Source organism: Polypterus senegalus, chromosome 4 (genome assembly GCF_016835505.1).
Source record: "Polypterus senegalus isolate Bchr_013 chromosome 4, ASM1683550v1, whole genome shotgun sequence".
In the NCBI taxonomy this organism is placed as follows: domain Eukaryota; kingdom Metazoa; phylum Chordata; class Cladistia; order Polypteriformes; family Polypteridae; genus Polypterus; species Polypterus senegalus.
The window spans coordinates 82119129-82263307 of NC_053157.1; positions in this window are offsets into that span (position 1 = coordinate 82119129).

The following is a 144179-nucleotide window of genomic DNA, read 5'->3' on the forward strand; positions in this document are numbered from 1 at the left end:
ATTTTATTTTTGTGGAGTGCAGATATTCTTCCTGTTCCTGTTGCAAATGGTATCTCACTCTCTCTGTCCCTCTGTCTCTGTTATTCTTTTGACAGAAAAAGGATCATGGACAAAGGTAGACAATTAAATATAAAATACAGGTCTGACCCCATCTTTATTTTGTTTAAGAATCATGGTTTCTCTAGTCACTCACCTTGTAAAGCAATATATTGAAATTTCTGACTCCCACTTCTGTAATTATTTCTGCTTTTCTGGGTCAGGCCAGACTACAGTTCGCATACCAGGAAAAGGTGGGAGCGGAGGATGCCATCATCTACTGTATATGCTACATCAATCCCTCTCCCACTTGGACAGAGGCAGTGGTGCTGTAAGAATTATGTTTCTGGACTTCTCTAGCGCCTTCAACACCATCCAACCTCTGCTCCTTAGCGACATGCTGACAGAGATTAACATTATACAAAGTTATTGTCTGTTTTACCTGCATTTTTATCACTCTTCAATTTAATATTGTTTTTTATCAGTATGCTGCGGCTGGAGTATGTGAATTTACCCTTGGGATTCATAAAGTATCTATCTATCTATCTATCTATCTTCATACCTGGTGGCATGGATCGTGGACTATCTTACAGACAGATCTCGGGAACAGCAGGTTTGATATTGTGGTCAGCAACACAGGAGCGCCGCAGGGGACTGTACTTCCTCCGGTCCTGTTCAGCCTATATACATCGGACTTCCAATTCAACTCGGAGTCCTGCCACGTGCAAAATTTCACTGACGACACTGCTATCGTGGGCTGCATCAGGAGTGGGCAGGAGGAGAAGTATAGGAACCTAATCGAGGACTTTGTTAAATGGTAAGCTGCTGGTGGATTTTAGGAAGACCAGGCCCCTCATGGACCCCGTGATCATCAGAGGTGACTGTGTGCAGAGGGTGCAAACCTATAAATACCTGGGAGTGCAGCTGGATGCTAAATTGGACTTGACTGCCAATACTGATGCTCTGTGCAAGAGAGGACAGAGCCGACTATACTTCCTTAGAAGGCTGGCGTCTTTCAACATCTGCAATAAAATGCTGCAGGTGTTCTATCAGACGGTTATGGCGAACGCCCTCTTCTACGCGGTGGTGTGCTGGGAAGGCAGCATAAAGAAGAGGGACGCCTCACGTCTGGACAAATTGGTGAGGAAGGCAGGCTCTATTGTAGGCACGGAGATGGACAGTTTGACATCCGTGGCATAACGACGGGTGCTGAGCAGGCTCCTGTCAATCATGGAGAATCCAATGCATCCATCATCTCCAGACAGAGGAGCAGCTTCAGCGACAGACTGCTGTCACTGTCCTGCTCCACTGACAGACTGAGGAGATCATTCCTCCCCCACACTATGCGACTCTTCACTTCCACCCACGGGGGTAAACGTTAACATTATACAAAGTTATTGTTTGTTATACCTGTATTTTTATCACTCTTTAATATTGTTTTTTATCAGTATGCTGCCATGTTTGTTTTCAGTGATACCTTTTGCTTATTGCTCGTCAACATTTGAAAAACATCCATTGGAATTTAAGTCATTGTCACCCTCCTATAGAAATGGCAGACACGAAAAAACGATAATAGTTCATATTAGAAAAAAAAACTTTACATTTTGCAGCTCTCGATTGCGGCAAAAAGAAAAAAGATGTCAGTGAATTTGGAATTTTGCCATCAATGCTGTTAACTCTCTTGAAAGACTGAGCAAAACAAAAAGAAAAATCTCGGGTTGCAAACGTATGTGAACTGCTGCATTTGAAGACTTTGAAAAAGCAGTTTTTATGTGGTTCAGTGATGCTCATTCAAGAAACATTCCAATGAATGCAGCACTCATTCAAGAAAATGTAAGGTGTAAACTCTCTTGGGACCTCCTACAACTGGACAACATGCCGAAGATCGTCTCGAAGTCCGATCTCCACGTTTATGTGTTGCCGGGGCAACAGCAGGCTCAAAGCTATGCTGCATCTCTCAACCATGGTGCGTCTCTACGCCAAAGCAAACAGAAAAAATATCGGTGGGTAATGCAAGGTACATTGTAAATGCAGATAACAGGTTTACTTGGTAACTGATCTGGCCACAACCTGACTACTGTGTCTGTGTATAGCAGAGTGGCTGATCACGCTACAATAAATAAGTGTGCCATTCCTGTTTCAAGCTGAATAAACCTGGTTTTGCTAAAGTACTTAGGCTAAGCCTCGTGTTTTGGGGTGCAAGACAGGGACTTATAGCACGACCCTGATCTTTTATGATTTGCTTCTGTGTCACTTCACCGCAGCGCTATAAGCCTGATGTTGCCCTGCCCCGGCAACAGACAAACAATCTTCCACAGACGCTGCAATTGCTCTTCGGGACGCACTTCAACCGTTCCCGTTGGGTAGGGAGAGGGTGGTCTCAAAAGAGTTCAGAAACCTCACAATATGAAGAAGAAAAGGATGATTCAGCTCCTGATTGATAATTGTGCTGCCCACAAAATGCTTCTACGTTTAGATAATGTTTGCGTTGAATTCCTCCTATCCAACTGCACAGCAGTGCTTCAGCCAATAGATTTGGGTATCATTTGCACCCTGAAAGTGTATTATTGAAAGGAAATGCTGAGAAAAATTCTCGTCAGCATAACTTGTAGGCAGGAGGAGATTAAAATTAACTCAAAAGAAGCTATTGAAATGATTGCAAACAACTGGACGCAAGTTAAAGAAAGCACTATAGTAACAAATACAAAATCTCATAACAACGAAATTTTCGTTACAACAAAATACTTTTTAGGTCCCTAGGAATTCATTGTAACAGAATTTAACCTGTATATATCCAGTGTTTCAGCTATACATTTCCAAGCATTTTGGTTTAAATTGTAGCATTATTATTACAGTGGAACCTCGGTTCACGACCATAATTTATTCCAAAACTCTGGTCGTAAACCGAGTTGGTCGTGAACCGAAGCAATTTCCCCCATAGGATTGTATGTAAATACAATTAATCCGTTCCAGACCGTACGAACTGTATGTAAATATGTAAATATATGTAAAGATTAAGCACAAATACTGTATAGTTAATTACACCATAGAATGCACAGTGTAATAGTAAACTAATGTAAAAACATTGAATAACACTGACACAAAACACCCAGGCTCCCTGCTCAGCTACACGAGCTGGCTCGCTCGCGCTCTCTCTCTCTCTGTAGCACCCCCCCCACTGTCAGCCCCCCCCCTTGTCAGCGGCACGCGCTCGCTCACGCTCTCTCATTCTCTGTAGCACACCCCCTTCCCCCCTCTGTCAGCAGCACACCCACACTCTCTCTCTGAGCTCGCTCGCTTGCGCGCTCTCTCTCTCTCTGAACAGAGTGGAACATTTGAACAAATCTGAACTTTAATATAAAAACCAACCACAGGCTACCAAAAACATTGCAGGAGTTCATGCTAATAGCCTTACAGCCCGATCGCTGTGAACACTTTTTTTAAAATGAGTTTTAAGCACAGCGGAAAAAAAGGAACATTTGAAAAAAGAGAAAAGTAACATTGCAACAAATCGCATTATGAACTAAAAAAATTACTTTTGAAAAATCCGTAATACAAAAACCAACAAAAAAAACTAACCTTGCATGAGTCGAGTTCTGGCATGAAGTGTTTTCCTTCAGGTGTTTTCTCTCTTGTGATTTCTTGGGTTTCTGGTGTTTTTAGCTGTTTAGCTGGTGAGAGCGAAAGCCTCATGCAGCCATTCCAAAAAGAAAGTCCTTGTGACCCAACCCTTTGTGTTTGCCTTCCACATTACTGGCAGTCTGGCTTTGTTTACATTATGCTGCTTGAAAGAACGAGGGTTTTCAGATTGGTAAATCAGTAAACTGGTAAACAGTTTTTCCACCTCTTGTAATTTCTTTCTTTACTTCGATTTCAATTTTCTTCAAAACTTTCTTCTCACCACTCTTCACTTGCTTAGAAGCCATAGTTAACTGCAAAAGCACACGAAATACTGTAGAGCACAAAGACAGTGCACGTCTGACTCAATGAACAGGGAGCGGCTCTGCTTAAATGAAAAAGCCAGGCAGGCACACAGCTTGCTCAGTTTCTCTCTCTCTCTTTCTCTCTCAGCCTGCCTGTGCCGGGGGGTGGAGTTGGGGGATGGTTCACGTGCGCATGCTGCGCACGGCGAACCATCCCCCCAACTCCACCCCCCGGCAAAGGCAGGCAGGCAGAGATAGGCAGCCAAACACGTGCAGCAATCTCCCAGCCCCAGCAGGCACTGGACTAGCTCTATGTCTCTCTCTCTCTCTCTCTCTCTCTCTCTCTGTCAGCTGCAGGCAGGCAGTCTGACCGAGAACAATGCAATACATGCGGAAATCATTGGCGCGCACAAACCGAAAGGGAAACTGGCTTGTTCGTATACCGAGTGTGTGGTTGTGAACCGAGGCAAAAGTTTGGCAAACTTTTTGGTCGTGAACCGAGTTGTACGTGAACCGAGACGTTCATGAACCGAGGTTCCACTGCAATATGATTTTTATGTTATCTTAACATTTTAATTACATTTGATTGCATTAGACCCATAGCTATAGGATACCATTTATAGCAATCTTAAACCATACTCATGTAGTTCTCCATATCATTGTAAATACAAAGGCTTTTATTAATGCAAAACTTTTTTTTTTTTTTTTGCAGAATTAAAAGGATAATTTTACTAAGCTTTGTAACTGAAACAGCAGTTGTTCTGTACAATTTATTTAAAGCATTCCCCATCTTACACCATGCTTCAATAACTGAAATATCAGCTAATTTTACATCCACAAATGTCAGTTATTTTTACATGCCCGTGTCTATAAGTAGTGATAGCAAAGTAGGAAATATTGAAATCTTATTTTGCACCATGATAATTTAAACAAGAAAATGTTTTGTTATGTATCTAACACTATCTACATTACAGAGCAACTGCCAGGCACATAGATAGAGTATTCTAAATTTCTAGCACGTAGCATACTTTTTCAGACTCACACATACCTTGCTACCCTATAAATTGTAAATACCCAAGTAACTTCACAATGGCAAATGAAATAGTTGGGGAACCAGCCAGGAAACCCCATTTAATTTGTCAGCTCAAATTAATACCGAATAAACGTGATAAACAAAAAATGCCATCCCTGGCTTATAGTTAATGCCTTTTAAGGCAATCCCTTTTAATGCGGTTTGTCTAAGAGCAGGTCAGTAAATGGAAATTCCATCCTCATAGGCTCCGGCGCCTCTTTCAAAGCTCGATCGACTTTTATAACACTAGGATCAAAAAGGGGTAGAGTTTCTATTGCATACGTCATGTGCCCTCACCTGGCGTCTTCTTGGAAGTGTAGTAGGAAGAGACAAAAGAGTTAGTGGTAGTGCCCCCTCATGTTTCAAAGTGGTATTACCTGCTTGATCTGAGCCATGAAGATGATCCTCAAGCACCCATTCATGACAAAGTAAAAACTGCATAAGTTGGGGCCTCATGTATAACGCCGTGCGTAGAACTCGCACTATAACATGGCGTAAGCACAAAAGCCGAAATGTGCTTACGCACAGAAAAATCCAGATGCAGGAACCTGTGCGTACTCCAACTTCCACGTTCTTCTGCTACATAAATCCCGATCAGTAAAACTAGTGAAAACTAACGCTCGTGCACGTGCATTATGTAACGCCCCTACTCCTCCCAGAATTACGCCTCTTTGAATATGCAAATCAATATAAATCGCCCTTAAGCGCAGCCTTCTGTGAAAAGACAATAGGAAAAGCACGGGGGAAAATATAAGAATTTCAGCGAATACCAAGTGGAGGCAAAGGAAAAGCATACTATTTGTTCAAATAAACCGTAGTATAATCAACAAAAGGAAGTTGATCGAGTGACTTAGCGTGTTGGAGAAAGTTGAGAGCTCACATTCACAAAATCGCACAGTGCCGGAAATAAAAAAGAAGTTACATCTCAAAGTCGCCGTGAAAAGCCGAGTTGTAGCCCACTGTCTGAGTGTCATATGAAAGTTTATTAGGGTACAGAGAAAAAAGGCACACAGTGGGGAAAAAGCACGAAATGTCAACTTCAATCTCGACATTTCCACTTTAATCACGTAGTTTATTTTGTCATTAAAGTAGAACATCATAAACTTCATCTTAAAATCGTTTAATTAACCAGTTTCTCAAATCACATCGTAATTAAAGTAGCACGTTAAATGCTTTGTTTTGTATTTGATCTTCTATGTGCCTATTTGTGTGAATCACTACTTGCTTCTTAAACCGGCTCTCTTCCTCCAACTGGACACAGAATCCATGACATTCGTGATATTACAGCTCTCTGAATAACTCAAACACTGAGATGTATACGTGATATCATTTTCATGATGATAGGAGTTAAAGCACGTTATTAAACATGTGTTTAACTTCGATGAAATAATTTATTGCAGCAGTACTCAGGGGCTCTAAGCTTGTGGTGGCACTGGGCAGAGGAAGAATCGTTGGCTCCTTCACCCGCCCGTCAGTAAGGTAGCTTATGCACGGTGGATGGCCATGTCCGTTGCAGACACTGGTTAGCCGCCTCGTGCTCATGACACAAGCATTTAAGTTTTTCCGAAATTTGTTGCTGCGTTTTTAGCTGTGTTGTTATTTTCTCTTTTTGATTTATATTCAATATATATTGGCGTAGCCGTCACTGCAGTCAGTGCTTTTCTTTCCAAAAGTGACCGATCGCCACACAATCAGCTCTGTAATAGACGTTAAGCCATCTGTAAGCTTAGCGCCGATTCTTCAAAACGTGTGAAGAACATTGAAATATCTTTGTAGTACATGTTTAATTATTCTATCCTTAACGACACTCCCAGTGAAGAATATAGATTATTTAAATGAAGTTAAAGTTTTATCTGTATAATTTAATAAACATATTTTGCTGCATTTCATCTTAAAAATGATATCGTCATCATATGTAAATACGCGCTTTATAAAGTGGCTCAGGTTGTGCGATATTATAATTAGTGCAAGTTAACAGTGGGGTGATTGTATTTATAAGTACAAACAGTTCTACAAGGATCACTTGATTGAGTGCATTTAAAGTTCTTGGGATGAAACTGTTTCTGAACCGCGAGGTCCGTACAGGAATTGCTTTAAAACGTTCTGCAGTGGCTGAGACAGCGTGTCCATGAAGCTGTATATAATTCTCTTTCCGATCAGCTGCTGCTGTGATTCACACTCAGATACAGTGATATAAATACTCCGAGTCGTGCAGTGAGAGTAATATGGAAAAAGATGATCAGCTGTGGCAACTCCTAACGGGAGGAGCTGAAAGAAGAAGAAGAAAACTAAGAAGAGGAAGGTGCAGTGAGAGTAACAACGCTAAATCAGTTATGGTATTTGGAATACTATGGCTGTTCCCTGGACCATTATATTGTTACAAGTTAATTACAATCAGATGCATTACACTAATAAACAATATGCGGTTAGTTTCGATGTATTTATAAAGCCGCGTCATGAAAATAAGGAGTAATCACACAGGAACAGTAGCACTGCTTTGATGCTGGGTGCCGCCAGTCTGAAAAACCGAGCGGAGAACTTGCGTACGACAAGGCATGAGGTACCGTGGAAAAGTGCGTGGCTTTACGCCAAGTTTAGGTTTTATACATCGCGATTTGAACGTGGAAAAGTTCTTACGCAACATTTCTGTGCGTACGCACCGTTTATACATGAGGCCCCTGATGTTTTGGGTAAAATAAGTAGCATTTCCTGCTCCATTACGTAAATTAATATTCTTTACTGACTCTTTGCTTTACATAAAATAGAGGTTCCACAATTCTTGTCAATTTCTAACTCATTTTAAAATCATGCCATATATTTTTTAAAATGGCAGTCATTTTAAAGTATCAAGACGGTAAACAACAATATTCAGTATAATGTGCAACTGATTTATGTGGATTCTGTAAGCCTTTTGTTAAATTTCTTCTCCTTTGAACTCAACAAATAATGACTTTGGGAGCGTGAAAATATTTTTTAATACCAACACATAATGATGTTATGAGAGTGAATTTTGTTTCATTTCATACTAATCTGACTTAAGAGTTGGGCCTTTCATAGCAAATGACTTGGGCAGAGACATGAATCAGTCTATCACGTTATAAGTTGCATTTGCAGCTTCCGGACACCTTTTTCCACCCAATAACTGCTAATTGCCTCCATATTAATCTTTTGTTTTTTTCAAACGGCTAATAGAGCAGATATCAAATAAAACTAAAGCTAACTATCTGCTCTCTCTTTTTTCTTTGAGTTGAACTTGGTGGCATGCATATATTTATCAATTATTCTTCTTCTTCATTTGGCCAATGCCCTTAAACAAGGTGACTATAAAAGCAAACTATAATGTATACAATGTGATTGATTACAAACAAAGTTTGTAATGTAAAAAAGGTTAACAAATGACAGAAATAATATTTAAAGGTAAGAATTGAGAATACCACAAGTAGTCCTTATGACATGTAAAACTAGAGTTAAAAAACAAGTCATTAATAATTATTAGAGTTGATGTAAACAGTGGCTCCTTTTTTGCCACATTAAAGTATTCTTGGAAAATGCTCTTCAAACCTTCTTATGTTTAGCTTGGAATAACTACTATATTTACACATAAATTAAAACTGTTGAGTACTCAACCTTTTGGGTTTGTGGAGCTTGGGAAGAAAATCTCTTTGTAATTGTGCAAGTGAATTAAAGTAGGCAAAGCTCTTTTGGCGATTGGGTTTTAAAAGCCCACGTGTCTGTATATGTATAGAAAAGACACCAACACAAGGCTTTAAACAGCAGTCACGTTCAGAAACCAAAAACGTGAGTTAACAGCAAATATCGCGATTTCACAGAGAACTTCCTGGTCAAAGGTAAGTATTGTGTTGCATACTTAATTTTAATACCATCGTACCATAAGTGTAACCTCTGAAACATCTCCCCTTTTTTTAACAAACATACATTTGAATAGGTTGTTACAGACACTTCAACTCAATTCTTAAACTCTATTTACTTATGGTAAATTATCTTTAATGTAAACTATATATAATAAACAACCCTGCTACCCCTCTCATAATAAATTGATTTTGGCTTTATGGACTCTTCCCAGATTCCCTACAAGTTCAGCCAAACAGGGGTTCGTACAAGCCTCCTAGAATGAGAATATCTTTGAGATGGACTTGTTTTCTGATTGCTGATAGCAGAGAGTGTGAAATGAAGGGGTTTTCTGCATGCAACCTTCTTTACTAAAGTATTGCTCAGCTCCTTTAGTTCCATGTTCTGGTGTTCACAGTCTGGTTGAGGATTATCTGCTGACTCTGCAAGGCTCTCAGTCAGTTTAGATATTGACTCCCTATTCATCTGCGTTGACCGCTCAGCTCTATGCAGACCTACGTGGTTGAGATGGTGCAGGGCTCTATTAATGTTTAGCATCTATGAACATGGGGCAACCTTTTGCCAGCAAGTTTCTATCCTCCAACACTTTATGCGATTACCTGGCAGTGGCTTCATATGAACTGAATCCTGGGAACCTTCGCATCAAGGGTAAGTACAATGTTGTAGACTTAATTTTAGTACCATATCTTTAACTTCTGAAACAGCCCACTGAATAACCAACCACTTAGGTCATAGCTGGTTGTCCGGGATGTACATCTTATATTGTAGTGATCAAGACACAGGCTTTTTTTTAAATGTAGCTAGATCTATAATTTGTCTTTAGGTTTAAATGGGGTCTTAGAATCTTAATTGATATGCTCTTTATTAAGTGTATGTTCTGGATACATTGTAGTGTGTTGCTTTGTTTTAAGAAATGTGGTGTGCAAACATAGGTTTAAAAATTTAAAGAATGTGTAGAGAAATGAGAAAATGTCTGAAGGTGAATTACATATCTCATTTTAGTTTGACTTGGGGATAACAGAAAGGGCAAGCAAGCCATTCTCAGAAAAGAGGAAATTCCAGTTTGATCTTTTAGAGAGCAGAGTATCAAAATACCCATCTAATGTGCCCATATTCTCTCTTCAGTGAAAGAGAAGACAGAGAAGAGGCTCCATTAGACATGTAAGATGGGTAAGACAAACAAATATCAATCCTGAACTAGAATAACATAATCTTTTGGAAATATTTAATGGCCTGTTTAAAATGTCCCATACTTTTATTTTTTTTTTCCATCACTCACAGTACTTTTCCATTAAGCCTATAATAAAGAAGAAAATGTTTGGCTTTCCAGCCCTTCTTTATTGTTCTCCTGCAGATTTCTTTAAAAATTTATAACCGCTGATAGCAAGCAACAAACGCTGGATAAAAACAGTGCCTGAAGAAATCAATAGGCCAACAAAAACCCAAAGTGAATGTGTAGATTGTTCAAGAAGAGGGTTAAATAAAATGCAGTCAAGTTTAATTCTTTGAAATACACCAGGGGAAACATTTGTGCAGTTTGTTTAGTTTTCAAGGACTAGACCAGTGTTGTTTGCCTTAGTTTATTCTGTGTTCTTTATTACTTTACATTTGCTTGCATTTTGTTTGAATGAAGTGAATGAAGCGAGTGTAAGTATGCATGATGAACCAAAGCAAAACTCAGTTTGTCTCAATTCCTGTTTTATAACAGGACAATTACTCTGGCTATAACAAACCTATACACTCAAAGTGCATTCTATAATATAATTCATTTTTACTCATAATTCTCTTACTCCATAGTAGAGCAACAACTGTCTACGAGAATGAGGATATGTGGCTTCAATAAAATGTTGATAAAATGTTACTTTTGAACAAGCCTCTCTTGAGATCTTTAATTTCTGAGATTTAAAGTCATAGAATCAAAGAATCATTTCCAAAGATCTGGATTATACAGTCAGATATTTAACTTTCAGGTACTGCTACTCTTTGAAAAAGAAGGAAAACTTTGAACAAGCACATGACAATGGCCTGCTTTTGTTTCACTTTTTAAACAGATTTATATAATTTATATTTTTCTTCTTTTTTATGAATTTATATTTTTTACAACAATGTTTCATTATTCCTACTTTATTCCCATCAGACAGACAGAAAAGCAAGGGCCTATTCGAGCAAAAAATATCACATCTGGTTTCTTTAGCATTTGTCAGCTATTTGATTTTTGCATGTTTGATCCCAACTTCATCACATTCTGTCATATATTTTTACCTTACACCACCTCATCTTCACTTCCCATATTTTATCAGTGTCTCCCTTTATGTTTCTTAATGATATATATTTGTAAAATCCATGTTTTGCCAATTGCTTAATTACCAAAACATACTCTAACAAGGCCATTTAGAACATATATAACTCAACCTAAGAACTGTGGTTTTGTTTTTAGACAAAAGCAAACTTAATGTTGACCTCAAATACTGAAAAAAAATTCTCATGTAGGCTAGAAACAGTTTTCCAGGACTAAAATTACTGTGTATAAAATCTGTGGCCTATTTGTATATACAGTATGAAGTCATTCTTCAATAACATAACATTCTCAAACCTGCTAAATTCATGCCAGAGCTGAGGAATACTACAAATAACAATAAAGAATATGATTTAATCCTGATACTCTGTATGCTCAATTCCTCATAATAACTATTCATGGTGGATCTAAAATCCGTACTAACCCCCTACTCTCTCTTTTGTTTCTTTTTCCGGTTACTTTATGGTGGTGGCCTGCACCACCACCACCTACTCAAAGCATCATGATGCTCCAACAATGATGGATGGATTAAAAGCCAGAAGTCTACGTGACCATCATCATCAAGTCCTTCTGTGAGAACCATAAATACAAAGAGGACTGTTTAATTTATGTTAGGTAGAATGCCCAGAGGGGACTGGGCAGTCTAATGGTTTGGAATCCCTACAGATTTTATTTTTTTCTCCAGCCGTCTGGAGTTTTTTTTTGTTTTTTCTGTCCACCCTGGCCATCGGACCTTACTCTTATTCTATGTTAATTAATGTTGACTTATTTTATTTTCTTACTGTGTCTTTTATTTTTCTATTCTTCATTATGTAAAGCACTTTGAGCTACTTTTTGTATGAAAATGTGCTATATAAATAAATGTTGTTGCTATTTAGTATTAGACAATTCTGTTATTTCTGTTCAGTTGGTTTATACTACTACATTTTCAGATGATAATGTTTCTATATTGTTAGTAACATGACATTTGGATAGCAACTAAATGTCAAATTAGACCCTGTAAGGCTAGTAAAAATTAGTTTTAACTACATTAAATTAAATTCTTCCAAAATATCTTTTCTTTTTTGTTGGGTTTATTAAGAGTTCTGGTCTAACCAACAGAAACAGTATGCACATTTCTCATTTTTTTATCATTCTCATTTTTGTTCTTTGGTGGGATGGCGCCCTGCCCGGGGTTTGTTTCCTGCTTTGCGCCCTATGTTGGCTGGGATTGGCTCATGGCAGACACCGTGACCCTGTAGTTAGGATATAGCGGGTTGGATAATGAATGGATCCTATTTTTTGTTACAAGCCAATTTTGGATTAGCATGTTATATAATTAAGTTAACTAGTTTTTTCTCTAATCAGTCCTGGTTTCCACCTCAAGAATATATTTTAAATTTGGAAAGGAAAAATTCTTATGCTTTCAGATGGATTCTGCATTCTGTCAATTAAACCTATTTCCCCTTTGGTGTTAAAATCATCTGAATTAAAGGATATTAAAAAAAAAATCACAAATTCAGTCCAATTAGTTATGGTGTTATATTTGGATTTCTATCAGTACTTTGCAGTCCCTTTAAGCAATATAGTTGCTGAAACTTCATCTTCTATCAAAGAGTTCAGAGCTAGTAAATCTTCACTTGCTCATGGTCTCACAGTGTCAGTACCAGAATTTGGAACCACAACCTCAGGGTTGGAATCCCTAGTTCCAAAACATTAACCACTACACCACACTGCATGTTAATGTTTGCCTTTGTAACAAACCCACAAATATTGCATACAGAAAAGTACATAGTTACATTGTAGTTCTGATACTTCCGATTAGCTGATGTCATTAAAACTGAGGTCCATTGTCTTATGAAATGTACCTGGCAAAGCACACCTAGCCTGTCTATAAAGGGTTCATCAGTTCACCACCACCATCACTTGATCAAAGTTCTGTGCAGTTCTGTGATGTCTGAATGAAAGTGGATACTTCAATTTGTCACAAAACCCACTGTGTTGGATCATCTAAGATGAAGTCTAAAAAGAACCAATAAAGAACTATTTATGACCATTTATGTTACCCATAATGCCCAGTGGGGGCTGAGTGGTCTTTAGGCCTATAAACCAAGCAGATTACTTTTTCTGTCCACCCTGGCCATCTGACCTTATCATCAAACTTTTATTTAAAAACATTTTTAAAAATTCCTTATTTTAAGGAGTCTTTTTTTCTTATCTATATATATATATCTCTCTTATGCATGTGTACATTATTTATTTAGCTTTTGTATACTATTTATTCATTGTTATTCTTACCTAAATTTAATTTATTTTTCTTTGCATGTAACTACATCTTTGACATGTTGTATAGCACATAATTTATATGAAAATGTGCTATAGAAAAAAAAATATTGTTGTTCTTCAGTTATGCTCCCAGTTCCATAACCCTTGTGGAAAAAACCCTGAGAAATACTCCAGAATGGTTAGCTAGATTGTCTTGTCTAATACAGTATTCTAACTGTCCAGGTGACAGAAAAGGGTCTTTTGTGTACATGGTTCTCTTGTTTGTTTGTTTCATAACTAAGCAGTAAGCATATGGATTAGGATCTAATCAGCCTCATTGGGCACTAAGAAGAATTCCAATCTTGTTGACAATTTAGGAAAGAATCTTCTACTTATTTAAAATGAATCATTGATTTTTACTGTAGATTTCCAATATAGTACTATAATAAGGATGTCCAGTATGCTTCTGAGGCCAAAGAACAGCTTATGCCAAAACCAAAGCCATGCCAAAGATGCATTCATTAAAAAAAACACAAACAAAACAAAATAAATGCACAAACAATGGCTGTAAAAACCCAGATGCGTTCGGTTAACACAATTGACCAAAGTAATGGTAAACTACACATGTTGAAAGTGTAAGCAAGGTAGGTACAATAATATAATAATAATAAGAAAAAGAAAAGTAAAAAAGGGGCTTTGAGGCAAGTTCAAGATTTAAAATATTTGAATATAAAAATAGAGAACACAATTATCTCTACAATTATACGCATTACACATGATATCATTTAAACATAACACAATAATGATAAATAATAAATTTAAGGACTGACGTTGTAACGGCCGACCCCTTATTCCCAGCCGGCAGCTACACCTCCAAGACCTGTGGCCTGGATAATTGACTGAGAAACCTTTTCCTGTCAAGCCGTACTCCTACACAGATAAACTTTCCCCCACAATCGACGGTTTGAAATGTAAAGACAATAAGCAGAATGTAAAATTAAACAAGAATAAATGTATTAAATGGGACAAGACACGCCACAAGACAAATGTACATTCAAATATTCCTCCACCCCAACAATCCCACAGCAAAACCGACAATATATATATATACACAAATCCCCTCCCTTGTCCACGTTACATATAACACACACCACACAAACGACAAATGGCTGGCAAACGGAATGATCATGAACTTGAGTCCGGTACGTGAAATAAATGTCCTGAATACGGGTACTGATTAATGGCAATAGTAATGTTCGTATTTCCCGGCGTTTGGAATAACCTCACCGTGTTTCCTCGGCGTGCGGCGAATGATGATTCGACCCCGGGGTCTTCAGCGGTAAGCAGGTTGAAAGGCAGTCCGGATGAATGAAATACAAACTGGATGATAGCGCAATGGAATGAAACGGCAGGCAGGTTGTAATCGTATATGCGTTGTTGGTTGTTCTCCTTCTCTCTCCTCGTGCTGGTCTTTTTCTTCGTCTCCTCCTCTTCTCCTTAAATAATCCGTGACGGCAGTAATTGATTAATTGAACTACAGGTGTATTCCAGGTAAGTGATTGTGAACTCCTCCCATCATCCGTCCTCCTTTACGGGGACAACATTAACTGATACACACAACGCAGTCAATGGGACAATGAAAACGAGACACACACAGCACTGACATTTAAACACTATGTGGCACCGCTACATTCCCCCAACCTTGGACAAGGGAGGGCCGAAGTACGGCTTGAGGTTGGCCACATGGATGGTGTCTAACTTGGAGGCAGCCCGATACCCCTTTGGATCTGGAAATTGACTGGACCTGTTTGTTGAATGATTTTAGCTGGACCTAACCATTTAGGCGCTAGCTTGGCGGAGAATTTTCTGCTGGCATCTGAGAGATGGTGAGCTCTAATCCAGACCAAATCACCCGGCTGGAAGTGCGCTTCCCTCCGCCGGGCATTATACAGTTTGGCGTGTCTGGATGTCGAACTCACCAACCTCCCTTGGATTCTCCGCCGTAAACCCTCTACCTTAACCAAATTATTGTAACTGGTGGATTCTGGACTAGGGGTGCTGGGAAGGAGTCGGTCGAGTGGGCCCTTAAGCTGTCTGCCCAGCGCAACCAAAGCAGGCGTCTCACCTGTGGCTTCATGCACCGCGGTGTTCAGGGCAAACCGGAGCTCGGGAGCCATTTATCCCAGTCCTGATGGCGTTCACCCACATAGGAGGCGATCATGTTCTTCAGGGTCCGTTCACTCGCTCCGTCATGTTGGCCTGGGGATGGTAAGCGGTGGTGAGGTTTTTCTTCACTCCCCAGGCTGCATAAAGTTCATCCAATATGGAGCTTGTGAACTGCGGACCCGATCCGAGATGATGTTTCTTGGCACCCCCCAGCGGGTGAAGATTTCGTTCTTCAGGATGGAGCATATTTTGTTAGCCCTTGCATCGGCTAACGCAAACAGCTCCACCCACTTCGAAAAATAGTCTACTACTACCATCAGGACGGTCTTCCTCGAGCTGGTGATAGGAAATGGCCCCATTAGGTCGACTCCCAAAGTCTCTCCTGGTCCATCTGCGATCGCCGATTGAAGTAATCCCGCCGGTTTACCAGGTGGGTTTTTTAGTTGTTGGCAGGTGGCACACGTCTTCACGCGTGGTGGCACACGCCTTTCCGGACAGACGGCCACCACGCAACCCCAGAATCTTTAATAAAGTTTTTGTCCTTCCAAGGTGACCACCTAAAGGACTGTCATGGTAGTGCTTCAGAAAGTCGGGACGAGCTCTTCCGGGACCACCAGTTGATGTTGCAGACCCCAAGGGTGGATGGAATAGTCCTGTACAAGACCCCTTGGAGGTCCACAAAGTGTACCCGGTCAGTTCGCTGTTGCTCCAGCCCTTCCCTGATGTTCTGGCAGAATGGACTGGTAGCTTGTGCTTGGGCTAGGTCTTCAAGGCTCCTTGGCAGAGGGAGGATCATCTTTTCGCCTCTGCCAAACACACCATCCCCGACGGCTCCGATACCCTAGATAGTGCATCCGGCACGATGTTACCACAGCCCTTCCGTAAGTCACCCTGAACGTAAAATTCTGGAGGCGGAGGACCCACCTGGTCAGACGGGAGGAGGTCTTCGGGTGATTGAACACCCAGGTCAGAGCGTGATGGTCGGTGTACACTTCAATTCAACCCTCCAAATAATGTCTCCATTTCTCCACAGCCCACACGACAGCCAAGCACTCCTTCTCAGCTGTCGAGTAGTTCAGCTCAGCGCCGCAAAACTCGTGAGGCGACGCGCGATGACATGTTCAGCCTGGTTAATTCTTTGAGTGAGCACGGCGCCGAGCCCCAGGTTGCTGGCATCTGTCTGTACCTGGAAGGTGAGCTGTGGATCTGGTTGGGCCAGAACGGGTGGCTCTTGTAGGTGGCTCTTTAGTCGCCGACCGCGTCCTGGCATTCTGTGGTCCACTCCCACGGGACATCTTTTTTCTAAGCTGGTTCAAGGGAGCCGCTATATCTGCCATCCGGGAATAAACTTATGGTACCACCCCACTAACCCAAGAAAACGCTGCAACGACTTCAAATCTGTGGGCGGGGTACTCCCGGATGGCCAAGGTCTTCTCGGGTCTACAGCGACCCCCTCCGATGAAAGAATGTGCCCGAGGAAGCGTATGTGGGGTTGAATGAAGGTACACTTCTTCGTGTTCAGCGTAAGGTGCGCTTGATGTAATCGCTGGAAGATGGTGTCTAAATCCCGGAGATGTTGATTTATAGAAGGGGAGTAAACAATGACGTCGTCTATGTACACGAAGCAGATCTTGCCTATCAACCCCCTCAGAACCTGCTCCATGAGCCGCTGGAAAGTGGCCCCAGCATTTTTAAGCCCAAAAGGCATGACATTGAACTGGAACAGGCCTTCAGGGGTGATGACTGCCGTCTTCTTCTTACTCCCCTCGTCCATCGGCACCTGCCAATAGCCACTGCGGAGATCTAATGTACTAAATACTGCAGCTCCATGCAGTGACTCCAGGATTTCATGAACCAGGGGCATGAGATATGCATCCAGGCTCGTCTTCTGGTTAACCCCTGTAGTCCACACAGAAACGATAGGAATTATCCGCTTCTTCACGAGGACCACAGGGGACGCAGGAGGAGGAAGATGGTTCTATTATTCCCTCGGCGAGCATCCGATCGAGGTGTTCTTTAATGACGCCTCTTCAGTGGAGAAACCCGGTAAGCTCGGTGCCTTATAGGGACTTCGTCCAAGGTGTGGACCATGTGGGTCACCCCACGGGCAACTCCTAACTTCTCCGCCCACACCTCGCCCACTTCTTCAGCACCGGCCTCACCTCTTCAGGTTGTCCCTCCACTGGGGCTGCCGCCGAGGTGCTTGCGCCGCTCCTCTCTGCTGCGTAAAACCCGATAAATTCCGAGCCCAGATCTTCTTTGGATTTGTAAATGAATTGCATATCCCTTCCCCGTACCGTATACCCCTGGGACTGAGATGGATGGTCATCCTCATGGTGGCTAGAGAATCCAGCCCAAGGAGTAACGGAACTGACAGGTGCTGGTCCTCCAGGACATACGTATCCATATCCCAGGTGGTGGCGAGTACACTGTACCTCAAGGGGACTCTGCCCAGGGCCTTGTGTTCACTCCCATCCGCCAATACAAATCGGACGGACGGGGCAGATGTTAATTTGTCTGTCGGTCGGCTAATCTTCTCCCACTGGCTTGAGCGGATTAAAGTATGGTGGCTCCCGGTATCCACCACCGCATCCATCTGCCACCCCCGCAGCATCACTGGGACGATCAGAAGGGACGTGCTCGCTTGCATAATGGCGAGATCGGCTTCCGACCGCAAGGTTTGGCTCGTTGTGGTTTTAGGGGCTGGGTTTCTCGTGTACTGGCCTGAACTTTGTGCCAGTACGTCTTGAGTTTCCCCAGTCCCGCTCCACTTGGGAGCCTACCCTCACCAAGTCCTCCACCGATCCCACCACCCCTGAGACTCCCAGCTAACCGCTGGTTACAGGCATTAAGGACGCCGCGGACCACCTCTTCTTCAGCCATAGCCAGCCGCCACTTCAAACACAAAGCCCGGTATTCATAGGCGAAGTCCCGGATGGTTTGTGAAGGTAGTTGCACCATGGACCGCAGCTTGTCCTCCAGTTCGGTCTCGTAGTCTTCCGGAAGAAAAGCCGCGAGGAAAGATCGACGAAAGGATCCCCAGTCGAAAATGGTCTTCTTGGCCGCCAGCCACCAGCTCCGCACCGTCCCGAGAGGGATGTCCCTATCACCCCAATTAGCTCTTCCGGGTTAGAGGGTTAACGGCCAGGTACGCCTCCCGCCCTCCACAAAGTTCAGGACATCATCGACATTATAGGAGCCCCTAACTTGGGAAAAGACAGGCGCACCCCAGGAACAAATGGCCGATTGAGGCATGCGCCCCCTCCCGAGATACGTACGGCGTTGAATGACGGGGCGACGGTCTTATCTTCTGGAGACACCTTTGGACTTCCCCCTGAAGAGAATCTTGCCAGCGTCGATCCCGCCTCTGGAGGCACAACACGATTTCCCGCCCCAGGAGTTGAACTTGCTCGTTGATGTATTCTTTCATTTCCTCCTGGGAGCTGCTGATGCGAGCCCGCAAGGCTGCTTCGCTCCAGCGCACTTTCGCAACCTCGCGGATCTTCTCCTCCAGCCGGGTTATTTGTTGCGCCAGATCCTCCCACAGAGGCGAGACGTCCTCCAGGCCTTCCTCTTCAGGTCCACGGTGATCTTCGAGGTACAGCGACTGCAAAGAATCCACCACCTCTCGCACCGCTGAACACGCCTGACCGTGACGTGCGTGCCCGCTACTCCATCATCACACCGAGGCGAAGCAATGGTGTCGCCCTGCTCGGCACGCCCTAAAGACATGATATTTTGGGGAAAATTTAAAGGCAGACAGTGATCGAATTAAATAAAGATTCCTCAGAGAGGGCACCACTTATGTAACGGCCGACCCCTTATTCCCAGCCGGCAGCTACACCTCCAAGACCTGTGGCCTGGATAATTGACTGAGAAACCTTTTCCTGTCAAGCCGTACTCCTACACAGATAAACTTTCCCCCACAATCGACGGTTTGAAATGTAAAGACAATAAGCAGAATGTAAAATTAAACAAGAATAAATGTATTAAATGGGACAAGACACGCCACAAGACAAATGTACATTCAAATATTCCTCCACCCCAACAATCCCACAGCAAAACCGACAATATATATATATACAAATCCCCTCCCTTGTCCACGTTACATATAACACACACCACACAAACGACAAATGGCTGGCAAACGGAATGATCATGAACTTGAGTCCGGTACGTGAAATAAATGTCCTGAATACGGGTACTGATTAATGGCGATAGTAATGTTCGTATTTCCCGGCGTTTGGAATAACCTCACCGTGTTTCCTCTGCGTGTGGCGAATGATGATTCGACCCCGGGGTCTTCAGCGGTAAGCAGGTTGAAAGGCAGTCCGGATGAATGAAATACAAACTGGATGATAGCGCAATGGAATGAAACGGCAGGCAGGTTGTAATCGTGAATGCGTTGTTGGTTGTTCTCCTTCTCTCTCCTCGTGCTGGTCTTTTTCTTCGTCTCCTCCTCTTCTCCTTAAATAATCCGTGACGGCAGTAATTGATTAATTGAACTACAGGTGTATTCCAGGTAAGTGATTGTGAACTCCTCCCATCATCCGTCCTCCTTTACGGGGACAACATTAACTGATACACACAACGCAGTCAATGGGACAATGAAAACGAGACACACACAGCACTGACATTTAAACACTATGTGGCACCGCTACATTGTGACATTGAGAACTTTTCTATTTACAATTTTACCTTCCTAGACTTTCTTGCTCTAGATATTGTAAAAGTGCACCTGTCACCTTTTATTATAATAATACTGACCCAAGTCACTGATTACAGCTATTAAATGATCAGGGATATAAACACAATCAAACTCTGAGGCATATCCCCTGTTGACTTAATGTGGCCATAAATGCATGCTTAGATAGTGGGATTACTTAGATAAGTATTATGACATAACAGTAGCTTCAGGCTGAATGTGCAATCTTTTCCTTAAACCCTTTCTGAGAACTACATACCTTGGTGATGTCTATAATGTCTAGATAGACCCGTTATGCATATGAAGAAAGCAATATAAACGTAGCTAAGTACAAGCAGTTAGTTAACAGCCTGCAGGCTAACTTGGCACATCCATTATCAAGAATAGCAAGTGGGTTACATTTGTGCAGTAATAGTGATAGTGACAACATTATACTTTGGTGATAAAAGAAACACAACTTACACAATGACAATGTTTGTACCTTTGTGTTTAATCCGCTTCTTCTTTTCTCACTTTTACCTTTTGTAGTATTGAGCACCTGATGGCTTTTGCCTTTTTATTTTGAAACAATCCTTTATGAATCTTCATCCACTTTACTTCCAATATATTTTTGGGTGGGTGGAGTGAAACATGCCAACCTAGCCCAACGGTGGTCTTAACACCTTTCCCATCCCATCATGTGGCTATTCTGTGTCAGTAGAGTATAAGGTGTGTGTTCTTAATGGCACAAGGGGCATATAGATTGTGATGCTCACTCTACAAGGTAAAGCAAAATTGGCTTGCTAAATTGGTGCCCCACCATCACCAGAAAATTAAATTCTAAGCAGCTGCCTACATCTCCTAATAGTTTGAGCAGCACTGCTGCAATTGCAATGTTTGCAAACTTGGATGCCTAATGTGTGTTTGAATCATAACAATAGAATGTGTATATGTATACTGTGTGTTGCATTCAATCTATGTTACTGTATTTATTTCCTTCTGTTTGTTTGTGCTCAGTATTATACAACTGTCACTAGTTTATGATTGATATGGAAGTAAAAAAAATTCATTGTAACATGCATACCTGAATTTAAACTTAAATCATTTTTATCTATTATTTTAAAAGATTCTTCTTCAGAAAATGTAAATCTTAGACTATGAAAGGAATATACATTTTTAATTGGTATGCATATATGTAAAGATGGCTTTCCTAATACATCTTCAGCTTGTGCAAGTTTCTTTGTACACACAGATGTATAAAAAAAACCTTCCTCTATTATTAATGCAATATTCTAGCCATCTATTGTTACATGGTGTTTATATAGAATAAGAACAAGAACAAGAATAACAAAGTTTGAACACATAAAAATACTGAGAATGTACTGTATATTATACTGTATATAGATTATTTCTATGTCACTTATTTAAAACACTGAAAATGATATACCCAGTTTCACCTAAAAATTCAGCACTGTTCAATAAATAACTCCTTGTCTTAAGAGATAATTCCTATCTTAAGGGATAATCAAACTGAAACATTTAATTAATAGAGGGTTGTAAGCTGGTGAAGGCACTTTGTATGTCTTATCTCCCAAGTGTGAAAGTCCCATAATTCACAAGCTTAGAATTGTATCCTAAGGTTTTATTTACTAGACAATGCATTTAGATGTTATTCGATAATTTAAAAGTTTTATATTTTTACAGGCTTTCATACTTAATACAATATATTCATAATGTTACTTACTTATGACACTGAATTCAAGTTTGCCTTCCAGAATTTTATTAATTCCAGAAAATGACTGTTAATTTTTCTCTGTTTCATGTCGAATAGCATACATATTGCATTTCCTAAGCTTTAGGGCAATATTAGTATACATTACATAAAAATGTATCATCTTTAAAAAAAATAAATATTGATGGGGAGCATTGAAATGACATTGTATATTCATGTGTATGAAAATGGAGATTTACTGCCTTATGTAATGAAAAAATGAAGGTTTATGCATGTGTCAAAATATATTATAAAAATGTATACAACTGCCATACTAAATTTTGTAAGAAGAAAAATATAAAAGTACAATATGGAGTTATAGAATTTTTAGGGTTTGCTATGAAAATGAGACAATTGGTTGCTATTGATCAGTTAAGGTCAGTGGGTATAGAAGAGTTTATAGTAGCATAACATTTGGCTGTTTATACCATTTTAACAGTATGCATTTTTTTGTTCTTTATTTCACCTTATTTAATTTCTTGTATTAGGAATTTGTTAGTTTTCACATATCCCTTGAGGTCATGATTATACAGCTCCCTTGGAGCAATTGCATGTTAAGGGTCTTCCTCAAGGGCCCAGCGGAATAGGATCCCTTTTACCAATAGCTGGGATTTGAACTGGCAACCTTCTGGACACCAGCACAGATCCTTAGCCTCAGAGCCACCACTCCATCCTGTAGACTGTTAAATTCATTCTAGAAATGGTAATAATTACAATAAAAACCCATGAAGCATGTCAATTACTTTTAAATTTTTTGACAATAATAATAATAATAATAATAATAATAATTTATATAGCACTTTTTCCACTTCTGAAAGCACTTAGACTTCAGGGAACCACAGAAATGTAGCACCCAACTGCATGATGCAATGGCAACCATTATTGCACAAGTATGGTCACCACACATTAACTATTAGGTGGTGAAGGGGTGAGAGAGAAAGTCAATTAGAGACAGTGGGTGATTAGGGGCCACAATGGGCAATTTAGCCAGGGCATAGGGATAAATCCTACTCTGCCCAGGGATCTTAAATGGCCACAGAGAGTCAGGATCTCGGTTTTGTGTCTCATTCGAAAGAAGTTTCCATATTTACAGCACAGTGTCCCTGTCACGGCACTGGAATCCATACACAGACCACAGGGTAAGTGTTCCCTGATGGTCTCCCCAACAACTCTTCCATCAGCAACCCAAGCTTTTCCTAGATGGTCTCCCACCCAAGTACTGGCTGGGCCCAAACATGCTTAGCTTTAGGTGAATGACCTTCTCTGAAGTGCATGTAGTATGGCTGCTGGCTTTATACCAAACACACATATGCTGAAAAGCAGAAATGATTACTATCAACAGCAGACAGGTTTCAGTTTCTTTTAAATTATTTATAGTAGATTTTTTTGTAACACAAAAACAAAAACAATTATGGACTGAGAGCTGACATAAAGCATTGGAAATGCTGAAAGAAGTTATACCATCATTACCCTGTATTCAAATTTAAAATGCTCATGAATTAACTAATACACAAAAGCAGTTACTGTATTTACTAAGTAAAACTAACATAGCATGACATGACTGGAATACGTTACTTTTTGCTCTGGTTTAATCTGCCTGACCACATTTAGTCTCTCATATATGGTTGAGAATAAAGATATGATGTTGACTCTCACATATACGTTATGTTCCTATAGCTAGTGCTATTCATCTTCTTCATGATATCTCCTGGCACATCTTAAGCCGCTGGCACATTCCTTAATGCTGTGCTAAGCTATGCTACTGGGCTCTTTTTTGCAAATAGCCATCAAACTGTATAAATCTCACAACTGTACCCATCACTGTCCTATCCAGTTATAACAGACACGTTGACATAGGGATATTTCTATTAAAATGTAAATGCAGTGCTAGATCTTACATTTATGTAAATGCATATTATTTCTACTGTTTTGCACGTTGTTGTAAGTTGTTTGTGGAGCAAATGAATTTCTCTTTGGGAATTAATTAAGTACTATATATTTACAAGTCCATCTATCTATAAACACTAATAAAAAACAACTAAGATCAACATTGCATCTCCAAAAGCTTGTCTTTTATGTAAGTGAATTGTGTTCTATTAACATACCCTTGTGTCATCAACATTAACATAACAAACTAACATACCCTAAACTGTGGATCTCACATTTTACTTCAAACAAAATTTTATTTTATTGCACATTAAACAATGACAGATTGTGTGGACTATACCTCATCATCTGTCATGCATACACATTAAAAATGTCAATGTTAAAATCATAGTGTTAACTTTTTTAATATTGACTGTACAATATTAACACTTGAAAGGGTAAAATACCTCTCAGTGCTGATGTTAAAAGCTGTAATTAAATTGTGGGGTCAAGTTCAATGTTAAACCCCGCCCGCTGCAATGTTAAACTCCGCCCACTTAGATATGACACCTTTGAGCAGGCAACCATTATGTCTTTCACATCGTATGCATGATTTACGAGACATTAAATATTGTTGAAAATATAAAAGTCAGTAATCTGTGCTTGTCTTGATTGATTGTTTAGGTTGCAAGTAACAACTTTAACAAAAGAGATTCCTTTCTTTTTATGTCATGGAATGTTTAACACTACAAAGAGTACATTTAACACTCTGTAGGGCAAGACCAAATGTTATCTGAAACAGTGTTAAATATAACACTCCTGAAGAAGGGGCCTGAGTTGCCTCGAAAGCTTGCATATTGTGATCTTTTTAGTTAGCCAATAAAAGGTGTCATTTTGCTTGGCTTTTCTCAACACTTAAAGAGTTAACACTGACAAATCTATGAATGTAATATGATCTATATTGCACTAACCTTCGTGAGTTTTCATTAGAACTACACTTAAATATACCCTCACCTTTTAAGTTAGCTAAAATTAAAATTTGCTTCCTATTGCATACTGACACAGAACAATTGTAATGACTTACTAATTGGAAATTTGCAAAGGATTTTGAACACCAGTCTTCTTGTACACCTGATTTTATGCCCTTTTCCACATTTCTCATTTGTCTTTGTGGTTCTTGTGAGGCTTTATCATTTACAATGCTGAAATTCCATCAAAAAGCACTGTTCTACATGAAAGACATGATATCTTGAAATCAGTGTGAGGTCTGCTTCAGCTTTGTGTGCATTCACTCTGTCTTTGAAATAAGCTAAACATTAGAAACGTCTCTTCTATATGTGATTGCACGCCACTGCGTTCAGTACATTGTATCTTTCTTTTCTGTATTCAGTACATTGGTGTGAGTGTTAGTAACAGAAATATGTTAGCTGTCAAGTTAAGATCCAACACTTGCATGCCTGTGGCTTATACAACCCAAGGGAGAAGCTTAACATCTACATCAGAGGACATAATTTATGGTCAGTTGATGGAGATATTTTGACAGTGACAGATTTTGTTATTTTTTCAAAACAGGTAATAGGCTTTCCTGTGCATGATGGAAGCATTGGTGCCAGATATTTACAGATGCTCCTTATGGAAATCTGCCATTGCCTCACTGTTTGTTGGTTTCAGTAATGGATTATAATGCTTCTCTTGAGAATTAACTCACCAGAGGCATACCACATCCTATGTCCTTACCGGCATATACACAAATACACATTAATCTTGAACATCAAAACAACATACAGAATTACAGAAGAAGTTGCTCCAGTACTGTAATCCCAAGAAAAAAATCTATATGCCCAAAATATCAATATTAGAATCAGTTTTATAAAACAGTAATTGAGTATATACAGTATATTAGAGTATATGATATATGGCACAAAATATACATTCTTAATAGGTACTGAGCTAAGTTAATTTACAACTTACTTTGTTTTCTGAAACATGGAATTGCTTAAATACAAATTTTACACAAGAAAGAAAGGTGATACATAATATATAATGAAAAAAAAAATTTTTTGTTTGTATTAAATAATTGTATGTAAGTAAAGTTAAAATTAAATCTAATTTATTTTCATTGTAAAGCCCACAAACATCTCCATTGTTATGCTTTATGATAATTTAAATACATATAAGCAAATAACATGATCAAAATAATTACAATTTTACATAATCAGCTTCTTTCAGAAAACTAATGTGTTGGTTTTATTTGTAGTATGAACAAATAATTGTTTAACATAATAAATTTTAAAAAACATAGATATCAAGACTTTGGTAAATTTAACTTGGTATTGAAGTGTTTTTCTGTGCTTGCTACATGTGAGGTATGAAATAAAGTCTGGCAATTAATTTAAAATAACAGGTAAATTGAGGTCAATCATGACAAGAGCACGTGCCACTGCCTGCAAAGGTAACTGCAGAAAAAAATGGAGAAACACTGCCTATGTAATTAACTAATGACTAAAATTCATTATTCAGTGATTGTAGAAAATTGTTTAGTATATAGCCAGCCTCTTAAAACAGCAAAATATACAGTGTAACAATAACAGAAGTAGGCTTTATTAGGAAGGAAAATAATACTTAGCCTTATGAAATGCATTTTTTAGTTTGACAGTTCTACCACCCTAAGATGAAAAGCAATCTTGCCTCAAATCTCACATCTTGGATTGCTGCTGTCATAATCGGTTTGAGTTTCATGGTTTGTTTCAATTACGTTAGTATTTGCAGGACTTGTTGTGTTGAAGTGACATTTGGCATCTGTCAAGCGTTGTAAGCATACAACCGGTTTCATCGATAACTTTGCATTCAGCTTTTGAGAGTTTAAACATTCATAAACATCTAAGTGTCCAGTACTCAAATCGTCACCTGTGAATCTAAGATGTTTAAGAGGCATTGATGGTTGTCCAAAGGTGTAAAATATTTGGCCATAAAGCGACAACTGAACAATTCAGCGACAGCCATCAGCTCACATGCAGAACCATAGGTGAAAGGCTTAAGCATTTCACTCTTATAGTGATCCTGTGTAGTATAATTATCTCCTGTTCCGTCATCAGTCCACACCTTGAACCTGTCCCAGTCATTCAATACATAAGACACAATGTTCCTCCGGATATCAAGAGTGAGCCTGATATGGCCGTGCAATATGTAACAAAGAGAATGGAAAAGGTAGGTGCCATCTCCGGGCATGGAAACCACTCGGTAAGTGACAGTTCTTTGATCGATGGTGATCACCTCAATAGACATGTTAATGGGGGTACGGTTGGAACGATAAAGGAAATGGGTACCTGAACAATGTAAAGTAAGTCTAAAATACCCATACAATAACTATAATCTTTTTTTTTTTTTTTTAACCCAGCCTGTCAGTAACACAAATGACACATGCATATGTAATGTATGTGTAGCTGTGCTGTCATCATTCATGGTTTTTTTTTTTAAATATATATATATTTATTTTTCTTTTAAATAGGTTTGTTATAGTCACAGACAGGACCGGGGGAAAACAAAAACAAAAGAAAATGGAAGAAAGTGTGGAAAGAGTCAGATGGTGGACAATGGAAGAAAAGATAAAAAGGAGGATAGAGAGAGAGAGAGGGGGGAGACGAAACAAAACACCGACAATCTGCTTCAATACCTGTTGAGAGGAGAAAAAAGAAAAAAAAACAGCAGGCAAAAACACAGCAACCAACATCTGTATCAATCACAGTGATTAATAAATATTAAATGCTATTGAACAGCACAGTACTAATACAGTACTAATATTACAAGATAGGATTAGAGGGAGCCACTAGGCAAGACAGTGTGTGTCTGTGATTACCTGATTATACACACGTGTTCACCTGTGTGCACACCCGTATATGTGAGCGCACTTGTATTCATAAGGTTCTTCCATGTAAATGTCTAATAGTGTGTGTGGGGAACAGCAGCCCCGCTCCCCAGGACCCGAAGCAGATATGTAGGAGACCCGTGCCCCAGACATCCAGAGAAACCCCCGGACACAGGAGTCGTAGGTGGATCCACGCAGGGATGACTGCAGCCCCCACTCAGAAAAGAGCAGAGGAGAGCCCCAGAGGAAGGTCATCCAGCAGCCACTGTGCCAAAGCCCTGGGGGCCATGGTGGCGAGCCCGGGCCCGCCGGCAGTCGGCCGCACCAGGAGGACCGGGCCACGTGCCCCGGGATCCAAGAGCCCCCCGCCCACCAGCAGGGGCCTGACACAGCTGTGAGATCCAGGTCCCGCCAAGCAATCGCCGGGAGTGAGCCAGCACCCACCCGAGTATCCAGCCCAGGACATCGAGAACCGCCAACACTACAGCGGTTGGGGGGATCATCCACCGGCAGGGAGTGGGGGAGAGTAAGGCCCCCTCCCCTGAGGGAGCTTGCGATGTTTTGAGTGAGGTGGAGTCTAAGATCTGACCTGACACAAAGACATAGACATACAGGCACACGTATACACAAGCATACGTTCCCACCTTCATGTGCACGTATACAATCGCTCACACACTCATCCAACATGGAGACATACAAAAATGAACACTGTACACACACTCCCACTCCCCATGTATACTTTACCTCTGGGGTGTAGACCAGGAGGACCGCCCCAGCTCCCGCAGTAGTCTTAATAAATGAACAATAAAACAGCGGAGAAGCCGTGGATTAAGTAAAAAGGCTGCAGTTATCAGCAGGGAGACATGAATACTGTGGCAAAGCAAGGAAGGGAATGAAGAGACCGGAGCGACAGACGGCCTTATATAGGCAGGCAGCCAACAATGTGGGAGGCGTGGGGATGTGGGACCCAATGCCGCCTCACACGGCGACCAAGCTGCAGGATATGGATGTATATATGTACGTAAGTAGGATTCAGTTAGCGTTGGGAACCCATGTACCAAATTTCTTGAAAATGGGCCCATAGGTAACAAAGACCGCTGGAAAGTTCAAAAACGTACATCGGTTTCATTAAGCGCAGGGAAGCCGCCTACCAAATTTCGTGAAGATGGGCCCATAAATAAGAAAGTTTAACATGGCAGACGTTGTCGACCGTTATGACCGTTACACATAGAACTTCTAAATGAAACCTGCTTAACTTTTGTAAGTAAGCTGTAAGGAATGAGCCTGCCAAATTTCAGCCTTCTACCTATAGGGGAAGTTGGAGAATTAGTGACGTGGGAAATTTCAATATGACGGCTGACATTGGCGTCATACCACCAAAATAAGTACGTACATCGGTTTCGGTTAGTGCAGGGAAGCTGCCTACCAAATTTCATGAAGATGGGGCCATAAATAAGAAAGTTTAGCATGGCGGACGTTGTCGACTGTTATGACTGTTACGCGTAGAATTTCGAAATGAAACCTGCTTAACTTTTGTAAGTAACGTGTAAGGAATGAGCCTGCCAAATTTCAGCCTTCTACCTACACAGGAAGTTGGAGAATTAGTGATGAGTGAGACAATGAGGGCAACAAAGACCGTTGGAAAGTTCAATATGGCGGCCGACAGTGGCGTCATACCACCAAAATAAGTACTTACATTGGTTTTGGTTAGCGCAGGGAAGCCGCCTACCAAATTTCGTGAAGATGGGGCCATAAATAAGAAAGTTTAACATGGCGGACGTTGTCGACCGTTACGTGTAGAATTTCAAAATGAAACCTACTTAACTTTTGTAGGTAACCTGTAAGGAATGAGCCTGGCAAATTTCAGCCTTCTACCTACACAAGAAGTTGGAGAATTAGTGATGAGTGAGTGAGTGAGTCAGTCAGTGAGGGCTTTGCCTTTTATTAGTATAGATTCTTCAATCTTTGCTTCTCATCCTTGTACCAGCTGATCTTTTGCCATATACTTCTTTCTTGATTCACTCTGTATGCAGTTGTGTGGTGGATTTAAATACTACCTTGGCATTCCTTCATTTCCAGGGAAAGCAATGCATGCCTTCTACCCAGGTCATTGTGTTCATTTTATTGTCCTTGCCTTTCACTGTTAAAGGCCACATATCACAGGTTTATAGATCCCTACATTAGCATGTGCTCTCTTCCTATTAGTATGGCATCTTCTCTTCTCTGGAGGGTTTTCTGTGAGCCCTAATCTTGCTCTGTGATGTCCTGGTAAATGTACTGTTTCTGACAACAGATTATCAACTAGATATCCCTTTAATATTTACAAAAATAGTTCAAATAAAGGACCAAAAATGTGCACAAAAGCATGGTACTGAGCACAGGAATAGCATGCAGCATGTACATAGAAACATACATGTACATTTGGTTTATTGAACTATAGGCTTTTTCCGATTAGATTCCTAAAGTGCCTAAATATAAAAAATAATGGAGAAGTTAGACTACATTAAAATGAATATAATTCACAGGAAAGAAGACAAAAGCAACATTTTTGTCAATAGAGTATACAGTATCTTCCCTGTGCCAGCATAACCAGTCTACAGAAAAAATGACAGATAATATGGACCGGTTGCAATCTAACATGAAGACTATAGGCTTTCAACTCATGATGTGGGTACATTCACCATAATACTATCCTTTGAAGCATAGTAAATCTGTGCACTGCAGTTGGTGTTATCAATAGTACATATGAGTAACTTCAGCAATAGAGATGCTGGCACAGGTGAAGTGCCTGACATAATTTCTGGACACATCTGCAAAAAAATTAAAACCTTTTTTATGGGCTCTCACTGCTCCAGTAGGTGTGAAAGGTGAAGGTGCAGAATTCCAGAAGTAGGTGCAAATACCAGAAAACTGAAAAAAAAAACACACAGATTTAAATAGCAAATAGATTTAAGACCTAAATAAAGGTCATGAATGAATTTAATGAAATGTAGTAAACATACTGTAGTTTAGGGCTATGTTTTTATTTAATTAACATTGAAAATCCAAGGTCCTTTCAGGATTTTATTTTTGAATTGTGGCTAATTTTTTGTGCTGTTGAGCTATCTCCAAACTCAGTATGATTGCAGTAGAAGGAAACATGCAAATAAAATAGGCTTATCGCAAGAAATAAAGAACACAAGTACAAAAGAAATACAAACCAAGACAACTCAATGTCTCTCTGAGCCTTCCAACACAAATACATTTCCCTGTCTAATACTTTGGTGTCTCTCCCACTTCAAACTAAATATCCATAGACAAGTACGTCTTTGTCATCTTCCTTACATTACTTTCTCAACGTCCTAGTCTATGGTTCTACTGTTAGATGAACCCTGGCTGCTGATTCTAGTCAGCTCTCCAAGGTGAATACCACAGTGATCAATAACATTCCAGCTATGAATTAAATTTGAACATATTGAGGAATAACTTCATGGGTCAGGCTCTTGGAATTATTCTCTTGATCCTGCTTCTAGTTGGCCCCAGATGTCTGTACAATCCTGGATCCAATCTCAACCCTTTAAAGGGCCGAGTAACTCTCAACTTCCCTGTCCACCATAATAGAAAGCAGGTAGAAACTCACAGCATACAAAAACTCCCTGCTGCCACCAATATACAAGGGGAACTTCTATTGTATTTTCCTTAGTCCCCAGTTTCCTTAAATATTCTTAATACCTCTTCCTGCTGGTGACAGTATGTATGTTGAGCTGGGCATTATTTTTTTCTAGCAGACTATCTATTTAGGCATTTTATCACCCTTTTTCCAGCCTTTCCTGTCTTGCAATACTTGAATTAATAGTAATGACCAGATTCTCTTCCACACAGTCTAAAGACCCAACAATCTAGCTACCTGTAGCTAATCCTTGAGAAATCTTCAGTTTTCAAAGCCATCCCTCATCTAAGAGTATCTGGGCAGGTGTTTTATTTGCCAGTGGATTTTATATTGAAATTTGTATATTGTTGTGTTTTGCTATGATTTAGGTGTGCCAGCTCATTGAATGCTAGCATATACATATTTTGCCCAAAGTGCAAGAATGGCAAAATCAAATCATTATAAATGGTGACCTTGTCATTCTGCTGTAGTAAACCTTTTGGCAAGATTGAATGAAATTCAAATAGTAATATACGTATACTGTACATGCATATCTGTTTTCTACAATGCCTTATGTTTGCTGACTGCACTATAGCTTGTTTTGCATGATGGGTAGTCATGTTTTCTTTAAGGATCGAGGAGACAAAAGAATGGTGTATTTTTCCCATCAATCACGTTTAAGATTATTAATTCTCTGGGCTATATGAAAAATGACTGTGTGTTTATGCAGTCATGAAAGTATGTCATTTCAATAGTGATAATTAGTATGGGATGTCAGGGATGGTCATTATTTTAAAATGCTTGATACTGTTTGTCACAAATGCCTCACTATGTCTTATTTGTGTGTGTGACAAAATGCATTCACACAGTTATTCAAGTCACAGTCTTTTTAGTACTACAAGCCTGCCACAGCCTTTGACACATCACTGATATCTGCACTAGATGCAATGTGATTGTGTTAAGTTATAACTTTTTTTTGTTTATTACTAATATTACAGTGTTTAATTTCTGGGTGCATTATTTAGGCTGGGTTGTGTCAATACTGGTGTTTATATCATAGCCCAGGTAACGTTTAAAAAGATTTATGAAATTTCTCTTTACATTTGTGGTATGCTTCCATTTGGTCTACACCCTTGTCTTCCTAAGTGATGTTTTATTTATACATTTTGTAAGAAATAAGTCACCTTCTGTGGCTTACAATACAGTGTCACAAACTTGAACAAGAGCCATAGCAAAGTTTGGGGCAGCCACCCATATATTATGTATCCTGGCTGCAAAATTGAAAAAACAAATGATAGCACTGGTGTGCACAGATCAGAGTCCAAAACAGTACAGAGGGAATAGGGAAAAGGTGGAGGTTTTTAAAGGTCAGTTTAGGAAGTGATGTCAAAGGCGCAGGGACCAGAACGTTCTTCAACCATAGGCTTGAGCCCGGACATTACATCAAAGGGGCCGGAAACCGGAAAGGTGTTCATCCATTGGTTCTGTCCCGAAAGTGGCATCAATAGGGCCAGTGTGACAGGTGTCTGGTCGCACTTACAGGTATTCTAACTTAGACACCATTTAAATATCCGACTACGCCACCCAGTTTTATTAAGAGACTATGAACTCCTGAAATTTACCAATAATAGCACACAGGTTTCTTTAAATTGGGTGGTGAGTAAACACACAATGAAAGACACAACAGTAATTTTAGGAAAAGCAACAGTAACTTCTATTACACTAGACAATAATAAGTACATGAAAAAGATAAATGAACATAAACAAAATCTAACAATATCAAGAACGAATTTCCTTTTTTTAAAAGGAAAACACACAGTCCACACTCTAAAAGTCTGTCAAAAACAGAACTGGAGGATACAACCTTTAGTGGTGCAGAGTCCAGTTTTCGCACTGTGTTACCCCAACACTTAATCATTCAACTGTCCATGAATGCACTCAGTTCACCAGACACTCGTTTCACAACAAAAGTTTTGTCAAATCGTTGAATGCCTGTCAGCGTCTCTTCGTCATTCCTTTTTTTCCACTCTGGGCTCCTTGTGTTGCTGTGATCTAGGCTGCCAGCTTTGTTCGGTCCTTTCATGTGGCTTCCCTCTCTCGCTGGACCCACAACTGGCCTCTCCTTGTGGAGCTGTCTCTTCCTCCCTGGAAGTAAGTGTTGCCGTCCTTGTGCCTCACGTCGTGCCAGCCATGTACCTTTGTCAGCTTGCGAGCCCCTGTGCTCTGTCCATGTGGACATTTTGGGCATATAGTCTCAGTGGACTGTACCTCTCTTGCCTTCTCCTGCCCAGAAGCTTAAATCTCCTTCAGTCCCTGCAATTATCAGTTCTGGACAATCAGATTAAACAATGGCACATCTAAATTTCCTGGGTTTAACAAATAATGAAAACACAAGTTAACAAAATGTATTGTTACCAACCATTAATGAGTACAGATCTGCTGATTAGCAACCAATATTGTCAAACATATCAATTTCCAAGTCAGGTAAATACAGACATCCTCCAAGGAAGGAGCAGTTCTGTAATCACAACTTGGTATTATTTGTAATCTCAACCAGCCAAAAACGTCAAAGTGGTGACTCCTTTGCAATACAGCAAATACCTACACTCTGCAGACAGTCTTTTAACTTCTCACCCCCAGTGCCAACAATGGGTGCCTATTGCCTGTTCATCTGCTGGGTTTTAAATGTAATATTGACATGTTTCTTTTCCTAAGAGAGAAATGGAATGACCCAGTGTACTTTGTACAATAAATGTCCCCCTCTGACACCAGGCAGAATTTCCCGTGAATGGTCTGCAGGAAAGCGAGAAAGAGAATCAGTGAACTCTGCTATATCCCGGTCTGATTCAGAGTTTCCCTCATTCCAGCCCTTTAGCTGCCTCTCATGTGCACATGTGTGACAACGGCCAGTAATACACTAGTTGTTAAACAAATTCCCTAAATCCTATGAAATATGTCCACTTCAAAACTCCCAGTTTTACACAACATTTCTTATACATTTGTGATGGAAAATACTTAATACATTTTTCCTAGACAGGGATATGGCTTTTATACTTTGCACCCCCTGTGCATCACCTTCTTAAAAAGAATAATAAAGTTACATCGCGTATGAATGTGTGTGTGAATGGGTGAATGACTGTTGTGTTGTAAAGCGCTAGGGGTTCTTGAACTCTAGTTAGGCTATATCAAATACAGGCCATTTACATCGATTAAGAGGCTACAGAAAACTTCCATTTAAGTTTGATGCATTATTGAGAATTTTGTGCATGAAAGTGAGTCATTCTTAACATTTTAAGATGGCAATTGACAACATATTTTTATCCCTAGCAAGTTAGGATATGGTATTATTTGTGTTAATAAAAATAAAATAAACTTACAATTAGTGTAGCCATTTAAACTTCACAGAGACATTTTCCCAATGCATTTACTACTTAACAGTGAGCTGTTAATGACAAAATCAGAAGCAAAACAGAAATTCAGTATGTATAGAGTGCCATTTTCTTACAGGGAAAAACATACATAGACCCTCCAAAACTAATTTGGAGTCAGCAACTAGCCTAGTTTTAAGAAATCAGCACTTATCTATGTGCTACCATGCTATCCTATAAACTAAGACAGAAATAAAATAATATTTCCAGCGAGCTACAATATACAAATAATTATGATTTTAATTCTTATTACTCTTTATTTTCTGAAACCAATCCAAAAATATGTTACTTTTTTTACTCATCAAAGGATTAATTTACCCAATTCAATAATTTACTTTTGAGGGATCTACAAGGATCTAAATAATACAAAGGGTGGCCAGTGTCTGTCTTGGGGTTAGTGGCTTGTGTACACTGTAAAACTAAGAAGGCTCTAGCTGTATATCCCATGTTGAAATAAAAGTTTGGTTATGAGAGGGGAGCTCATGGATGATGATTGTTATCTTTGAACATCTTCTTGCAAACCTTGTAACAATACTCAGAGGTTTTGTGACATATCACCCAATCTGTCTTAGTAATGCTCTTTGTCCATTAAATTTGGTTCAAAGCTGGAAAAAGCACCTGAAAAAATATCTGATTCTGTTTGGCACTTTCAGGACAAAATACTAGAAGCCTTAGAATGGAATTACATCAATTTTCTTTGAAGAAAGCTACAACAGAAAAGGTACAAGAGAGTCTGGCAGTGTTAAGGTTAACACATCTATTTAGTTCTCCATAAATTCCTTTATAACAGCAGACTGGGGTAGTACTTACCATTTTTTAGAGAAACCACATATGCTTAGTTTAAGCACTATACAGATTAAAGTTTTTAGTCATTCCTGGGCAGTTTTAGACAGAGTGATATCCATTTTTTAAAGAAAACTGCATATGCTGAATTTAAATCATATACAGATAAAAAAAATTTTGTCATTTCTGGAAAGTTTTAGACATAGTGCTGTATAGAAGACATAAGGTAAAAGTTAAATATTAAATTCAAGACCAATATGGGAACAGTCCTGGTCATATTTAAGAACATATGAAATTTGACAAACGAGAGGAGACCATTCAGTCCATCAAGCCTGTTTGTTTAGCTAATTGCTAAGCTGTCCCAATATCTCATCCAGATTTTCCTAAAAGTTGTCAAGGTTTCTATCTCAACTACATGTCTCTGTAGTTTGTTCCAGAGTCCCACAACTTTTTATGTAACCCTTAAGTCAAAAGAATATTGCTGGATCTGCTTTATCAATGCCTTTAAGGATTTTAAATACCTGGATTAGGTTCCCACGCAATTTCCTCTGCTTGAGACTGAGCAGGTTTAGTTCTCTGAGTCTGTCAGAATAGGACATGTCCTTGAGTCCTGGGATGCACTTGGTTGCTCTTCTCTGCACAGCTTCAAAATGTTGCTTTGTCTCTCTTGTATCAAGGTGAATAGAATTGCACACAATACTCCAGATGTGGTCTTACTAGTGCATTATATAGATTGAGTACAACATCCCTTGACTTAAATTCAACAGTTTTTATGATATAACCTAATATTTTATTTACCTTTTTAATTGCTTCTGTGCATTACTTAGTTGATGAAAATGTACCTCTAAATTCTTTTCAGAGGTTAAATTCTGTTTGACAGTGTCTCCCATCTTGTATTTATAATTGCCTTTCCTTTTGCCCACATATAGCACTTTGCACTTTTCTACATGAAACTGCATTTTCCATGTGATCGCCCAGTTGTCCAGGTCTTTTTGAACACCTTTTGCTGACTCCTCAGTGTCTGCCATCCCTTCAATTTTGTTGTCATCTGCAAATTTGACCATGGAAAATTTGATCATGGTCTTCCATACCATGAAAGAAAAAACTCTTGTTTTATTATATTCATATTGTAATGAAATTTGGCCTAATCTCATCTACAGATGTTTAGTAAAGATATATGAGATAAGATATATATGTATACGATATATGTGTCTGCGGTGGGCTGGCACCCTGCCCAGGGTTTGTTTCCTGACATGCACCTTGTGTTGGCTGGGATTGGCTCCAGCAGACCCCTGTGATCCTGTAGTTAGGATATAGTGAGTTGGATAATGGATGGATGGATGGATATGAATGTGTTTTTTCTATTATTTGTTATAAGGAGCGCCATTATGCAAATTGACTTCACTTACGCTCTGTTTTTGGATTTTTGTTGGACTTAATATTTTTGGCATTGACATGCTTCATACAGTTTCCAGTTTAGGGACCTGAGGATAGCATCTGCCATGGACTGATGATGTTGACTCTTTGGCCTACTTTTACTGTGGGCTTCAGCACTCCTAAAAGTTTGTGATTACCGAAAGTAGTCTGTAATTATTTGAGTCAGCAAATTCACATTATTGATGGTTATTTTGCCTCTTTTCTGAAAACATTGGAAGATTGTTTTTCTCCCTTTCACCAAAGTGGGGGGCTTATCTTATTAAAAAATTAGTGATTGCAGACCTGAGTAGTGGTCGCAGTATTATAGACAATAAATGATGAGCAGACAAGAGATGAACCTTCAATTGAAGGCTTCAATTTATTATTCAGTTTATGTACTTTTCTTACTTTGGTCAAGAGATGATGGAAATGAGCATTCAGTATAATATAATGGTTGGTAAAATAAGGTTTCCCTAAATGATAGCTGCCTTTAATTTTCAGAAGCACAGAAAGGGTTTTTCTAAAATGTACATAATTTCAGATTCTTAGGCAAATTGTATGAAATATAACAATATGACAACATGTAACAATAATGTAACTCGTTATAATGTTTCCTTCCTTCTGATTACAGACTGCAGGCTTCTAATCATCCTCAGAAATCAAATCAGTAGTGACAGAGCCTGGCTACTGCATTATATGCTCTTTAGAAATTAATGTAAACTTGAGGGACTTTCATCTACATGCAGCTGTTTTTCAAAGTGTTGACAGATTGTGAATGCTTTTAACCAGCCAAGAAAAAAGCTGGAATGCTGGTAAATACTGCATGCTTCTGACAATATATTGTTTAGCCCTTTCAATAAGAGTCCACAACAGACTAATAAATATATTTTTGAACCTAATCTATAAAAAAACATTAAGCAAAGAAAAATAGGACACACTGGACTTCAATCAGACTATAGAACTAAAGTGATCTCCAGGAAGATTCCAAAAACAAAGAGATTAAATAATTTATGTTTAAATGTCTTCAGTTTAAATTCAAGGAAAGTCAATCCCTGTCTATTTATCAATAACAAAAGAGTCAAAGTCAACACACTGTAGATCACCAAGTTCTATTCAAATGTTGTTCAATATTGAGTTGAGACCTATTTTAATACACTGCTTTGCACCTGGTTTATGACATAGTCAAGCCGTTCTGTTAAAACATATTTTAAAACTGTTGCATTTAATCTTTTTTTTTTTTACCAATGCACAGTTAGTATAGTCCTTTCTGCCTAGGGGTACCCTATTTCTGGAGCAAAAAAAAAAAGACAATGACTATAAAAAAATACCCTTATAAGTTGGGAGGATTGGAGTTTTTCTCCATTATGGGTGGATGCACACTTAACAAGCAAGCCTCAACTATATAGACAAACCAGGTTTATTTCAGCTTGTTTTCGTTACACCATAAAGGATTAGGGCAAGTTGTGTTTGGTAACTAAGGCAACTAAGTGTCATCTCATAGCCTGCTCCTTACCAGGCTAAAGATAAAGCTTAGAGTAGAGAGTACAGTTTTTGATTGAGAGTTTATACGAAATTCATGATCAATGAGAAACAAAATCTCGGAGAAAGGGTCAGAGGGTGCTATTTTTTTTGCATATTGAATGTCGATGCATTAGGTTTACAGTTGCTTAAATTAATCTGATATGTTTTATCACAAAATAGTAAGATAGTAAAAGCTAAACTATTGTTACAGAAAATACTTAGCAAACAAAGGAGAGTCTTAAGTCATTGTTATATATAAACTACAAACATGGACACTCTTTATTTATCCTACAAGTGGATTCCCCATAAACACCTGTTAAATCTAGCATAAAACGTCCTTCAATCGCATTTTATACAAATCAGTGTACAGGTAAATGACACAGTCCAGGAACCCACCTCTGCTATTAAGTATTATGCAAAGTCCCAAAATAGTCAATCATTAAGAGTCACGGCTGATACCTGGTTAAAAAGAAATATGACTTCTTATATGTAAACTCTTATCAGTGTAAAAGTAATATAAAGTTAAATGTTATATATGATCTCATTTTGTAATTTGAATGCTTGTACAAATGTCTAAGTATAATAGACAGACAGTTTCAAATACATGTTTCCCTTACACTACACAGTACATTGAAAATGCCAAAAAATCCTAACACATTTAAATCATGTCACTCATCTCTGTATTTTTTGTTAACAGAAATATTTTATACTATATCTAATGCTGCCACAATCTTATTTACACTATTATTTAAATGAATCTTTTATATTTGTTACAAAATGGTAAAACTATGAAGGGCCATTCAGGAAAAATAGATACTTTGCTCCTCGCCCCGCTCCATCCCTCCCCAGCTCATTGCACCCACCTCACTTGCTCCCTCTTGTCCCTCATATGACAGAGTCTTCTCAAAAGCTGTTATCAAAAAAGCAGTGCATCCAATTTTATCACCTCATGAAATGCTTTTTTATCATTGACCAAAAGCCGCATGGTGATTACTGGTAATCCATATTGGCAGCTTTTCATTGAGGGGCGATCCTCGTCAGGAAGGATAAGAGTCCTGTTTGCCAAAAGGACGATCCTCTTTATGTAGGCAAACATTGGAGTTGTCAATCAGTGATCAGAATGTTCAGAATATCCATGCTTCACAAATAACTGTTTTTATAGCAAAACTGACAAAACCATGTGCACATACATACATTTCAACATCTATCTAGTATTTAGTGCCTTTTGAATGTCAACATAAAAACCAGGCCTGTACTATTTTTGTGAAATAATATCAGAAGTTTATAAGTTTCAGAATCCTTATACGTATCCTTTGTCTTCTAAACTGAACAAGCAACTTTTACATTACTCCTGTTACCCTCCTTGTTCAAGTTGATCTAGTAAATGTCATCTCATTGAAAAATTATATTCATACAGCAGTTAATAAAATGGTGCAATGTGAAACACTTCAAACAAACCTCCAAAATGTACATTTTCTTTATTTAAGTTGACTTCCTCAATGGATCCAACACTTACAACATGAAATACTACAAAACACATACAAAAATATCTTTTAGTAGCTTTTTTAAAAATTGCCTTGAAAATTGGTAGTATCCATGTGCAACTTGATATCAAGTCTTTCTGATGGGTAGTGAAACCCAGAAAATATCTTAATGGACACAGGAAAAAGTAAAAGGACTTACTCTGATAGTCAACAAGTTGGGAACCGATGTCAGGTGAAGTGGCAGTAAAAAAATCAAAAAATATTTTAAAATTCTGATTATAAAAGATATCAAAAAACCTCAAAAGATATAATGATTCATTTATGAAAACTCCATAGATTAGATTGTAACACACATTTTACCTTCATTTGTGTTTTATTTCCTGCTTTATGCACACATGAGAGCAGTTTGATGGAAAATGCAAGCACCTGGGCAAATAATTGTCAGTGGTTATAATTTAAATGTAAATTTGCAATATATATACGGTATCCTGCAATGCCAAATTAGAAATGAAAGGATGAAGAAAAAGTATATTTTGCTCAATATACTTTAAACAAACTGATCACAAAACTACCTAATCAGATTGACTACTTTGGTACCCTACAGCAGCACATATCTTGAAAGAAGTCTTCGCTTTATTTTAATATAAGAAAATCTGACAACATAATAACAATAGATAGATAGATAGATAGATAGATAGATAGATAGATAGATAGATAGATAGATAGATAGATAGATACTTTATTAATCCCAAGGGGAAATTCACATAATCCAGCAACAGTATACTGATACAAAAAAAAAAAAATTAAATTAAATAGTAATAAAAATGAAAAATGAAAAAAATAAATAAATAAATAAAAAAGCAGACAATAACTGAGTAATGTTAGCATTTACTCCCCCAGGCGGAATTGAAGAGTCGCATAGTGTGGGGGAGGAACGATCTCTTCAGTCAGTCAGTGGAGCAGGATAGTGACAAAAGTCTGTCACTGAAGCTACTCCTCTGCCTGGAAATGACACTGTTCAGTACAATGCAATACAATAATACAATAGTATAGCGCTTTTCTCACTACTCAAAGCACTTGTCATAGACATAGTTAAAAAAGACTGTGGAAGTGCTTGATTTAATTAGAAATGTTAAATATTGTAGTTTAATTTTTCAGAACAGAAAGAATTCTAAAGGTTAGCTTGGAAATAAGTTAGTTTTACTATAAAAATAGCTAAGCATCAGTTATTTATGAAGGAAGAATACTCTGATCATTCTGAATCCGGATCACTGATCAACATTCAGAAGAAACAACACAACTCCAGTGTTTTCCTTCATAACGTCCTTTCAGTAAATGGGACTCTTATCCTTCCTGTCGTAGATTGCCCTATAATGAAATGCTGCCAATACGGAATACCAGAAATCACCATTTGGCTTAAAGGCAATGATAAACAAACATTTCATGGCATGAAAAAATGGGACGTGCTGTGGTCGAGATCAATGCTTTCTGATAATTCGGCTTTTGAGAAAAATCTGTCATGGGAGGAACAAGGAAGAGCGAGTGAGGTGGGTGCAACAAGCCAGGGCAGACTGGAGAGTCTTAAATAAAGAAAAATAAGAAAGGTGCTTTGGAGTTGAGGACCCCCAACCAAGACAGCTTATGAAATAAAGCACAATGGACAGGCATATGTTACATGTATAAAATATGTACAATAATGACAATAATATTGAAGAAAAACAGAGATGCTAAACTTAGGTGGCCGCTCCATGCGTGTCTGTAATTCCCAACTATTCTATTCAAACCGATATATATACCTGAACCAATCTGTACCGACCTATATATCCAAATGTCAACCAATTTATATATATCTGAATGGATGTATCTGAACCAATATATATATATCTAACCAATGTGTCTCAACCAATGTATGTATCTAAACCAGTGGTTCTTAACCTTGTTGGAGGTACTGAACCCTACCAGTTTCATATGCATATTCACCGAACCCTTCTTTATTGAAAAATAAAATATGATTTTTTTCAAATTCAAGACATAGATATATGTTTTACTGGTGTACAAAATGAATCGTGTATTAACATCACTGAGTTCAAAGAACAAAACCAATATAATGCATGAATTCACAACAAATGACATACCTTTTCACAAGGACATAACCTTTTTTAATACTACCACACTGAAATGATTTTAATTTTTAAACTTATGTATTCCAATAATAAACTTATTGTATTATGCTATTGTTATCATTTTAACACACACCCATCACCTAATTTTCACCAGGCTACAATAATAATGAATATTTACTGAAAATCAGTGTGACTTCTGCTGTTGCCTTTGAGAGACCAGTTCAGAAATGCGTGGCTTCATCTTGGCAATTGCCACTCTCATGTCATTTTCACAACAAAGTCTGTTCCTTTTCTTCGTTTTTATGTCTAGCATCCTCGAAAAAGATTGCTTGCAAAGATATGTTGTAACAAACGGTTTAAAAATTTCCAGGGCTTTCCTAGCAATAGTAGGATAACTTACCATTTGTCAACACCAAAACGATGAGAGCATTGTTGTTCTGAAGAGTTGCTGTTGAATCTGGCTCTGTTGAATTTCAAAGATTTCGTCGAGGTATTCATCATTGACATCTGCTGGCTCAATGTCAAACGTAAATGGCTGTCTCACCCATGCTGGATATGACTCTCTTGTAGGAAAGTATCCGTCGAGAGACTTTGCAAGCTCATCTAAGTGTGTGACAATTGCTTGCTTCAGTTCCATAGGTACAGAAATATCTCCGATTCCAGACACATCTTCGATCTTACTTACACAGTCGTCCAGCAGGGGAAAGTTTGCGAAGTTATCATTCTTCGTTCGTCGTTTCCATAGCGGCAGCTTTTTTTGAAAAGCCTTCAGGTTTTCTTCTGCTTCGATGATGTTGATTTCCCCACCCTGCATCTGCTGATTGAGATGATTAAGAGCTGCGAATATATCGGCCATGTATGCTAAAATTAGAATGAACCTTGAATTTTTAAAACAATCTGCATGATGATGTTGGTGCTCTTATAAAAACTGAGTTAATTCCACACACATAGCAAAAATTTGTGAATTTCCACTTGGGATTAATAAAATATCTATCTAAAACACGATTCAACACCAGTCCCCTGGATAACCACCAAATGTTAGAATGGTACAGAAGTACCTCGAATTCAGAACCCATTTCTTTACACAGCTCACTGAAAATGCGGTGCCTTGTCGCACAATTTCGCACATAGTTCACACATTCAACTACAATTTTTAATACTTCCGTCATTTCTGGATGCTAGGTTTTTGTTGCCAGCGCATACCTGTGCAGAATACAATGCGTAACAATGATGTGTGGTGTGTCAGCTTTCACAAGCACACCAAAAACAGACTTTCTTCCCAACATGACTGGAGCTCCATCCGTACAAACTGCAGAAACCATATCCCACGAAAGATTGTTGCCTCTGAAGAAGTCATCCACAAGTTTCTTCACATCGGCTGCCTTAGTTGTTGTTGTAAGAGGCTTACAAAGTAAAAAATCTTCCTTTATCATGTCATCTTTCACATAGTGCACAAATACAGCAAGTTGACTTAGATTAGAAACGTCTGTGGTCTCGTCGAGTTGGAGGCTGAATTTTGTCGGGCTTGAAATTAGATCTGCAACTACTTGAGCTAAGATGTCTTTACTCATATCCTCTATTCTGTCGTTGATGATGTGATTTGAAAGCGGAATTTGTGATAATTTAACTTCAGCTGCTTTTCCCAGCATCAGATTCGCCATCTTCAACCCAGCTGGTTTTATGAGTGTTTCACCAATGGTGTGTGGTTTGCCCTGCTTTACGATCAGGTAAGCAACTTCATACGATGCTATTAGGATCGGTTTGTTGATGGGTACAAAACCGAGAGCAGGCAGAGTGGCCTTTTCATCAAATCTGGCTCTCTTTCTCTTGAATTCAGCAAGCGTTGTGTTCTTGTATTCCCCATCTCCATGTAGGTTAAGGTAGTGTTCTTTTAGTTTTGCCGGTACTAGACTAGCATTACAAATCATGCAGATAGGATGCTGACTCCCATCACGTTCTCTTATATATGTGAATCCATGTTGCACATATTCGTCCAACCACTTTCTTTTTTTGTTCGACATAGTATGGATTAAAAGATTAAGAAAGAAATCTCACAACAGTCACAAGTTGACTACTGAGTGCACCAAATTCCCTGCATCACCGATTGGCTGAGCAATGTAGCGTAATTACCTACAGCTAATGATGACCAAGCGGGGCGTGTCATATGAATCATATGAGTCAGGTGCATGTCTTGACCTCCCGGCGCCGAACCCCTGAGACTGACTCACCAAACCCCTAAGGTTCAATCAAACCCAGGTTAAGTACCACTGATCTAAACGGATGTATTCAAACCAATGTATATATCCAAACCAATGTATCTCAACCAATGTATATATATATATATATATATATATATATATATATATATATATATATATATATATATATATATCAGAATGCACCTATAGAAACCAATGCATATATATCTCAATTAATTTATATATCTGAATGGATGTTTCGAAACCAATGTATATATCTGAATCGATGCATATACTGAACGGATATATCCAAAACAACGTATATATATATTCAACCAATGTATCTGAAGCAAAATATACAGTACGTCTAAACCAATTTATGGATTTACAAATCAATCTTTTGTTCTTGAATGGTCCCTTATATAAAATATTAAAATAATCAATGTTATATAACATTTAAATTATTACACCATACATTTACATTACTTATTCTTGTCAAAGATTGGCAAATGAAAAATATGTTGTAATAAAATGGGTATAAAGGTGTGTTCCAAAAATCTAAAATCATTAATTACAGAAGAAAGTTAATTAGGTTCTATATCAGTAAGTCTCTAACACTAAGTAGCACCAAGACATTGACAGTAATGTAATATACATGACAAAAAAAATTCAAAATATTTTAGGATTAAACAATGGTGTGCTTCTTTTCTGGACAAATGAAGCAAGAGTTCATATACTACATGGAGTTTTTAAAACAACAGCACAAAAACATTAAACAACTGGCTGATGGGAATTGTAGTCCCCACTTTGGCATTTTCCTCAAGGTTTCAAGATAAGATGAAGGAGGGGTAATGGATATGAAATGGCTTTTTTACTAGATTAGTTGCACAAAATTGACTACACTCACAGCAATGGGACCCGGCAAGCACTTGAGCAAAGTGCTAAACGTGTTTTCTTCAAGCTTTGCTGGAATTTGTTCCTTTCACTTTGCTTCTATAGATGGCTTTCATTTACACAAAATGTCATGCCCTTTTTTCCTGTTCGATCGCTGTTAACACATGTAGTGAAAAGGGGACGCGGTACGTTAGAAAGTTCCACTTGCTAGAACATTATTATTTAAAAATATCAACAAATAAAAAACACATATTACCATATTTTATTTTTTCTACAACATCACCCAATTTTACTCAAATCCATCAAGGCCTTTTTCAGATTTTAGGAAATTTAGTTTCCCTATTGTGGTGTGGTTTTAGACCTAAATATTGATATACAGAAAATATAATTTCTCAGAGGATACTTACTGCCTTGGATGTACAATCCTAACAAATTTCAGCTTTTTAGTTAAACATGTATTTTTTTGATAAGTGAGTCAGTCAGTCAACTTTGCATTATATATATGTAGAGGCTATTATGATAAAGAGTAACATGTATTAAGTAGATTCAATTGTACACCTCAACATTTATTAAAATAAATCTTACGAGCTGGGTCACCCTCGGGGAAACGCGTCACATGGCTCCCTCACAATGTAGGTAATGTGCCTCATTTGGGACTCCATGAGCAAACACTCATTTGACACCAAAGAATAGTACCCATGTCTCGCAACTATATAGCAAGATAGGAAGCACCAGGACTTTAAAGACTTGGACCTTCGTCCTTTTGCATAGATATCGGGAACAACACACACCCCTTTCCAGCGACCTCTTGATCCCCCATGCTCTCACACTCCGTCTACTGACTTCATAGGAAAAGTCACCAGAGCCATGAATGTCACTGCCAAGGTAAGTAAACCTCTCAACAAGGTCGACACTCTCTTCGCAAACAGACACGCTGCTGATGGCTATGCCCTAGAGGTCATTAATGGCCTGCAAATGCACACATTGCATGAAAACATTCAGACTTCTCTCTGTCTGCAAGGCATGTTGTATACTGTAATGGAATGAATGTTTAGGTATGGGACGAGCTTGCTGAGAAAGTATTCATTCAAAGTGCATCTCCCATAAAACTCTGAAAAGAACCTCTGTCAAGGTGTCTTTTTAAATTTGTAATGGTCAGAGGAACTGAACGATATTTTTTAAAATTTCCTCCTCGCTTCCTCAGCCAATATATATTTTCAGCCTTTTTATCTTTAATTTGCTTCTGTGCTTTTTATCTCGGTTGAAGAATGTTTCAATGTCTTAATAAGATTTTGTGTAGTAAAGCAGCAATTTCCTATCTGCCAACAGTATGAGAAATGTATAGATTTAACCATTCAAAGTCTTCAAAGTTTTACACAAAATCATGTGCATTACTCTTTTTTAACACTAGAATTACCAGAGCATACGAAAAAGCTCGTAGATCCAGCCCACCTTAAATTCCATCACACCTCTTCGCCAGTGTCCTTTGTCCTGTAAATGTGCCGATAAAGACAAGCTGCAAGAAGCCGGCTATTCCATCCCCCCACTGACTTAGAACGTACACGAACTTCTCCCAGCTCATGCCTTGATTGATTATCTGGGAGTGAAGTGCAGTTTTAGAGTTGAAATAATAGATCATTATTTGGAACACACGCATTTCATGTGTGTTCCATTTCTACAGTAATCTGTGTAAACACAATGTTAAAACAGAAACATTTTCATGTTTTAGTAATAAATGTTACAAAATGTGGGCATAAACTATAGAATGTGTAAAGCATGAAGTCCAAACATCAAATAAATACTCTCACAAAAGACTCAAGCATTCTATAACAGCTTCCGTGGCTTAGCGGCAAGATTTGCTGACTCAGACTTGCTGTTCCTCCAAGTTCGATTCCTTGTTGGGGAGCAATTATTATTTTTTTCTTTTTAACCTCAAACGGACATAAAATGTATAAATTGGTATGTACTGTCAGTTAATGAGATTGTTATATTTTCATGCGGGATGCTCCTTTTAAAATATTTTTTAACAATTGAGACTGCAATTAACATGAACAAGTATCCTTATAACTGTTATTTTTAAAATCCATAACACACAGAGTACTGCGTAATCGAGAGATAGGCAGAGAAGTCACTAGATATATAAATAAACAGGGAAGATACGTGTACTGAAAGAAAAAAAAGATCAACATTTGTGTTGATCTTGCTGCACAATGCACATGTCCCCGATCTGACTCTAAGTAACAGCGTAAGTACAGACGCAAACCAAGTGTATGTGTATACTGTATAATATTAACAAAAAGAGCAGCTTACTACTGTAAACAGCGAATATAGGAGTGTGTGGGGATCGAACCAGGGACTTTTGATTACACTTGGTTTACGTCTGTACTTGCGCTGTTACTTAGAGTCTGATCGGGGGTTGGGGGTGTCGTGAGCTTATTCAGTGCAGCAAGATCAATGCACATGTTGATCTTTTTTTTCTTTCAGTACATGTACCTTCCCTGTTTATTTATATAATGTCTCTCTATATAAAATCATTCCCGATTATATGTAACGTCAAAGCCTGATTATATAAAGTCAGCGTCGGAATATATGAACTAATTTTTGAATATATAAAGTCAGCATTGGAATATATAAAAACATTCCCGAATATATAAAATTTCCATGCTTGTCATTTCACTCGTACTAGTGAAAGCTAAACTTTGACAGAAGCCACTCAGAGTTGATCGGGCTTGTGAAGTTCGTCCAAAAATACGCCCATACAAAAAGAATAACTAAATATAGTGTTCAAAATGCCGGGCACATACATCATTTTGAATGAATTAACTGAACAGTGGGGGTTTTTTTAATGTTTTTCTGAAGATGTTTTTGTTAATTTAGTTTATTACGTTGTATTAGGAACTCATTGAGTTTACTAAAAATGTGCCTGAGTCATTTCAATCAATATCAATATAATCTGACTATATTCTGATGCTGACTTTATATATTCGGTAATAACTTTATACAATATATTCTAAATCTGACTTTATATATTCAGGAATGACTTTATATATTCCAACGTTGACTTTATATATTCGGTAATCTATACTAATAAAAGGCAAAGCCCTCACTGACTGACTGACTGACTGACTGACTGACTGACTGACTCACTCACTCACTCACTCACTCACTCACTTAATGACTCATCACTGATTCTCCAACTTCACATGTAGGTAGAAGGCTGAAATTTGGCAGGCTCATTCCTAACAGCTTACTTACAAATGTTGGGCAGGTTTCATTTCGAAATTCTACGCGTAATGGTCATAACTGGAAGCTATTTTTCTACATATACTGTAATGGAGTTGAGCTCGAAAGCCGTGGGGGGCGGAGTTTCATGTGACATCATCACGCCTCCCACGTAATCACGTGAACTGACTGTCAACGCAGTACGTAGAAAACCAGGAAGAGCTCCAAAAAGCGCTGAAGAAAACATGCATTATATAATTCAGAAGGCAGCGAAACAATAAGAAGCGAGCGAGTGACATATACAACCATATTCATGAGTGCTGCTACTTTGGAAACAAAGCACGGTGTAAACCTAAACTTTAAATTAAGTTCATAGACAGGCTGTAGCTGGCGTTTGTCATACCCACGGGTAATGCGGGATACAAGTTTAATGAGAGGACGCAGGATAGAAACGAGAGTTTTGATCACTTTGTAACTAAGTTAAAATTGCAGGTGAGGGGCTGTGCTTATGCAAATTCCGAGAGACTGTGTTTGTGGGGGATTGACAGTTAAGGCGGGTGGGGGAGTCACGTCATCATCTCCCCTCCCATTCACCTCATTTCACTCTGAGCTGCGCTCCGCAGCTAACGCAGTGTTACGACTTTGTGACGCTGCCACCAAATACTCACAGAAAAATCCACAAGTTAATACACAGGCTGTGTCTAGAGTTTCTCCACACTGAATCCTACAGGCACTACTTACAAAAGGTTACATTGACAATCGTGTTATTTTTAAAATGTTTCCTTGTCTTAGCACAAGCACAGCTGAGAAGCTTCGATGCATGTGCTCCATAACGCGTTAAAAATCACGCATTTAATCACAAGCAAAGGGGAACTTCTATTCTCCGATTACATTGATCAGCGCTTCCCGATTCATTTTACCCTCGCACCCCCTTGGTTTGAGAAGAAATATGAAAAAATATGAGGTTAACACAGAAAAACAGATCATCAATTGAAGCTTTATGAATAATCGATTCGCCATCAATAATTGTTTTGGTAAAGCCATACTCAGTGCAATCAAGCCACTAGCCATGATTAAATGAACTGTAAAAAAGTAAGAGCGAAGCGAGGGTGATTTATTCAGGCAGGCAGGCGACAGCTCAATAGCTCGAATTTGGATATAAGTAGCTTCTATTTAGTCGCCAGAAATATCATTGTTAGGAATGGAAGTTGAATTTAGTCTTTAAATTTCTACGGTAAAGAAAAAGCTATGCAATGATGACTACATTTAACTATAAAGTCAAAACTTGTATATATAAAGTCATTTGTGAATATATAAAGTCAAAACTTGATTATATAAAGTCACTGCCGGAATAAACAAAGTCAAAACTTTAATATGTAAAGTCAGTGTCGGTATATATAAAGTCAATACTTGTTTCTGAATATATAAAGGATGCTTACTTTATATATTCAGGAATTACTTTATATATTCAAGTTTTGACTTTATATATTCAGGAATGACTTAATATATTCCTATAATCATTGTAATTGCCTTGTTGGCACCCCATAGGCACTGTATAATAGCTATATAAAAAACTGCTAAGGGGATAGATATATAGATAGGAAGGAAAGGCACTATATGATAGGCAGACTGGGGAAGCTGCTATATAATAATAAAATTACTGTTCTGACTATATAGATAGACAGGGAGTTCAGGCAGAGGGGCGAAGGTTGAAAATAAAAAAAAAAAAACATTTGCTCCCAAGTAGGGAATCAAACTTGGGTCTCTGAGGAACACTAAGTCTGTAGCACTCTGAGACAGCAAATCTTAACAGTATACCACAGAAGCTGTTGTATTGCTCTAGAAAGTTTTGTGAAAGTGTTTATTTGATGTTTGGACTTTAGGCTTCACACATTTTTTAGTTTATGCCTACATTTTGTAACATTTATTACTAAAATATGAAAACGTTTCTGTTTTAACAATGTGTTTAACGTGTTCTACAGATTACTGTAGAAACGGAACAGACATGAAATGCGTGTGTTCCAAATAACGATCTGTTATTTCCACTCTAAAATTCCACTTCACTCCCAGATAATCAATCAAGGCATGAGCTGAGAGAAGTTCGTGCACGTTCTAAGTCGGTGGGGGGATGGAATAGCTGGCTGTTTGGAGCTTGTCTTTATCGGCACATTTAGATGACGAAAGACACTGGCGGAGAGGTGTGATGGGATTTAAGAAGCGATTTAAGGGCTCTGGTTATTCAAGTGTTAAAAACTTAGTGAGAATCTCAGAAGCTTTTCTCACCGATGAAAGGTGTTCAAGAAACCGACCTAGAATATTTCTGATTGTTTGGTTTTTACACCATCCGGAGAAAAAATGTTAAATGATAGCATAGACCCCATTGGCATTTCCTGATGATGAAAAACAACTTTATATGGAATTAGTTGAACTTATGTGTTGCCAAGACAAATTGACCCAATAAAGGTTTTATTATTTGGCATCTGTCACGTTTATGTTGAGAGAATGTTGGAAAAGCATTGGTGTGTTGGGTGTTGTATATACTGAATTTCTTGACACTAAAGCAGTGTTCTGTCCATTATACAGTACAATCAAGAAGACGTTTTTTGTCTTTTTTTTGCTAAGTGAAACTAGGTAAACTTATCAGTAGTATGACACTAGATAATGTTCTTTAGGTTTCCTAAATGTAGTGGGTGTTATAAACTGTACTCATGTATTAATAACAGCACCATCAAGCTCATTAGAGACTAACTAATAAAATAAAAATCATTCCATAGCATTAATGCATTTACAGTAAGTACTTTAAAATGACGTGTGCAGCCAATTGTACTGTGCAGTCAGTCACTGTGATCGTGGTAAACCCTCAGCAGGAATGACATTCAAAGCTGGGCTCCCCAGCCTATCAGAGAGAGAGACTGCAGGTTTTTTGACTGGTAAATGTGCAATATATGTTTGCATAAATGTATATTCTAGTAAATGTGAAGTATGTCATCATATATAATTTTCCCTTGTTGCCAAGTGAGCTTTACATAACTCACATTGCTATTGAATATATAATTGTTTGAAGTGCCTGAAATCTGACATTTACAAACTAGTGCATTTTACAATCCAACTGGGCAATTCAAAGGAAACTTTTTATTTTAATCATGCCATTAACATTTAATTTTACATTACACAACTTCACAACCATAATGCACTTAGGCATCAATTGCTCTTGTAAAGATACCATGTAGCCTCTCCCTCTTTCTTAATAGCAGGCACATTTTGGTTTTTTTCTGTTGTTATATATCTAGTATTACTTTTGTTCAGCTGCTGAAAGACTGTAACTGTCTTCCAGATATACAACTCTTCTATTTGGTGGTGGTAGGAGGAGCTATGGCCAATCAAAACCCATAACTAATTGAAGATGTGCTCCATTGTCTCTAACAATTGCTTCTCTTACATTTGAGCACATTCTTTTGTCAACAGTGAGTGTTTCATTGTTCAGTACAATATTCTGAGAAGCTTAGCACTTCTCCAAGAGGAAAGTCATAAAATCAACAGATAATTAATCACAAAGCTGAGAATACAATAATCAAATGTACTCATTAAATAATATAGAATTTACTTTATACAAACAATGATGAAGTTTGGCAGTTACCCAGCAAATGTAAGTAAATTAACACAGAAAATGTATTTTATTTCTTTGTTAATTGTTTTTATTTTTAACAACATAAGAAGACACCTTATGTCCAGATTGACTTTGTCACAGCCAGCAGAATGTAAATGTTGATTGAAATTTGTTGTTTCAGGTGTTGTACGGATGTTCTTGGGAATTTAATTAAATTATTGTCCTTTTTATCTTAGATGAATACTCAATATTTCTGAATTGGTTAAATGAGAGGTCAAGATCTTGGAACTCTACAGGGCTAGCATGCAGGACAAAAGCAGCACTGCGCAGTATGTTGAAACAATAGCTTTTTGTATGTACTGTATGTAAACCTCCAACTAAAATACACGTTTGCCTTTCTTTATGGCACATCTTCAGGTAGACATAAAACAAATGATCATAACATCAATTTGATACTAATATTGTTTCTTCATTTCATCAGTGAAAAGTGCCTTTTCCTGCTAAAAAATATTGGTGGAAAGTATTAGGTTTTTCCAAACATAATTGTGAGCGAAGATCTTTTAGGTGGAATCAGAATTTCAAATTCCATAAAATAGATTATTGTATTAGCACCAACATGGAGAAGGATGTATCCAAAGTTCTTACAATGTCCTTGAAAACCAAATCAGAACAAAACAAACTCTCCCTATCTTTAGGAAATCACCAAGCTTAGGAAAACCATGCTACATTTTGTTCATTGTTACTTTATGCACACAATAGATCATCAGGAAAAAAAATCCATGTAACTTGCTGGTTTCAGGCTAATCACACTCTGGTCTTCAGCATTGACACTGGCCACCAAATACTCTTGAAGTATTGTAACAACCCAAAGGAAGGACTGGAAAGATACAAAGGCTGTTTAATGGTCTGTGAAAGGGCAGTTTATTGTCTCTTTAAGAAAAGACCCTAATCAACTGCCACTGCCAGCCCCAGTAGTTACCACTCTTCCTTTTCAAGAGGCATTGTTGTCCATACCGACCATTAACTTTCCTTTCCAGGTCCAACTTGCTGCACTGTTTGTTGCGCATCCTTTTAACCTCCTTCAGAGTATGCAGGTAGACCATTCTTTGCCCTGCATGCTTTACTTTTTTAAGTTCCAGCACCTTGAGTCAATGGGTATGGTGCTGCAGTGGTAGCACTGCTGCCTATCAGTAAGAAGACAAGGTTTTACATCCTGTGTTCTCCCCGCGTGGAGTTTGCATGTTCTCTGCATGTCTGCGTGGGTTACTTCTCACACTCCAAAGACATACTGGTTAGTTGAATTGGCCTTAGTATGTGTTTGGTGTGTGTGTGTTCACCCTGCGATGAACAGACTTACTGTGCAGGGTGTGTTCCTGCCTCATGTGCTAGGCTTCCTGGGACCCCCCATGACCCTGGTCTGGATTAAATGTACTAGAAAATGACATGACCTTGACTCAGTTGGTGGCACAGAGCTAGAAGACACAATAAAAAAATATACAGAATCTTGTTACAAAGCAACAGAAGTTATTGTACACATTGGAGGGAAAAATGGAAAACTGAAATTTTAGGAGCTTTTTTATCAATTAAGTCATATTAAGTAAGATTTGTGGAGATATACACTGTAAATCTAAAAAAAAAGTGAAGTACTTTTGGTTATATTGTGGAAAGTATGCCACAGTATATACTGTATTTATGGCTAGAGGAAATATCACAAACAATAGGCAGAACCTGTTTTTTTAACTATTGTATATTTATTCTGGCAGTGAGCTTTTCCACTCTAACCTATATAGTTATTGTAAATTACGTAAAATAGGAGCTGTGATAAACAACGACACAATAACGGTAACAAAAATGTAGAACAAAATAGGTTAAATCCTAAAATACAGAAACACAAAATATTTTAAAATATACATCTATACTTTTCTGAAAGTTGTAAATAGTTTCAGTATAATTAAAATGTCACCGTATTGCATTAAGCTTGTTGCTGCTTTTAATTTAGGCAAGATGGGAGATTGAATTGTTGATTGAAGAGAAAGAGGAAGATGAAAAAAATGGAAATTGCATTTTAAAAAATAAAGCATTTTATGTTATTTTATTTTAAAAAAAATGTATTCTCCAACCATGCCCTGGACTAATGGGGTTGCAGAGCTCATCCCTACAGCACTGGGTGCAACGCACAAACTACTATATAACACCAGAAAACTGGCAGCTATTAGTCCGTAAAACCACATAATGTATGTTTTTAATGGTTTTCAAATGGTTATTTGCAAATATTCCTAGATAATGCTCCGGGAACAGATAAAGAATTTTTTCTTTTTATTGAATAATGTTCTGGGAATCAATATGTAGCCTTTTGATAACACTGCAGTAATGTTAAACAGTTTGTTTATCAGTCAGGTCAGGTCAGGTTGAGGAGCATACAGTGGTACAGCACATTGGTGCATCCACCACATGAAAAAACAAGCTTGAGATCCCGGTTGGCATCCCCCCAGACAGACACATGGTCCAGTCCCACTACCCGAAAATGACCATTTATCTGCCACAGCCAGGTATTATGTGGGTGTCCCCTTGTTCTGGTCCATACATTTGCTTATTATTTACTGTTTGCTTATCAATGCCTTGAAACCAATCTGAAACAGCAAGTTTAACATGAAAGATTAACATTCTGATATTGTAGTAATCAATGAGCAGTTAATTTAATTATAATGTTGAAAATGCCCAGAGAAAGGGGAGAAAAATATTAGACCCCAATTAATAATAATGCTAATAATACATTTTATTTATATAATACCTTTCCTATATGTCCCAAACAGACAATCTAGCATGACCAGAGAAAGCAACTGAATGAGCATTACTGTGCTACATAGGAAACCGTAATACAGTATATCTGACAATATTCAAAAATATGAAATCTCCACTGAGGTGGGCTGGCGCCCTGCCTTGCGCCCTGCGTTGGCTGGGATTGGCTCCAGCAGACCACCGTGATCCTGTGTTAGGATATGGCAGGTTGTAAAATGATTGACTGACTGAAATCTCGAATATAAAACTTTTTTATCAATTTTATCTGAAGAAAATAACATTCCATTTGATCAAGTCTAACTTATGCAACAAAGAAGATAACATTAAAAACAATCAAGTCAAACTTAACAAACTGTAATTCACCCCCCAAGACAAAGTGAAGAGAGCCAACAGCAGAGCAAATCTTTAAAAAGACCAAAGGGAGAATGTCCTTTTCCCCATTATAAATGCTTATTCTAAAATTGTATTAATTAAATCTTGCAACATTTTTAAAAAGTTTTGAACAGATCCTCGAAGCGAGAATTTGTTTTTTTCTAATTTCAAATAATATAAATCATCAGTTACTAGCTGATTTATAACAGGTGGGCTGGGATTCTTCCAGTTGAGCAAGATAAAGTGTACATACTAGTAGTGTGGTATACAGGTATGTGTAATTATAATCAGTTTGTCCTCCACTTTTAGCCCATCTGGGAGTATACCAAATATAGATGTTAGATTAGCAGTGACTGCGGCACCAAGGCTATCTGAAAGGTGTCATGATACATTGATACAAGTCAGTGCCCACTAGTAGCTCATAGCCCGATGGCGCTCAAGATGCCTCAAAACACAAATAAAGCACAAAGTATTTTGAAATAAAGTCACCAATTTTTATTACAAGAAGAATCATAATCCAGTATTTCTTGGAGATGAAGAACAAAAGTTCACAAAAAAAAGTGTCATGAAGAGGTAAACAAGCTGTAAAAATAATTTACAATGATCAAGCAAAACATTACTGAAAATATTCATGCACAGTAGTTACAAGCAAGGGCTCTGAAAATGTATAGTCCAAAGCTGCCAAAAAAAAGAAAGATAAAAAGAAAAAGGTTGAATAAGGTCCTATGGTTCTGTAGCAACCAATACATATCTATGCTAAAGTTCTCCCAAAATCTCGAAGATACCCTGGCTTAAAAAGGTTGAAAATTACCTTTAAGACAGCCAACAGCATGGCAAAAAAAAGACTTTGCAATACGCATTGTAGCAACACCTAACCTCACCACTGACTTGCCAAACTAATGGCTTGGAGGTATTTTAAGCATTTACTACCCACTCACCTAAAAGCAATGGGCCCATACCATTTTGATAGAAGGGGGGATCCATCCCCTTATTCTCACTTTATTCCTACACATAAACTAACTTTCCTGCATTCCACACATCTCTGGGAGATTATTTCTAAACTCTTAAAGAACAACAAAACATAAAATCTGCAAACAAGTAAAGTAAAACTACTACCATCCCTGCACTGTGACTGCTTTTCCCTATTCCCATTTCGCTACTCTCAAATTTGCGAAATTAGCTGCTTGCTGGCTTTTAGCAGCATAAAGGATGTACGCTGCTATGCATGCACAGAATGAAAACTGCCCATTAACTGACCTCTAAAGAGGCTAGTCTACTAAAAGATGAGGACTCCGCTAAAGATGAGGCATTCTCTAAAATCTAAAAATCTGATTGTTACTGGAATGATGCCCTAACATTAAGCAACTTGTGGGGATTCATTTAATGTTCAGCACTGCACTCTTTACTGAGTTATATTTGGTTAAATACTGACTGCTACCGGTTCTCTCTGGCTGGCAAAGGACATTTTGACAGTTCTATTGACCGTAACAAAAGGCATTCAAAGGTATTTGTCCAGAATTATGTTAATTTGGTGCACATCCAAAACATATGGTCCAGTGTGGCCGGAGCCAGTTTGCAAAATTCACAGGTTGTATCTTGGCCTGGATACATTTTGGATAACTTTAAGTTAAATAAATGTGATTGATGAAAGATTTCAAGTTAAGTGATTGAATGCTTTGCGCATCTGGAGCTGGAGTGTATTCAATGCATGGCTGCCTTCCACTCCTTTTCTGAGATATTAAGTGAATGATCCTTCTTCCACTGTATCATAGGATCTTTGAAAGGATTAGAGTTTAAAATGTTTTTATATATTACTGAGATGCTGTTATGTGTCTTCAAGACTGACCAGTTATTCTTCTGGAATAGAAATGGGTGAGAGGTGTGGAAAAATAGGCAGATTCCTTTTATCAAAGTTTAGAATTTGAAAGTAGTGGAAATATTGTGTTGCTGGGAAGTTAAATATGAAGCCTAATTGTTCATAAGATGCAAAGACATTATCTGTATACAAATCTCTTAAGTGTTTTAATCACAGACATTTTCCAAACATTAGTTAATGTGTAGGTTTGAGAGGGTAGAAAAAGGTAATTATCATGTTGAGGTGCAACAGATAAAAGAACTCTTCCTTGAAGATGCTTCCTGCATTGGTTCCAAAACATTGTGCCTTTGAGCTGACATCAATGCAAACCTCATTGAGTTTTTGCTAATGGCAACTTTCTTTTACATTTGAGATGCCACACATGTTGGCAAACTGACGGTTTGCAGGGTTATCTGAAAATTTAGCCTAACATTGAAGTAGGGCCTAAACACATAGGTTGTCTTCCTGGGGCAGAAAAAAGTTCCCAGGAAGACAACTTCCATTAAAGAGGAATTCCACAGGATCGCAGGTAGTATAACATAATTTAAACACACGTCTTTTCTAAGGAAAAAGTACTGATAGTAGATTCACTGGTAGAATGAGCTGCCTAACTTCACCCCTTCTGTAGAGTCACTCACCATTTAAAGAAATGCCCCAGAAGACTCCCAACTTCCATGAATACCTATACCTAATATGCTATTAGTGCAGTTTCATTTTGGGGTTGTTTAATGAGGTAAAGTGCGATATTCAAATAACTAAACTGAAGATGCAATGATGCTACCAACCTTGAGCAGCAGCAAAAATATCCGTACAAATGGGTTAACCAACACTACATCACTATTGATCTCACATCAGAATACAGCAAAAATTTCAAATGACAATAAATTAAAAATGTAAATTTAAATTAGAAAGTCCACATGGGGCCTTCCCCAAATACTTTGTAGAGCTATGAATATTGCCCCTGACATATAACAGAAACAGACAAAGATGATAATAACAGCAAATAACTGAAAGTCCGGCAACAACAAACTGTTTTAAAAGGATATTGTCCTGATAGGTGTCACCACAGAAAACCAGTCTGATTTATGAAGAATTAGTGATAAAATGGATGGTAAAGTGCTTTCCAAGCAGTCAAATGTAGCATGGAATGCTAATCAGTAGACATCTTCAGGCACCATCCTAGTCCATGTTGTGGAAAAAACTTTCATCTGTTTTCAAAAAAGTCATTCACAGAGACCAGATGAAAATGCAGAACGACTCTTTATTTGCACATAAATATGCACAAATGTCCCAGTCCATAAAGTTTGCATTTATTAATACAATTCACTCCCTTTATACTTTTCTACTACCATTACCTTATCTAATACATAACACCATCTGACTCTTAATATGCAGAATTTATCCAATCAATTACAGCCACCAGTAACTTTGTTTACACGTTGATTCTTCCATTATTCCAAACACTGCTTCGTTTATAGGGGTGATCTTACCGCTACTTCAAAATAGGGATGCGCTTTCTCAATAGTTTGCCTCCATTTTTAAGGGAGGTGTTCATTACACATGTACTTCATTTTTCACCTTAGCAACTATCTTGGTGGCTCCGCTAAATGAAGCAAAAGCCTTACGTGCCTAGGCTTCCAACATTTAGTTAACCCTTTAGTTACTTTCTATTCTTATTCTTATATTTAATAATTCATTGTTATAACTTCATATAAGTATATACTTGTGTTAAATGGTAAAATTATATAATGTATTGATTAAAAAATATTGATTAAAATTCTATATCCAGTGCCAGAACTGTTTTCTTCCACATACTTAATAGAATTGGGTTCACCAGGATGTTCTGGGTAAGGAAAAGGTTATCAAGGCTACATCCCTTGTTTCCTGCTCTTCTTCCTTTAAATTAATGCGCTCATTTTCATCATCCTACTCATTCTTTTACAAGACAAGCTCCACTCCTTTCTATTCTTGAACGTTTCCATTGAGCAAATCCCTTGCAGACTCTATAACCTGAAGCACCACTTTTGCATCGCCAGCAGGACCAATAAGATAGTGTTGACGAACAAAAAGGATGCAGACACTTCTGACTCTTTACAGACATTACTATTTCTGTATTTTATTGTAGTTAATTTTGTTGATTGCTTACAGTCACTTCCGTGCCAGGCGCTCATGAAGACATCACTTAAGGTCACAATGACGTAATTTCCGGTACCAGCCTTTAAAGCCGCCATCTTTATGCACTCAAATCAGTTCTGTTTAGGACTTGAACCTGAACACTACTCATCTAAACAAACCTATATTTCAGCCAGGGCATAATATATGGGTGGCTGCCCCAAACTTTTTTGATGTCTCCTGTCTATTCTTATGACATCTATCTATACTATACTATACTATACTATACTATACTATACTATACTATACTATACTATACTATACTATACTATACTATGAGACTTTTAATTCACTTTAGATAAATGTGATTGACTGTGTTGATGGAACACGTATCTGTATCAAAGCATCAAGCGTGAATGAAGACTATTGCATCATTCTTCTCTTTCATAAAACACAAAGAATAGAATCATGATGAGACTGTCCTTGTGTGTCTTTATTTAGAACATGTTTCATTTATTGTGAACAGGTTATAATTATTAATCTACAAACTCTTTATAATAATTGTTACTGCAGTGTATATTAAACAAGCATTAACTAGCTTGAATACTCATATAGTACTATTTATACTTTGCTGTTTAGCCCATCACAGCAGTTAGTATGAGTGTTCAAATATCACAATTATCTGAACAGGAACATCTTTTCACAGCATCAATGTGCAGGTACAGACAGAAGCCAAAGTATCTATGTCAAATACACTGTACAAATATCAATGTATACTCTTCTCTGTTGTTAAAGTAAAATGTGATGCCTAGCACAAAATTACAAACATCCATCCATCTATATCCTAACTACATGGTCACGGGGGTCTGCTGGAGCCAATCCCAGGGCACAAGGCAGGAAACAAACCCTGGGCAGGGCGCCAGCCCACCTCAGGGTGCATACACTAGGGACAATTTAGAATCACCAACGCACCTAACCCACATGTCTTTGGACTGTGGAAGGAAACCAGAGTACCCAGAGGAAAGCCAAACAGACACGGGAAGAACATGCAAACTCCATGCAGGGAGGACCCGTGAAGCAAACCGTGAGGCAGCAACGCCATCATGCAGCCATCGTGATGCTCAAATTACAAACATTGAGGCCATATTCCCCAGGTCTGCATATCTCTCATGAGTTTGTACACAGTACGTTGCCATGCAAAGTGCTGCACTAAGTCTTATGTTGCAAATTTGTATGTGGTAGTAATTAACCTCTGGTCTCTTTTGCCGTACAAATACAAGACAGTACACCTTTCAAGATCTCTCATTTTAATTACTAGAAAAACTCAATTAATGATAAGCACTTAACGTCATAGGTCTCAGTTTTTTTTTATTTCATTTATATTGCAAACGTGCAATGCAGTGCTTGCTTGAGTACATATAATATAACTGAGGCAACATCACAAGAGGTACATTTCACACAATGTAATAATTGACCACACAAAGTTTACATGGAATTCATTGAGAAGCTATTTATAAGGCATTTAAATTCTCATATCAGTAAATATCACCTGGAAAATATTGAATCAGGAATTTAATACCAGTTCATTCATCCTTTATGTTAAGTAGCATTAATCAGTAGATCCAGAATCAAAATTTTTTATTGTGCTTCATTGAACAAGGAACCATTATCAGGAAATACTGTCTTCAATAAGTGCAGACTGAATAGAAACAAAAAGTGATATTTGGAGCATATTTGAATAGTTAGATACACATTTCTAAAATTGAATCTTTGGCATCATTGCTCTTTTTTGTTTCATTTTTTTCAGTTTCTTTAGTCTTATGGGGACATTCATGATTTTCAAACGAAAATACATGTCCTGGGACAACTCATTAAAAGTGAAAGGCTACAATGAAATGGCTTCTTCTTAAATCAGCCAGCCCATATTCCTTCAGCCCATGCACTTAAAACCACTGGGGTTTCATGGACAGAGCAGAAGAAAGTGAAACAAAAGACTTGACAATGAGAAAAAATAAATTAAAATTCCTGTTATAAATTCAGGATTTCAGTAGAACAAGGCTACTGAAGCTTAATGATACAATTTGTAAATTCAAGTGAGTGCAGAGAGAACAGAGAGACACAGTAGACAGACAGACACACGCACACAAACACATGTATACACAAGTAGACCACTGTAGCTACTTGGCTCCACACATTTGTAAAGCTGTCTTTATATAATTTAGACAATTGTACCACTAGATGGCCTATGCATATACTACATGTTAAAATGCTGTGACTATATATTGGCATGGCATGTTTGCATTTTCAACTACATGTGCAGTCAGAAGTTAGATGTTGTGCAGCCTTGTGATTCTTCTGGTGTTGTTGGGTAGATTTGTTGATTAGGGTGTTCTGAGTGCTGTTATTTACATCTCCTGTGGATACAATAAATCTGGTGAAATAACCAAGTACCAGATGTTGCCCGGCTGGGACGCCTTTACGCTGGAAGGTCGGGGGGAGAAAGCATGGCCAGAGCGTTACCTCCCCTGGGATGCAAGATGGCAACCCCCCTGGATTACAGAGGTGCCTCGGACTCCCGCAGAGCTTCATGGGAGTTAGAGTTTGGTGCAGCCGTCTTGGGATCCGCAGGCATCGCCAGGGGGTGCTGCTGCAGGAGCTGCTGAGCCCTTATGGGCAGTTCATCCGCCATACGCAGAGGTGCTGCCGGAAATGAGTCCTCAAGCACCTGGAGCACTTCCAGGTGCCTTATAAAACAAGCCAGCAGCCACTACTCGAGAGAGCCAGAGTCGGGAGGAGGAAGACGAAGCTTGACATGAGGAGTAAAGGAGAGATAGAAGAGGAAGAGAAAGAAAAGAGGACATATTGTGTTTGTGCTGTGCTTTGGACTGTGTTGTTCTTCTAGAAAATGGGGAAGGCGTTTCCCATAAGGAAAAGGAAAGATAAAACATGTCTGCCTTGAACTTGTGTCCCACACTTGTCTGTGTTGGGTACAGGTGGCAGTGCCAGCCTGGGTGGTCCACACTGATAACTTAGATTCTCCTCAGCTATTACGCACACATCTTATTCTAACAATGTTAATAATCCCCACTTTGTTAAAAGGTACAGTATATAAGATTTAATTACGTGCTGGACAGTATTTCTAAGGAATCCACAATCACAGCACGAACCACATACTAATGCACAAGCTCTGTATAACCCATATTGTGGACAATTTAATATCAGACTTGAAGGACAACTGCAAACACTTCAAATAACATAGAAGTATACAGCATATATGAAAATTGCATCATTTTCCATTGGACTTATAACAGCAATGTCAATATTAAAGGATAAAAGCTAAATGTATATGGCAGTCCTTTTTTACATGAAGGTGGTGAGGTTGAATTGATCAATATTAAATGACTAAATCATTACAGTGCTGTCCTTCAGTACAAATCAAAACAGAACCAATATATTATGATTATACCATCTTGGATTCTCAATAATCTCCATCTCCAACCAAGGGAACAGGCTTGGCAGAATCATTGGGAAAATAAGGGCCATGTTGAGCTTGATTCTAGTCTGGCACTGTGAAGAGACATGAGAGGTGTAGCATAAGTGGGATGCCTCCACTTTGCCAGGGACCATAGGATGCCACCGGTGAAATATCACTATTCTTATCATCTTCTCACTCACCTGGGGCCTCATGTATAACGCCGTGCGTAGAACTCGCACTATAACATGGCGTAAGCACAAAAGTCGAAATGTGCTTACGCACAGAAAAATCCAGATGCAGGAATCTGTGCGTACTCCAACTTCCACGTTCTTCCATTACATAAATCCCGATCAGTGTGAAAACTAACGCTCGTGCACGCGTATTATGTAACGCCCCAAATCCTCCCAGAATTACGCCTATTTGAATATGCAAATCAATATAAATCGCCCTTAAGCGCAGCCTTCTGTGAAAAGACAATGGGAAAAGCACAGGGAAAATATAAGAATTTCAGCGAATACCAAGTGGAGGCAAAGGAAAAACATACTATTTGTTCAAATAAACCGTGGTATAATCAACAAAATGAAGTTGATCGAGTGACATAGCGTGTTGGAGAAACTTGAAAGCTCACATTCACAAAATCGCACAGTGCCAGAAATAAAAAAGAAGTCACATATCAAAGTTGCCATGAAAAGAAGAGTTGTAAGCCCACTGTCTGAGTGTCATATGAAAGTTTATTAGGGTACAGAGAAAAAAGGCACACGGTGGGGAAAAAGCACGAAATGTCAACTTCAATCTCGACATTTCCACTTTAATCACGTAGTTTATTTTGTCATTTAGTAGAACATTATAAACTTCATCTTAAAATCGTTTAATTAACCAGTTTCTCAAATCACATCGTAATTAAAGTAGTACGTTAAATGCTTTGTTTTGTATTTGATCTTCTACTCGTATATGCTCTATGTGTGTGAATCACTACTTGCTTCTTAAACTGGCTCTCTTCCTCCAACTGGACACAGAATCCATTACATTCGTGATATTACAGCTCTCTGAATAACTAAAATACTGAGATGTATACGTGATGTCATTTTCATGATGATAGGAGTTAAAGCACGTTATTAAAACATGTGTTTCACTTCGATTAAATAATTTATTGTCGAAATTTGTCGCTGCGTTTTTAGCTGTGTTGTTATTTTCTCTTTCTGTTTTATATTCAATATATATTGGCGTAGCCGTCACTGCAGTCAGTGCTTTTCTTTCCCCAAGTAACCGATTGCCACACAATCAGCTCTGTAATAGACGTTAAGCCATCTGTAAGCTTAGCGCCGATTCTTCAAAACGTTTAAAGAACATTGAAATATCTTCGTAGTACATGTTTAATTATTCTATCCTTCACGACACTCCCAGTGAAGAATATAGATTATTTAAATGAAGTTAAAGTTTTATGTGTATAATTTAACAAACATATTTTGCTGCATTTCACCTTAAAAATGATATCGTCATCATATGTAAATACGCGCTTTATAAAGTGGTCCAGGTTGTGAGATATTATAACTGTAGTGCAAGTTTACAGTGGGGTGATTGTACTTATAAGTACAAACCGTTCTACAAGGAGCAATTGATTGAGTGCATTTAAAGTTCTTGTGATGAAACTGTTTTTGAACCGCGAGGTCCGTACAGGAAAGGCTTTAAAAGATTTTGCAGTGGCTGAGACAGCGTGTCCTTAAAGCTGTATACCGATAATTCTCTTTCCGATCAGCTGCTGCTGTGATTCACACTCAGATACAGTGATATAAATACTCCGAGTCGTGCAGTGAGAGTAATATGGAAAAAGATGATCCGCTGTGGCAACTCCTAACGGGAGGAGCTGAAAGAAGAAGAAGAAGAAGAAGAAGAAGTGAGAGTAACAACGCTAAAGCAGTTATGGTATTTGGAATACTATGGTTGTTCCCTGAACCATTATATTGTTACGAGTTAATTACAATCAGATGCATTACAATAATAAACAATATGCGGTTGGTTTCTGTGTATTTATAAAGCCGCGTCATGAAAATAATGAGTAATCACACAAGAACAGTACCATTGCTTTGACGCTGGGTGCCGCCAGTTTGCAAAACCGAGAGGAGAACTTGCGTACGACAAGGTATGAGGTACCGTGGAAAAGTGCGTGGCTTTACGCCAATTGTAGGTTTTATACATCGCGATTTGAACGTGGAAAAGTTCTTACACAACATTTCTGTGCGTACGCACTGTTTATACATGAGGCCCCTGGTGAGGTATATATATAGTAAGTTTTCTAAACTTTTTTGGGGATCCCCACAATGGGACAACACACTGAAGAGTGTTCCAAAGTGCGATCGTTGCATCTATGGAAGACAACCTATTGGTTTCCAGGGCAACTGTGGGCTCCCGGTGCTGCAGCAGCTCACTGCAAAAAACAAATACGAAAAGATTGTGGTCACGCTATGAGCACCTGCCATCAATGGGTGATGCAAGGAACATTGTAAATACAGGGAACAGTATTACCCTGCCTGATTGCTGTGTCTGTGTATAGGAGAGTGGTATATCCCATTACAATAAATAACCATGCGGTTCCTGTTTCAAAAGGAATAATGTTGGTTTTGCTAAAGTACTAAGACTTAGCCTTGTGTTTTGGGGTGCAAGACAGGGACTCATACATCACAATATATGATACACCATCTGCCAAATAATGCAAAGAGTACATGACGTGTTTCGCCTTTATTGAGGCTCATCAGGTATATACACTTGCATCCCATTATGGGGATTGAATCTTAGATATCACCACTGGAGGCAAAGACTCTGATGCTGCATCATGGTTCTTTTATTTGACAGGGTGAAGATCGGAGTATTACATTCATTTTAAGTCTTTATCACAATATGATTATTAGGTGGTTACCTACCAGGTAACACTTGTAGTTGGTTGGCCAGGTGGCAAACCTGTATTATTGTATTATTTGACAGATATTGTATCACATACTGTATCTATGATCTGCTTCTCGTAACTGAGAGGATGTGGCAGATGTTTGCCGAGGTTTAATCCCCATAAGGGTATTCAAAAGTGCATACACCTGACGAGCCTTAATACATGTTATGTACTCTTTATATTATTTTGCAGATACTGTATCACATATCTGTGATGTGATTCTTGCAACTGAAGGGACGTGGTGGATATTTGCCGACAAACCGTAAGTGTTAACTGGTAGGTAACCACCTAATAATCAGATTGCGATTCAGACTTAAAAAGAAAATATAACTCAGCACCCAATTATAAATCAGAAGAAAAAAACACAGGAATTCTTGTCCTATTGTGTGTCTTACTGAAGTAATCTTCTATTAACCCTGATGCTATTTCTCTCACTCAGGAACTATGCCAAATTTATCTTATTCTCAGTTTTAAAATTTCTAGTAGACAATGGTAAATTTATACACTTTCTAGAATTTATATCCAATAATCCTAACACTGCTTCGATCATAAGGTAACATTGCATACCTTATCCTCTAATACAGTGCTTCCTGTTGAGAAAAGATTCAAATAAATATTGATACAGTGCTACTTCCTCCATAATATCGGCTGCTTTTAAACTTAGAACACAAAGTGTAGTTGAGTGCAAGTGGTGTAAATCCTACCGTGTGATGGTGAAAAGATTCAAGCTTACACAAAAATTGTTTATTTGTGCATGTCATAATTATTGTACATTGTTAATTGTGATGTATTTAACAACTGTCTGCATTTTGTTGTTGCACCTGAATTTTTCAAGTTATTCAGGTACTTTCCCCTTGAGTTTTCTGCTTTTGGTTATGACTTTCTCCAAGTTAGAACACACGCAGAATAAGTGAAATGCTTAGGATCAGAAAGTGAGGTAGAAGTGGGAATTGGACTGTTAATCAGAGAAGCAATCATCCATCCATTCATTATCCAACTTGCTATATCCTAACAACAGGGTCACGGGGGTCTGTTGGAGCCAATCCTAGCCAACATTCAACCAAAAAACATTTTTCTTGTTTTTCTGGTGAGCCTTGAAATTTTACAGCAGGTTCATCTCAGTAAAAGCTTCCTTTTCCTTTCATGTTGAATGTCTAGTGTAATGTTCTCCCTTGCAATAGTCATAGATGTGTACATTGAAATAAAACTACTGTGCTTAGCAGTTTACACCGTTAAATCTGTATTTTGTTTTGTAAATTCCCAATAATATTAAAGGTATTCAACAGACTCTATTACTGTTTAAGGGTTTCTGGCTTATTTGGTAACAACAGTTTAGGTCACAATCAACAACAGCGACAACAATTTTATGCATAGCTCAAAAATTATATAAGGAACTAGGCTGACCTGCCTTTTAAGGCAACCGACTTTTAAGTTGACCACTTCTTAAGGCAATTCAATATGTAGATCAATTTGATATTTTATACAAACTCATTAATTTGGTTATATTGCATTTGAGCGGTATTACTTTAATACTCATAGTTTGTTATTTTTGTGATGAAATTTAAACTTTTTTCTATATTGAGGTTGCCCTTTTGAACCCCCCTGATATTTACTAAGCGGTGAGGCATTTGTACTCCATCAACATTAATTATTTCCAGAGACATAATTTTGTCTATTTTTCCAGCGCATCGCGCACAAAAGCAAGGGAACGATGGGAGCACCAGAACCGGGGCCAGCTCCACGCTAGGGCAAGGGGGGGCAATGCCCCCTTAAACAAACGTCCTGCCCCCTTAATTCAAACTTTTAGAAGCTGAGAGAGAAAATATTAGATTACCCACAAACTGAATATGGACAAGATGTACTACAATGGCTGAAAAATCCACTGGAAAATGCACAAATGAGATGATAGGCTTCACCTCTTGTTCGCTCTTTCCCTCCGTGCTCTGTTTGTCTGCAGCTCACACAGCACTCCGCCGAGATCTACCACTCACCCTCCCCCACAGCTAAACATCCAATCACTGTTAGTATGCAAATGACCCGGTGTCAGGTTTCTCAGTAGGCAGGGCTGCGCAACAGCGGCAGGCTTTGAGGAAGCAGCAATCTCTGTTGTCAAAATCATAGCGACTCGTGAAATAATTAACAACTAAAAAATACATTTGTATTTGTGCAGTCAATGGGGGACTAGTTTATTGTTCTTCTCACAGTTTCAGTCTGGTAGAGAAGTGTTTCTTTCTCGATCCCACAAGCACCACCGTGAGTCTGTCTGCTGCATAGTGCCGACTGGAGGACCAGTGTCTGTCTGTCAGACCCCGACACAAAGCCCCGCCCCAGCTTTCAACTCTGCACTCAAGTTTTCTTGTTTCATATACTGATGAAATCACAGTGATTTTAGTAAAGCTTAATTACTTTCCTCCCCAGCTTCCAGCAGTTCACAAAGGAAAAGTTAATGCTGTGAGATGCATCCTTTTCCCCAAACTTTTAAAAAGTGTGACGCTGATCCTGGCTGTACCAATAGCAGTAGCAATGATCAGGGACAGCAACTAGCATGTCTACTCCTGTGGCATCAACAGGCACTGCTTTTCCTGTACCTCTGCCAACAATTGCTGCCCCAAAGCAACCTGCTCAGCTACCCAGTGACTTAAATGGCGATACACCATCCCAGCCAATACTGGGTATTTACCCCAAACGTGTATTTAGTGGTACAACATTAAGATAATTCAATCCTGTCTGGTACCGCACACAACCATGGCTGGAGTACTCTGTTGTGCGGGACGCATGCTTCTGTTTCCCATGTCAGAAATATGGCAGCACTGTTAATGATAGGGATGTAGTTTTTATCTTAACTGGTTTTAACAACTGGAAAGCAGCACTTGATCGAGACAAGGGGCTACAGAGGCATGTGTCCAGCCACAACCATGTACATGCTTCAACCATCTGGACTGAGCATAAAAGCAGAGAGGCTACAGGGGGGACTGTGGATTCAATGTTGGTTGGTAAAACACAACCTGAAAAAAAACATTATTATGTCAAGAGTATCGGTAGTGCTATAAGGCTTCTCTGTGTAAATGAGTTGGGGCTCCGTGGGACTGCAGAAACCTTGAGACATGATGCAGCGAGTAATGATGATGACATTGCTTCAGGTATTTTTTCTAAAACTGATGGAATATACCTTAGAGAAGGATGAGAAGTTAGCAAGCATTGCTAAGGGTGTCCCAAAAAATGCAAAATACACATCTAAGGATATCCAAAATGAAATTATCCAAACACTGGCTGATATGGTGCTTGGAGAGGTCAGGAAAAAATATGAAAGTGCTGATTCTGCAGGGTTTTGCCTCAAAAATGATGGGACCAGGGATAGGTGCAGTGTGGAAAATGTGTCTGTGATAATACGGTTTGTCAGAAATTCTATGCCAGAGGAGTATCTTGTTGGGTTGCTCAACTTGCAACAACTTGACGCAGAGTACATCACCTCTGAGATGCTGTTACACCTTTCTGTTGCTGGCTACAGTGCTGACAGTATACTGAGCCAGTGTTATGATGGGGTTAGAGGTGGGGTACAAGCTCTGCTCCAAAAGAGGCTTGACAGATATGTTCCATATATCCACTGCTACAACCACCAACTGCACCTAGTGGTTGTGCATGCCATGCAGAGTGAGCCGTGTGCAAAAAGATTTTTTAGCCTATTTAGTTCACTGTACAACTTTTTTATTTGTTGTTTTAATTACTATGCCAACCCTTTTTAGTTTTGTAAATATTGGCTATATTGAGAGGTCTTATTTTATTCTTACTTTATTTTGCACATTTATTTGAGAATTAGGCCATCCAATTAAGATAATTTTTATGTTGTTGGTTGTAAAGATCTGGATGGATATTTTATTTTATTCTTTATTTTATTTTTTATTTTTCAAGACTTGGTGAATTGATTTTTTTTATAACTTGGCCTACCCTTTTTAGTTTTGTTAGTACTGGCAATAGTGAGAAGTGTTATTGTTGGGTTCGAATATATTTGATATAGGCCATCCAATTAAGGTAAATGTCATGTTTTTAGTTGTTATAATTTGAGGAATATTTTATTTTACTTTTTGTTGTTTTATTTTTCAGTTTTCCTCCTGAGGGATTGCCACCTTATTGTGGTCAGGGGGGTTGCGTGCCTCAGTGACCCTAAGAGCTACACCAGCAGAAGCTTAGCCTTCAGGAGGGACACCCAAGTTGGACAGGTCTTAGGGTAGAGGCCTGACAAAGTGCAATCCAATTACATGACAAAAACAGTTATCCAGAGCACCCCCACCCCTTTCCCGCCTCCGTCGTCACCATGTGCCCCCTTCACATTTCTGTCTGCCCCCTCATATATGCCTGTCTAGAACCGGCCCAGACCAGAACTCTGCTCACATCATGTCGCTTCGTACCGCAAGCTGCAAGTAGTAAGTCTGTGATAAGCGGAATACCGCTACGCTTTCCACTCACGGGACGGAAGGACAATCCGGACCGCTTTTATATAGTAAGAAAGAAGAAGAAGATATCGCACAGTCTGGAGTAGAAAATCATCTTTTACCTGGAAAAACGAAACTACAAATCCAATCGTGCATTGCAAAATGGACGGGGCGTGTGTGAAACTCCGCGTCTGCATAGCACTCACGGGACGGAAGGACAATCCCGACGGCTTTTATATAGAAGGATGTTTCAATGGTTTTTAACAGGCTCTATTTTTGCCAGCCGCTCAGCCTTGACTCTGTAAGAAGAGAAGAAAAATCTCCCAAAAAAATCCTGTAAGAAGTAAAAGGAAAACATTTTTTGTAAGGTTAATTCAGAGAAAGACCCCCCTTCCTGGCAGGTTGAGCATGCAATGGGTGTCAAAAAATGGGCTAAATACAACACACAAAAAAGAACACAAGTATTTCTCTCCACAATCCGCCAATCTATCATTGCCCCCTCCGAAATACAATAATACAGAATACTTTGTTTGTGCACAGCGCTCCTCACTAAGTGCAACTCTCCAGGCAAAAAGTAGATTAAACCACTCACTAAATACAGGATTATGGCATATAAGGATAAAGAATCAACTGACAATATTGCAGCTTCCCCCCATTTACTTCTTTCCCAGGGCAATTTTTTTTTTCTTTCAATGGCTACACACCTTTCATTGTGTTGGCATTTTCTTCCACTTTCTTCCCATCTCATGAGTGACTATGTATTGCATGGAATGTATTACTTCAATAGGTTTCTTCTCTCCTTTCAGTGTCTTTGCACTGATACAAAGACTTTATTTTCTCAGATCCTGAAACAACTATCATACACTTAACATTTTATTGCAGATTAAACAAGGCACATTACTTCTCCCCTTCAAAGTCATTCAATACATATAATTTGTTTTCATCTGCTTAGCATTCAAAGGTAATAAATCATTATTGATCTTTACTGATGCAGTGTTTCTGCTGTTTATCTTGTAAAGTACTGAGAAGTAACTGTTTGTTAATCATATTACGGGTTTCACATTGAACACTATTTGCAAACAATTCTAATGAAGATTGAGATATAAAGTGGCTATTGTGAAACCACCAAATATCAATTTTCCCATTTTTTACTACTTTATTTCAGAAGAGGGCAATCAAGATGCTTAGTGAGTACTATGGTGTTAGCAAATCCAAATAATCTTCCAGGCCTTGGATGGGTGTCACTTTTTCCTAGGGCATATACAGACAAAAACTACATAAACACACATAACCCTAAGCCAAATTACAGATGATAGATGACTTGTAGCATGATTATGAACTCTATCAGAAAACTGTTGTGGTGGTCACAGAGATGCTATGATTCACACTGTCAAGGGGACGGTGATTTATTTATTTTTTAAGTGGGAATTCCTAGAACGCAGTCGGCCTTGGCCTGACCTGCACCACTCACACAGAGTCAAGGAAACAAAAATAAAAGATGAAATAAACAATAAACAAAAACAATCCCTCCCAGCTCCCTGACTGCAATCACAAATATAAAAAACCAAACAAAACAACAAGCACAATAAACACAAAGTCCAACACACTGTCCCAATGAAGTGGCAACTGATAATTTTGAATGAAGAATAAATGAAAATCCAAGAAACAGCTCGCTGTAAGTAATGTAAAAACAGTCCTACCAAAATTCCTGATGCCTTGAGGGGTGATGAGATTGGGAGCACTTGCTTCACAAAAGTACGATAAGCAATCCAACTCAGTACTCACACAACTTGAAGGCAAAAGACAGTCCATACATCCATGCAGATGTAGTAATTCCAGGATAAAAGAAACAATATAAATAAAAGTAATCTGTTCCAAAATAAAAACACAACACTAGCAGTCTCAATCAGTAGCCTAAAGTATATCATCCAATGGTTTAAACAACTTAAAAACGAAACTTGAGAGAGTTTTAGAGGGTTGAGATCCCATGTGAAAAACCCTCACTTAATGGTTGGATCAGATAGGGAGTGGGTTAGAACAGGATTAGGTCAACAGTGTGGTAGTTTTCACATCTTCCTACTAGGTCATAAACCAATGGATCAGTGCCTGGTGTTGTTTTATATTCCTGAGGGAGGAAGAGGCTCTACAGTAAAGAGGGAGAAACAGGGAATTGGTACTTGTTCTGCATTTTGCAGGTAAAGTTAAAATTTATTTTCTGTCAGCTCAACAAAAGCCTCCACCTGTGGTCCTGACAATTTAGTCACACGCAGTCACGCTTGTATTCATAAAGGACATTTAGAATTAACCTAACAAGCATGTTTTTGTGAAAACCACAAAAGAACAAATCAACGCTGGATTCGAAGCAATAAGAGTATATCTATCAGGAAGCACTAAATAATGTGTCACCATACATCCCAAATTAAAACAAAATAAATTAATAAATTATTTGGTTTATAAAGTGAGACCTGGCAAAGAGACATTGTTGAGAAACTGGCATAGTTAAATCTGACAGATCAAAACCAAGGCAAATAACAAAAATTAAAGTCAAAAACCATAGCATAAATTCAAAATCTAATAAAGATTTTTGAAAAAAGTTTTCCAAACACAAGTAAGAAGAACACTAAAAGTGTCATTTATCCTCAAACTCATATAGGGAAATATGGCAAATGCATACCTTTTATTCCATCACAATGCAACATTCAGGGTCACAACTGCAACTGATTCTTTACAATCACAGTAAGCATCCTAATGATGGTCACTTAAAAAAAAACATGGTAGCAAAAATGGTGCAAATACATTTTTAATTATTTGACTACATACTGTAGCAAAAATGTAATTAAATAATTGAATTTTTGAACCTTAAAAACCCTAACAACGTAGTCTACTAGTAAAAGTGTATAAAAGTAAATACAAAAAATTTAAATGATGAAGACATCATAATAGGTAGGTGACAAATTAATAATTAATAGAGTGTGACAGTATTACTATATACTGATGGAGAGCAGGTACTGTTAAAATGAAGGGGAAGAAATTGAAAATATACATAGAGATAGTCTTCGGCCTGAATCTGAAGGTAGAGAAGAAGCAAGCTGACTACTGCAGAATACTAAAAGAGAAATCCATAGAGTAGAAACTACAATTTTGACACCTACATTATGCCCAGTAAACGTACCAAGGAACTTAGGAATACCTCCTTCCTGCCAACAATTTGTTAAAATGGCATTGAGTGATTCACAGACAAAATTAAAAGAAAATCGTTCTAGTGGATACTGATACTGTCTTATTATAGCATTTGAATTACACAGAGTTACACAGGTTTCACTGCCTCTTTCATCACCCAGCAAACAGATTAGTAAAATCACACAGCAACAGTCAATTGTAGCTAGATGCATTAGCTAGTAGCATTATCACTTGCAGTACATGTGCACTTAACACTAGAATCCCTGAAGCCTATGAAAAAATGTGTAATCTTGGGCCACCCTAAATTCTTTCACACCTCTCCATTAGCGTCTTTTGTGTTGCAAATGTGTCAATCAGCACAAGCAGCAAGCAGCCTGCTATCTCATCCCCCCCACTGACACAGCTCAAGTTGCAAAGAAGATTCTCAGAGCTCAAGTGCGTTTATGTGCGTGTGAAATGCCTGCAGTTGTATAGGGTAAATAATATATCGTCATTTGGAATACATATATTTCTTGTATGTTTCGTGTCTACAACGATCTGTGTAAATGTAGGATGACAGAAGCGTGGCCCGACATTGTCAGGCATGCATACAAGCACGTGGGGGCCATACAAACTACTGAGTACGATTTTGAGTTGCTGCAATGAAATATCGGCCAAATGGATTAGCCTGCTGCATTATTTTTTTACTTTGATTTTCGAGGTGTCTTTGAATTCAGCCCTCTGTAGGTTGATGTTCCTAACACATTATCCAGTCCATATCAGTATAGATATGTTGCATTTTTTTCCTATTGATCTGTTTTCAAAGTGTTCCTTTAATTTTTTGAGCAGTTTATATATATACATATAGTATATCTATATATATCTTGTCACACACGTGCGCATGGGAGGTAGCTAAAGGGCTTGAGTGAAGGCAGTTCTGAGGCATGCCGGGATGTGGCAGAGTGCACTGACTCTTTTTCTCCCTTTCCTGTAGACCATTACCGGGAGACTCCACCTGGCTCTCTTGACGTCACTTCCGGGACCGAGCCAATGGAAGTAGACCTTACCAGCTCCGGCCCCTGTGATGTCACGTCCGGGCTCGATCTAATGATTGAAGAACACGTGCCCGATCCTTATGACCTCACTTCCGGTCTTCCCCTTTAAAAGCCTGCCTTTTTTCCCTCAGTCTCGTTTTGGACTCATTTGTATGCACATCAGTACTGCGTATTGTGATAAAAAATGACTTTGCAGCCAGGATACCAGAATATACAGGTGGCTGTACCTTTATCAGAGTATGTCTTATTATTGTGACAATATATATATATATATATAGCAAATTCACCCATTCATCCACCTAACCTGTTAAAAATGGGAGCAGCTGGAGGCAGGAACAATATCTGGACAGGACCCAGTCCATTGCAAGGTGAAGACACACATACAGTACATTATTACTGCTTAATAAGAGATTGGCACATTTATTAATTCAGACTCTATTTCCTTCTGTACAGAACAATAGAAGAACAGTGGATTGAAGATGAGTAATGTAATTTACCTCTCAAGCCCCACCTCTTCTGCCCAACTAGCATAAAACCAACGTAGAGACAAGAAATTTCTCCTTTAGCCCAAAAGAGGGCACTAAAACCTCACCACATTTACTTTTGTTTTTTTTTTCCCTTATGCAAAGCATAACATTAAACTAGAATCTCCATCTTTGAGCCCGATCCTTTTACCTGACTCACTTGTTTATATTCACATATATTATATATAAATATATTGTATAGAATATGCTGCTTGTAACATATATTACTAAAATTGCTCTTTACATTGCTAGTGTAATTCTGAGATATGCATTTAAGCATTTAAGCCAGTTGCTCAATATGTGAGGTACTCATAAATGTATTTTTCAGTGATTGCTGGTATAATGTAGCTCCCCTGAGCCTTTTAAATGTCTAATCACCTACACTGTCGTTCTTACTGATGCTACTGACTCTCCAAAATAGCTACAGTAAATTGTTTAAATAAATCAAGAACATTCATGCAAAGAACATTAATTTCAAAGGATGTTATATGACAAGTTTTGAAATTAATTACATAATTTTATCACATAATTTTGCAGTCTTAATAAATATATTGGAACACAATATGAACTTGACATATGGGTTGCATATCTTATTATTCAATCCAAATTTATGTCTATTCCACTGTGTTATCTGATGTATTAATTATCAGGCATATGAATTATTCAAAACCACAATGACAATCCTTTATTTGTTATTAGGCTTCTTTAACTAGCATTACCAATGCAAATATTCCTATAAAAAAACACTTCAGTAACTCAGTTCTTTACTTTTCTGGGTTAACTTTAATGTATCCGTGATATGTGCCTTGTGTATTAGATCTTTAGAAGTGCTCACGTTCTTAAAACCTTTTCTTTCCCTCAGGCAAAGAATATATAGATTTTACGTTAACTCTCCAAGAAAAGGTTGTATTCCCCTATTCATCATTTCCTAGTTTGCTCTCTTCACTCTGACTTAGTATGCTCCATACAGTATGCCTTTCATTGATAGCTGGTTCTGTATACCTGACTCCAGTAATCCTTCAAACTCTCTTCAGCAGTAAAGATCAGACAGATAGCACCATTAATTCTCAGTCAAGGACGTTATTTTGCTCATTAGATATTTTTATCAGGGCTCTTTGATCCAAAGCAATACTTCTCAACTGACAGCACATTACAGCTTAACAGTTCAAAAGGTATTAAATAAATATATTTAATAGAAGTCTAAACCTAATGACATTATCTTTACACATTTTCAAAAGAAACTGAGTATGTCCTTAAATATATATGGAATGAGAGAGAAAGAAAGGGGGTGAGATGTGTGTGTGTATATGTGTTTGATTTTATCAGGCATCAGCATAAATTCTCCTAAGAACTAAGAAAAACATCATGACTTTGCTTGATAATGCAACATCAGGCTATAACCTCAAAGAGTACTTCAGAAACCTTAATTCCCCAGAGCTGAAAAAAGGAACAGTTTCATTTACTAATCTCTGACTTTAAAGCTCATAGCTAAGGATCAGTGAAATATAGATAGTTTGAGCTGCTGAACACTACTTCATTCACAATATGAGTAGCTCATTTCAAACTAAATCAGTTATGAGAACATCTGTTTAAAAATATAGCGAACATGTTGTGATGATCAGATTTGTCCCACGAAAATAAAATGAAATTCCTCTGAAAGGTGGGAAGCACAGTAGAGTTGTGACCAGTATTGTAAATTTATTGCTCCAGATTTTTTGGGTAAATGCCATGATCTAGTCCCTGTTTGTGTGGATTTAATACATTTTCTCCAGGTACTATGGCTCTCCTCTGCACTTTTCAAAGACACATGTGTTAGATTCAGTACTGGCTCTGTGTAAGTGAATGTGCAATGAGATGGTTTTGTTCCTGCTTTGCATTCATAATTCAAGATATGTTCAAAATGGAGGAAATATGTGCTATGGCATTTTTTCCTAGTACAGTTGGTATAAGATGGCATAATTGTTAGCGTTGCTGGGACTGAAACCCATACCCAGTCACTGTCTATACTGGAGTTTACACATTCTCCTTGTACCTATTTGGATTGTTCTCTAGATACTTTGATTTCTTCCTACATTCCCAAAATATGTGTGTTTGATTAGCTGGTGATTATAACCTGGTAATGTGTGAGTGATAAATGCTGCCGGGGAATGCTCAGGATCTCCACAGCTATGAACAGGATTAAGTTGATGTCAGAACAATATATAATGTTATAATAAAATTACAATGTCTCATGGCCAGGCAATTTAATTTGTGAAATACATGAGGTCTACATGCTGAATGCAGGGTGAGTGCAGTGCTGTGGAGTATATCCTTTTCTTGACTGCTCAAATTCCCCCTCCCTTATCTTATTTGATTGAATCCAACAAGACACAACACTTATTCTGAATGTTTACGGAGGGCTGGGAGAAGAAAGTCAGAGTGACTGTTTCACTCATATTTGTATGACAGTGCATATCCGATTCAAAGCAGTTGAATGTGAGATGGGTTGAACTTTACAAGCTAGTATATGCTAGACATCAATATCAACAGACAAATCTCTCTATTTTAAAAAGAAATCTTGGGAAGAGAGACGAGAAGTGATATTCTCGGAGAGACACTTTAAAGTCTCGCGAGATGAGAGATCATATTAGTGCAAACAAATGGAAATTATTACATCGTGAAATAATGGAACAGCGAAAAAAGGTCGAATATATTGTTCGGATTGAAACTTTAAGCTGGAGACGTGTAGACCGTCTAATTCATGTTGCAGTCAGGGAAAAGTAGGGTTTCTTCCCAATGAAGAGGCGTATCCGCGAGAATTAAAAGATGAGATTGTTGTTGTCCCCGGACCTTCTCACAGGGACGTTTAACATGAGATTCTTTCAAGTCACACCATTCTTTCAACCATTTTCAAATAAGATCACTGACATTTAACTTCTCAGTCGTGTAAAGGCTTTTATCAGACATATGTCCTGTGCATTCAGCTCTTATAAATACTTTCTAGATGACACGTCAACGGCCATGATATCCAGTAACCTCAAGGGGATCCCGCAAATCCTCAGGATGTCCCACATGGCAGCTCGATCAACTGATTCGAACGCTTTGCAAAAATCGACAAAGGTTGCAAGGAAACTCTGCCAATATTTGCATTTGCGCTCTATGAGAACCCTCAGTGCCAGGATGCGGTTGATGGTAGACCTCTTAGGCGCAAAACCAGACTGCTCCAGTCGCTGTTAGGTGAGCAAGTGATCACGGATTCTATTGAGGATGAACCTAGCAAGGACCTTACAGGCACCGTGAGCAGTGTTATCTTCCTGTAGCTGCTGCAATCCAGACGATCACCCTTCCCTTTCCAGATAGGGAGGATGTCCCATTTTTCATTCAGTTGGGATGATGCCAGTCTCCCAAATGGAAGCAAAGATTGCTTGCAATGCCTTACCACCAGCCTGGAGAAGTTCACCCCGGATACCACAGATCCCTGCAGCCTTTCCCCCCCTCAACTGGTTCACAAGTGAGATTGAGTGGTTCAGAGCTAATTGGAGGATCAGTCTCAAGAACTGTGGACCCAGAAATATCCAACATCCAAGCCGCAGGGTCAGCTTTGAACAACTGCTCAAAGTAGCCAGCCCAGCGGGTCACAACTACAGTGTCATCCATAAGGACCGTTCCATCAGCTGCCCTGACTGCGACTCTCCGAGGAACAGATTCAGATGTGCATAATGCTTTGATTCCTCTGTAAGCAGGATGTGGGTCACTAGACCACAGATGGTTTGTCACTTGCTCACAGATTCCTCTAACAAACTTCTCTTTATCTGCCCTCAGAAACCTTGTAACTGTCCTTCTCAGTTCCCGGTACAGACCAGAATTGCCATTGAGCCGTGCGCTGCGACTCCTCTCAATGATATCCAGGGTGCCCTGCGAGATGAAACACCTCCTTCTGGGAACACCGGTAAAACCAACAAAACCCTCAGCAACCTTCAGGGTCTTGTCATGGAAGGTCTTCAACTTCACATTAGGTTAGGCAGTCATACCCAAATCTGAAAGTTCCTCACACAAACTGCATGCAAACACATTAGAAACAGCCTGGTCTTGGAGTCTGGCCAAGTTCAGTCTCATTTTCCTAGTAGGTGGTAACCTACTGGACCTAAGCTGGATCCTAAGAGTAGCAACAACAAGTCTGTGGTCAGAATTCACAAACTGGGTACTTCTGTAGACCTTGCAGTTTTGCAAGAGCCTCCAGCATCTGCCTACGAGGATGTGATCGATCTCCTTCACCGCACCACCAGTATTGGAGTATCAAGTCCAACGATGTGATTCAGGGTGCTGGAACCAGGATCCAGCGATTCGCAGCACCTGACCTTTTGCAAAGTCAAGGAACATGGAGCCACTTTCACCACGGTCACCAGACCCATGGGAACTGAGACAATTCTCATACCCAGCCCTGTCAGTGCCAGTGGCTGCATTGAAGTCACCCATGACCAGAGGAGTGTCACCTCGTGGGCACCCATCAACCACCGAGCGAAACTGTGAATAAAATGTCTCCCTTTCCAAGACATCACTCACCATGAGCAGAGCATACACTGAGACAACAGACAAGGCACCCAGAGAGTGCAGTAATCTGAGTCTCATAATACGCTCGTTGAAAGGAGTGACATCGGACACCATTGGAAGAAGCCAATCTGCTACTGCAACACCTACTCCCTGAGTATGACAGCCATCAGACTGATCTGACCAATAAAAGGTGTATCCACCTACGGAGATCTGGCTAGTCCCTGGTCTGCGCACTTTAGAGAATGCCACCACTGAAATACGGAATTTATGCAGCTCCTCCGACAGCAGAGAAAGATTATCATCTTGCCGGAGAGACAAGACGTTCCATGCACCATCTGTATGGGCCACCTCAAATTGGGACCCAAGTGCGACACCTCAGCACCACACCATTTCCGATCCCCAACAGACCTGACCCTATTGGCCCTCAAACAGTTTCATCTCTTCCGGGGATGGTGCTCCCGAGGGCATTCCCCCATCCCCTTCATGATGCGAGCAGCCTTCCTATGGGCGGCTGCAGCAGAGCTACTCTCGTAGAGAGCAAAAAGGAGTCCTTTCTGTAGTCTCGGAGCTTTGTGAAGTTTTTTTTACGGTGGCTGCAGTGCCAATCCTGCCACCAACCCCCATGATTTCCCTGCAAGTTGGAGGACCGCTTTCAGGGCCCATGTGCATGAAAAAATTTATTTCACAAAAAGGAAAAAAATTGTCATTTATTTTTTGCTATAAATGGTATATCACTCTCCCACATTCTTCCTGTGCACAGTTAAAATGGTCCCTGTAAAGTTGCTTGAGATGCTCACATGCTTGAAAATATGTATGAAACTGAAGAATGCATATATGGAAGTGCCACACATGCTACAAAAAACTGAGTGGCAAAGAATTTAATTTCATCGTCAGCTCATCAGTCATCCTTCTTGTTAGTAGATGCATCAGGCTTCGATCCATCTGCCTCAGTTTGTCAGTGCAGACAATTCAGTACTGGGATGAATTAGAAATTGTTGGAAATTTTATAGCAACATCTAGTTGTATATAGCAAAAAACCTGCAACAGGTTAAATTGTGGAAGTAAATGAGAGGAAATAAATATCATATTATGCCTGTATCTTAGTTCCTTAAATCAATCAACACATTTAATGACAAATCATGCTGTTTTTGTACAATACTATGTAAAGTAATAAATAACTCAAATGGTTTTGGTGACTTCTGAAAGATGATCTACATGCTTTGTTACTATGAGGCATACATTATCAAGAATAAGATAACAAACAATTTCAATAACCTCAACAGCTATTAATGAATTTGGGTAGTGCATATCCTATTAGCTGCGGTGGGCTGGCACCCTGCCCGGGGTTTGTTTCCTGCCTTATGCAATGTGTTGGCTGGGATTGGCTCCAGCAGACCTCCGTGACCCTGTAGTTAGGATATAGTGGTTTCGATAATGGATGGATGGATGGATATCCTATTAGCAGGTTAACTGAACCTATCTTAGCTTACTCATTTAATAATCTATACATTTCCAGAATTTCTTAACCCAAGTTCAGGATTGTGGGGTGGTGGAGCGTAACAAGAAGCAACCCATACAGGGTGAAATGTTAGCAGAGTGGAATTTAATACTTCATTTTATTTAGTTTTTAGACTATTCATACAATAATTCAAAGGTATCAAGTAAAATCTAATTAAGTATATCAAACATTCTAGAAGAACTATTAGGCAATCTTCTCCTAACTCATGTTTCAACAGAGAAGTAAGGACTCTTATCAAGCTTTTGAAAACAGTATTTGATAAGGAATTATGCTTATAAAATGGAATTGAGTTATTTCTCAATACAAACTTCAGCCAAATCTGTCATGAAAGAAAGATCTTTTTATTAACACAGACACTTCATAATATATTTTTAACATTACTATTTACTTAAGTCTTCTATGAGTCATTTTCTTTTATTTCAGCAAATCCCTTTTATTATTACTATATCAAATGTCTTTTAACTGATTCTTGATGTTTACACTTACTTTATACAATGATTCAGCATACTACTAGTAGACAAAGACTAGCAGAAATGTAAAAACTTGCAGCCATGTTTGAAAAAGAGTAGTGTAGTTTAAAACGGGAAAGTGGCATAAACCATTGCAGTATTTTCATAAATAAAATATTGAAAATGACTTAATTTTAAAAAGATAAGGCACTAAAAATCAGTATTTGGCTAATATATTTCTACTATAATATTTAGAAAATAGAACACACACTACATGTAAATATATTATAATTTTACACAAACACGAATGCACATGCACACATTTTATATATAAACGTGGAAGTGTGTGTGTCTGTCTGTCCGGCCTGGAAGTGTGAGGTGGCCCAGAAGTGTGAGGCTACAGCATGAAGCTCAAAGAGCCGGCAAGGCAGCCCCAAGTAAATGAGTAGGAAGAAGCAAGAAGTGTGAGGCTACATCATGAAGCTGAAAGAAAGCGGCTCCATCGCCAAAGTGAAACTGCCGCTGAAAGACAAACTCGCTTAGCCGCTAATACACAAATGAGGCAAACACATCCGCACAACAAAACCTTTCAGGAGAGAGAAACTCGCTTAGCCACTGATAGACAACCCCCTAGTGTGCATGTCCACATAAGAAAACCGCTGATTCTGCATTTCAATTTTTTTTCTGATGATTTCAATAGTTTCTAGAAGCTTTTTACAGCATGGTCTTACACAACTAGTATATATATAAAGTAGGATGGGTGTTATGTGCTCACTTGTGCTGGTTCATGTAAGGACTCTTGGGATTAGAAGGGGCACCTGCTAGTAGGGAGTTACAATAATCCAAGCAGGATCTGATAAAAACAATGGACAAGTTTCTCAGCAATAGAAAAGGAAAGGAATGAGTGAACACGGAGTATGTTACGTAGGTCAAAATAAGAAAGTTTCTTAATGTGGTAGTGTAAGAAAGGGAAGAATAAAAAATAACAGCAAGATTCATTGTATTAGAAGAAGGTCTAATGAGATCACTGTCAAGAGTGACTGAAAAGGAGCCCATTTCCTTAAGTTGTGCTTTAGTGCCAATTTGCAGGAATTCAGTTTTGTTGTAATTTCAATTTTAAAGAGTTATGCTCCATTCAGGTTTTAATTTAATTGAGGCAAGTTGTGAGCTGAGAAAGCACTGATGAAGTTCTGCTTTTAGCATTGAAATAGAGTTGACTATCATCTGCATAAAAATGATAACCCAGTTCATAGCTGCAAATAATATGACCACGGGGAAGCATATAGATATAGAAAAGGAGAGGGCCATGGTGAGAGCCCTGAGGAACTTCTTATGTGACTGGCATTGAACTGGACCTGCTGCTGCCAAGACAAACAAACTCTTGCCTATCAGTCATATAGGACTTAAACCAATGCAGGGCTGTGCCAAATGTACCCAGAATGTTGTCCATTCTGGACAGTAGAATGCTGTCTGACAGTGTCAAAAGCTGCACTAAGATTTAACAGAATTAATATGCTGGCTTGTCCAGAGTCTGCTGCCATAAGAAAATCATTGGTTACCTGAAGCTGTGCTGTACTCTGAAACCAGACTGAAAGGAAAGGGTTCCATCAAATAATTAAAAGTTAAGTAATTAGTGAGTTGGGAGGCTTCAACACACTTAAAAATTTTCGACAGAAAAACTAAGTGAGAAATAGGCTGAAAATTCAAGACCAGACTATTTTAAAATTGGGATTACAGAAGTGATTTTAAAAGTAGCTGGCACAAAGTTGGCATCAAAGGATGTATTTATTATTGTAGCGATATTCAGGATTATGGCATGAAGGCAGGATTTAAGAAGTTTGGTGGGGATGTCCAGTACGCAAGTAGTTGGACTCATCTTAGAAAGCAGGTCATTAACAAATGCAGATGTGACTGGTGAAAATTTAGAGTTGGATGTAGTGGGAAGACAGGGAAAGATATAAATGGATGGTGGATTTATGTTAGTTGAATTATTTAGTGGAAGAATTTTTCACAGACTACAGTAGAGGTGGTAATTGGGCTGGATGCAAGTTGAAGCAGTTTATTAACTACAGAGAACAAAATCCTTGGATTTTATATTATTCTTTATATTACACTTTATATTATTCTGCCATAATGCATGATCTTGGCTGTAGTTAGTGTATCCGTGTAAGCCCTTTGCTGGTCAGAGAAAGCCTGAATATGCACAGTGAGGCCAGTCTTATGTGACATACTCTCAAGGCGTTGGACAGCTGCTTTCATAGGTCATAATTCTGAAATATACTATGGAGCTGAAAGCTTAAATAAAACCTCCTTATGTTTTAAAGCAGGTGTTTTATATACTACTGAATGAAGGTCTGAGTTATAGTAGTCAACAAGACTATTTAGCATTGATAGAATATGGGAAGACAGAAAAAGATCAGAAATGGATCTGGCATGGATACTGGGACAGATATTTTTAAGGTTTCTTTAAGAAATTTGATTTTACAGGTAAGAGGAGGGAGAGATAATGAGACAGTGAAGAGTACTGCTTTATGGTCAGAGAGGCCCAAACCAGATGTGCAGATCAGGTCCAATACATGACCACCAGAGTGGGTAGGAAAATCAACATGTTGCATCAACTCAAAAACAGTCCAGTAAGGACAGGAATTCATTCTTCATTTTACATGTAGGAATGTCAATATGGATATTCAAATCGCTAAGAAGAATGACTCTCTGGGAAAGGGAACTTAAGTTGGTTAAAAGTTCAGTCAGATCAGGTAAGAGATGGCCATTGTATATTGGGACCAATAGACAACAATAAGTAAGACAACCAAATTTCATTATTAGTTTAAGAGCCAGACACTTGAAAGGCAATGGACAGTTAATTGGGATTCTTTTGATGTTTAACTCCAATCCAGAAATTACTGATTTCTCTTGAGCTACAAGCCTCTGAGAAGTAAACATATCCAGATAGTGTCACCTTTGTGCGTGGTGTGAAGTTGATCGTTTTTTGCCAAGTTTCTGTTAAGCATATCACATCAAGGTTGGAATCTATAATGAATTCTGGTAGCAGTGATGTTTTGGCATTAAAATATCTTGAGTTAAACAATGCAACATTACCTGATGATTCCCTTGTTCTCTGATGGATAGTCCATTTCCTTTTGTCTCAACAGGGGAACCTCTATATTTTAATCGCAATGCATTATTTCTGAATTTTGAATCCCACCACTGACACTGTGTGGCTCTCAGCAAGTCACTTCACCCGCCTGTGCACCAATTAGAAAAAAATAACAAAAAGAAATGTAACCAAATGTATCTCAAATGTTGTAAGTCATTTTGGATAAAAGTGTCAGATAAATAAATATAATATTTGAGTATTATTGTCCATTTTCCCAATAAAGGGCCACATTATTAAATCAGTGAATCTTTCTTCACCAATGGCTATGCCAACATCTCTTCTGTGATCATTGCAGAGTCAATGGAGACTCTGATTGGGTCTCTTGAGAAACTAAGTGAAAAGTCTGAGTGTCTGGCCTTGCGAGTGTCCTGAATAAAAACCAAGGTCCAGGCCTTTAATGACTTCTTGGGCACAGCCATCAGTAATGTGTCTGTTTACAGAGAGAATGTCCTCACAGGTGGCACAGTGGTAGTGCTGCTGCTTTGCAGTAAGGAGACTGTGAAAGATTGTTTGGTTCGGTTCCTCCCTGTGTGGATAGCGCTTTAAGTGCTATATAAATGTAATGAATTATTAATGTCAACCTGGATGAGAGGTTTACTTACCTTGGCAGTGTCATTCACGTCTCTGGTGACTCTTCCTATGAAGTCAATAGACGGATTCGGGAAGCATGGGGGGTGGGTGTCATGAGGTTGTTGGAAAGGGATGTGCGGCTCTCCTGATATCTCTGCAAAAGAATGAAGATATTGGTGCTTCCTGTTTTGCAATATAGTTGAGAGACATGGACACTATCAGGTGTCCTGAGACGTAGACTGGACTCCTGCGGTATTGTGTCTCTTTTAAGAATCCTTGAGTACCATTGCTCATGGAGTCCCAAATGAGGCACATTACCTGCATTGTGAGGGAGCGTCATTTACTGCACTACAGCCATGTGACACGATTCCCACCGGGTGATCCGGCTCGCAGGATCCTTATTGCTGAGGATCCGAGCAGCTGGACCAGTCCAAAGGGGATGCCCATGTAACACCTGGCTGCGACAAATACAGTAGATGGTCATTTCCGGAGGGTGGGACTGGACCATGTGTCTGCCTGGGGGGTTTGCCAACTGGGATCCTGAGCTGTTTCGTCATGTGGTGGGTGCAGCAACAAGCTCTACCACTGCATACTCCCCAACCTGGCCTGACCTGATTATTAAATAATAAGGAAATTAGTGGGTATTCTAATTGTACTAATATTACTCTTATTATGAATAATAATAACATATAGGTGGATGGAAATGCAGAAGGTAGTTCTGCTGCTTTTGGTTTTTTGACACCCAAGGAATTTGTACAAGGACATTTAAAGACAAAAAGGTAAACAATTAAAATGAATGCTCTTCTCCACTTTAACTCTGTACATAGTACCTTGCTCCTAAACATTTGCTAATGTGATATCAGAACTGATATATAATTTTACTGTGACTATGTCACACAATAAATACATATATAATAGGGCTGGGAGGACAAGTAAATTATCCAATAAACATAAGCTGTGTGGCCTGAAGGGGGCACACCAGCTCCCCAATCCCAACACAGACAGACACAAGGACAAGTTCAGCAAAATACACAGGCTTTTATTTTTCTGTGGGGAAACTCTTCCCTAAGTGTTTCCCACCACGAAAGCACAGAACAGCAAATAGCACAATGATAAGCTTTTTTTTTTCCTTCTTTTTCTCTTTCTAAATCTCTGCTTCCACTCCCCCTGCAGGCTTTGTCTCCTACCTCCCGACTCTGGCTCTTGGAATGAAGGCAGTGGGTTTCTTTTATGCTGCACCCAGAAGTACCTCCAGTATCCCTTAACTATGTGCTGATTTGGGAACCTGACCAAGATGAAGTCCCCAGTCCCTGCAGCACCCCCTGGCGGCACCCCAGAACTGAACAGGACTGAGTCCACAAGCTCCAAGTCTCAGCTGCCAGGGTGCTGTAGCAACTCAGGGGGGCTGCCATCTAGCGATCTGGGGAAGATAATGCTCTGTGCACACTCTCTCCCCCAGTCTTTCCATCACCAAGACATCACGGCCAGGTAAAGGCACTGGACCACAACTGATATTATAATTTCAAAATAATAAAAAAATAAATATTATGTGCATCAAAGTTAAAGTGCCAAAACTTAAAAAGCCAATAATTATAACTCAATATAAACATAACATTCGCAGATCTCCTTTGTACTGTGAAATGCAAACAGAAATAAATAGCCCATTGAAACTCTTTTAAGGCATCTGCTGAAACCTCTTTCAAACATCAAGGAAAAGAAGACCAATGATGGCAACAGTATTTCAATGAGGCTAAAAGCCTATGCCCATAGAATGAAGCCTTCAAACAAGCTCCATTCTATTGCCAGGCACATTTATCCCTGCATGATATCACCTTTATTCACTGCATTCACCTTATTCACCCACACAGTGCTACTATTACTGAAACCAAAATAAAGGACACAAAGGGAATTTTTTTTTAAAGCTAGTGTTCACAATAACACTGTGAGTAAGGTGGGACGAAATACCCCTTTAATACATATATATGTCTTTGTACTAACATGAAGAAAATCCAGTTGGTCATGTGAAGAACGTTCAGAGTCCACAAAGATAAAGACTGTGCTCAGGATTTGAATGCAGCAGTTCTAACCAATGTGTTTTACTATTTCCTTAATTGTTGTGTAATTAAATTGCAACTTTTTAAGTAAAACACAGAAAGTAATGCTTTCTTTGGGCTTTAAACAGCTAATTGCACCACACTATGTTAATATATCATTGCCATAAGGACAATAAGTTCTTAACTAGAAAAAAGCTGGTTAGTTACATGATTCCTTATTAATATTGGGAAAAAGTGTTATTAAATTAGCACATTATTTAAAGTAATAGTCACAATTAAATAACATTATTGCTGTTGTTATTTTGTTCTGCCAAATGTACATTTCTTTGGAATAAATTGTAAATAATGCACATCACATTCATAAGCTATGCTAGAAGAAGTGTTGGTGAGGCCAGCAAGGGGTGCTTACCTGCAGTCTGAATGTGGATCCCAATGCCCCAGCGCAGTTAAGGGGACACTGTGCTGTAGAAATGGTGCTGTCCCTTGGATGAGATGTAAAATCAAGATAAAAGATCCCTGGGTATCCTTCGTAAAGAGTAGGGTGTATCCTGATGTCCAGGCTAAATTGCCCACCACAGACTAATCATTCTGGCCCACTAACCATACCGCCTCTAACTGGCTATCTCTCCCACCGCTTCACCACCTTAAAGCTAATGTGTGGTGAGTGTACTGGTACAAAAATGGCTGCCATGGCATCATCCAGGTGATCCACACTCTCTGAAGCACTTAGAAGTTAAGAAAGAGCAATATAAATGTAAAGAATTATTATTATTATTATTATTATTATTATTATTATTATTAAAAGAAAAATGATTGTTACAGAGTATGTGATTTGAAAGCAGGTGTTTTCTGGTTACAGTTCATATGCTCTGCACGCAAATTCAAGTTTCCATTGCTACATCTGACTGAATTAAAAGCAAGTATGGTCAGTCATTTTCTAACCCACTTATTCCTGATTGGGGCCATAGGAGGTGCTGAAGCCTCTCCCATCATAGGGTACAAGGCAGGAACACTGCACTAAACAGGGCACGAGTCTATAGCAGGGCAAACACACACACCCTAACCACACCCTGGAGACAATTTAGTATTACCAACGCACCTAAGCTACATATCTTTGGACCATGAAAGGAAACCAGAGCACCAGGGGGAATCCCATGCAGACACTGGGAGAACATACAGACTTCTCACAGAGAGGACCCAAGACGTGAACACAGGTCTCCTTATTGTGAGGAAGCAGTGCTACCACTGCAGCACCCATGTGCACTCACATTACTACAAATGTAGGAACCAGTGTTTTCTTGGGCAGCATAAAGTGAAGCTCAACATAACACAGTGTGCCTCACACATTTTGAATATTTGCATTTGTTTCTGAATTATAAATAATGTCAAACACAAACATTTTAATACAATAAAGGTGAACCATGGATAAGAAAGTGGATCAACAACATGAAAAAGTAAAATGAATTGTCTCTAGAATGGAAAGTTCACTTTTATTATATGGTATATAAAGCTCTCTCTAAGGAGGTAGATTCAACAAGCAACAACAATACTATTCCTATCAAGTACCAACCTCCTGGTTCTATACAGGACGTTTATATGTGCAAGACCTATGTAAGAGAAAATGACTACCATCGACAATCCCAAATGCTTTTTATTTATTTTGAGTGATCTGCCCAGATGTTATTTTTAGATTGAGGCGTATATGTTGCTATCTTCGCCATCCTGCTTTCTGGTATAGCACACCAGGCTATACTATATCCAGTATTTCCTATGACCAGATTGATGATTATGATTTCTTGAAGGAGAAACGGTTCACTCAGATTTCTTTGAGTTTTATCCCTTAAAGAAGCATGCTTTGAAGCTGACAGACTGATCCTCAGCATCCTGTCAAAGCTAAGGCTCAAGATCTTCTGAATTTTAGATCTGGGGGGTTTAACCCTATTGAACCAAATTTGCAGAAATTTACCAGAGATATAATACTGCGATGAGTGATGAACTTCACAAAGAAATGCTCAGAGATAATGTTCACTCTGTTATTGACGTAGTATGAATGTTGAAGGGAGCACAGGTCATTTAGAAGGAGAAGAATTATTCTGGGGTGGAGCCGAGTGCTGAACTTCCTCATTGAGCTTGTTCAGTTTGGCATGATGGAACTTATATTCATCAAGAACTGAAAGAAGAAGCTCGTGGAAAGAGTTCTGTGAAGGGTCACAGAGTTCTTTTGTAAGGATACTGCGAGAACAGATACATTGGTACTAAGTCTAAAAATATAATGGTACCAGTTTTTCTTTTTTCTTACTAAAAATTAACAGAATAGGTAATACTAAGTGAGTGTCACTTCTGAACTCATGCATGACAACAAGTTGACAGATTAGTTCAAACGACACAATCACAAGTGAGAAAAATATGAGTAAAAACCACATATGAAAATAGAGTGTTGATGATATAGATAGCACTGTATTAACACATGTCGAAAAGAAAAACAGTAGGTACATCTGGAAATGCTTTGAGTCTGAGGCAGGGAAATTTCAGCACATGAATGCAGTAATTCTTTTATTAAAAAAAATAAAAAATTGATCATTAAAAAGGCAAAACACACACACACAGAGGCTTTCATTATTGTTACTTTTATCTCTTTTTGAATTGTGACCGCAGGGCGGCACCAGAAAGTCCCAAACAACAGATCTGGTAATACAGCACATGTTGATGTGGTTAAGTAAAGAATATTTATCCTCACAAAGCACCTTTAAACAATCCTCTCTCCAAAAAAATCAGCTACAATAACAGATAAACCAACACAAATCACACAATTCTTCCTCCTTGTTACCTCCTCTGAGTGATATATCCCAACTCTGAGTAAGTTCCTTTTTAAGCCGGACTATAGAATTCCTAGGAGCACTTCCTGGCCATGAAGAAAGTAGGCAGGTCCTCCCCTGACAGCACCCTCTATTGGCATGTAGGGAGCCCCACATGGCTGCATTTTCAAACTCATCTCCCAAGCACCCCTGTGGTTGTCCTGACTGGGTTGCTGCATGAGGACAACTGCCACCTGGCGTATACTCTTGGCTTCCACTGATCCATTTATTAAATCATACCAACTGGGTACAAAAGTATTATCTTTTCCTGCCTTCCATTTTGTCTGCGTCATTGCACTGGCATCCCAACTGGGTAATAGAACATCTTGCAATCCGGCCAGGATGAATATTCTCCTATTACAGAAGTTAGTTGGAAATAGATTTGTGCCTGCTTTAAGAGTATAGTGATGAGACTGATCAGTTGTGAGTTGTAATCATTTAATTTGTTTAGTAAAAAATTTCTAACAGTAGATGAAATGATGGCATGATGAATCACTTTTTAATACAATGTCATTCACTGTGTGTAAAAGAGGTGTGTCAGGGACCTCTGGAAATGCGCTAATCCGCAGAGTTTAGCTAACAAAAAGCTGAGCGCAAGAGTCACGGTCAGATGACTGTCAATATGAGACTGTTGAATTCCAGTATTTTATATTTATTTAACGTAAAAAAACAACTGAAACAATAAACAAACAAACATGCTGCAGATAAACCAATATGCCGGAAAGAAAAGTCTGTTGTGAACAGGTAACCACTTCAGGTTGAGGGCATGATCTCATTAAACTTTCTTCCATCCACCCATTATCCAACCCGCTATATCCTAACTACAGGGTCACGAGGGTCTACTGGAGTAAATCCCAGCCAACACAGGGCGCAAGGCAGGAAAAAACCCTGGGCAGGGTGCCAGCCCACCACAGTTAAACTTTCTTACACCATTTTGATCTAAGCTTCAGCTAAAGCATTTCACGAATATAGATTTAATAAATGCCACATTGCTTTTAACTTTCTACACTTTGTCGTTATATTTAGAGTGATTGGAGTAATAAGGTAAATATTTAGAGCACCTGGCGCAGTAAGGAAGTGGCCTTTGATCTGAACTGCGAGGTTTATCAGGATGAGGATGCAGAACTCTATCCAATAACGAACACTGCATTAATGTAAGACATTTGCTGGCTAATTAATGACCTATAGCCAGGGATGTTGAGATGTTTAAATATTCTTGGAGACCAAAGGTTATATTTAGGTCTGAGATCTAAAGCATTGTATATTGTTCATTCCAAAGATAAGTGTCTCTTGGAGTACTAGGGAATGATGGACTATGCATGTGTTAGTCATGTGGCACTTGTGGGTTAAAGTACAAGAGAATAAAGGGCTGTAAACACGTTATTCATATGGTACTGTTGTGGTTACAGTCTGTGTGTATGTGTATATCTATGTATGTGTGTGTTAAACTTATAATAACAATAATACAATTGGTCACTTAAATCATGAAGGTACTTTTAATTAAATAAATGGGAAATCTTTGTTTTTGCCGTGGTATCGAATAGGTGTTAAGTATCATGAAATTTCACTGGTATTGATACAAGGAATACAGAAATTATGGTGTTATGAAATCTTTACTCTGATTCCTCGGCAGCACCACTGTCTGTGGCAATTTGGAATTACGTGATGGACACATTGTATTTCAAGCTGGTCCAACCTCTTACATATCAGTTTTCATAGCCAATCTCCATGAATTCCCTGCACTCCAGGAGATGGCATTGCGTCCTATTTTCTCTTCCTCCCACTGCAAACTAGAAGGCTGTAAAAAAAAAATAAAAAAAAAAAAACCTGTAAAACCACTGACATCACTTCCAGTGTCCATCAACCTGGACCTGTTTCTTCCTGTCAGGAGTACACTTCTACGTGGTGGTGTGCTGGGGAGGCAGCATAAAGAAGAGGGACACCTCACGCCTGGACAAACTGGTGAGGAACGCAGGCTGTATTGTAGGAATGAAGCTGGACAGTTTAACATCTATGGCAGAGCAACGGGTGCTGAGCAGGCTCCTGTCAATCATGGAGAATCCACTGCATCCACTGAACAGTGTCATATCCAGACAGAGGAGCAGCTTCAGCGACAGACTGCTGTCACTGTCCTGCTCCACTGACAGACTGAGGAGTCTTAGTTTTACCTGCATTGTTATCACTCTTTAATTTAATATTGTTTTTTATATCAGTATGCTGCTGCTGGATTATGTGAATTTCCCATTGGGATTAATAAAGTATCTATCTATCTATCAATCTATCTATCTAAAGACTGGAAGATCCACCTCTTTGAGGTAGTTCATTTTTCTGAACTTGGATTGTGAAGAAGTCTCTGCAATTATTGCATGGTTCTATTGTTGGTATCCATTTACTTATATGGGGTTACCAGGTTTATGTCCCAATTTTTTATGATGGTCTTGGCTTTCTTTCACTATGTATATATTATGAACTGAAAATATCTGCATTACTCTGGCTTCTTTGGAATTTTTGAATGCCTTTATATGCATAGACTGCTTTGTGGAGTAAAAATGACTATTTTTTAGTGATTTTTCAACCTTACATTGAATGCAGGGGAACGGGAGAAAAAAAAGCATTTTTCAATAAAATTAGGATTACAGTGACAATGCTCAGTTAAAAAGTTGCATGATGGATACACTGCCAAAACCAATGCATTTCAACAATCGGAGATCAATAGTCTGTGCACATATATTCACTGTTTTGATTGATCCTCTTCTCCTCTTGTTTGTCTGTTACAGTTGTAAAATGAAGACACACAGTGACTATTTTGTACTTCTTCTGGCTGGACCAGAAAAATCCCAAATGTCCATTAGCAAATAAAACTTTTTCATGTTAATTGTTTTTTATTTCAATGTACTTGAGTTAGGTGACAAATGTGTACTTTTTTTTTTGCTAGGGTAGTTCATTTTAACATTTATATTTTTTAATTTCTCCCAAGTGATAAATAACAGCAAAATGTCTGACTAATTATCCTTAAGATTCTTTAATCCTTACTGCTTTAGATGGCATAATTGGATATAGAGCATTTAACCTCTTTATGGGTTTTGGACTGCTCTCATGATTTTAGGATCTCTTCCTCTTAGTTATTGTATGAGGCAATTACCATGTATCAATGACAGCTGGTGTCTCAGAAAATGAGGGAGGACACCTTTACATCAAATAGGAGTGGAGAAGAGTGGATGAACCGCAAGGTTCATCTCTTTTTAGCAAAGAATATAAAAAGAGCACTGGGGTGTAAAATCATATATTGAAAAAGCAATAAAAGAGAACTATGATTTTTTTCCTTTTCTCGATGGTAATGTCTGAGTCCTATATACATAAAAAGAATGCTGGCCATTATAAGTTTACCACTACATATCCACAGAGCAGTAGCTGGCCACTATGTATCAAACGTATGGTATATACAGAGTGTCTTACATGTCTTTGACCTCTCATTTTATAGACTTACAATACAATATATACTTTTCTACTAATTATATATCTACTTTATGTAAGCCAGTATTGATTTTTGTTTCTTATTATTCTTCTTACCGATTTAATTTGTTTTTCTTTTCTTGTAACTATTTGTCTCCCATTTTGTAAAGCCCTTTGAGCTACATCCTGTGTATAACAATGCGCTATAGAAATAAATGTAGCTGTTTCTGTTATAGGAATCTCTTTTGAAAACGTCCTTCAGTTGTCCCAGATATTACAGTACCCGTAATACAGGAAACTGCCATTGGATCATATAGCAATGATTTAATGTAAGAAAAACATACTATCAAACTTGTTGCTACAAAATTAAAACTGATTTAATTTATATTAAAAGTTTTTCTTTGCTTTTGTTTAAAGGAATACTGCGCCCAAAAATATTATTTGCTTATATGTTACCCTATGTAGTTTGTAGTGATGGCCGAGGAAAATATTTTATCTCCTGTTTTCATGCAGAATGGAAAGAAAAACATTAAATTAACACTTTTTAATCAGAGTATAGCATCAAGTCAATTAAACTTCTGGGAAATTGATCTAGTTAGTTAATTAGCAGAGGGGGTTGTTAATCAGTTTCAGCTGCTTTGGTGTTAATGAAATTAACAGCAGGTGCACTAGAGAGGCAACAATGAGACAACCCCTAAAACAGGAATGGTGGAGGCCACTGACATTTTTCACTCTTCATCTTTTCTGACTGTTTTTTCACTAGTTTTTCATGTGGCTACGGTCAGTGTCACTACTGGTAGCATGAGGCGATACCTGGACCCTACAGAGGTTGCACAGGTAGTCCAACTTCTCCAGGATGGCACATCAATACGTAGCATTGCCAGAAGGTTTGCTATGCCTCCCAGCACAGTCTCAAGGTCATGGAGGAGATTCCAGCAGACAGGCAGTTACTCTAGGAGAGCTGGACAGGGCCGTAGAAGGTCCTTAACCCATCACTAGGACCAGTATCTGCTCCTTTGGGCAAGGAGGAACAGGATGAGCACTGCCAGAGCCCTACAAAATGATCTCCAGCAGGCCACTGGTGTGAATGTCTCTGACCAAACAATCAGAAACTGACTTCATGAGGATGGCCTGAGGGCCCCACATCCTCTAGTGGGCCCTGTGCTCACTGCCCTGCACCATGGAGCTTGATTGGCATTTGCCATAGAATATCAGAATTGGCAGGTCCACCATTAGCACCCTGTATTTTTCAGAGATTAGAGCAGGTTCACCCTGAGCACATGTGACAGACGTGAAAGTGTCTGGAGAAGCCGTGGAGAACGTTATGCTGCCTGACTGATTTGGTGGTGGGTCAGTGATGGTCTGGGGAGGCATATCAATGGAGGGATTCACAGACATCTACAGGCTAGACAAAGGCACCTTGACTGTCATTAGGTATTGGGATGAAATCCTTTGACCCATTGTCAGACCCTATGCTGGTGCAGTGGGTCCTGGGCTCCTCCTGGTGCACAACAATGCCCGGCCTCATGCAGCGAGAGTATGCAGGCTGGGGTATGAAGAAATTGATACCATCCTGACCTAAATCCAATAGAATATCTATGGGACAATATGTTTCGTTACAGTAGGACCTCGGTTTACGACCAGAGTTTTGGACCAGAGATTTAAACGTGAACCGAAGCAACTTCCCCCATAGGACTGTATGTAAATACAATTAATCCGTTCCAGACCATACGAACTGTATGTAAATATATATATTTTTTAAGTTTTTAAGCACAATTATAGTTAATTAAACCATAGAATGCACAGCATAATAGTAAACTAAATGTAAAAACATTGAATAACACTGAGAAAACCTTGAACAACAGAGAAAACTAACACTGCAATAGTTCGCACTATAGCGCTACCAACCGCTGGCTAAAAGCACTTTTTTTAATGAGTTTTAAGCATAGGGAAAAAAATGAACATTTGAAAAAATCAGTAATTTAATAAACCACCAAGAAAAATAACATTGCAACAATGCACGCTACGAACAGATCACTGGAAACAGAAGTGAAAACAAAATCAAGCCCAGTGCATTCGTTAACTGCCTTCCTACCTTAATGCGTCCAGCTCTCTCCCGCGCTGCCTCTGTGTGTGTGTGTGTCGCAATCTCTTGCATGCTGCTCTCTCTGGCGCTGCCTCTGTGTGTGTGTGTGTGTGTGTGTGTGTCTCTCGCACTGCCAGTGTGTGTGCGCGCCTCTCTGCGCTGCCTGTGTGTGTGCGCACGTGTGCTTCTCTGCGTTGCCTGTGTGTGCGCGCGCACCTCTCTCGCGCTGCCTGTGTGTGCCTCTCTCGCGCTGCCTGTGTGTGTGCGCGCAGCCTGTGTGTGTGTGTGTGTCTGTGTGTCACTCTCTCTCTCTCTCTCTTGCTCGCTGCACAGGAAATGCACAAGGAGAGACTGAACATATACAAACCGAAAGGGAAACTGGCTTGATCGCATATCGAGTGTGTGGTCGTGAACCGAGGCAAAAGTTTATCAAACTTTTTTCTCGTAAACCGAGTTGTACGTGTACCGGGACATTCGTGAACCGAGGTTCCACTGTATATCCAATGCCGCCAGGTTGCACCTCAGACTGTCTAGGAGCCCAGTGATGTCCTGGTTCAGATCTGGGAGGAGTCACCATCTATTGTCTCATTAAGAGCATGCCCCAATGTTGTCAAGCATACATAAAACACATGGGGACCATACAAACTACTGAGTATGATTTTGAGTTGCTGCAATGAAATTACATTGTGGCAAAATGGACTAACCTGCTGTATCAACTTTGATTTTTGGGGTGTCTTTGAATTCAGCTCTCTGTAGGTTGATAATTTTCATTTCCATCAAACAATGTGGCATTCATCCATTCCTAATACATTACCCAGTCCATATCATTATAAATATCCAAAATGACTTTTTCCCATTGAAGTATCCCAAAGTGTTCCTTTAATTTTTTTGAGCAGCATATTTAAATCACATACTACTGCACTAAATGGTATGTTAAAATACTGCATGAAGTATAGGGATGCATACTACTTGGAGATTCTAAGTGCCTTCTTTATAACCTCCTTCACAGAGGATAGATAGATAGATAGATAGATAGATAGATAGATAGATAGATAACACATACTTTGGTCAGAAGAAACACCAGAATGACTATAAAATGATAAAATTTAAAAGAATGAAAAGTTCTGACATGACTGTCAAAGTCAAAGTGAGGCATTATGCAGATGTGTTACTATTGGTATAAAGGAGCCCCAGGAGCATTTCTTGACACACTTCTGCTGAGTAATTCGATGGTTGAAAGTGTTAGTGTGTCACAGAGAGGATGTATAGCATTATTCATGATGGAACTCAGTTTTGTTATATTTCTCTCCTTTGCTACTACATCCGGGGGATCCAGAATGCATCCTATAACTGAGCTTGTCTTCTTAATTAGCTTGTTGATTCAGTGACGTTACAATCCCAACAAACCACAGCATAGAAAATCGCACTGGCCATCACATAGTTATAGAAGATGTGAAGGATATCACTTCCCGCATTAAAGGAACACTGTCTCCTAAGAATAAAGAGCCTATTCTGACCTTTCTTATATAGTTCCTCTGTATTCCGAGACCAGTCCAAATTATCATTAATGTAGACCCAGTAGTGTAGTCCAGGGTATATGCAGGTATACGGTGTATACCCACTTCTTATTAGGTCATCATATCGTATACCCACTTCTAAACCCCCCTGTTACGGGTATATGCTGCATTATAATACAGGGTATATGCGGGTATACGCCGCTTTTCAGTCCACACACTGTGACAGTCTACATCCACACTGACACGCTGATACGCATTTATGTGCTGCAGGCACGTCAATTTTTTCCTGCCATTGTTTTCTGTTTTGGTTACGTTTTGAGAGAACTAACGATTGGTTAGGGCAAACGGGTTACACCGATTAGAGGCAGAGTAGGGTGGGACATGCCGTTCCTTTGCTAAACCGGGAAAATATCCTTTGCCATCACCTTCCTGTCAGTCCATTGTTACACACCAAAATATGTCCTCATGTGAAAAGTTAATATAACCAAGTTAATAGTGACAATGAAGCGAACCATACAAACAAAAATTAGCTTTCAGAGCAAATGACCTTGTGAAGCTGCATTATTGCTACTATCAGACAGACAGGTAGCCACAGCCCAATGCCCACAGCCTCTCAGTCCCCAACCCCAGTCGGAGGGGGTGCTGACATTGGAGGTGCTAAATCTCCGATTGACCTTGCAGATTCAAATTGAAGAACACGTCAACCATGGTGAGTACTTCATAATAGCAAGATTTGTAAATTATGTTAATACAACTTTTTTACAGCATTAACTAGCAGCTTTTTTATTTAGTTTCATTTATTTTTTGTTGTTCCAATTTGCTCATGCTGTGGCTAGTGTTACGTTAGCTTCCCTGACTTTCATTAGCATCAAAGCTGCTAGCTGTCAACAAATTAGGGTTGGTTGTATTTTAAAATGTAAATATTTCAACCTGACTTTCACATCAGTGCTTATTTTTGAGTATAGACAGATTAACAGGTGTTGGGGAGAGTTTATAACGTTACACTTACACCATTTTCCCCAACCACTATCCGGTGTCCAAATGTCCTGGACATTAAAGCATTTCTAGCTAGGTAGGCAATTCTTCCTCAGAAATGTTGATTTTAAACTTGAAACTGTGTTAGTGTGTTGGTAACAAGGATGCATTGCCAAAGTATGAAAAATTACATTTAATGAAAAATGAATGAAATCCGAGTATTTTATTTTGAAAATCAGCTGTTTAAATTTTATAAAAATAAATGTATCTCTGACTGAATAGGTGTTGGCTTCATGTTAAATGTATCTACTATTAATGAAATGGACCTTTGTGCCACCAGTAAATTTTACATACTGCCACTGACAAATTATTTTAATTTTATTATTGTGTCACTCTCTGGTCTTCACTATCTGTTGCAGATTAGATATTCTAAGGCACTGTTTACAAAAGAATCTACTTTCCCCATGGACTAAGAAAATGTATGCATTATGCAGTTGAATCACTATGTAATCTATGAACCAGACAGATCAGCAAAATCTGCATCTCTGGTTTGTTGATCTCATAATGATCCTTGAAGTGAATGAAGTCATGCAGCAGATGTAAATAGTACTGTCCCTTTCTAGTGGGAACTAAATATGTAAGACTGTCACTATTAATAACGGGGCACTTTTTTCTTTTGATGTGTAGGCTGCTAAAAAATTTGGGGGCTAAATTTATAGTATACCCACTTCTCCAGACACCACTACACCACTGCGTAGACCCCCAAGTACTTGTAGTGACGGGACAAAGAATCTGCTTGGTGCTGTGAAAATCAATGACCATTTCCTTGTTTTTGCTGATGTTAAGATGCAGACAATTCTCTTTGCATCAAGAAACAATGATTTCTACCTGACGCCTGTACTCTGTCTCTTCCCAATGATAAATATACCCCATAGGTGCAGAATCATCTGAGAATTTCTGCAAGTAACATGACCTTGTATATATTTATATATTTAAAGTCTGAGGTCTACAGAGTGAAGAGAAAAGGAGACAGGACTGTTCCTTGTGGTGCTCCTGTGTTGCTTACATTCATATCAGAAACAGTCTGTTCTGCCTCGCAGAATAGCTGTTTGTTATTCAAAGGAATGTTAGGAATGTGCAGGAACAATGTAGGATGTTTTCCACAGCAGCAACACTTTCTGGAGTCATGGGGACAGACTGAACAGGTGACACAGGTACCACAAGGTTGGTCAGCACTGTCTTAAGAGATCGAGGGCAGACTCAATCTGGTCCCACAACTTTTACTGTGTGTAGCTTCTTCAGTTGTCTCCTTACTTGGTCATCAGTTATGAACAGTCCGCACTGGTGGTCTGAGGTGGCCATTCCAGTTGATGTGGTAGGAGTTGTTGATGTAGTAGGGAAGGTGTGGCTGGTCAATTAGATGGAGGTGGCAGATGGGACATAATATTAGGGCGCAAGTTCAGATTTTGCTTTGGTAAGATGGTAATTTTACTTATCTCTACATGTTTTTTGAATTTTGACTAAGTCCCAGAGGGGACTGGGCGGTCTCTTGGTCTGGAACCCCTACAGATTTTATTTTTTTCTCCAGCCTTTGGAGTTTTTTTTTGTTTTTTCTGTCCACCCTGGCCATTGGACCTTACTCTTATTCTATGTTAATTAATGTTGACTTACGTTTATTTTGTATTGTGTCTTCTATTTTTCTATTCATTTTGTAAAGCACTTTGAGCTACATTTTTTTGTATGAATATGTGCTATATAAATAAATGTTGATTGATTGATTGAAGTCCTTGAAAACTAGTGAATTAACTTTATTTCAGCAGACACAGAAGACATTTAGTGTAATATGGAGAATCTTTTAAAAAAGTCTTTCAGCCAAGGATTTTTTTTTTCTATAAATTGTTTGAAATTTACTTTGATTTATGTACTTTTGGTTATTTAGATATTGTTAATTTCATTTTAAACTGCACTTTTACCAACAGCTTCAGAATAGAAAAAACTGAAGAGTGAATAGAAAAACAACAGCTTCTCCTAGATGGACATGGTTTGTTATACCTTTATTTATATAAACTTTTTTACTGGAAACAAAATGGTTGTGCCTTTAAATAAATTCTCTGGTGTGGGCAAAATGTAAAGTATGAAAAGTGATAATTTTGGCTATGTATTGAAGTAAGCATAGTATTACAGAAAGTCATTTGACATATTTTTTTTTATACATAATAAATGATAGTGGTAATTTATTAATGAAGTAATCTGTAAGGTAACAGTGATTCATTGTCATGAACCAATGTACTACATTTTTAATCTATCTTAAAGAAAAAAAATATGTGGATACTGTGGTGGAATGTAATGCAGATACAGATCTTCATATATTGCATATGCAGACATTGCTGATCTTGAAAGGACTCTATTCCTTTGTGTCTTCTTAATGCCTTCTCAAGAAAGAGGATTCACCCAAAAATAAATATCATTAAATCATCTAAATTCTCCATGGAGGTGGTTATTTAACTTGTTTAACTTATTTACTTGATTGTGCATGGAGATAATGAGGGGCTCTGCTTTGCACATGTTCCTTGGTACAGTTGGATTGGACAGCAGGGGCCTCATGTATAAATGGTGTGTACACACAAAAATGTTGCGTAACCCTGTTTCCATGCTCACATCGCAATGTATAAAACCTAAACTTGGCATAAAGCCGCACACATTTTCATGCCAGCTAAATGCTTGGCGTACACAACTTCTCCGCTTGGTTTTGCAAACTGGTGGCATCCAGCGTCAAAGCAGTGCTTTTGTTACAGTGTGGTTTCCCTTTCTTTTTTAAGTCAGACCCCTGACACGGCTTTATCAAATACATGATTGTTTATTAGTGGGTGGCGCAGTGGTAGCGCTGCTGCCTTGCAGTAAGGAGACCCGAGTTCGCTTATCGGGTCTTCCCTGCATGGAGTTTGCATGTCGATCCTAAATTGTCCTGTGTGTGTGTGAGTGTGTCCTGCAGTGGGCTGGTGACCTCCCCGGGATTTGTTCCTGCCTTGCGCCCTGGGATTGGCTCTAGCAGACCCCCGTGACCTTGTGTTAGGATATAGTGAGTTGGATGATGACTGACTGGCTGTTTATTAGTTTAAGACACCGGATTGTAATTAACCTGTAACAATATAATGGTTCACGGAATGGCCAAACTATTCCAAATACCATAGCTGCTTTAGCATTGTTACTCACATTGCACCTTCTTCTTCCACAGCAGATCATCTTTCTCCATATTACTCTCACTGTAAGTATTTATATCACTGTAACTGAGTGTGGAACCGGCTGGGATGCCCCTTCAACATATGTTCCAGGCGAGCAACCATGGCTGACAGTGGTGCCTCAACTTCCCTCAGGGCTCCATGGGAGATGGAGTCCTTCACAGCCTGGTTGGGATCTGGGATGGCTGCCAGGGAGCGTTGCATGGGTTCCTGATCCTGGCTGGATGAATTTATAGCCCCACCCAGAAGTGCAACCGGAAACAGGTGATCAAGCAGCTGGAGCACTTCCGGGTGGGCTATAAAAGGAGCCAGCAACCACCACTCAGTGGCCAGAGTAGGGCAGAAGGTGAACAAAGCTTGGAGGAGTGGTGGTAGAAGAGATGAGTGTGGTGATTTACTTTTGGGTGTTGTTTGGGATTGTGTTGTGCCTGTGGGGCTTACAGGGAAGACGTGCCCCACAGGTGAAGAAAAATGAAAAGTCTTTTAATTTTATATGTGCCACCCATGTCCATCAGTGTCAGATCAGGCGCTTATATACAGTAGCTCCTTGTTACACGGTATACAGCATCTAGCACACGCTGCCTCAGCCATGCGCTATTTGAACTGCTCTCATACAACAAACGCTTCAGGGCCATTCCTGTACGGACCTTGCAGTTCAGAAGCAGTTTCATCCCAAGAGTTATAAGCACACTCAATCAGTCCATCAAGTGCACCTTGTAGAACTGTTTGTACTTATTAGTACAATTACCTCACTGTAAACTTGTGATACAGTTATAATATTGCACAACCTGAGCCACTTTATAAAGAACGTATTTACATATGATGACAATATCGTTTTTAAGATAAAATGCAGCAAAATATGTTTATAACATTATACAGATAAAATGTTAACATAACTTAAATAATCTATATTGTTAATAAGTAAAAATGTGAGGACACTGTGTCACAGCGCTAGCTAGTTCAGGGATTGTTCATGCCCGGCACTGTTTTCTTGCTGGGGCTGGCGCGACACTGGAAGAATAGGTGGATGCTCCTTAAAAGTTTTGAAGAATCAGCATTCTAAGCTTACAGATGGCGATTGGTTACTTGGAGAAAGAAAAGAAAGGATTGGAATTGGTGGTTAGTATGTTTGAAAGAGACAGTACTGCTGCAATAAATTATTTCATCGAAGGCTGCTCACGGTGCAGCAAACATCTTGCGTGAGGCATGAACAATCTCTGGACACTGTGCCAGCTCATCACTATCATTGCGCCACCGTGTTCCCATGTGTAATAACATACTTTAATTCCTATCATCATGAAAAAGATATCAAGTATACATCTCAGTATTTTAATTATTCAGAGAGCTGTAATATCATGAATGTAATGGATTCTGTGTCCTATCAGAGGAAGAGAAAACCCATTTAAGAAGTACGTAGTGATTCACACATATAGAAGAACATATACAAAACAAAGCATTTAATTTGCTACTTTAGTTATGATGGTATTTGAGAAACTAGTAAACTAAACGATTTAAAGATGAAGTTCTACTTTAATGGCAAAATAAACTACTTGATTAAAGTGGAAATTTCAAGCTTTTTTCCCCAATGTGTCCCTATTTTTTTTCTTTTCTCTGTACCCAAATAAACTTTTATATGACACTTAGACGGTGAGCTGTGACTCGCCTTTTCATGGTGACTTTGATATCTGACAACTTCTTTTTTATTTCAGGCACTGTGCAATTCTGTGAACTTGAGCTTTCAAGTTTCTCCGACACTCTGTGTCACTCATTCAACTTCCTTTTGTTGTTTATACCACTGTTTAAACCAACAAATAGTACGTTTTTCTTTCCTACACTTGGTATTCGCTGAAATTCTTCCCTGTGCTTTTGCCATTGCGTTTTCACAGAAGGCTAAGATTAAGGGCTATTTATATTGATTTGCATATTCAAAGAGGTATAATTCTGGGAGGAGACAGTGTGGGACGGCAGGCACGTGCACGTGCGTAACTTTTCACCCTGTCCAGGATTTATGCAGTGGAAGAACGTGGAAGTTGGTGAACGCACAGATTTATGCATCTTGATTTTTTTGTGCATACACATATTTCCGCTTTTGTCCGTATGCCATGTTTTAGTGTGAATTCTACCCACACCGATATGTATGAGTCCCCAGAAGTGTTAGGCTGGGACCTGGGCTCCATACTTCTTTCCAAGCATCTTGCCCTTAATCCTGCATATCTAAATTAGAATGCTATATACTCCTCTAAGCAGACAAGGAAAACATCCTTAAAACCCAGAGGGCCAGTCAAGCCACTGGTTACCATGGGCTTTCTTCGGTTCCTGATAACTGGTCCATCTATCAATGACTTTCTTTGAATAACACGCTAGGGTCGGAAATACTCTACCATAATGCCTTCTTTCCTGCTGCCAAAACCTTAAGTGGAGTTGTGTCATTGTTCTTCTTTTTTTCATATTGAGACATTTAGACTGAAAAACATGTATTTACTTATGACTCCCTCAGGCTTTTTTGTAGGGATTCACCTTCTCAACATATGTCCAGCATCCAGCCAGACATTTGTTTCATTCTTTTATCTTGAGGCTCAGGTCCTGCTTCTCATGAACCACCATCAGTGTTCTGTAGTAATGCTTTGATGGTGCAGTTAAGCAGGAAAATGGGACATGAAACAAGATAAAAAATAAACAGAATAGTTATATTTTTGAAATTTAACATTGTTTTCACTTGCAGCATGATCTCAATCTCAGCAACTTTTTTTTCTTACAAAATAACATTTGACAGAGGGTACAAATGCCAAAATAGCTAATCAATCTTTTAGTTAACCAACAATTGCTGAAGTATTTCTTATTTAATAGTCTTGTGACACTTCCATGAAAGAAATAAAAATAAAGGATTAATAGATTGATGGACACACAATATGTATTATTAAATACACACTATCCTTTAGGTATTGTGGATTTAATCTATTAAACCTTCTGCAAAATCCCCTCTGTGGCCACAGAAATTGTAAATTTCTGTAGGTGCATAATTAAAATGGATAGTACGATATTAAAGAACACATACTAACTGCTTTTGTTTTCCAGTATGCCTTATTCTAAATCATTTTAATGTACAACTTTGCATCCTGCAGTGTTGTTATTTTCTGAATCGTAACTGCTTCAGAATGGACACACACTGATTTTATCATGTGGCTGTGGCTCAAATAAAACATCTGCTTTGGTATAAAATCATGTTGGTTGTAAATCCAAAACATCATAGGGTTCATAAAGTTGAGACTATGATATTTGGTTTGATGGTTTTCATATGTTTCAAATTGACTACTTTTTCCACATTTTATTTAAAGGGTTTTAGAAATGTGTTGTCTATAATATTTTCTTTGACTTTCACACATTAGTTGGCATTACAGGTTATTTATAGATTAAAGCAAGAGCTGAGCAGCGGTCCAGTCCATTTTCAATTCTACCATGAAATGAAACAGACATGCTTCATTTCTACGCTGCTACCTATAGTGAAATTTGGCCTTGGTCCAGAGTCTTTTTCTGTCTGTCAGAGGGAGTTCTAATATTCTCACTGGGTCGCATTGTTTCAAGATAAAAGCCATCTTTGAGTATTGCTAGAACTAAGATGAATAGCATTAAAGTGTAAATCCAATACCCATTTGTCCAGGTCATGAAATATTGATATAGGTTAACAGCAGTGATTTACTGAGCATGAGTTCTACTTACTTTGGATAGTTTGCATATATATTGAAATATGTACAATAACCCAACATGGAAGTAATATATATATATATATATATATATATATATATATATATATATATATATATATATATATATATATATATATATGTGTGTATATTTATATATATACTGTATATGTATGTATATATATATATATAGAGAGATATATATTAATATTGTTATTATTCCTAACAACTTTTTATTACAGAAAAAAATAGGTATTTTTTATTAATGAGGTAAACAAGCACAACTTAAAATAAAATATTTGCAGGCTTTTACCATTTAATCAAACCAAAAAACCTGACAGTGTTACCTTGTGCTGATAACACTAGATTTATAGTGGCTGGGTTGTTGCTGGTGCACTTATAATAAATAAAAACACTGAGAGATTTGATTTAAAAATAATAAATGACACATTTGCCAATAGTGGGCACAATGTAAACAGAGAAAGTGATAAATGACATGTCAGCTCAAGTCTGGATATAATCCTGCTATGTTATATAAAGTTATTGATTTAAAGAATGTTAACCAGGTTATTTTTAATGCTGTGAAGCTGGCACAATGCCAGAAGTGTAGGAAGACCAGTATTTATTCCTTAGGGTAAAGGTGGAAAAAACTTGTGGATACATCTTTTTAATTTGTCAGAGTCATAAAAATACTGTAGAATTTAACTTTTTCATTAGCATCTAAAAAAATTCCAAAAAGGTCTAAGGTTGATCTATTAAAGAGCAGTCAAATAAAAAGATTAAATTATCTTTTATGCATTTAATATGTTCACACATCAAGTCAGGAATCTCTGCGTCTGTACTGTCACTTATCTTTTTTATTATTTTTAGGAGTGAGAGCAGGAAAAAGTAGGCATTCTCCCTTTTACCCCTTTGAACGTCTTTACATTTTTCTGTGTTAGATTGAGAAATCTGAATAGATGTAATTGAATTTTTAAAACATGTGTAATGTAAAATCAACTCTTTACAGATTTATCTACATAATACAATATATACTGTAGCATTCTCAAACCTGCTAAGGCAGAAACCAGTTATAAGAACATAAGAAATCTGAAAAACAAGAGGAGACCATCCAGTCCATCATGCCTGTTAGTTTAGCTAATAGCTAAGCTGTCCCAATATCTCATCCAGATCCTTCTTAAAGGTTGTCATGATCTGTGCTTCAGCTTTGTGCTTCATCTCTCTGCTTAAAGAATTGCTTCCTTGCTTTAGTCTTAAATGTACTTCCCCTTAATTTCCACTGATGTTCTTGAGTATATCATTCACCCTTATGCTGAAAGAATTTTGCTGGATCCACTTTATCAATGCTTTTGAGGATTTTAAAGGCATGGTTATGCCTCCTCTGCTCAAGTCTAAACAAGTTTAATTCTCTGAGTCTGTCAGAGCATGACATTATCTTAAGTCCTGGGATGTGCTCTCCTCTATACACCTTCAAGTGCTGCTATGTCTTTTTTGTAGCGTGATGACTATCCCTGATCAAAATACTCCAGATGCTGTCTCACTAATACATTATACACAGTGTCATGCAAAAGTATTCAGTCCCCTTGAAAGTCATCATAATTTTCTGCATGACAAACATTTGCACACATATTTATCAAGCCAGTATTTTTAATGTGAAATCTTATGCTGTAACAATACGTTTCCAGTGTTACTTGGTTTATTGTTCTACAGTTTAATTTGCCCTAACTTTTTATTTGTCCTATTAATTTGTTCTAAACATTGCCTAGACAATGAAAACATTGTGTCAACATAAACCCTTAAATCCTTTTTCAGAGGTTGCTTTCTGTAGGAGAGCGTCTGCCATCTTTTATTTATACATTAGCTAACTTGCGGCGTAGCATACACCACATATAATTATTTATTGATAAGTGAACACTTGCCTTTACTGAGACCTTTTGCTGGCATGAGGTTCCTGAGAAGCATGATGACTGAACCAATTTTAATTTTGAGTTTATGCAAAATTAAGGCATGTCAGTGGAAGTAAGACTATTAAGAAATTCTTCGGGGAATGCAAGTTGATCTGCAGGATTGTCTGTGACAATGGAGTCAACGCTGGTGAAAGTTACTTCGTCATTAGGGATAAGTTTCAGCACCTGTTCATTAAAGTGTAGTGAGTCTTTGTTGATGACGCTTAATATAGCTTGCATACTGAGTTGTTCCAGAGTGACAGTTGAGAAATCGATGTCGCCATATAATTGCCTCGAGAGCGATCTTGGAAGCCACCGAATGGTGAGAGTTGTTGGGCGGGTCCTTGTCGTGCATTCCCCATGACGTGAGAGTAGGGTTAGAGTGGGCGTTCGTGGTTCTTTTGTGCGTAACTCATGGGCGAGGCTCTGTTAGTGTTGGCGGCTGGGGCTCTGTGAGTTGGCGGTCGTGGCTCTCTGTCTTGTGTGCGGTGAAAAGTTAACATGGCTCAGAGGTGCATGTGGACTTTTGCACAGACGTATGCGAATGAAGCTGGGTTTGGTGAGTTTTTGCTTTCGGGCACATGAGTAGGCAGTGCTCATGCCTTGAGAGCGACACTGGACACGGGAGGACGATTACAGTTGGCGTGCATGGCTCTGTCACGTATCCCATGAAGCAGTAGGAGGGTTAGAGTTGGCGGGCAGGGCTCTGTCGAGCGTATCCCATGACGTGGTAGGAGTGTTAGAGTTGGCGGGCGGGGCTCTGTCGAGCGTATCCCATGGTCTTAGAGTTGGCGGGCGGGGCTCTGTGCGTTGGCGGGCTTGGCTCTCTGTCTTGCTTGTGCTCACTGTCTTGCATGCCCTTAGTGAATTATATATATAGATGATGTTCCTTTTGCCTACAGGTATAACTTAACTTTAAGGGCGGAGTGGTGGCTCTGAGGCTAGGAATCTGTGCTGGCAATCGGAAGGTTAATTACAGAAGTGATTTGTACTCTGTTGTGCCCCTGAGCAAGGCCCTTAACCTGCAGTTGCTTTGTCTTGGGTATAACGTTAATCTGCATCCAGCCCTGCAAGCAGGTCCTCTAACTTGCAGGAAAACTTGGGATGTGGTGGCAGGATTGGCCACCATAAAAAAACCTCACATTGTTCCAGTGTGGTGCTGAGGTGTGTGTGAGTGGTGTGGTGGGTGTGGAAATGCACTGTACCAGTGCATGCTCCTAAAACCACCCAGAACTTTACACTTTCTACATTAAACTATAGTGAGAAGTCAAGCAAAATTACACCTTTTATTGGCTAACTAAAAAGATTACAATATGCAAGCTTTCGAGGCAACTCAGGTCCCTTCTTCAGGCAAGATGTAATTTGTAAGATGTAAGATGTAGTTGGCCAATAAAAGGTGTCATTTTGCTTGACTTCTCACTACATTCATAATGGCTAACATGGTACAACACCCTAGTACTACTACATTAAACTGCAAATTTGTGTTTGCCCATTTCTGCAATTCAGCCAGGTCTTTTTGAATTTTTTGCTGCCTCCTCAGCGTCTGCCATTCCTCTAATTTTAGCACCATCTCTGAATTTCATACATTTAACAACTATACTGGAAGCCATGTCATTAATATAAATCAGAAAAATTATCAGTCCTAGGACATACCACTGAGGGACTCCACTGATTTCCTCACTACATAGAGCATTCTCCCCTGTACTCTTTGCCTCTTGTCAGTTGACTAACTGGAGATTCAGTTTTGGTCACCTCTAATGCCTACAGCTTTTAGTTTTAGAATTAATCTTTGATGTGGGAGCACATCAAAGGCTTTTAAAAAGTCTAAGTAAATTATATCATTTGTTTTGTGTTTGTCAAGTATTCCAATTGCCTGTTGAAAAAACTACAACAGATTTGTTTGCCAGGATCTTCCTCTCATAAACCCATGCTGGCTGTTATTTAGTATATATTTATTCATATGAATACTTTTCTAGTTTATTTCTTATTATAGATTCCAGGCCTGCTTTTTCACACACTATAGTACACTAACATGGGGCTAAAAGAGAATCACCAATTAACCTAACATACACATCTTTCAAGTGAGGGAGTAACACAAGTGTACCTGGTTAATAATCTATACCTATAGTGTCTAATTCAATTTCAAATTCTACATCTAACTTATTTCTCTTGACTCAGGCTGTCCAGGTCCAGAATCTAATTGTGAACACTATCCTCAGACTCATGTCTCACTATGTTGCACATCTGGAATACAATTTTTAACTACTTGCAAAACAGTTTGGTTTACAAAATAATCACTAACCCCCTGTATGTAACAACACCCTGAATATATTACACCCAAATGGCCTTGCTGGCAAGTCACCCTATTTTACTCAGCTGGAAAAATCATAAACTACCTTTCTTCAAATGGTGGGAAAAGCAGGTCATAATTTACTCTGAATTAAAATAAATGAAATTAACCATATGAGAAAGTGTCAAAAATTTTTTTATTACTCTATATCCACATTAATATGTTTTCATTTGAAAATGGGGTTGAAATCTCTGTCCACACTCATCATTTACAAAAGTATCTCTGTCCACACAACTGAAAACACATTCGATGTAGACATTAGCCTACACTGGGCATGAGCACATAGTTCGTGAAATGATTTCTGATGGGAACATAAAGCCTCAGGTCACAGGAGTTACTGTAATGTGGGAACTGTTGCAACCTTTCATGCATGTTTGCAGTATTCAAGTTGTAAAAAATGCAGCTTAGATTCATATAAGTAAGCCACACCAAGTACCCTGCAATGCAACTTCTCTTTGTTCGCGATATTGAAATATGTTTTTCTTCTGTGATGGGTGAGCAATTTGACTATACTTCCTTAGAAGGCTGGCATCATTCAACATCTGCAATAAGATGCTGCAGATGTTCTATCAGACGGTTGTGGTGAGTGCCCTCTTCTATGCAGTGGTGTGCTGGGCAGGCAGCATAAAGAAGAAGGACGTGTCACGCCTGGACAAACTGGTGAGGAAGGCAGGCTCTATTGTAGGCACGGAGCTGGACAGTTTAACATCTGTGGCGGAGTGACGGGTGCTAAGCAGGTTCCTGTCAATCATGGAGAATCCACTGCATCCACTGAAAAGTATCATCTCCAGACAGAGGAGCAGCTTCAGCGATAGACGGCTGTCATTGTCCTGCTCCACTGACAGACTGAGGAGATCATTCCTCCCCCACACTATGCGACTCTTCAATTCCATCCTTGGGGAGAAGGAAACGTTAACATTATAAAAGATTATAGGCTGTTACACCTGCCCTGCACTCTCCACCATGCACTTGCATTGCATTTTATCACTCTTTAATTAATATTGTTTTTATTGTTTTTATCAGTATGCTGCTGCTGGAGTATGTGAATTTCCCCTTGGGGATTAATAAAGTATCTATCTATCTATCTATCTATCTATCTATCTATCTATCTATCTATCTATCTATCTATCTATCTATCTATCTATCTATCTATCTATCTATCTATCTATCTATCTATCTATCTATCTATCTATCTATCTAACAGGGAATGTGACATTGTAATGAACAGGAATCAACAATCAAGAAAAGGACACATTACAAAAAAGAACAAATCAGAGCATGATTATAGTCTGCATTTTTAAAAGTTACATTTTCACCCATCCACTTTACAACACCAAGCTAACGTTTTCAGTATACGGTTCAGGAAAGTGTTTTTTTTCAAAAGTCACCATTTTCAGTTGTTAAAATGTCAGAGTGATATAGATGAAAGGCAAGAACAGAGACTAATATCAGCATTTCTAAAAAGAAAACATAATAGTGTGAATGTATCCTTATTGCATGGAAGACATTTCATAATATTGTTCCTAATTAATTAAGGATGCTAAATTTATTCTAACTTTTTGGGTGACTCAATATCTTTTGATATTTTGATATATAAATTCAAAAAGAACAAATACATTAAAAAAGACATAGGTAAGAAAGCTTAGATGCCACAAAGACAGAAAACAAGGACAGGTTTTCAACCCAACACACCCAGTAGAAGACTTTGCAAAATCTCAGTTTGTGAAAAGGTACCAAAAATTGCCAACAGCCCTCCAAAACACAAAAAAGTCCATTATAAATAAATAGGGTACAGAAAAAAGCAAAAACAAAAGCATGGATTACCTCTAAACTACAGATTAAGATATACAACGATACTCAATGACACAGATTTAATAGTGAATAGTGTATTACTTTATGTTCAACATTATACATTGTGCTATTGTCAAAAGAGTAAAATGGCACATCATCCCAATAGTACTATTTTTCCATTGATATGTAAGGGGGGTCAATGGAATGAGCCAACTACAAACAAGAGACAACTTTGAGATCAAAAGTCTGATTAGTCACTTGAACTAACAGAGTTCTACTCTTGCTGAACTTGCTAAGATGGATGCTTTCCTTACTCTGCGTGGGAAGTGGACTTGAGTTTGCACCTTTGAAGCTCTGTGGGAGCACACATCATGTAGAGCATCACCCACATAAAAAGAACCCAGATATAGAAGCATGGTGTACAGTAGAATGTTTGAAAAAACCTGCACCAGTTTGCAAGAGATCTGGGATTCAGATAATGATTCATAGCCTAGCATGAAAGTGAGCAAAAAAGACATGGGTAAAAATGCAAAGTTTGAAGACTCTAATAGCTGCAATTTTTACCAAAAGTATGTGTGTTGGTATATATCTTCGGAATTAATTTTTTTTTGTTTTAATTGAAGTTTAAGTACAATTTACCTATTTTGCATATTGCATATTCTCAAATTACATTGCATTCATTGCTATCTGGAGATAGAAAGGTGATTTATATACTTTTTACAGCTAAGGTTATTATTGTATACCTGTTATCTATATATTAACTGTAGACATGTGCCTTTACTTCTAAGGAGCAATCTAAATAATGCAAGTTTTCCTAGGCTCAACTAATTATAGTGAGGTCCCACTTTAAAGATAATTACCCAGCGTGTCTGTTCCTGGTAAACAAGGTTGGGATTTCTTAAAATGTATTACTTGGATTTATTAGTCTGTTTTATTGAGATTCTCTCTCATTGCTATCAGGTAATTCAATGCTTCCTCCCAATGTATTTGTTTATATATATATAGTAAAAGACTCAACAAGAGACAACATAAAGGTTTGGGGTTTCCGGCCCCATATATTGCAGACAAATCCACACTGCAAATCAGGTCAAAAGATATAAACAAAACAGTTCATATGCGCAACACCATACAAGGCGTCGGCGGCCATTTTATAAGGGAGGAGCCGGAAGTGGAGGAATGCTGAGAAGGAACCATGAGGGAGGATGGGACTGATGACGTCAAGAAAGATGGCGGAGGAAGGGTGTAAGTAACGTACTGCGGGAATGAGGCTTATGGTGGCGGAGCGTCTTTTTTCCTGGAAGAAAGCAAAGGAGAAAGGTTAGTACCCTGCAACTCCCTGCCGGCAAACGTCTTCCAAAGCGTGTTAAGGTCCGTCCGCGGTCTCCTATTCACGCATGCGTGACACGACCCCCCCCTTAGCCCAAGACCGGCAGGTCGGGCGGACCTAGCCGAGAGGTCGTGGACGCGAGAGATGGCTTCGGCATTGGCCTGAAGGTTGCCGCGACGATAAGTGACCGTGAACTTATAGGGTTGTAGGTCCAGAAACCACCTGGTGACCCGCGGATTCGACTCTTTGTGCAGGGACATACACTGAAGCGCAGCGTGATCAGTCACTAGAGTGAATTCGCGACCCAACAGGTAGTACCGGAGATGGGTTACCGCCCACTTAATGGCCAAGGCTTCCCTCTCCACTGCCGCATACCTGGTCTCGGTCCAGCAGTTTCCGGCTTAAGTACATCACGGGGTGTTCGACACCATCGACGCTTTGGCTCAACACGGCGCCCAGGCCTGTGTCCGAAGCGTCGGTCTGCAGGATAAAAGGAAGCCCAAAATCAGGGGTCCTTAATACAGGTGCCGACATTAGGGCCTTTTTTAGGTCACTGAATGCGTGTTCCGCCTTGTCGTTCCATACCACGTGTTGGGGAGCGCCCTTCTTTGTTAAATTGGTCAAGGGTGCTGCCCCTGCCAGTGAGCTAGCAATTTGGAATGGAAGGTAGGAACGAGCACCATCACTCGATCCCCCGGGCGTAACTCCTGGAGGACGGAGTTGCGGTTGTAACACCGGGCCTGCGCACGAGTCAGGTGGTCCTTTAGGAGTGGCCTGATTTTGGCTAGTCTGTCGCGCAGTTGCGCCACATACTCCAATATATTGGAGGAGGGAAGGGCTTAGCCTCCCAGCCCTCTTTTAGTATGTCTAAAAGTTCTCGGGGTTGTCGACTGTACAATAATTCAAAATGGGAGAAGCCCGTAGAGGCCTGGGGCACTTCCCGGTAAGCAAAAAGCACGAGCAGTAGGAGCTGGTCCCAATTCCTGCCATCGGCGTTGACTACCTTGCAGAGAATTTGTTTAAGCGTCTGATTAAAACGCTCCACCAGCCCGTCTGTTTGAGGGTGGTAGACAGACGTCTTCAGGTGCTTTATTCGTAGTAATCTGGCAACCTCCCTGAACGTATCTGAGGTGAAGGGTGTACCCTGGTCCGTGAGGACTTCTTTGGTGATACCCACTCTAGAAAATAGGTTGACTAATTCCGAAAAATGAAATATTTTTGGTGTTAGCGGAGCACAGGGGAACCGCCTATTGGGTAGCGTAATCCACCATGACCAATATGTACTTATGGCCACGGTTTGAGGATTCCAGGGGTCCTACTAAGTCCACCCCTATTCTGTCAAAAGGGATATCTATCAGGGGTATCGGAACGAGAGGAGCTCGGTCCCTCCTAGGAATCTGGCAAATCTGACATTCCGGACAGGATTGACAGAAGCGCCCGACCTCCTCATTGATCCAAGGCCAGTAAAAGCGGAGTTTAATTCTCTCCAAAGTTTTTTCGGCCCCGAGGTGGGCGCCTAGGAGGTGAGCATGCACTAGTTCACATACCTCACGCCGGAAGGTACGCGGCACTAGCAACAATTTCCGTACCTCGCCCTCGTGGGTTGCCACCCGATACAACAGATCATTCTCCAGAACAAAGAAGGGCTCGCGTGGCATGGAACTGTCAGCTTGTGAGCTGCCTGGAAGAACAATCGCATTCCGGGCAAACCACAGGGAATCGTCATTCCACTGCTCCCTTTTAAATGAGGCAGGCGTGGACCGAAACTGATGGTCCAAGTTGCTCAGGGGGTCTTGTGAGCGGGTTAGTGGAAGCATTCCCTGGCTCGTCCCTTCTCCGGCAGATACTTCCGGGTCAGGGTCCGTCGCCAAGGAAGCGTCCCCCCATGTGCCTGCGCCAGTAGGGCCTGCCCCAGAGCACGGCGTGGAGACCGCGGGAAGGGCGCCTCGTCCCCTCATAGCCAGACCCAGTGAGGCCCCGGGAGCGGTGTGTGTCTTACCGCAGTTTCTGTATGACCAGTCTTGTCCCAAAAATCACTGGATAGGGGGGTTCGGGCAACACCGCGACCACCAAATTAGACAATTGTTCCTTCCAGGTGATGTAACAGCGAGCGGAACGGTATGACTTGGTCTCCCCATGCACACAAGTGACTTGCAAATGTTGCTTAAGCCACTGTCGCGGTAATACATAACGGCGAGCGACAATGGTAATGTTGCTGCTGGAGTCAAACAGAGCCACCACCGAGTGCCCATTCAATAACACCACTCCCGTGTTTGGACTTGCCAGCGGGTGCGACAGAGTACAGTACCTTTCCGTGGTGGCCCAGGTGCAGTCCATCAGCTCCGAGGTGGTGTTGAGGGGACAGGTCGGCAGTAGGTGGCCGACCTCACCGCACTTTTAACAGCGTGGGGAGGCCGGTCTTTCTTTGGTTCTTTGCGGTGCTTACGCAGCGCGTCAAGAGGGCTTGGGGGTGGCCGCCCATCCCTGTCGGTTCCCACGAGCTTGCCTTTCCGACCCCCCAGCTCGGAAGACTGCGAGCTGACGCTCCAGGACTTCCAGGAGTCCCAGCATGTCCTTATAAGGATGGCGCCGGACCTGCTGAGCGAGGGAGCTAGGCATGGTGTTTACGAGGCCCTCACAGGCCACCTGCTCTACTACCTTCCGGGCCCGGGGACCCTCGGGCCGTAGCCAGCGCCCCATTTTACCCCAGAAGTCAAAGGCCTGGGCTCGGGCCGGTTTTTCTGGGTCAAACTGCCAGCTCCGCCATTCATTCGCCTGCTGGCCCGGTGTAATGCCATAGTGATCTCCTGTTTTAGGAGGTCGTAACTCGCGGCCTCCTCCTCGGGGAGATCGTAGTAAGCATGCTGCGCGGTTCCCTTCAGGTAGTGCGCCAGAATGGACGCCCACTCGGACTGCTGCCACTTGTTCCGGGTGGCCGCCCGTTCAAATATGCCCAGGTACGACTCGACGTTGTCAGCCTCTGTCATAGGCACCAGAGGCGGAGGCATTGGACGAGGCAGGTCGGGTCTTACCCTCCGGGCTTCTGCCAACCTGGCCTTTGTTTCCTCCAACTCCCGGGTGGTAGCGGCTTGCGCTTGCTGCAGGGACAGGATCTGGGCATTCATACCCTGCAGCACTGTGTTGAGGTCCTGTCCTTCAGTCATTTTCTTCGGACTTGTATCCTGCCGACTACGCCACTGTAAAAGACTCAACAAGAGACAACATAAAGGTTTGGGGTTTCCGGTCCCGTATATTGCAGACAAATCCACACTGCAAATCAGGTCAAAAGATATTAACAAAACAGTTTATATGCGAGACACCATACAAGGCGTCAGCGGCCATTTTATAAGGGAGGAGCCGGAAGTGGAGGAATGCTGGGAAGGAACCGTGAGGGAGGATGGGACTGATGATGTCAAGAAAGATGGCGGAGGAAGGGCGGAAGTAACGTACTGCGGGAATGAGGCTTATGGTGGCGGAGCGTCTTTTTTCCTGGAAGAAAGCAAAGGAGAAAGGTTAGTACCCCGCCACTCCCTGCCGGCGAACATCTTCCGAAGCGTGTTAAGGTCCGTCCGAGGTCTCCTATTCGCGCGTGCATGACAATATATACTCAACAAAAAAAGAAACGTCCCTTTTTCAGGACTGTGTATTTCAACAATAATGTTTTAAAAATCCAAATAACTTTACAGATCTTTATTTGGTTTAAGCAATGTTTTCCATGCATGTTCAATTAACCATAATCAATTAATTAACATGCACCTGTGGAATGGTCGTTAAGACCTTAACAGCTTACAGAAAGTAGGCATTTAAGGTCACAGTTCTAAAAACGCAGGACACTAAAGAGACTTGTCTACCAACTGTGAAAAACACCCAAAGAAAGATGCCCAGGGTCCCTGCTCATCTGTGTGAACGTGCATTAGGCATGCTGCAGGGAGGCATGAGGACTGCTGATGTGGCTAGGGCAATAAATTGCCATGTCCGCACTGTGAGACGCCTAAGACAGCGCTACAGGGAGACAGGAAGGACAGCTGATCATCCTCGCAGTGGAAGAGCCCGGATCTCAATCCCATTGAGCACGTCTTTGACCTGTTGGATCGCAGGGTGAGGGCTAGGGCCATTCCCCCCAGAAATGTCCAGGAACTTGCAGGTGCCTTGGTGGAAGAGTGGGGTAACATCTCACAGCAAGAACTGACAAATCTGGTCCAGTCCACGAGGAGGAGATGCACTGCAGTACTTCAAGCAGCTGGTGGCCACACCAGATACTGACTGGTACTTTTGATTTTGAGCCTCCCTTCATTCAGGGACACATTGTGAAACATTTTTAGTTTATGTCTTATGGTGTTGACTCTTTTACTGTTCATACAAATATTTACACATTAAGTTTACTGAAAGTAAAAACAGTTGAAAGACAGAGGACGTTTCTTTTTTTGCTAAGTATATATATAGTGATATTTGCCCAGACACCACCAGTCGCAAACCACATCTTTATAAAAGCACACGCTTATTTCTCCATAAATAAACACAGGATCCATTCCCAAACACTACACAATGCATAAAGCAAATAATCCCCACAATGAACCTTCTCTTTATCTCAGTCCTTTGCCGCCTCTATTCTCCTCCGGGGAGCTTTGTTCTACTCCCACTCCCGACTCTGGCTCCCAGACTGTTAGGAGACGGCACCTTTTATTCTGGCCTGGATACATTCCAGGTTGTTGAAAACGATCTTCCGACAGCACTTCCTGGTGTGGCAGAAGTGCTGCCCTTTGCCCCAGAAGCATTCCAAGCATTCCAGGTAGGTTCATCCGCCATCTTGCCTGGTGTGGTGGAAGTGACAATTCTCCCGGCCTGATGAAGCTTAAGGTGCCTCCTGGCGGTGGCCACAGGTCCTAACGGGTTAAAATCTTTTTGTCCCTTTCCCATGGTCCCCTTTTTATCCAGGGTGGTTGCCCACTCATGACCTGGAAGCTATACATGTCTCTTTCCGGTCCCTCCAGGCATCCCGGCCAGGTAATGACCCCGGGAATTTGCCACACTGCCCCTCCGCTAGTGAAGACTTGTTGGTTGAGGCGGCCTGTCCCGTGAGGGCATACTTTGTCCGAAACGGGCGTAAATTGTCGTCTCCCAGGGCCTGGTCCTATAAAAAAGAAACAAGACACAGGGGTGAAGTCGTTGCCCTGATGCCACTGTTCGACTTTTCTTTTTCTCGAATAGGGCCAACGCTCGCCCCTTTGACCAGCACCCAGGTCACCGAAACCTCGGCACCCACTCCATGTCTCTCGTACCCCTGTCTTTGGGTTAATTACTGGGACCGCTCTTTTCTCCTGCGACCTCGGAGCTTCCCTCTGCACTCGCAGAGGACGTTTTATCATATTACGTGAGCTCACGGGCTCACGTCTCCCTTTGTAGGAAGAACCGGCTTTCCTCCAATGATTCATCCTATTCCTCTGGGGCATTCTGATGGCCTGGGTCTTCCTACTGAAAAAGAAAAGACCCCTGCGCTCTTGTAGAAAGATGCAATACTCGCTGCCGTCTTTTTGCCTCAGCCTCTGCAGACGTTCCAGATCCTCCCTTTCCTCAAGTGAGGCCGTCCCGGCTTCTCGGTCAGGTTTGCTACACCTCTGCCAGTGACGCGGTGCCAGGTAGGTTTCTCCAGCCACATTAACTGTTGTGCCTACCGCTGCTTTTCTGGCGACGACGAACATTGGAGTATCTGCCTGTCTCTTGCCTTGGCTGGCATTCCAAACCCCCCCTCGGGTGGAAGACGGCCCTTTGGAGAATCTCTGACGACTTTAGGGTGATTCACGAAATGTCCGCGGTGCATGTGCGAACCACTTCCCTGCAGTGCGTAGCTGACTGAGGTCCCAGGCAGCTCACAAAAATTTTATTTGTAGGGTCCCCTGCTTTGTAGCAAGTGGAAGGCCCCACGTTGGGCGCCATTTTGATATTTGCCCAGACACCACCAGTCAGAAACCACATCTTTATAAAAGCACACATTTATTTCTCCACAAATAAACACAAGATCCAGTCCCAAACACTACACAATGCATAAAGCAAATAATCCCCACAATGAACCTTCTTTTTATTTCAGTCCTTCGCTGCCTCTATTCTCCTGCTGGAAGCTTCATCCTACTCCCACTCCCGACTCTGGCTCCCAGACTGTTAGGAGGCGGCGCCTTTTATTCCCGCCCGGATGCGTTCCAGGTGGCTGCAAAACGATCTTTTGACAGCACTTCCTGGTGTGGCGGAAGTGCTGCCCTTTGCCCCGTTCCAGGTAGGTTCACCCGCCATCTTCCAGTTGTGGCGGAAGTGACAATTTTACCGGTCTGATGAGGCATAAGGTGCCCCCTGGCGGTGGCCACGGGTTCCAACTGGTTAAATTTTTTTTGTCCCTTTCCCATGGTCCTCTTTTTATCCAGGGCAGTTGCCTTCTCGTGACCTGGAAGCTATACATGTCTCTTTCCGGTCCCTCCAGGCATCCCGGCCAGGTACAGACCCTGGCAATCTTCCACTATATTTATATACTAAATATATATGTATATTGATTGATTGATTGACTGTATTATGTGTTCTGTGAGTCTCGATTCTTGCTTTTTTATATTTCTGCTACTGTATGCATCTCAATTTTCCCTTGGGATTAATAAAGTTTATCTAATCTAAATTAATCTAATATAATTAAGATTGTTTAAGAATTCATGCGGTTTTGATCTAGAGAAGTCATTTAAAACTATAAAAACAGCAGTAAGTAGTTTAGGAGCATGAAACAACACATATTCAAATTGCTTTGTGTGCAATCAGCACTTTCAAATCTGTTTGTTTTCTTTTTTGGAAGGATTAGTTGCAGACCTCATGGCCTTTGACTGGGACCTCATTGTCACCCTGAGGAAGTAAGGTGAATAAGTTTTGAAACTCAGTCTCCATGATAGGAGATGGAGCTTCAATCAACTGTTTGCGTCTGTATTGTTCTACAGCAACCTAAAGAAATATGTCTTATGTATGGCAACTCTAAATTGGCTCTGTATAAATGAATGAATGTTAGTTTCAGTCTCATGTAAACTGAATACAAAATCAACTCTAGTTTCGTGTGACTCTGAACTTGGATTAAATAGGTTCAAAAAATGAAAGAAAGCTTAGATAAAATGAGATCAAAGCCAGGGAGGAATAATGATGGGGTTTCCCTCATATATTTTGTGAAATGTGAAAAATGCTTATTATTATACAAAAATAAAGAATAATACACTGTAAACCTATATTAATTAACAACACCTACCTATAATCTAATTACTGTAGAAGTGGCAAGTGCATTGCTGGATATCCACCAGGAGGGCCAAGAAGATTTAATTGCCTTGATGACAGCACTTGAGACAAGGTTTGTGCAGAAAAAGGTGCCAGAACACATGCTCTGTCTGCTAGACAAGGAATGAATCAAGAAAAGTTTGGAGCTCTAACAACAAATATCTAGTTACTTACCTGTCAGGGATACCTGGAGATTCCTGAAAATCTCCAAGAGAAGTTTGCCATTCAAAACTTCCTTAGGGCACTGGCTCCCCTGAAGGTCCTGTGGCATTTCCATCTGGCAGCACCTAGGGGTATCAGCAAGGCACTTGCAGAAGCTGAAAGGATTCGAGCAGTTTTGTCTCCATCCAGCAAAATTCAACATCATCCCTGGGAATTGAGTAAAGGAGACATGACAGAGGGCAAAGAATCAGACCACCACCTGGGAACAATTAGGCCACAAGGGTTGGGTCTTGCTAGAGCTTAATCCACATTTGGCTGGAAACATCAGTGGGGTGATGCTTTGAAGGAGGCATCACCCCATTACTCCAGCCCTCCACAAACCAAAATTTTCACCACTGGGTCCTTTGACTAGTCCTTGCCTTTGCTGCAAAATCAAGTCTACTTTGTAGCAATGCTAGACAATGGTTCCACCATCTGAGGGCAGGGCTGCTACCTGAGACAGAGCATGGAGCACTGGAGGGCTGAGGTGCTTCACTGGATACTCTTAAAATGGTATAAACAGAGAAATAAACTGAGAGAAAATTCAGATGTGGGACAAAAGATGGTTTACGAGTTACCAATGAGCATCTCAGGCTTGAATTTTAATTCTGGTTGACTCCTGTTCAAGAGCAGTGCATTCTTGGAGTAGATTTCTTGGTGACACACAGAGTTGTCATGGACTTTGATAAAGGAAAACTGTCTGTGTGGGAGAGAAATGTGAAGTGCATGCTGCTTGGATCTTGTCAGTAGCATTCATCCTTCAGCAAAAAAAAAGCTAAAAGAAAGCACCACTGTTAGGCAGACACTGACACATGATCATCCACCAGCATGGCCTCCACCCACCACTACCAGTACAGCTGTCATGACTTTATGGCAACGCAGCACAGTTGATTTGGCAGAACACCAATGCCAACTCCACCGTCTGCTGGTGGATCATTTGGACTTGTTTGCTGCTTCTACCAGTAGTGCAACAAAAAATATCTGGTCAGGTACCACATCAACACAAGCTGTGCTGCTCTGATTGATATGCGGCCACAATCGATGCTGCTCACTAAATTGTTGTCAGATATTTTACACAGACAAAGTTTTAGAATGGGATGGTAATTACACAACAGATATGGGTGAAATTTCTTCAAAATTAATCTCAGATGGTCCATGCGCCATTACTCATCAAACACTCATTCAGCTTTTTAACGCACACTTGCCAGGAATCTCTTCCTGTGACAAGTTTTCTCTTGTTTTGGAAATTGACATTCCTACCTTATATGTGCCATTATTTTTACCATGTTTATCACATTTTTCAGTTTATTGGTTAAAAGACTTGTTTTGCAAAATGCGATGCATTAGTGTTTTTTTGAAAGGAACTACATAATATTGATATTTTGAGTTATGATTAGGATATTAAAAAAGGAAAATGGAAGAAAAAATCTAGCTAACTAAAATGAGTTCAATATAAGTTAGTATTGTAGCATTGTATGCTGCTTACCAGCACTGGCCTAATGAATTCATGCTCATTTTATGCTCTTCTAGTAGCTAAGGACTGTTAGGTTTAGCCATACTAAGCTAGAAATGTGTATGTTTTTTCAGGATTGCTATTTTTATAGGCACCACTTGTCCATACATAAACACCAATAATCAGGACAGAGAGGGTGATCGGCAAAATTACTGAGTGACACACCTGGCTCTGAAGCTGCTCATTTATAGGATGGAATGCCAGCTCATGCTATGAGTGACGCATCCATGGCTGATGTAACTTGTCCAGCTCCACTATATAGTCATCTACTTGAAGTTATTGTCCCACCAACCACTTCCAACTCTTTGTAATGGTGAAGAAACTCATTAAAGTGATGGGGTGGTCTTCTGTCTTGCTTTGGTTATGCAGCTAATGACAGCACTGAATCAGCAGGAATCACTGTGTTATCAGATTGCACAGTGGTGCAACAGGGATGCTGAATGCTGCAGTGTCATGTGCTGTGGCAGAGGTGTTTGATGATGCACTGCTGGTCTGTGAATCTGACTCCCCCTTGTGATGGAATGAAGCCAACTGATGACAGTGCACCACCACTGCCCAGCATCCTATTTTTACGTAGTACACTACTTAAGACAACTGTGCCAGACTGTGCCAGCAGTTGGCCTATTTTGGGCAGAGTCCCATTTTTTGCCATGGGTTGTACAGCTATACCAGGTCACAAAGGTATAGTGGGCTCCCTTGACATTGACTGTTGCATGACCTTTTCCTGTAAATTTCTAGAATTCTTCTGATGGCTCTGTCCTAGCATGTGAGTGAACTCCAGACTTCCTAGCAAGCATACTGAGGCCCTGGGTTTGTGCTGATTTTAAGCAGAGGAGCATCCTAAAGACCAGTGTCACAAAATTGCACAGCTCTGTCCCAAACATCAACATGGCAGGAGTGTACCCAGTAGACTCCAGGACAGCAGAACAATAAGCCCACTGTGCAGGAGGGAGATGTTAGTCTCAATGTCTCTAATGTTATGTTGTTAAAATGGAGAGGTGGATGACCATAGTTCAATTAAGTCTTTCTAAAGCCTGTTGCTCTGAGGTTGGAGTGGAGTGACATGAGTTTTGTGTATATAGAGAAGTGGACATACCTTCTTCATTAGTTTGGACTCAAAGTTTTAATCCTCATGTGCACCAAAACAACAGAAAATCTCATCAGTGAGCTTCCTAGTGCAGGAGAATGAGCTCTGATTGTGTATACCTCAGACCACTTGGTAAAACAGTCCATAGGTACAAGGATATAGCAATTCTTAGTGACTGTTGTTGGAAAGGGGCTGAGGATGTCCAGAGCCACATGCTCCATTGTTTTTTCCAGCCTGAAGATACTGGAGAGGTGCATGCGATTGAGGGGTGGGGTTTTTGCATCTGGTGTAGTCGTCTCAGAAAATTCCTGCCTACAGACCACTCAGTAGAATTGATGCTAAACTTGCCACAGTATCTTAGAAACTCCTAAGTGTCTCACCCCTTATGGTCCATGTAGAACTTGAAGGAACTGGTAACATAGATAGCAGTTAAGAATTTTCCATATTGGAACTTGGCTTTCCCATCTTCAATAGCATAGTCTGTCTGACAGCTTTAAACTGTCCCATTGCAAGCAGTATTCATTCATGGGTATTCAACACATGTTAGGCACCATCCCACTGCTATAAATCCTCGAACTGCAGCCAGTTCTCTGTATCCCTTCTATGCCTTCTGGAATTCAGTTGAGCTAATACCGCTTAGTTCTGTCAGTGTTGTCAGCTCTTTAGGTTTCTTATGTATTGCAGGGCATAACGTGAGGGTAGCCAGTTGTTGACTGGCCTTGGCACATTGATCACTGTTCTCCAGGTAACAAGATTTTCTTGAGACGGCATCGGCATTGGAGAGTGGACTGCTAGTTCTGTGGTTGATCACAAAATCATACTCCTGCAGTACTTTTATTCACCTTGCCATCTTTCACATTAGATCTCTGAAACTCAGAAGCCTGGTGTACAAGGTTAGTCTATCTGTAAAGTGAACTGGTGGCCATAAAGGTATGAATGGAAGTGCTGCAGACTGACAAAATTGACAAAATGCAGTCTCATACTTTGGTGTCTATTGGTATGTGTTGTATCGATTAGTACATAGAAAAATCTCTAGGTTGTAATTTCTAAGTACATTCTTTATTAAAGCAAAATCTCTGTCTCACAATCTCCTTCTAGGAACTCTCATCCCATCCCTATCACACTTCTTTTAATATCATTTGTGTACAGTGCCACCTACAGTCCAAAATGAATAACATTAATAACACAACCAAAAATTTACTTCCTGTATTTGTCAGTGTGGAAGGGGGTGTTGCTGTGTCTGAAAATCCTCCCACAAACCACTGATGATAAGATGCCAATTCTAAGAAACTGCAGAGCCCCTTCATATTATTAGGCAGTCTACTCAGAAACAGTATTTGCCCCTGCTCAGTGAACACGTGACCCTAAAACTTGGTTTCTCTCTGCAGAAGGTGGAACTTTGCCAGGTTCAGCTTAAGTCCTGTTGTATGGATTGTTGCAAACACAAAGTCAGGGATGTGCACCAAGATGCCATCCTAATGCCCCATTCAGTGTTTAATGGTGAAACGCCACAACCCTTGCCTAATGGTGAAGACAGTCTTTTCTTGGGTCTCTGGTGCCAAAGCAATATGACATTAGCCAGTGCAAAGGTCCAAGGAGCTAAACCAGCAGAAGCTACTTATGTGATCAAAAGCATCATCTACCTAGGACAGTGGGAAGAGTGTGGGTTTGTAACAGCATTTAACTTTGTGTAGTCAACACAAAAGTGCTGGCTGCCATGTGTTTTTCTTCGTGGTGTTGTTAGGTTCTTCTCCGGGATCCTCAGTGGCATGATATTTAACATCATTGCAATTGGCATGGTAAGAGTAATGTCCCAGCTTATGAATAATTGCTGACATAAATTACTTCTGGTTAGTGACTGAAACAAGTAAAGGATCTTCAGGTTTTCAGGACACACATATTTATTTTTAGTTTTACTGTCATTTTTTCTTTTTATATTTGAATAAACACCAGATGTTTGTTCTTTACAGTTTTGACCATTGATTCTACAACTCTACATTGGACTAGTATAAGTGTTTTGTAATTACCTAGTGCCTTTTCCGTGTGTGAACTTGAACCCGGACACAGACAGACGGACATCGTTGGATCCACCACACACTGTTTATTTACAACTATATTTACAATCACGTGCACCTCAAACCGTTTCCCCAATGTCCAGGCCTCTCAGTTTCAATGCCTTTCTCCTGGCCGCCTCCAGTCCTCTCTCCAGCTCCGTCTCTCTTCCACCCGACTTCCGCCATCCACTGAAGGGAGGCGGCCCCTTAAATAGGAACCCGGATGGGCTCCAGCTGCTTCCCGGCACTCCTCTGTAGCCACGCCCCAGTGTGGACGGCGTGCGGCTGCGCCCGAAGCCGTCCGGGTGTCCCCTGTCGTCTTCCCCCCAGCACTTCCTGGTGCGGCGGAAGTGCTGGGCTCCATGAATATTCAGGCACTGGGGCGCCGTCTGGTGGTGGCCACGGGTCCCTACAGGGCTGGGCTTCCAAGCCCTTTACCCGAGGCCCCCAACATAACCAGGGCGGACGCCCCCTCGCGGTCTGAAGGATGCCATACATGGTTGTATTTTTCTTGCCTTTGTTATTGTTAGATTGATCTCTATCTACCTGAAATCTACCAGGAACCAGATCAAGCATGTTCAGAAAAATGAATGGATAGAGTAATCAGTTTGATTTTTGCTTCGTGAGTGACATTCAGCAGACAGCAAGTTACATATGTGGCAGGGTTTGTAGATTCTTTAGTTTACTTACAGTATTTTTGTGTTGCAAAACTGGAAACGACAAATAAAATGAACTATTTAGTTATCTAAGAGTTTTTTTTACAGCATATTCAATCATTTAATACTTCATTGAGTTTCATTAATTTCCACAAATATAACAATTTACCATAGTTAATATACTAACTACAATACTTTTGTATATGAATAATTCATATATGTTTGACCCAACTAACTACCTTAGTTACAACAACAAGAAAACAATATTTAAGCAGGGTTTAAGGCACATTGCCAAAAAGTCAAAGGTTAGGAAGATATTGCAAGCATCCACAAATAATTTTTAAATAAATATAACATCATGTTACATTTGTTTAAATATCTATGCAGCACATAATCTAGAATGTCAGATTAAAAAAAACTATATTGTATTTAGTTTTTCTTCTTTTTTAAATATTCACAGAAAATAAAAATAAAAACAAACCAAATGGAAAGGAATCACAGTGGCACAGTGTCTGGGCTTTTCCTGATGGGTCAATGATATGTCTGCTTTGTTATGCTGTATATAGTTGAAGAAATGTACCTCATGGGGTTTAGAAAGTAAATGACTCAATCCATAAATCTGCTGGCTCTCACATTAATTTATTTTGTCCTTTAAAGCTACAACAAACATCAGTTCCGATTTACTTCTCTGTTAGCTAGAAATGGGTTTTAAATTTCAAGTCCTGTACAGATTGTTTATTGTTTTGCATTTCCTGACCACCCAAGACCCACCAAGTTTTGTTTTGTTGAAAGGTCAGTTTATATTTAATTCGCAGACCTTTTCTTGTATTAGACATTTGAAGGCAGACATCAAAACGTCTATCGACATTAATAATTCTGTCCTAAATAGATTATCATATTCTCAGCAAACCTCAAGATGCAGTATATGGATTCAGAAATAAAGAGTATGTTTATTCAATGCTAACAGTGCAAAGGTTTAATTAAATATTAATGGAACACTAAATATTCAAAAAAAACTTACCATGATATGAAACAATAGTCAGCTTGACTCTATATCTCCTGTTGCCTTTTGTATTTTTCACATGTAAGATTCTGATTATTTTAGCTCTCACTTATTTGCATTGATGTTAAAAATGTATTCTTGAATCACCATAAATTGCAAATCACAACCATAATTTTTAGAATTTACCTTAGACCCGATAATTTACTTTCTAAAATCATCATTATTAAAAAAATATTTTACAACCATTTGTTCATCAATTTTTAAAAATTGTCTCACTGTGATGGTGCAGGTCAGCTCCACTCTCCCTGTAGCATTCTTGAGCCTCTTGAACCCACCACCATCTGTAATGTACCAGAGGATGAGCCTGCACATGAATACAAACACACAAACATAGCAAGGGGTAGGTGCATAAAGTTGTACAGTGCTTTTATCAAAACCAGCAAAAAACAGTGTCCAAAAAGTACAGATCTTCAATAAATAAGTAATCCTTAAAAAACAGGTGACAATCCATGAGATTAAAAATCAGAATTAAAAATGAGTAAAACAGCAGTCCTCAGGTCCATCATGCTGTGTCAGGCAAGCCCAGTGCAACACCCTCTTCCTCTACCCAGCTTACTCATTACTTGCTCAGCAAGCTGAAACACTAGCAGACGTGATCCTCACCTTCTGACCCCCGATTTAGCTGCCTTGAGTGGTTTCTGCCTTGACTGCTTGGGGTCAGTTGTCTTCTCGTCTTCCTACTCGCTCCCCTGGCGTACCTTAGATCCCTGGGGTAGGACTCCATCACAATCGCTCCTACTCCACACCAATATTCAGTGGGTATGATCCACCCCTAGAGTGCCGATCCTTTGGCCCTTATCAGGGCTTACACCTGTGCTGCCCTTCACCTCACTGGCTGGCTTGACCTGCCTCACCCCCCACCTAAGCTGTTCTCACGGCTCTTTTCTTTCTCATTCCTTTTTTTCTTCCCCTTTTCTTATGCTGTCTTCCCTTTAAATATCTCCTTGGACACAATGCCTGAATTGCACAATGCAGAAGACTGATGAAGCAATTGCGACAGACCACACCCTTACGTGCAGGTATATCTTGGCCTAACTACTTCACCAACCTCCTGCAACTGTGTGAGCTCGGACACCCACAGAGAACAACCCAACCAATTATTCATTTAAAAACTGGCCACTAAAATATTAAGCCACAGACCTTCTATATTACACTTGCTAATGTTATAAAAGTGACCTAGAGATACCAGATTTTGGGGAACAACATTTTTTTTTTAGAAAAATACATGTTAATTCTTTTTGTGATAAAAAAGATACATAAAAACTAAACAGTGTAAAGCTGCGCACATTTTCATGGCAGTCTTACCCTGTGCGTATGCACGTTTCTGGTCTTTTTTGCAAACTGGCGGCACCCAGCATCAAAGCAGTGTTACTGTTATTGTGTGGTCTCTCTTTCTCTTTTAGATTCACATCCCAGGATGCGGGAAATTAACCGCATATCACTTATAAATTTAAGGCACCTGATTGTAATTAATCTGTAACAATATATTGATGCATAGAATGGCCAAACTATTCCAGCTTCCATGGCTGCTTTAGTGTTGTTAGAGGATATCGTAAATGGAAGAATCAGAAGAGAACGTGTGTTCAAAGATAATACTGATTTCTCGGCACATGATGGTGACTGGCGTCTAAGTTAGTTTAGATTTCCAAGAGCTATCCTATTGGAGTTGTGTACTTAACTGGGACTGGCTTTACAAAGGCAAACTATGAGGAATTGTGCTGTACCTGTTCCTTTGCAAGTTTTGTCCACTGTTGGATTTTTAGTCACAGGAGCTTTTCAGCGTGAATTGGCTAACCGATTAGGTATTTCTCAGTCATCACTGAGTCGTGCCATGCCAGCTGTATGCGATGTTATTATGTCAAGCATATATATATATAAGATTTCTGTATGCTGTGGTTGAGCGGGAAAACATCAATATGCAATTTACTGCAACATCTAGTTTTCCCAATGTAATCAGAGCAGTCGACTGCACACACATTGATATATAGGGCTTCACAGAATTATTTGTTTATGTAAATAGAAAGCATTTTCACTCTATTAATGTGCAAATCATCTGTAATGTGAAAATACGCCTCACTAATATTGTCGCGAGATGGCCTGGTTCAATTCATGATTCATTCATCCTGGGGAATAGTAGTGTTGGGAACAAACTTGAAAATGGTGCTGTGGATGATGTCTGGCTTCTCGTAAAGATAGGATATTTAATATTATCACTTTGGTCAAAATTGTACGTTATCTGTACGATGTAACAATATAACATGATTACTAAGGTGACTGCTCACCAACTCACTGACTGAGTGATGTTATAATGACCTCCTCTCTCTGGCTCTGGTGGTGGTAGATCATACTATAGTGCAATTTAAGGGCCATTAGTGCTACATGGCTAAGACTGGTGGAGTGCTGCTCTATAGTACGCAGAAAGTGTGTTGATCGTGCAGGCATGTAGCGTTCTACATAATGTGGCTCACAATCATGGCTTTCCCATACCTGAAGAGATGTGATATGAAGAACCTCACCCTGAACCACCAAATGATCAGCCACATCAGACAGCGTTGCCACTTCGACTGAATGTAAAAACAGGTAATCAGATGCATCATTATTTTTTAACCAATTCATTTAATTTGTGGTCAATATCATACAGTACTGCATTTATATTCTGTAGTTCATTGGCTACATCTCTTGCTGCATCCACTAATGCATTTTGTGATTCCAGAATAGCATCCATCAGCACACGGCCAGATGATCACCTTGGGGTGTGTGAGCAGCCAGCGCCTGAAGATGTGGTCAGCACAGCAGCAGTATCATCATCGCCTGGAGCCACGTCCGTAGCATGGGGGGTCAACTTTTGTAATATTGTCTGGAAGTAAATAAACAGTAATTAATACTGCATCTGCTGCCTGATTGTTTGTCTTATTACACATACAAATTATTTACACGAGTATAGATAATAGTAAGCAAAAAAGAAATTACAACTCACCGTCACCTCCGGTGATGTTAGAATCTCTCTCTCCAGCTGGTAAAATGTCGGCAATAAGTGTGTCGCCAATAACAGCAGCAACTCACTGCTCAAACAGTGTGAGCCCAGGGAGTTAACTACCTGCTCCAGTGGTGTTGACATTCAGTTGGGCTGCAACACTCCTTTTCTTGTCAAACTTAATATCTGACCACTTCTTTTTTATTTCAGGCACAGTACGATTTTCTGATCGTGAACTTTTTAATGCATCCACCATGTTATGCAACTCCATCAATTTCCTTTTAATGCTTATTCCACTGCCTAAGCCACCAAATAGTGCATTTTTCATTGCCTCTACTTTACTTAGCAGGACTTCCATTTCACATTCGCTGAGGTTTATTTTTGAAATGCTGAAGGGGCTATTTATATTGATTTGCATATTCAAAGGGGTGTAATTCTGGGAGGAGTTGGGGTGGGGTGGCAGGTGCATGCACATGGATTACATTTCACGCTGACCAGGATTTATGGAGCAGAAGAGTGTGGAAGTTGGTGTACATACAGATTTATGCATCTGGAGTTTTTTGTGCATAAGCATTTTTGCACTTTTGTCTGTATGCCATGTTTTAGTATGAATTCTATGCACAGAGTTATACATGAGGCCCAAGGTGAGATCTGAACCCAGTGTCCTAAGGCTATTAGGCAAAAGAGTTAACCACTATAAAAATGTGCAAGAATGAACTTAGAAAGAACAACAAAAAATAAATCAACCATTTAGTAAAAAAGAAAACATTGTTTAGGAAAGTAAGAATTAGATTTTCAGTCAATTTATAGTGTATGAAACACATGGAATATACAAAAGGGACAATCTAAACAAGAAAGGATCACAAAAATAAGAAGGAATAAACAAATGACAAAAGCAGTATTGCTAAACAAAGGTCAAAGTCGAAATTAATGTAGCAAAAGGTTAAAAGACTGAGTTGGAATCATTTCTCTAATTACCACAAAGAATGTGTATTTTTTATAGTTAGCCAATGCTCAGATATCAAGCACCTCATGATGTCCACTTAATCACATGCAGTGACATTATGTAACTGCACCCATCATAAGAACCTTTCAAAATGGCACTGTAGTGATATAACTGTCAAAAAAGATAACAATAATAAAAATCCCAAAAAAAAAGATTTTGAGGAAAATTAAGCCAGAGATAAAAAACAAAGAGTTTTTGGCTTTGTTTTCTGATAAACTATTTTTTACTTGTATCCTTTATCTGTGCCTGTACAGTTGAGCACATTACCTCATGAAAATGTCACTTGCTTTTTCATTTAAAGTTTCTGTTTCCTTTATTATCCAACTTGTACTAATTTACATTATATTTTCAAAGTATGATGAGGTGTTTAGCTATTGTGCAGATGTGATCCTGCATTTTCACTAATCAGCACTTCTCAGGTCCCAGTGGTGCCAGATTAGTGAAGGTCTATCTGTAAATAAAATAGCTTGTATGAGTATTGCTGTCAAGTATAGCTTGTGTCAACTGAATGTAAAACTCTAGATAGTTAGTACATCAGGATATGGGTGGATTGACTATATTGGTTCATTTGTTCATTTTATTGACATATCCTGTCTAGTAGCCTGGTCCACCCTTTTTATATTCTTTGGTTTTAGATTTGGAATTCTTTTTTCTGACCTAGTTTTGCCTATTGATTCAGATTTTGCCCAGCAGTCCTATTATCTAAATTCTGCCTGAAAAAAATAAGAAACAAATAATATAAATTCCATGAAATAAAAACAAACAATTTTACCACCAATAAAAAAAAAAAAAACATCTCAGGGTGGCAAACTCATGATGGATGGAGTGGTGACTCTGAGGCTAGGGATCTTCACTGATAATCAGAAGGCTGCTGCTTCGAATCCTGTAAATGCCAGAAGTGACTCTACTCCATTGTGCCCTTGAGCAAGGCCCTTAAACTGCAATTACTTTACTTCGTCCTGGGTATGACGTTAATCTGCATTCAGCCCTACAAACAAGTCCTCCAACTTACAGGGAAAACCTGTAGGTTGGTGCAGAATTGGCACTCCAGCCATTGTAAATAAACAATCATACTGTTTCAGTGTGGTGTTGATGTGTCACCTGCTGCACTTGGGTCCCAATCCGGGTGGTTCGGGTGTGGTGGGTGCGGCAATGTGCTATCAGCACATGATCTCAACCTTTCTAACTCATCACAATTTTATTACACGGACTTGAAAATGTATTTTCACTGCCACATTCACAAGGCAGGTACCAACACTGATTTGACTACTAGTCACACACATAACCACATTTATTTAATAAGTTTAATGTAAAAATGCAGTTAAACTAACCTGCATGACCTTGAGAGGTGGAAATTAAGCAGAGTGTAGCCCATATTTAATGAAAATCATTAGCCTAAACCAGGGGTCCTCAATCCCAGTCCTGGAGAGCTGCAGTGGCTGCAGGTTTTTGTTCTGACCTGGTTGCTTAATTAGAAAGCAATTCTTGCCAATAAAGCACTAACAAGCTATGAAATTAAATTAACTCTGCTATGTCAGGTCATTCTCATATCCTACATTTTCTTTCCCTTTCTATCATGCAAATGATTTGAAGGCTAAAATGGATGAGTAATTCTCAGTCCTTCACTTTTTTCTCTTCATTTTTCTTCCAAGTATTTAATTAAACCCAATAGTGCAGATAAATACACAAAGGTGTACTTTGTAAATGTAAATAAGCTAAATGGAGAAATGCTGCTCTCTCTTGTCATTTGCATGTTATTGATAATAAGGAGCAATTAAAATAGCTGTTTAAGACAAAATTAAGCAATAAGTGCTCAAAATCACTAAAGTGAAGCAGAAGTGTTACTTTAGCAATAAGTGCTTTTTATTAAGCAACTGGGTTGGAGCAAAAACCTGCAGCCACTGCGGCTCTCCAGGACCGTGATTGAGGACCCCTGGCCTAAACCCATGTGTAGTTGGCACACAAAATGGATGGGCATCCTAGAGGCTCCAAGTGAGGCACCACAGCTGAGAGGGGGAAGATGTCCCACCAGGGCAAGACTCTCCTAATGGATGTACAGACATCACAGTTAGAGAAGAAGAAAGGTCGGAAGCCCCAGACAAGTTGACACAAATCCCAACCAGTCTTGTGCATAGAACCTTCCCTAGTCAGGATAAAAGAGGACAGGGAAGGACTGTCTCTGGGGTATATTTATTCTCCCTGGTCGCTGGATGGCAGCCACCCTTGATATCTGTGCCCATTCAGGAACGAGCAGGGAATGTCGGGAGATATACTGCCTGTATGTGAGATTTCCATGTGACCTGGAAGTATTTCAAACAAGCAACAGCCCTGGCAGCAGAAATACTCCCAGGTCCTCAATAAAAGGGACCACACTCCTTTGTCCAGGTGAGTTGGAGCTGTGAGTAGGATAAGCAATACTTAACTGTAAGAGGGCAGTGCAGTGGAAAGAGGAGAGGTGTTTGGAGGAGAAGTAAAATGCTCTTGCTACTATTTTTGGAGGTATTTATATAATAAATACACATTTATCTGAACCCAGGACTGTCTCTGTGTGTTTGTGTTGGGGTTTGCAGCTCTCTGGACCTAGCTTGCCTTCACCCAAGTTAGAAAGTCTTTTAGTAGGTGGTGAATATCCAATCAATACTGAAAACACTTTAATTTAAAGTACTTAACCTTCAGTGAAAATTAGCTGTTATACTGACATAGTTTAAAAGCAGTGTTGAAGTAACAGACAAGATCCCATTTAGAATAGATTTTCGCCAAGTCATTACCTCTTTGATCTTGTTATGAATGTGTTGAGTCATAGGATAAAAAAACAATCCTGCTGGTGCATCTTTTTTGCTGATGGCATTGTGTTGTGTAGCACCAGAAAGGTGACAGCGGAGAGGAAGCTGGAAGACTGGAGAAGGGCTTTGGAAGATACAGTGTTGAAGATAAACATTAAGAAGACATACATTGTGACATTTAATGATGTTCAGGATTCATAAGGTAGTTATTGAAAAGAGTGGAAAAATTAAAATATCAAGGATCAGTGGTAGGCCGAGATGGAAAACTAGATGCAGCGATTACTCATAGAATGCAGTGGGGATGGGACAATTGGATGAAGGTATCAGTATTGTGTGACTGAAGAATTAAGCAAAGGTTAAAGGTACGTTTTATAAGACGGTGGTACGACCAGCAATGATGCATGGAGCTGAGAAATGGGGAGTAGGGGGAGCACAAAAATGTGATATGAAGTGGTATGGACATATGATGAGGAGAGACGATTAAAATGTAGGCAAGAATGATGGGAATGAAAGTACAGGGGAACAGAAAGTAAAGGAGTCGAAAGTGGAAACAGATGGGTAAAGTAAAAGAAGATCTGAAGGTAAAGGGCTTGACTGAGGAGGAGATGTAGGACTGAGTTGTTTGGAAAAGGTGGTCAAGCACATCAATCCCACGCAGAAGTGGGAAAAGATGAAGAGAAAGAAGAAGATTTACATTGATCTAACTATAACTGTACAAAAACCCATGACTCCAAGTTCTGTTCCCCTACCATATATAATAGAAATGTGATTCATTACAGAGTTTTTAGTGTTTCTTCCCTATGTTAAATTGCATATTATGAAGGAAGAATTGTATGCACTATTTACTTCCAATGTCTAAAACAAAACTCCAATAAAAATGATGTCTGCATTGCCTTTTCTAAGCACAACCTCGTTATGATTTGGCAAGTGCAATATATTATATAGCTTGCATTTCTGACTGACAAAGTTAACTAGAAATTGTCCTGCTAATGTGTTCTTTATGTTCTTTATAGATTTATACTCTATTTCAGTCAAAAATATCTGCATATGCACTGACTTGTCTGTGATATCTTAAACAGAACATTTTATAAGTGCTGCTTATTAGGCTAAATATATCCTGAGTATGAACAATGATATTTCAAAATATGAATTGCAAAGCAGGACGTCTGGCTAGCAGGGATTTTTCGAAAAAGAGATGAGACTGATCCCTGTCACTGCATTAACAAGGAGTGGCACATGAAAGAGAAGCCAACATTAAAACCAATACTAGTAACTGCAGAGCTCTTACCAAAAAATATATATAAGCAGACCTTGGCAGCAAGGGTATAGTAAAACATGCTTTTCGAGTATTTACTTCACACAAAGTAGAATAGCAGCAAGGTCATGAGGAACTTACAGAATATCAGCAAAATTTCCCCTGGCTGACAGATGGCAGGAAAGGATTCCCACGTAGGGAAAATGGCGTCATATTACCGGTTATAGAGAACAGCTTGACCCTTTAATTAAGAACTGGAGCTCAGAAATGAAAAAATAGCTGATTCTGCTTGAAATAATACAAGGTCAATGTCAATGTGAAATGTATTATTTGATGATCTTGGAAATTCATTTACCCTAAAAGAAATCTGAGACTTTTTTGACAGTCCTGATCAAAGATTTAATTCCTGGGATTGCTCCAACATTGACCCCTTATGGGGTTGTATGGCCAACTCATGTCAGAGCTTAGACCTGAGTAGTAAGATAGAACAAGAGCTCAACTTACAGAAATACAGAATAACATAAATATAATAAAGTAATCAGGAGGAGAGTGTTTGGTACTTTGGTACTTGCACATGATTTTCTGGCAAGACAGTAAGCATCACCAGTTAGAAATTTAACAGAAATGTGTAACTGTTAATTTTACTTCTCAGATTTTTATCACTCATTGTTCTGTGTCTAGCACATTAAGCAATGCTGATGAACTGCCATGTTTTCAGCAGAGACAAGGGGGAAAAATGCAGTAAACAGCATGTGGTGCAAAAATCCAATCAGGTGATAGTCTAAAAATAGAAAGTTAAATTACAGAACTTCGTAACAATAGCTTGCTTAACTCTACTATTCTGTGCAGTCACCTGAGCACTAACCCAGTTTTTGGCCAATTGACTGACTAGAACCATAGATATGATGTCAAACATGTTCCCACAATGCTCCTTTGTAGTATAATGCTCTTTAACTTGCGCTAATTTCTAAAAAAAACATGAACTCATTTTTGGTTCATTTTTTATTTGCATTTATGGATAAGGAGATTGCAGGATCAACACAAATTTCTAAATCTCCTTCAGAGTTTTCTTCTGTATTTCACATATGCATATTATATATTTATAATTAAAAGTGCTTTTGCTTGTGTACAGCATTTCACAGTTGTCTACACTAAACTGCATTTTTCAAGTTTTTTCTTTATTTTGAACTTGTCTGGGTCATTTTCAATTGTTTTTGTTGTTTCTTTAGTATTTGTTTTCTTTCTAAACAAACTAATCAAGCAAAATGACACCTTTTATTGGCTAAGAACTAAGAAGACTGCAATATGCAAGCTTTCACGGCAACTCAGGCCCCTTCTTCAGGAAAGATGCAAACAGACTAATACATTTTACCCTTATGTGGTAAAGGGAGGAAAACACAAAACATTATTAAACATTTTACTTGTCAAGTGTGTGATCATGTGCGAAAAGAATAAGGAGGATGGGTTATAGAAAGACTCCTAGCACAATTAAAATAATTTTCACCTATTTAACACCTGGCTTACTTTATAAACGTATGGCCCAAAGAAGACCTCCAAGCATAGAACCTCTCACTAACAAAAAAAGAGGCTTTAATTTCCTACACTGAAGAAAAAATGGCTCCTTGGTTTGGGTTTGGTTGAAAATGTTAATGGCTGCCTTGGAAAATGAAGATGTCAGTTGGAAAAAAAAGTTAATAAGATGCATGGCACAGGTGATAGGTGCAATAGATGCTTTACTTGTGAATTTCCCCTTGGGACTAATAAAGTATCTATCTATCTATCTATCTATCTATCTATCTATCTATCTATCTATCTATCTATCTATCTATCTATCTATCTATCTATCTATCTACATTTAAAGAAAAAAACACTTGCTGATAAAAGCTGACAGTAGATGGTAGGTATATTATAAAAGACGACACAAATAGCCTCTGGTAGATATCAAACAGAATTCAGCTTCAAGAGTTTTTTGAGGCATTTGTGACTTTAGAGGAGAGCCCCAGACAGAGTCTTTTATGGGATTAGAAATTACTCCTCATTAGAGGCCCAATGATCTTAAGGGGTGAATTGAGACAAGGGTTCAATTGGAAGTAAAGCAAGACACAGAGAGAGGCAAGCTAAAGAAAATCCTCCATTGGGCTTGGTACTTTAGATAATGTTTAGGCAGGGAAACTTCCCCACCAGTTAAATAAGGATAAACATCTAAAATAATAATAGCTCAATAAAGCAGTGTGGAATTACTCAAATACTCAAATGTATTCATTGTTTTAATAAGCCATCTTTCTTTTTTTCTATGACTTTGGGGCTTTTGCTCTTGGTTACAATGGAATATTGAGATAGCTGTTATAGCCATCTTATGACTTATAACTTTAGATGAAACAATAAACTATTTAAATCTTTAAATAATGGTTTTCATTAAAAATACTACTATAAAAATGTAAACACTTCATATGATAGGACCTTTACTACTGGATTAAAGAAAATATGCTTTTAAGAATATTCAATTGATCGTTACCTATTTTAAGAAGCTAGAGACTCTTCACATAGTCTTAAATATTTTTTATAAAACATTAATTTCTTTGAAATAAAAATTACTTAATTATAAAGTTATGGTATGTCACTCCCCATACCACTGCCATTCTTGTTCACAGTGTTGTTACTTCTCGTCTGGACTACTCGTCTTTGGTCTCTCATTTCTTTATAAGCTTCAGCTAGTCCAAAATTCTGCAGCTCACATCATTACTCAAACTTCATCTATTCACCATATTACTCCGGTCTTGCAGCAGCTTCAATGGCTCTTGATTAAGTTTCGAATTGATTTTAAAATTCTGCTAGTAACATTTAAGGCCATTCATAACCTCGCCCCTCCATATCTGTCTGACCTTCTTCATGTTGCCATTCCCTCCCGTAACCTTAGATCCTCTTCCTCCATCCACTTGACTGTCCCTCTTGCCCGTCTAACCTCCATGGGGAGCAGAGCATTCAGGAATTCATTACCTATTGAGCTTAGAAATATCAAATCATTTTCAACCTTTAAATGTAAACTTAAAACGCATCTGTTTAAAATGGATTTTTCTTTATGATTTCAGTGGATTTGTTTGGTTTTAATTTTTATATCTTCTGTTTTTTTTCTGATGTTTTAAGTTTTTTATAATGTGCCTTTTTACTTATTTATTTATTGTTTGTTTGGTGTCCTTGAGTTCTCAGAAAGGCGCCTTGTATAAATAAAATGTAGTATTATTATTATTAATTTAAGCTTGTTGTTACTTTCACTTACAGTCAATGACTTAATTTGTAGTTAAACTACATATTACTTGCTTAACAGTTGTGTTTAATGAATGAATGATTGATTTTAGTGTATAAATTTCCCTCAACAACAAAACGTAACCCATGGTGAAAATAAAGCTGAGTGAAGCAGGAAGCAGGGGCAGTGGAGAGGAATGGATTTCCCACGCAAGTTAAAAAAAAGTGTGAGATTGGACAGGGAGAGAAAACAATATTTTGAGATAGAAAGTGGTGATTCTTAGTTTTATTAGTGCTCCTTTTGCATTAAAGCACCAATAAATAGAATAAAAGATACAAGAATAAAGAAGCAAAATGAAGAGACTGCTGAATGGGAAAGGCGAATAAAATTAAATAAGGAATATATCGAAAGACTCAGCCTAGTAGCTTGTGCAAGCAGGAAATTGAAAGCATGTGAACAGCACTACCCTACACATCAGATCAAATATTTGTCCCTTAAGTGGTGTGAGCTGGCAGAACACAGGTTCAAACAGAGTTGGAACAAATCACAAATATTTGGGACAGAGGCCAGGTAATCCCTTTTAATTCTCTAATTTTCCCCAGGAACTTAAACAGATGCCTTCTGGTAATACTTAACATAAGGCTGCAGGGTATAATACAGAAAATAAATTCAGCTCTAGCTGTCGGAACAAAGGGAGGTATTTCTGGAGCTTTCACTTGTCCGAACTGGTCTCATCCAAAGACAAGTCAGTGGAGGCACTCAGTCTTTTTATAATGAGAGGACCAGAAGAGCCAGAGTTAATTTCCCTCATGGGGAGGTTTCTGGGAGCTGTGGGGGGAAAGGGAAACAGAGTTAGCAACAGCGCCCTCTCTTGCCCTGGTGGGTTACCGTTTAACTTGAATGAGCCAGCAAGGGGATCCTCAGATGCACATGTGTGACAGTGGGGAACTGCAGACAAATTCCATGAATACTTTCAAGGAACTCAGTTTGCAGTATTGACTGATAACAACCCCTTAACATATGTGTTAACTACTGCCAAGCTAAATGCTACTGGCCAATGGTAGCTTCCTGCCTTAGCTATTTATAATTTCAAAGGTCAATACAAACCTGGATGAAATAGTATTGGTGTTGATAATTTATTAAGGGACCCATGCTCAACTAAAAAAGGGGATAAATTGAAGGAAATAATGCTGGTAGGAATCAAAGCTAAATGTCAGCAGACTAAAGTAACAGTATATTCAGAAGTGACAAATCCATTAGCCATTAGGGGCATCTGATAACGTTTTATAAGAATGTTGTGTTCAAAATGACAGATAGTAGTTCAGAACACCTCCCACAGTTAAGTAAAGGAAACCTTTACATTGCTCAAGAATGAGATTCCAATATTTAAAAGTGGAGATGATTTGTTCAGACCAGTCAATTTCATTTCCATGCAAGGGCAGAAATATCCTGAGCTGGTTTGCCAGACGCAAGGAAGAGATCAGCTTCTGCTCAAGGGCAATTTATTACTTGGACAGTAACTTCAAAAATTAGTTCTGGCTAAGTGGTACCATCATATAGTCTTAAGAGCCATGCATAATGATCTAGGGAACCTTGGGGTAGACCTCACTGCTGGTCCGATTAAAGATTAGTTTTATTGGCCAAAAATGTATTCTGAAATATAAGAGTACATCAGAAATTGTGGGAGGTGTTTCAGAAGAAAGTGAAAGTCATCTGGATTTGGTGTCTATTGTACATTCCTTTTTGTTGGAACCTGATAGTACTATCCATCCATTTTCCAACTCACTGAATCCAAACATAGGTTCACAGGGGTCTGCTGGAGCCAATCTGGCAGGAACCAATCCCAGGCAGGGTGCCAACCCACCGCAGGACACACACTAGGGCCAATTTAGAATCGCCAACCCACCTAACCTGCATGTCTTTGGACGGTGGGAGGAAACCAGAGTGCCCGGAGGAAACCCACGGGGAGAACATGCAAACTCCACGCAGGAAGGAACCAGGAAGCGAACCTGGGTCTCCTAACTGCGAGGCAGCAGCGTACCACTGCGCCACCCCTGATAGTACTAGGACATCTAATATATCAGTAAACACATCATTTTACTCATTATGTGCAAGTCTTCCATGCTACAGTAATAACCATAAAGGTGTCACAGTGCATAAAGTATTGTGGGAAAAGTATTGCGTGCACTAATTGATACAGTGACTGCCCTCAACACGTGACCCATCTGACAGCCTATCTTAAAGAATATGAGGTACAGTGTCCTGGTCAAGTTCCTTTCATGCTTGTGTCCATACAGCACATCCATCACCTGAGCAGAAACGGTGTCAATACATGCTACACCCTTATGAATTCAACAAGTGATCCTAAAGTTTCATCTCCTACCAGTCAGTATAGTTCATATGAAGGAGAGAATGGATAGAAGACCACTCAAGATTGGTGAGATGTACAAGATAGAAAAACACCCTTCAATCAGAAGAAGCTAACTTCTTGCCACTGAGATACTAATTAGTTATTCATGTCCTTTAAATTGAGATTCAACAGTTAAAAGAGTCTAACCAGTCCATGAGTGATGAGGTTAGACAGTTATGGGAGATGCAGGCAGGTATTAAAGAGCAATTGAAAGCAAGTCAGCAACTATCTTCAACCCCCAAGCAACTAATCCAGGAATAAGGTTCCCCAGTGCCTGCACACAGAACTAACACTAGATCATCAGACAAGACTGCCCTCAACCTTGATCCGAATGCTCTTCTAGTGCTCTATCCATGGAACATACAAGTGGCAGATAGACAGGAAGGTGCCTCGCTTAGTGGCAGTGAACATAGTACAAATATAAGCTTCATTCGTCTAAAGCTTCAGGTGAGCAACAAAGTATTATGGTTCCAGAACCCCAGGCCATTCAGCAACAGTATGAAGAATCTTCTCTTATATATGGATCTCTAGACCATTGCCGTCCACAACCAAATTCTCTGTTGCATACACCTACTAGAAACTATCAAGATCTCCAGAAATCAGAGCCACAAGCATTGACCCAAGCCTATTCAATACCTGATATACAGCAATGTTCTTATCTACCCATGGTGAATTCTGCCCAAAAGGAATGACAAAACAGTGTTATTCAGCAAGAAATAACCTACTCTGGTTCACAGCCAACAATTCCGAACTTCATCCAGAGGGACCCAAACGAGTTTGTCCGCCTCAGATTAGCACTAGAAAACTTACTGCCAGAAGATGCCACTGAGCTCTTCAAATATTATCTTTAAGGACCATTAATTGCCCACTGGGTATCTGGTCAGGCTACCTTTTCAAGCAGAAGGGCAAGATCCTCATAGAGTGGTGTATTACATCTAAACGACACAGAGGAGAAGACAGAGACAAAGTAGTGTGCAACAAAATCTCTTTAGTGCAGAGTTTTCAAACTCAGAAGAGGAGGACCATTGCTATTTCTATAGCTCTGCAAGCAAATCAAGGAAAGTGGCCCTCAGAGTCTCTAGATTGTCATGGAATGACACAGGGTCACCTTTTGTTGCATGAAGGTTAAATGATGATAAATGAGAATATGGAAATAGGAAGCATGTTGTTCAAAGGGATTAGTGATAGGAAATTTCTCTTTTCCTTATCAGGAATCTATTAGGCACATATAGTTAACCACAGACAGCACTACTGCAGTTCATCGCACAGAACGGCAGAAATGGTCTGTGAGCAATCACAAAAGAGTATACATAAAACCAGTTCTTCACCTAACTTATGATGAAATTGGCAAACTCACTGACAAGTGAGTTTATCAGTAATACACTGGGATGTACATGCCCTACATAACAGTCCGATGGTAGATGATCAGATGAATGGCTGCCTTAAACTAACTTATGCACACAGTTGTCTTAGTTGGGGGTGGCACAGTGGGTAGCGCTGCTGCCTCGTAGTTAGGAGACCCAGGTTCGCTTCCCGGGTTCTCACTGTGTGGAGTTTGTATGTTCTCCCCGTGTCTGCATGGGTTTCTTCTGGGTGCTCCAGTTTCCTCCCACGATTCAAAGACATGCAGGTTAGGTGCTTTGGCAATTCTAAATTATCCCTGGTGTGTGCGTGCCCTTCAGTGGGCTGGCACCCTGCCTGGGGTTTGTTTCCTGTGTTGGCTGGGATTGGCTTCAGCAGACGCCTGTGACCCTGTAGTTAGGATATAGAGGGTTGGATAATGGATGGATGGATGTCTTAGTTGGAGGTCAGGCTAATCAACTCCCTTAAGGACAACAAACTTTTAGGTATGGGGAGAATGTAACCCATGGTGAACATTTAAATAAAGTTTTGTGAAGAAGGAGGCTGGAGTGAAGGAGGGGGTGGGTTTTCCTGTATAATGTAAAAAAGGGTAAAGAAAATAACATTTTGAGGTGAAGGTGATAATTTTTAGTTTTATTACTGCTCTTGTTGCATTAAAGTACTAATAAAATAAAAAGACACAAGAAAGGAATATCTCCAATATGGAAGTGAAGGAAGGAATGAGATAGATTTTTTGCCACACTGTATGTTTCATTTCAGGCATGCAACAGTAGAACAGAAAACTGTTTTAGCTTAAATGTTGGCTCCCTCTGAAAAGGAAAAGTAACCCAGGATTGTTTTTTATCAGCACTCTATATGTTCAATTTCTAACAAAAGATTCTTTGAAATTTCTGTATTATCATTTAAAATTTCACAATAAGGTTTAAATATGCTTTTGCCTATAAAGGTTTTGTACATAGTTTGTCTGGTGTTCTCTTTGATTAATATATTGTGATGCAAGTTGGTGTCTTGCACTACAAAGACGAGGATGAGTCACAGTAATTTAGCAAAGCCAGTTTTATTCAACTTGAAACAGGAACAGTAAGGTTATTTATTGTAGCAGGATCTACCATTATACTATACACAGACACAACAAACAAGTCAGAGCCAGGTCACTGGCCTAGTTATAATGTTCCCTGCATCACTATTCGGGGACCAGCACTTTGTGCATGGCAGCAGTCAGCTTGTAGTTGTTTCTAAAGTGCTACAAATTTGTGGTTGCCTTGGCAACAGGCAAGCAACCCTCAACAGACATGGCAGTCGTGCTACTGTGTGTCATCCAGTTGAGGAGGGTCACAAAAGAGTTCAGAAGTCTAATAATATGAATTTAATTGATTTCTGAATTTTTCCCTTGGGACTCTGGAATTAGTTAACAGCAGCATAATTTCATATTAGATGTTTGCATTTTAAGAGAACTCAGGAAGCCCCTGTCAAAATAATTCTTGAAAGGGTTCTACACATATACTGTATTTCCAAAACTGCTTCACTACAATTTGTAGCTAAATTGATATAAATATTTTGCAGAAAAAAATTCTATACAGTATACATTTTTGTTAATGAAAAATGTATATTATTGGTTTTATGCCTAAGAAGTCTACCATCTACTCATCCAGGCACTGAGGGTTCTCATGGAGCACAAACATGAATATCGGCAGAGCTTCTTTGCAGCCTTTGTCGATTTTCGCAAAGCATTCTACTCAGTTGATCGAGCTGCCCTGTGGGACATGCTGAGGGTTTACGTGATCCCCTTGCTATGTGCTATGAAGAATGGAGGCAGGACCTCTGCATTTTTCCAAGTTGATTCTGGGGTTCTTCAGGGGTGTGTTCTTGCTCCTACTCTGTTCAATGCTTGTATGGACTGGGTGTTGGGCAAGGTCATGGGGTCCAGTTGTTGTGGGGCATCTGTTGGTGAAGATAGATTCATAGATCTTGACTTTGCTGATGATGCTGTGATCGGGGAGCTCGAGAGACTTAGCAAGGAGTCTGAGTGTCTGGGCTTGCAAGTGTCCTGGATAAAAACCAAGATCCTCCATTGTGGGAGTGTCTATTATGGTTACAGCCATGTGGTATGATTCCCAGGGAGGTTTTCTTCCAGCCCGCACAGCACTCACGGTATCCAGTGTACAGACTGGCCATGATATCCAGCAAACTTGGGGGGATCCCTCAAAGTCTCAGGATATCCCACCGGGCAGCTTGATCAAATGCTTTATGAAAATCGACAAAGGTGGCAAAGAAACCCTGATGACATTCCTGTTTTCGCTACATTTGATCCCCCAGGGCCAGGATGTGATCGATGGTAGATTTCTTATGTGTAAAACCAGACTGCTTTGGTCACTGGTAGGTGAGCAAGGGATCATGAATCCTATTGAGGATGACCCTAGCAAGAACTTTACCTGGCACCGCGAGCAGTGTTATCCCTCCTTAGTTACTGCAATCCATGTCATCACCCTTCCCTTTCCAAAAAAGGGATGACAAGTCCTGTTTTCCAGTCAGTTGGGATGGCACCCATCTTCCAAATGGAAACAGATTGCTTACAATACATGGAGGACAGCCTTACCACCAGCCTGGAGAAGTTCACCCTGGGTTGCACAGATCCCTGCAGCCTTCCCTACCCTCAGCTGATTCACCAACTGTGCAATCTCAGTGAGATTGGGTGGTTTGGGAGGATCAGCTTTAAGAACCGTGGACCCAGAGATGTCCATCTTCCTAGCTGGAGGATCAGCTTTAAACAGCTGCTCAAAGTAGCTAGTCCAGCAGGTCACAATTGCAGCATCATCTGTAAGGACCGTTCTATCACTCACCCTGACTGTGACTCTCCAAGGAAAAGATTTGGAAGTATGTATTGTATGTTTGGATGTATTAATGCAAAATAAATCTGTTTACAGTTTATTTACTTTGAATCAT